Here is a 144,179-nt window from a genome sequence, read left to right as displayed (position 1 = left end):
GCAGTTAAAAATCTCGAACCTCATGTTATTCTGAAAATCTCTTCAACGTTTGTCCACATTGTTTTTGTTTCATTTCATAGGATTTTCATAAGTCATCATAGTTTTATACACACACACACACAAATGTGTGTGTGCATACACAGACACACACACACACATATATATGCATGCATACATGCATGCATGCATACATACATACATACATACATACATACATACATACATACATACAGTGTATGTGTGTGCATGTATTTGTTTTCGTAGATTTTCACAGATATAGGTATGTAGGTCTTGGCATATCCAGGTTTCTTCCCATGTTAGGTTCAAAGAATCCTGGCAACATTTCAACGAGGCCCCACTCATCCTGCTCTCCTATATCTCCTATACCTTTCTTCTATTCCTATATCTCTTCTTCTATTCTTTCATTGTTCTATTCCTATATCTTCTCTTCTGTTCTTTCTTAGATATATTTTACTATGATTATCTCCTCTATAACCTTCATAATGTATTTTACTATGTGTATATCCACTAAAACCCTCATTGTGTATTGGACAAAATAAATAAACAAATAAATAAAATAAAATAAAATAAAATAAAATAAAATAATAAAATAAAATAATAAAATAATAAAATAAAATAAAATAATAAAATAAAATAAATAAAATAAATAAAATAAATAAAATAAATAAAATAAATAAAATAAATAAAATAAATAAAATAAATAAAATAAATAAAATAAATAAAATAAATAAAATAAATAAAATAAATAAAATAAATAAAATAAATAAAATAAATAAAATAAATAAAATAAATAAAATAAATAAAATAAATAAAATAAATAAAATAAATAAAATAAATAAAATAAATAAAATAAATAAATAAAATAAATAAAATAAATAAAATAAATAAAATAAATAAAATAAAATAATAAAATAAAATAAATCTTCAGGCTGGTGCTTTCGGCTTTGTGCTCGGGCAAACAAAATATGGTCTGAGCTGACGTCCTATAAATATTGGTGTGTGTGTGTGTGTATGTATGTGTGTAGTGCTAGCTCAGCTGCTGTAAGTGGGTTGGTTGGCTGTGTTGAAACATCCTGATTAGTTGGTGGAGTAACACCTTGAGTAATTGATGCAGTTGATGTATGCAGATTAATTGATGTTTGCAGATTAGGGGTGACATCATGACTAGCTGTTGCAAGTGATTCCTGTAGACTAGTCAGCTGTTTTGTAATGTATGTCTGTGGTGTAACATCCCGGGTTTTGGTTTGGTTCCGAATTTGAGGTCTCGCTATCTGTTTATGGTGTGTGTCAGTTTGCTTTTTACGTGTGTCTTGGGGGGGGAAGGTGCAACAGTTGGAGGCGCCGCCGTGGTTTGGCTTCTGGGTGCTGGTTGATAAAATCATAGCGACGTTTCGACAAGACTTTGTTCACCAAAGCACAAAGCGGAAAGCACCAGCCTGAAGATGACGAGTGGGACCTTGTCAAAACATCACCAGGATTCTATCAACCTTACCCGAGAAAAGACCCAAATATGTGAAGACCTACATATCTATAGCCATGAAAATCTACGAAAACACAGACACACACACACATATATATATATACACACATGCATACATATCAGTGGTGGGATTCAAAAAATTACTACCGGTTCTATGAGCGTGGCTTCGTGGGCATGGTCTGGCTTAGTGAGCTTGGCTTGGAGGGCAGGGGAAGGATACTGTAAAGTTTCCATTTCCACCCCACTCCAGGGGAAGGATACTGCAAAATCCCCATTTCCTCCAGATCAGCTGGGACTCGGGAGACAGAGAATAGATGGGGGCAGGGGAAGTCAGAGATGACATTTAGTGGTTCTCTGAACTACTCAAAATTTCTACTGGTTCTCCAGAACTGGTCAGAACCTGCTGATCTCCACCTTTGAGATACTGTGTGTGTGTGTGTGTGTGTGTGTGTATGTATGTATGTATGTATGTATGTATGTATATATATATATATTCCATTTTACAACAACACAAAGCTTGGAACTTCAGCCTGATGATGGTGAATGTGATTTCACCGAAACATCGCATAAACATGCAAAATATTACACAGGGCAAAACCCGAACTCAGAACAATCTACATATATATATATATATATATATATATATATATATATATATATGTGTGTGTGTGTGTGTGTGTGTGTGTGTGTGTGTGTGTGTGTGTGTGTGTCACATGTTTTGGCTGAATTTGAAAATTAAGGGAGACTAGGATAGATCTATTTCAGCCTTAATTTGTCCTCATCAGCTAGCCATACCCTCACTGGGACTTGAACTTGTAAGGCAGAGAATTAACCTCCAGGCTACAGAATCCAATCCCTTCAGCTCTGTACCAGGGAGGGGTTACATATTTTTGAGTCGAATCACCCTGGTATATTGAAGGAACATCACAGCTCCTTTTTGCCTCTCAGCCCAACCTAGGACCATTTCCAAGGTAGTTAATTTATTAATAGCCAACAAACTATATTCTGTATGTGTCACATGTTTTGGCTGAATTTATATATACACACACACATATACACACACACACACACACATACATAATTTATGAATATCCTATCTTGCATTTATAGTTTCAATGATCAGTACTCAAACTGGCTTCCCATCAGTAAAATCCTTTAAAAATGAACTCAACTGAACAAAGTGAAATGACACAACTCTAAGCATTGACCTTTTCTCAGATCAGAAAGAATGGATAGCCAGGAAAACGTCAGAGGTATGGTGAGAGTTAAGTTCTAATTTAAGTCACATCCAGAGAAATGCCAATGCATTTAAAAGGGATGAACAAAAGGGGGAAAAAATATTTCTTTTGAAAGGGGGGGGGGGAATCTAGGAAAAGTTCAATGCTATTCATATTTTTAAACCTGTGTTTCTGCACAGCTACAGAGGTCAATATGCAAAGCAAAATGAAATAAAATACCGTTTTCAAAGCAACAGCCGAGGCCAGTGGGAAAAAGAAGAGTTCTTTAGAAATGCAAAAGAATTTGCTATTGAACCATGAGGTTGTGAGGTTGCCAATATGAACTCTTAGTATACATCAGTGAGAAAACATGTGATCTTTCATATTTTACCCACTACCCTTGCCTTTCATGTATTGCAGTGCAGCAGCTTTTATACTAGATTTATATAATGTATGCCTCTAGAGTGGCAATTAAGTTTATTTTTAAAAATACTGGCACAATAATGCCTCAGAAATGAATGGTACTAAAATGGTCCTAACCGACTTTTTAAAGAATGATTGGGTTCACATACTGCATAATAAATGTCCCAAAGGGTCTCTCCCCCACCCCCAAAAAAGCAACTAAACAGAGCACCTTTGGGACAACCATGACCTGGATGACTGAAAATCTCCACAGACATTTGCATGGATATCTGGTTTGTTTAACCAACGTTTATCAAATAACCCACAACTGGACTTGTATGATACCACTTTTGCGAATCAGTTCTTAAACACAAGCCAAATACCCCTAAACACAGTAAAGCCAGCTGTTGAAAGAGTTGCTCTCTCCATGTCTATGGAGATTCTCTGTCATCCAGGTCATGGTTGCCTCTTCAAAAAGCACCTTTGGGACTGTTCTCTCCATGCTTCACCCACTAAAAAACAACTGGCATAAATGAACAAATAAAATTGAATAATTGGCTATAATGTTTTTCAAAGCAGTTTCCTGGACCAAAACCACATAAAGAGTGAAGGGAAGCTGCGCTGATATCTCCTTTCTTTCCCAAAACATAGTTGGCACAGTAGTTGGGTAAAAAGTAAAGATAGCCTTTTGGATAATAATAACAACAACAACATCAATAGCAGCAGCAGCAGAGCTGGAAGGGACCTTGGAGGTCTTCTAGTCCAACCCCCTGCTTAGGCAAGAAAACCTACAGTACTTCAGATAAATGGTTATCCAACATCTTCTTTAAAAACTGCCATTCACAACTGTAGAATTCACAACTTCTGAAGGCAAACTGTTCCACAGAATAATTGTTCTAACTGTCAGAAAATTTCTCCTTAGTTCTAAATTGCTTCTCTCCTTTATTAGTTTCCACCCACTGCTTCTTGTTCTGTCCTCAGGTGCTTTGGAAATAGCTTAACTCTATTCTTTATGTCAGCCCCTGAGATATTGGAACACTGCTATCATGTCTCCCCTAAACCTTTTTTTCTTTAAACTAGACATATCCAGTTCCTGCTACCATTCTTAAGGATCTTTATAGACTTCTTTAGGATCTTGAATAGGACTTCCTATTCTCCCTTTCCCTCAATTTCTGCTTGAAAAGGGAGGACAGATGACGCCTATTCTCTGTTTTTGATGTTCTTTTCAAAGGTAAGCAGCAGGATCAGCAAGCAGGCCTTTCATGCTCATCAAGGCCTAAAATTGAACTTACTCCTTCACCCTCCTAGTTTCCCCACAAACAATCCTATGAAATGGATGGAGCTTTAAGTGACTGGCCCACTCTGGACTTCTCTGGTGGGAAGCCAGAATCAGGCAGTTTTCAAGTTATGACTACAACTGACCCCAAAAGTTACCTTGCTAAGGGAGAAATTTGTTAAGTGAGTTCTGCCCCATTTTATGAGTTTTTTCGCCACATGTTAAATAAATTGTTGCAATTCTTAAATTAGTAACATGGTTAAGTAAATCTGGTTTCCCTACTGACCTTGTTTGTCAAAAGGTGGCAAAACCAGGACACTGCAATCGTCATAAATGTGAGTCAGTTGCCAAGCATCTGGATGTAAATCATGTGATCACGGGGATGTGTGGAAAAAAACCCGGTCCTAGGTCACTTTTTTCAGTGGCATTGTCACTTCGAACGGTCATTAAATAAACTGCTGTAAGACGATGACTATCTGGACTGGGAACGGGAAACAAACAGGGCTAAATATGAAATAAGCATGTAACCTGCAGCTTGGGCAACATCCGGTCTCCGTGGCCGGCTTCAAAGCAGTTCTGCGCCTAGAGCCCCTGCGCAACGCTCCGGCTCTCACTTCAAATCGTGAATCCAGTTCCTCGGCTACCTGTTCGGGTTGTTTGCTTCTGTAACGAAAGCACTTGCGAGGTTGGGGTCCTTTGAACTGTACTTAACTGCATTCCGACGACCACAGTGTTAATAATTGGGAGAGAACAATTTTACCTTTGCTGCGGTCGCTCGGACAAGAATGTCAAACAAACAAGAAGGAAAGCGTGCGTTTCTCTTTCGGGATCTGTTTTCGGAACAGCGGGGATATTTACTGCCACGATTGATGACGGGAGGGCTGTGAAGCAGGTGGATGTCACGACTGCGGAACAGAGCTAGAACAGGCGTATAATGTTTATTGAACGCCTCTGGAGAGTGTCTTTTCCCCCTCCACCTAAATCTGGATTGATTGTTCTCATGCCAAGCGAAAACACCAATGTTGGGACAATGGCGCCATCTCGAGGGCACCAAACTCTCGAGTTAGAAAGGGAAAAAAACCCCTCACAAACCCGAATCGGGTGGAAAAAGGAGAGGCGAAGCGAAGAGAGGTGGGGTGTGTGTGTGTTTGTCTGCATTGAATTTGATAGTAATTCTGAACCTGATTTTTGAAATATTTGAAGTAGGGTCAGTCTGACTTTCTACCCACAGGATTATCTTATAGAAACAACAAATGACTAACTACAGACGACAGAAAGTGGAAGCTAGGATACTGCAAATAAAATGCTAGATATTTCTTTTCTTCTTTATTTACTGGATTTCAAAGACCTTCTCTGATAGCTTTTAGGGGTGCTCGGTATTTGAATGAAGCAAATGAGGACTTTAGATCCAAACATTTAGCACCCCTGTGTCTGGAAATAAACAAACAGTGAATATAATCTCCAATATGATATCATAGCTATTTATTGTGTTCTCTGAACTTGGTTGCTTGCAGACATAAACGAGGTAGCATCACCAGTATAAGGCAGTGTGGGATTTATTGCCTGTTTATGTACAAGAGATTTCCCTGCCAGTTTTGGTAAGGCGTACACTCTGTGAACACATTTCAAAATTTAACCAAAACAAAAACCATCCAATATTTCATTTTAAAGTTATGCCTGCAGGACAGAGGACATAAGAATAAATAGGAGGGTGTAGTCTTCCTAATGCTTTACCTTAACCATAATTTGGGGTTTGGGGCAACCCTAACTGCGACCACCATTTTAACTATTATAAATAGGCAGAAACTATCTTCTGAGAAAACCCAGGATAATGCTATCAAAAATAGGCTTCCTGGCTTGGAAATATTATCTAGGGATATTGTAATCCTAGCGATCGGACCAATATTCCCCTATCCACATAATTCCAATCATTCGATTCTGATATATAAGCACATTTATTTTGCATGCATGCAGTATGTAGTTCTTAGTTACCACCAGCCTAATTTTTTTTGTTGGATTTATTTGACATGGGGGGAGAGAATCTCCAAAGCTTCCTCACCTGAAATTCAGTGGGAACAAGTGTGCTATTTTCTTCATCAAAATTATCCATATTTCATTTCATAAGACATCAGTTAAGGATTATTATTTTTTTCACAACAGAGAAGAGACTTTTCTATTTGACTCTGCTTTGATGTCATTTTTTTTTTGAGGGATTCTGGGATTTTATCCTAAGGTTTTGAGGGGGACAATGTCTGTTTTCCTTCTCTGCTAGTTACAAAACATTACAAGGGGGGAGGTAGAGATATCTTATCCTTTTGTTGCTAACAGATGAAAGAGGGAAGTATTTATAGAAAGGGTTGTGTTAGATATAGTTCCAGAATTCAAAGCAACAAAAGTGCAGATTTCTCCACATGAAACTAATCAGGAGGAGTCATGGTTCATTGGTGATGGGACCCTAAACTTAACCTTTCCATTACCTATGCATTTTGCAGACTAGAAAAGTACTCATGATACTAGCCAGCTGAGAAAAGGCTAGTCTGTAGGAAATGACAACAACATTGATTTCTCCAAGGAAACTGTCAGAATACCTCAAAGAAAATAATCATACTAGCTGAATTTTTCTGGGTCGACAGGGTAGCAAAATGGTTGAAGAAAACAAATGAGTCACCTGGGAACAAGTGTTTGATGGCAGAATAAAACAGAAATAGTGCTAGGAAGGGATCATAAACAAAAATCCTGGAGGCCATTTGAACCCTAAATTAATTTTTAAACTAAACTAAAATTCATTAATCTACTTGCCAAATATTGTAGTATCCCTTCAAACAATTGATACTTATTAAAACTCGAGAATGGCTGTTTTTGTAATAAAAGGTACAGCAGACTTAATGGCTGTGAGGATGTAGTCAAGATGAAGGAATCAGTAGTTTGATTATATCTGCAGGATTTGGTTTAGTGACAACTATTTAAACTTTCAGCTTTTTTCTAACTTTTGAGAGGGGGGGTGTTTTGGGGGTTTTTTGTCCAGTAATCTGGCTTGGTCAATTTATAAGTAGTTTCATGGATTAGTTAGCTCAGTAGTTTTCTACATATAATTTCAGTTTAATGGGAGGAATTTTCTTATATTTAGCTAGTCAAAAATGCTCAGAGAAGATTAGGGTCAGACTCAGAGCTAATGAAGCCACCTAAAATGAGCTTTTCTCTTTTGAAAGACATCCTTGCCCCTGACTCTCCTGATGGTCTGGATTTTGTTCATTTGTCTAAGCCAAACAAATGAACTTGTTACTCAAATAACAAGTACGAATTTCTTGATAAGACTTGAGCTACCTACTGAAAGATTTCTGTGAAATGTTCTACAAGGTAGTCACGTATTATAAAATAAAATAACAGAGTTGGAAGAGAGCTTGGAAGTCTTCTATTCCAACCCCCTGCTTAGGCAGGAAACCCTATGCCATTTCAGACAAATGGTTGTCCAGTCGATTCTTAAAAACTTTCAGTAAGGAAAGTTTTAACAACTTTTGGATGGTAGTTGTTCCACTGATTAATTGTTCTATTCCATTAACCCATCTATTTCATTCAGGCTGCATTCACATAATATGGTTTGTTAACCTTAGCATTTTTGGTAGACCCATCTGATTATAGTTGCTAAGGGAATTTTAATTAAACTTGATTTAGTTGTCACAGAATTCAAATTCATGTAGTGTCCTTGGTGCAACTTCAGTTCAACAATGAGCTATAAATACAAGGACACTTGGAGTCCTTTTAATAATAACTATGGACTTCTTGCTATTTTGCTTAAAATGCAAAGAGAGTCACCCAAACTTTCCCAAAATTCCTGCTCTATCTACTGTGTGGTGGTCTAGTGGTTAGAATGCAATATTGCAGGCTAACTCTGCCCATAGCTTGGAGTTCAATCTTGACCAGGTCAAGGTTAATTCAGCCTTCCATCCTTCCGAGATCGGTAAAATGAGGACCCAGATTGTTGGGGCCAATATGCTGGTACTGTAAACCACTTAGAGAGTGTTGAAAAGCACTGTGGAGCTGTATTTAAATCTAAGTACTAAGTGCTATTGCTATAAACATTGACATTGTTGCCTACCCCTGAAATCTTTAGTTACAGAAAGGCAAACTCCAGTGGAATGTCAGGGGAAAAAATCCTTAACCTAAAGAACAGCTCTACAGGGAAGCTAATTATCTAGTGAGCTGGTGACTTCCCCTTTATTGGATGCATTTAGATACTTAGACAGCCATTTGGATAAATTTGGATTCCTTCAAAAGAGCAAGGAGTTGGATTTAGTGACTTAAATGCTTCCTCCCAGCTTTATAATTCTTTATGCCACCATAGAAAAGTATTGTTCTGGGACTCCTGCTCCTTTTAGCTTGCAGAATAGGGGCTTCTAAGTATTCCCACTGGCATAGGCCTATTAAATAAGTAACAGTGAGTAAAGTTAATTTTCATAAAGTCAATAAGTGAGAACATAAATGGAACCTCTGTAACCTGCACAGTGGACTCCAAAATTTAATCCTGTGATCTGGCTATGGAGAAAACAGAAACAGATTACAAGAAGAAAGGCACATTAAGTGGGATTACCATTAATGTGTATGTGGGTGGGTGGGTGTGATTTGATTGTGAAAGAAAACAAACTATTGGATTGAGGAGTTTAGCTTTATCTATTGGCTTTTTGTATTCAGAGAAGCTAGTAGATAATCTGTTTGATAATTTCTCTCCCCTTCTCATTATTCTAGTTGGCCTAGATGATCAGTGACAGCGCCCTGAGCTACTTTATGTTGGTTGGTGAAACATGAGTGATGGTGGGGCATCCCATAAGAACATAAGCAGCGTCCTGCTGGATCAGATTCTTGGCCCAACTAATCCAACAGTCTGTTTTCACAGTGGCCAACAATTTGTATAGAGAAGCACACTAATCTCCAAACAGATGGCTTTCAGAGCCAGTCCTGCTGTCATCAAGGCTAATAGCGATGGATTCTCATGACCTTCCTGAATTGATCAAATCCTTCTTTGAAACCAGAAAGTGGGTAGCCCAAAAGCATATCTCACAGTGGCGAATTCCAAAGTTCAATTACACGCTGTGTTAAAAACAACAACAACAACAATAACAAATCCTTTTGTCTGTCTATGAATTTTTTAAGGTTTCCATGAGCCAAATTATGTTTTCACTACTTTAAGAAGGGGGGGGGGACTTTTACTTTCTACTTTATCCATGTTAAGCATAATTTTGTTTCAATAATTTATCCTCTCAATTGCTCCTCACTAGACTAAAAAGCCCTAAATTCCTCATGGGAAAGCTGTTCCAGCCCATTGATCATATTAGTTGCCTCCCTCTGAACCTGCTCGAGCCTTATACAGGTATTCATCCACTTATCACTGTTCATTTAGTTACCGTTCAAAGTTACAATGGCATTGAAAAAAAGTGAGTTAGGATTGTTTTTCATTTATGACTGTTGTCCTATTCTAGTAGGTTTCATCCGCTCAGTCCAGCGGAATCTGTCTTCACATGCTCGGGATAGTCCCTATCTCACTGAAGGTCAATGGACCAATAGTTACTTTCATGTACTCTCATATGTCTGCCCAACATATATGGCAGAACATTTCGTGCCTGTATAGGCCTTACCAGCTGTTCTGTTCATGGGCTTCTAATAAACTCCAATCCCCAGAAAATCATTTCTTAGTAATAAAACTCACTCCTTATTTCACTGATTTCACATTTTATATTTCACAAGCAGGATACATGAATTCAATGCATAGTTTAAAAGTAGCATAGAAGTAGAATTCTATCTCATTAGAAAACCAGCTCTGACTCTGGGTCTGGAAAGCGTGCCAATCATTATCACATTCCTTATATAACCCCTCCTCATTACTCAAAACAGAGGAAGTAGCTCAGAAATCTTGCACAGAATGTCTTTGTAAGCAGAGATCATGATTTTTTTAGAACTTCTTTTCAAGCATACCAGTTTCTCAGCTCTTCCAAGGAACAAACGTTGAGAGTCCACGCCCCCATTTCCCACAACCCTTCCTTTATATTGCCTGGAAGTGACATCACACCTCAAAGAACTAAGGGTGTGAATTAATATCTTTTACTCTGGATCTCCTCTTGCCTTCTAGCCATTCTTCTATAGCGTGGATTAATCCAAGTATTTTCCATTAATCTGTCTTCCCCACTGTCGGACAGAGACCAATCTCCCATTGTTACATCAGCCCTCTCAGGTTATCCCCAGACACTATCTGCTTCACTCTTGCTCTCAGCTTCCTCTGGCAGCCCCCCTGGCCCAGGGTACCTTGAGGGGCCTGGCTCATCCTCTTCAGAATCAGGCATGACCTGAGGTGGACAAGGCTCACTCACGTCAGCAGCCTCCTGTGGACACATCGTGGACAGCCCACAACCTGTTAGATGTCAAAGTCCTCTTCGAATACAATGGAGGAACATCATCATTTATGACCTTTGCAGCATCCCCGTGGTCATGTGATCAAAATTCAGCTGCTTTGTTACTGACTCATATTTAGGTTGCAGTGTCCTGAGGCCACATGATCACCTTTTGTGACCTTCCAACAAGCAAAGACAATGGAGAAGGCAGATTCACTTAACAGCCATATTATTAAGTTAACAACTGCAATAATTCACTTAACAACTGTGGCAAGACAGATCCAAAAATGGGGCAAAATTCATTTAACAAATATCTCACTTAGCAACAGAAATGTTGGGCTCAATTCTGGTCGTAAATCGAGGACTACCTGTAGTGGGAAGGCAAAACAGTCTTGAAGGACAGAAGGAAGAGTTGCCACTAAGGTAGCATCAGATTAAAAAATAACTGAGCTAATTTCCTGGTCTGGCCTTCCTAGTGTGGCTAACATTATGAGGCTAACACTTGGTTGGATTGTGTGAGAGGAAAAACCAGGCAGAATGAGGGTTACTCATTTAACTGAGTAATTTAACTGATCGTGTTTCATGGCATAACATATATTGTACATTTCAATGGCACTTGGAATTCTTGGAGTGCAAACCATGAGGAATTCTACGGCTCTTAATTAGAATATGAAATTGGAGGGCAAATCCTAAACACAAATGGCAATCACTGTTGTTTTGATGCCAAGAAAGCAAATATAAATGCGTCAGTGTAATTCCCAGGGACTCAATCTCAAGTCTGAAGAGACTTGAATGGTACTTTAAGGGCTGAAAAATGATAAAGTGCTAAAAGAAATAGAGTCTAAAATCACAGAGGAAAATGTGATTCAAGGCAAGAATTGCTTTGAAAAAAATAAAATGGTAACAAATATTTCTCATAACTTACTAACCCACCCTTGCTTTAATAAAATTATCTGAGGGACCAACTCTTGCTGATCATATCTACCGACGTATCAGAACGGGAGAGGTATGGAATACTGTAGGTCCTATCCCTGAGGGAACCCAGGGTGGAACCCAGAAGGACCTTCTCTGGTAGCTACTTCTCTCTGGAACATCATTACCCCAGAGATTTAGAATGGCTCCCACTCTAATATTTTTCTGGAAGGTGCTGAAAACCTGGGCCTGGGGAACTCAGAGTAGCTCGTGTGATCTGCTGTCACCATCTATCTATCTATCTATCTATCTATCTATCTATCTATCTATCTATCTACTCTTTTTATTAGTTTTATTGTTTTAAATGTGGTTTTGTATTCTGTAAGTCACCTTGAGTCACCATGGGCAAATAGGTGGCAATATTAAATAAATAAATAAATAAATAAATAAATACATAAATACATACATACATACATACATACATACATACATACATACATACATACAGTGTATACATACATAAGATTTGCAGTTAATTCTGCAGTTAATTCTGCAGTTAATTCTGTCTTCTTTATCAGGAAAATATGTATGTGACAAATACTGCAACCTAGTCACAAAAATTAAGGTTTATTCCTAGTTTTCAACTACAATATTTGTTTTTCGTTTTTAAAATAGCAACAAAAGCTTTAATAACGTGCATATTTTCTAAATCCCATTGAATATATTATGGCATTGCACTCATCTTTTTCATGCCAGATAAAAAAATAGGATTAAAAATGCTTCATTCCTGTTGAAATGTAGAAAATGTAGAGAAAAGCAGGACATTAATGATAGAAATAATTTTGTATAGCATGCTACATAAAAAAGACAATAGAAGTACTTTGCCAAATAATAGAAAGTGATGTGGTTTCATGAGATGATAGTCACAGTAAAATAGCCTGAGATAATATATGGCTATTCTTGACCATTTTTCTTACCAGCAACATATAAAATTCTCTATCTGCCTGCTACCCAGTTTTTTCTTCAGCTACTCCTTGAACTTCAAAACTACATTTGAATTTAACATGAATTTAAAAATAGGTGTTTTTAAAGAAAAGCTATAAAACCAGCAAAATCATTACAATCAGACAATTAGCACTTTTCATTTCTTTGGAGTTATAATGTAGATGTCATATTAACCTTAAATATGAATTTCATTATATAATGAAATAATTTAGTCATAGAGGCACGTTAATGCTTAGATAAGCATTAAGATGAGCCTTTTATTAGGTTTGCTTGCATGGAATTGCTCTTGCTCTTGACTGATTTCCTGCGTTGAAGGTCACCCCATTTTGCTTGTGATTGAAGATTCTGATTGTGTATATTTATCAATAATGAATACAACTAATTTAGTTTTATGAGAAAATGGCATTGTCTTACAGGAGAGAACAGCTACGTAATACTAAGAAACTCGCAATTTCCTAAAACACTACTTGCAGAGAAAATGGCTTTAAAATATTTCAGTGTTTTCATTCATTCATTCATTCATTCAATTTCTATGCCAGCCAACTCCCTAGGGACTCTAGGCAGCTCACAGCAAAAATATAAAATATCACCAATAGCACAAAAACTTTTAAAAACAGTTTAAAAACAATTTACAATACAAACAGTTAAATCCCCATGGCCAGATCTCGCTAGTTACCACCATAAGTTAAACACCCCCAGGCCTGTCATAAAAGCCAGGTCTTTACCACCTTCCAGAAGGCCAATAGGGTGGAGGTAGTCTGGATCTCAGGAGGTAACTGGTTCCAGAAAGCCAGGGCAGCCACAGAGCCCCATGTAGAGCACATTGCAATAATCTAACTGTGAGGTGACAAGGGCATGAATGACTGTGAGAAGAGCCTCCCGATACAAGTAGGGTCACAATTAGTGCACAATTAGTGCACTAGGCAAAGTCTGTAGTGCAGCTGTAGTGCACTAATTGCACTAGGCAATTAGTGCGCTACAGCTGTCAAATGTTGGTCTAATCTTAGCTGTGAGTCTAGGAGGACACCCAAATTGTGAACCCATTCTGAAGGGAGCAATTTCTCCCCCTCCCCGAACCAAGGATGGACAGTCAATTTAGTCTTTCGGAGGCAATACCCACAACCACTTGGTCTTTTCCGGGTTAAGTCTGAGCTTGTTAACTCCCATCCATACCCTCACAACCTCCAGGCACCAGCACATCATACCCACTGCTTCACTGAACTGACACAGGGTGGAGATATATAAACAGATATCATCAGCCTACTGCTGATATCTCACCCCGTGTGGTTGGATGACGATGGTTTCATGAAGATGTAGATGAAAGGAGAGGAGAACCAAAGTCTGAGGCACCCTGCAAAAGAGGGGTCTAGGGCTCGACCTCTGACCTCCTACCAACACTCACTTCGACCAGCCAGAGATAGGAGGCAAATCACCATAACACAGTGCCTCCCACTCCCACTCCCTTAATCGTCACAGAAGGATACCATGGTCAATGTATCGAAAGCAGCTGAGAGTCAAGTAACACCAAGATGGAGGAATAATCCACATCTCAGGCTCACCAGAAATCATCCACCAGAGTGACCAAAGCAGTTTCAAGGGTAGTTTGTAAAACAATGTCTGTAGGTAGGTGTCAAGGCTGGCTCTATAGATAAAAGTGGAACTGCAAGTTCTAGGCATTTCTCTGAGCTAATCTTGTCAGCTCTTGCTTGCCTAATAGTATTGCTTATCTGGAGTTTCTGCTTATGAATAAATTGGCGCATCTTTCTGAATGGCTGCAAAATCTCCATTGTAAAAGACCAGTCTCTTCAAGTTTCCACTTGAGGCTTTTTTCCAATAACAGGAAAATTAGGACTTCCTTCTGCCTTTGTTAAGATTTTTTATCCTTTCCACCTCTATGGAAAATATTCTATCCTGTCTCATTTTAATATTATGAATAAATAATATTTTAATCAGGAGAGAGGAGGCTTCCTACAATGTAAAGCAGTATCCAAAATTTTTCAAGTATAATTTGTGAGAAGGATTAAATAAAGAAAGGAAAGGAAGGATTAAGTAAAAAAAGGAAAGTTGAATACTTTGGGCAAGTATTGGCAACTTGAAGCCCTGCAAATATTAGGATTAGAACTCTCATAATTTATTGCCAAGGGCATGATTGATAAGGCTGAGTTTAAAAGCAATTGAAGTGCATTAATATGCCAACACCTCATTTAAACCAATAGCATCATTCAGCATAAAGTTAAGGTTGGAGTGGGATTCGATTTAAATACTAGCTTCACTGTCATTTTTTATATTCTAAATTTAGTTCCAGGCACTTCCTTATCCTATAAAAACTAGAAGAAAGCTGGAAGAAAGCTAGCAGCAGAAAGATTGCTGAAGCAGCTAAATATTCCTTTTTTAAAAATTAGCTCAGGCTTCTTAGCGTTTAATAATATAGCTGTAGACAATAATACTTTATCTATTCAGTGAAGATTTCTGCAGACAACCACAATGACAATTGTACGGCTGCAAACCTATATATACTGTATTTCCTTTTGATATATAGAGGATTATCCAGTGAATGTAGGTGTACTGGTGACAATGATGACTGAATATCGCAAGATATGAAACACATTTGACAGAAACCTGTTACCCAAAGAAATCATAGCGCCCTTTGTTGATGTGTTTAAAGAGAAAGCTAGGAAGGCATCAGTGTGTGAAGTTTTTGTTTGAAAACTTGATTTGATCTGGGGATTGACCTCTGGGCCTAAGTGAATTCTATCCACTCCATAGTGCACAATTGAAAAGACATTTCACAATAATGTAAAAAATCTACAGTTGCTGCATACTAGATCTCAAAGCTGCCAGTTATATAATAGCGCCGGCGGACTTACCCGCCGGCAGCGTTTGCAGGAGGGCCGGGAAGACACCGGGCTCCTGGCGGTCGCCATCTTGGGTCTCGGGCGAAGTCTCGCGAGATGAGACTTCGCCCAAGAGTCAGGCCAACAAGGCCTGACTGCTGATTGGTCCGGGTGGGGCTTGCTGGTCCTATTTAAGGGCGTGTAGGCCCGGGCTCAGCCTTTTCGCCCGGACCATTGGCCACGAGCAGACACTCGGCTGAGTTCTGCTCGCGGCAGCCATTTTGGAGGCGGCCTCGTGTAGCGGCTGCCATTTTGTGGCTTCCTCAGTGTCCGGCGAGAAGGCCTCATCGGGAGATGGTTACCCTTTGGGTGAAACTCAGCGGTGGGAGCCTTTTCGTTTGCTGCGGAGCCGGCATCGGCTGGGCTCCGCCTCCGGTTTGGCGCTCCGGTTTCCCCCGGGATCGGGGGATCGTGGGGGGTGTAATTGGGTGGCGCGGCCTGGCGCTTCCCTCCTGGCGGGGGGTATTTGGGAACGTTCCCAGGGTGGGCTAGCTCCTTTTCAGGGCCCCGTAGGAAGGTGGTGCGGCTTCGCTGCCACCGCTGGGGAGGGGGATTGGCCTACTGAGGGGCCTCCCCCTGATAAGGCCTGGGTAGTTGGTGGCGGCCTTGCTTCCCAGCAAGGGCTCTTGGGTTTGGGGGATAGCTTAAACGTTTAATTGACGTGACATTAAGGGTATGGCCCCCAAGAAGAGACAAGCTCGGGCCCCTCCGGCCCAACCAGCTGTTCGGCCTAGGAGGGCTCTGAGGCCTTCTGCTCGGGCCTGGGCCAGCATGGAGGGGCCCCCTGGGGTGGTCCCATCAGAAGGGGTGGCAGGTTTTATGCCCACAGCCCCTCACCCCGATGTTTCTCCCTCTCTTACTTGGGCCAGGGTCCTGGAGAGGTTGGACGAATTGGAGCGTTGGCGGTTCGGATCGGGCCCGGGCGGACTCCCCCCGGCTGCATCGGCGGCCTGGGGAAGGGATCCTGAAGAAGAAGTAGCCCAGGCCAGGCAGATGGCCCAGACCAGGCAGATGGCCCAGACCGGGCAGATGGCCCAGACCGGGCAGATGGCCCAGACCGGGCAGATGGCCCAGGCTGGGCAGATAGCCCAGGCCGGGCACATGGCCCAGTCGGGGCAGATGGCGGCGTTCCAGGGCCCCGCTCGGATGGGCCCCGCTCGGATGGGCCCCCCGTGGATGTCTTCAACCCCGTATGGGGCAGGTGAGGTTGCACCACACTTAGCCACCACATCGCTCCTCCCCGTGCAGGGTCCAGGTTTTAACCCACCTGGCTTGGGGAGTGGCGCTAGTTTTCTGGGGTCCACTTCAGGCACATGCGGTCAGGTTTGGTCCCCGCCGGCTCTGACGGCAGTAGCGCTGGGGGTAGTTTTCCTGCCTGGGCCAGGGGCAGGGGGTTGGGTCCCTGCAGCGCCTGCTATTATGCCCCCGCTCCCTTTGGTGTATCCACCGGGGCTAGGTGTGCTGGGGACGGGGGCCTCCACCGTGTGGGACCCGTTCGCCAGCATCAAGCCTGGGGCCATCCCATGTGGGCTTCCAGCCACCCCCTTGGAGTACCACCTCCACCCGTCGGTGAAGGAGCCGATTTGACGGGGGGAGTATGTGGACCTCTTCTCCCTATTAAACAGGGAGGTCCCCAAGCAGGACAAGGATGTAGTGCCCGGGGAAAAGATAAAGAAGACCAAAGTCACCAAGTGTTTCAGCTCATGGCTGTACGCTTTCTTGACTTTCGCATCCGTGGTGATCCAAGGCAGCCGGCTAGGGCCACTTCCCTGCTTAAATATATTGATTTAATTGCCAGGGCTAATTTTGAGTACGGAGGTACTATTTGGCAGCATTATGATAAGGGTTTTCGGATGCGTATAGCCCATGACCCCTCCTTGCCCTGGGATATGGTGGTGCCGGACCTTTGGTTCCAGGCCACGTATATGTCCGGCAAGGAAGGCTGCGACAGGACCAACAGCGGTCACTTTATGGAGGAGGAGCCCGTGGCTTCCACGCCAGCCAAGGCGGCTGCGGGGAGAGCGGGGAAGGGGGCCTCCGTGGCGTGCCATGAGTTTGCTGCAAAGGGGGCGTGTTTTCGTCCCTTTTGCAGGTACAAGCATGCATGCGGGAATTGTTGGGGGAACCATGCCTCTTCCGTGTGCCCCCGCCCCAAGAATGGGGCGGAAAAGAAGGGTGGGGGTCCAGCAAAACCTCCCCCACCTGCTGGGGGTAAAGGGGCCCAGCCCAATTAATTTACAAGCACTAGAGGGTTGGTTGAAGGACTACCACCCTCGCTCAAGAGCGGCTGCTCTCTTGCTAGGATTCTCACAGGGATTCAGGATCCCTTACATGGGGATTAGGAAGGCCTTCATGTCCGACAACCTCAGGTCGGTTGGGGGACATGAAGACATCGTTAGGGAAAAGATTCGGAAGGAGGTGGCCGAGGGCAGGGTCATTGGGCCTTTCCCGGAGCCGCCCTTCCCGAATCTTAGGGTGTCTCCATTGGGTGTGGTCCCCAAAAAGGCGAGTGGCGAATTTAGGTTGATTCACCATTTGTCTTTTCCAAAAGGGGAGTCAGTGAATGATTTCATTCCTGATGAACTTTGTTCAGTCCGGTACGCCTCCTTTGATGCGGCCATGGCCATGGTTAGGGAGTGTGGGGTTGGAGCCCTTATGGGTAAATGCGACATTAAGTCGGCATTCCGGCTTCTCCCCATACACCCAGACAACTTCGAGCTGTTGGGCTTCCATTTCGAAGGTGGTTTTTATGTGGACAGGGCTTTACCCATGGGTTGCTCTGTCTCATGCTCTCTTTTTGAGAGTTTTAGCACCTTCTTGGAGTGGGCGCTCAGGAGGCGCAGTGGTCTGGGCTCGGTCGTTCACTACCTTGATGATTTCTTGATGGCGGGGCCTGCGCGTTCGGAGCAATATTTTGCTCTAATGCGGGACTTCGCGGCCCTCTGTGCTCACCTGGGGTGCCTTTACCCTCTGAGAAGACCGAAGGCCCCGCCACCAAGATTACCTTCCTCGGTATTGAATTGGACTCCGAGGAGCAATCTTCCAGATTGCCCCTGGACAAATTGACTAAAATCAGGGATAAGCTTGATTCGGTTCTGGGCTGCAGGAAGGTCACCCTTCGGCAGCTCCAGGAACTAGCTGGGATACTTAATTTTGCCTGTCGGGTTGTGGTGCCAGGCAGGGCCTTTTCTAGGAGGTTATATACTGCGATGAAGGGGCTTCGTTTGCCCCATCATCGTACCCGCTTATGTGCAGGGGTCAGGGCTGACCTCTGCATGTGGTGGGAGTTTTTAGACCATTTTAATGGGCTGTCTTTTTGGAGGCACGAGCTTCTTTTGGAAGCTGAGTTGCAGCTTTGCTCCGATGCTGCGGGGACTTGTGGTTTTGGGGTAGTGTTAGGTGACCAGTGGTGCTGGTCGGTGTGGCCTCCGGAATGGAGTGCTTCTTCATTGGTTAAGGATTTGACTTTTTTGGAGCTCTTCCCCTTGATAGTGGCCTTAGAGCTTTGGGGTGAGCAGTTTAGGGACAGGACTGTGCATTTTTGGTGTGACAACCTAGCGGTTGTCCATGTTGTGAACACCCTGTCCTCTAAGAGTGACAGGGTCATGCGGCTTGTCCGCCATTTTGTGCACAGGTCCTTGTCCCTAAACACATTGTTTTTGGCCAGGCATGTCCCCGGGTTAGATAACGGGGTTGCTGACGCCTTGTCCCGTGGTCAGTTGTCCAGGTTTCGGTCCCTGGCCCCGTGGGCACATGCGTCGCCAGAGGCTTTCCCCGACCACCTTTGGAGCCTGAGTGGACTCCTGGGTAGTGGAGAATAGAAGTCTGCTGGGCTATGGCCCTCTCAGTGGTGCCGGGCACTCTGGGGGGCTTAGCGGCAGGCTGGTGAAAAGTTCGGGGATTTCAGGCAGGATACGGGTTACTCCTATAGCTGGCCTGCCCCAGTTGTGTACCTGGCCATATTTGTGTCCAGCTCAGGCAGCATGGCCTTTCAGTTAGGACTTTGAGGTCCAGGTTGGCTGGCCTCGCCTTTGGTCTAAGGCGGGGGTGGGTTTGTTGATGTATGGTGACTTCCGCATTGTGAAGATGCGGGAAGGCTGGGCCGGGGCCTTGTTGCAGGCTGCCAGGTCATTTCGTGCCTTCCATTTCATTGCCTTAGTCAGGTGGGTTCTGGAGTACAGGGTTTGGCCAGGCCAAATATGGATCCCGCCGATTGGGGAACGCTCGTTCTGTAGCGGCGCTGCCACTAGTGCGGTAACGGCCTCCTCGATACGGAGGATTCGGGGAAGTCGACCGCTGGCGGTCAGCGGACTGTTTTAGGGTACGAACGGCCGGTTGAGGATCCGGGTTACGATCTTAGGCCAGGTTCCCCTTTGGTCCCTTCTATTCAACCCCGCCAGGACGCAACCGACGGTGTTGCTTTGGGTCATAGAGCGCTCCGCCGACCACTCAGCAACAAGGTACCGCCGGGGGAGTGACCTTGCTGTCGTGGCGGCTGGGTCATTGTTGTCTGGCTGGGGAGAAGGGGTGTGCGGTGGGACGGGTGTTTCTACCGCTATGGCTGGGAGGGCGGCATCCCATTGCTGCGCCCAGGTGGTCCTGGGAGGACGGCATCTCATGGCTGTGCCCAGGTGGTACTGGAAGGGCGGCATCCCATTGCTGCGCCCAGATGGTGCTGGGAGGGCGGCATCCCATTGCTGCGCCCAGTTGTTCGGGGAGGGCGGCATCCCATTGCTGCGCCCTGGTGGCTGGTCTTGCTCTTCGGGCAATGACCGGTACCTGCTTGGGGGTCTGTAGGGGACCTGCCAGGCTTGCGGAGGCCTGCGGTGGCTTCACGCTGTGTGGCCCGCCATGCATGTGGTGAGGTCTTTGATCCTCCCGGGGATCATTTGTGGGTCGCCATTTCCCTTAGGGCCATTCACCGGGTCAGGCGTAGAGTAAATAAGGCCCAGGGCAGGATAGTCAGGGAATTAGGTGGGATTGTAGTGGCCCATCCCCTCATCACTGTAGATCGGCCGTGGCTTTACCGGGCCGACGGCGTTCACCTGTCAGAACAGGGGAACGCCATTTTCTTACAGGACCTGCAGCGGTCTCTGCGTGAGCTGGTGCAGCTAGAGGGGGGAGTCGGGGGGCCAAGGTAGAGATCTGACCCCCGCTCCGTGGCAGGTTAGGGGCGGAAAACTGGGTGGTGGTTTAGCAACTGCGCGTTCTCCCTTGGGCATCTTTGGGGATGATTGACAGGTTCTCTCCAAGCTCGTGGTGGGGGCTACCTGAGCAGTTAGGGGGAACCTGTCTTTGGGTCCCGCACCTTTAAGTCCCCTGTTTGGGGTTAGCCGGCGGGACCCCCCTCATGCAAGTGCATGGCATGGTCTCAGGGGATGGAGGGGTCCCTCACCTGGACTAGCATCGAGCTACGCCCATAAGTTGCCCAGGAAGTTTGTTCTGACGTCATTTTCCGCCCCGGAAGTATTTGTTTGACCCTGCAGGTCCATTGCCGGGTCATAGTTGAGTATATTAATTTATGCTAATGTAATTAAATAAATTATGCTAATTTATTATTAATAAAAATGACCCAGTTTAAATCCAGCTCTTGTGTCCGTGTCGTTACTCCGTCTCTTCAGCAATAGCGCCGGCGGACTTACCCGCCGGCAGCATTTGCAGGAGGGCCGGGAGGACACCGGGCTCCTGGGGGTCGCCATCTTGGGTCTCGGGCGAAGTCTCGCGAGACGAGACTTCGCCCGAGAGTCAGGCCAACAAGGCCTGACTGCTGATTGGTCCGGGCGGGGCTTGCCGGCCCTATTTAAGGGCATGTAGGCCCAGGCTCAGCCTTTTCGCCCGGACCATTGGCCACGAGCAGACACCCACCCGCCCTCCCTATTTTGCAGTGGGCTATTTTTGGTCGCCCCTAGGGGGGCCGAATGGGAATTTTTTGCGGCCTTGCCTTTTAGCCGGGCCGTTTTTTCGCCCATTCCTCACTGGGGAGATGGATGTGCGGTTAGGGGGTGCTTGCACCTGTTAGGCTAATTGGCTTACCTTTGGTCATTTGGGTAGGCAGGTTAGGGGCGGAAAACTGGGTGGTGGTTTAGCAACTGCGCGTTCTCCCTTGGGCATCTTTGGGGATGATTGACAGGTTCTCTCCAAGCTCATGGTGGGGGCTACCTGAGCGGTTGGGGGGAACCTGTCTTTGGGTCCCGCACCTTTAAGTCCCCTGTTAGGGGTTAGCCGGCGGGACCCCCCTCATGCAAGTGCATGGCATGGTCTCAGGTGATGGAGGGGTCCCTCACCTGGACTAGCATCGGCTTAGAGAGTGGATGGATTTTTATAGGGTTCTGGGGTTTTGTGATTGAGAGGCTTCAGGGCAGGAGTTACCAACTTTCAGACTTAAGGGAGCACTAAATCCATAATTTTAAATCCTGTAGACCACTAATACAATATTTTTTAAAAGATAAATAGTATTTAGTGTAATATAAAAATGCAAATAAATTTTCTGCAGACCACCAAAATGTTCTCATGGACCACCAGTTGCTGACCACTGCTGTAAGGCAGGAGTAAGCAAAGTTGGCTCTTCTATGACATATGGACTCCAACTCCCAGATTTCTTGACCTAACATGATTGGCTCAGGAATTCTGGGAACTGAAGTCCACAAGTCATAGAAGAGCCAACTTTGCCTACCCCTGCTCTAGGGGATTGTGCAATGTAGTGAGCCTTGTGTTTTTTATTATTTCCTAAAAGTCATGTTCTTCCTTAGAATTTGGGTGGGTGAATGTAAATTCTTAATCCAATCAGCTTTTATGGGAGCTTATGGCTGAAAGCATTTTGTTTATTAATAGATTGGTCCAGTCTTTCAGAATGGATACAAAAAGAACAGTCTCTTCTGCTTGAGGGTATTTTCCTATGCAGCAAGACTGGAGCTGCTTTCTGTCTTTAAGAACAGGCTTCTTTGTTTCTCCTTTGTGGAAATATAATATTGTGCCTCTTTTTAATATTAAGAAGAAATAATATTTTATTTTTTTCTGTAAAATGTTTTTTTTATTTTTTCTGCACATTAAAACCATATACATCATCACATATACATTAAATACAAATTAATAAGCATATATTGTCTCATAAATACAATAACCTAATTTACATTCCAAATTTAATTTTTATTATTCAGTCTGTCTCAATCTTTCCTTATCCACAACACTCTTACTGTCTCTGGTGGCTACTCCATCTCTCCTATCTACTTTCTTACACCTTCTCTCCCCTTTTCTATTACCATCTTATTCTCCTTCCTTCCTCCTTCTCTACCTCTCCTTCTACTTCTCCCCTTCTTTTCTCTTATGCCTTCTAAATACTTCCCTGAGTGGATAATTCTATTTCAATTACATGACATACTGAAAAAGCTTCTCTAAGTTTACACCCTTTATAATAATAATTCTTATTTCTTAATTTCATATCTATTCTATTATAACTTTGGTTATATGTTATTTGTCTAATGCTGCCTCCTTAGTCTAATTTCATCATTTTTCTTATTTCCTTTCATCCTGCACAATCTATTATCTTCTTAAATACTGCTCTATCAGTCGGTACTTTATTTAATTTCCAAATTTGGGCAAATTTTGGGCATATAGCAGTTGTTACTACATGCACAATTAAATATGTTTCTTCTTTGTGAATCTCTCTGACAATATGCTACTTGTTTCTCAGGGTGTTATTCATAATATTATTAACAACAACAACAACAAAATAATAACAACAACAACAACAATAATAATAATAATAATAATAATAAATTAGATTTGTATGTCGCCCTTTTCCAAGGACTTTAGAATAGTGTTCAAACCTGTATGTGTGTTGTCTCAAATCTGTCTTTTTGGGAGAAAGCCATTCCCAATGTTTCTTCAAATGCTTTATAGACTTCCGCTGAAATTCCATCCAGTCCTGGTGCTTTTTCATTTTTCTGCCTCTTAAATGCTTCTGTTTATTCCATCATTGAAATTTTCTCCTTAAACAGTTTTTTATATTTTTCTGGTATTTTGGGTAGCTCCACTTCTTCCAGGTATTGTATTATTCTTTTTTCACCATTTCTTTCCTGTTTATACAATTCTTTATAGTATATCCATTCATTTTAGTATACAGTGATCCCTTGATTTTCACGATCTCGATCTTCGCGAAACGCTATATCGCGATTTTTCAAAAAATAATAATTTAAAAATACTCCACGGTTTTCCCCATCTGATGATGTCATACGTCATCACCAAGAGCCACTTCTCTCTCCCTTTCTCTTCCTTTTTCTCTATCCTTTCTACCTCTTACTCTTTCTTTCTCTCCCTTCTTCATTCAATTTTCTCTCCCTCCCTTTCTCTCTTTCCTTTCTCTCCCTCCCTCCCTGTGCCTGCCCTGCACCACCCAACAGGGACGGACAGCCCCCGATCGTCGGTTCGTCGCCCCCCCCACACACAGAGGGAGATCGGGCTGCGAGGGCAGTGGATCCGCGTCCCCAGCCACCGGCTTGGATTCCCCTCCCGGCGGCATTGGGCTGCCCTGCATCACTCACACGCTCGACTGCGGTGGCTGCTTTGGCAGGGAAGGAGGAGTTTGGGGAGAAGATGAAGGCAGCGGGCAGCAGCTGAGGCGAAGCGAGGCGAAGGCGGCGAGGAGCGGCGAATCCACCTCCCCAGATCGGGCTGGTGGGGGCGGCAGCTACTGGAGGGAGATCGGGCTGGTGGGGGCGGCGAATCCACCTCCCCAGCCACCGGAGAGAGATCGGGCTGGTGGGGGCGGCGAATCCACCTCCCCAGCCGGGCAGCGGCCGGCCGATCGAACGGGAGAGCGGCGAGTGAGTGAGCGGTGAACGGCGGGTGAGCGGGTGCTGGGGGGGCGGGGGCAGCCGACATTGAAAGCAACCTGTCAGCTTCCGAACTTTCGTCGCTCCCCGGCTCCACCATCTGCGCATGCGCGGCCATGGAAAAAAAGGGTGCGCATGCGCAGATGGTGTTTTTACTTCCGCACCACTATATCACGAAAAACCGATTATCGCGAGGGGTATTGGAACGGAACCCTCGCGATAATCGAGAGATCACTGTATAGCATATAGTATATCCATTATACTATATAGCATATAGCATATAGTATATCTATTCTTTTTTCATCTGCCTTATATTGTAAGTCTCCACCTTCATTTTCCAATTGTTTGATCCATTTTTTCCAAGAAGAAAGAATATTTTAATATGGGGAGTTGGCACTTCCTACATCAGTATAGATGTGGATACTGCTTGAAGAAGGAACACAACACTGAGGATAAGAACCATGTTTACTGTAACTATTATTTTGTCCCTGCTATACAAGAAGGAGATATCCCAAACAGTGGGAAATAAAACATTTTGTACAAATTGAGGGCTACAAGATGGGAAATCCTAGGGGTCTGATTGACTGGCAAGTTTGGGGAAGCTAGGCAGGTCCTTAGCTATGCACTTAGGATTATTTCTATTGTTAGGCAAAATTGTTGGCAGCAGAATTAAGGACCTTGATTGTGAAGGAGATCAAATGTTAAGCTGATGGAGCTGGAGTTTGTATCTCTTGTAGTTTCCTCCTTAGAACTGCCTTTGAACTATACTGGGCTTCTATTATTTGTTCTGATAATATTATAAGGAGCTTTATCTGGAGAAAGAGAGTCAGTTTGAGTCTGGTAGGATTAAGCAAAGAGATGAATGTGGTTTGACCAGTTGGGTTTGTCCAAAAGCCAGAGAGGAAAAGGCTACAACTTCAGTTTTGTTTGTTAGGTTTATTTTATCCATTACAGCAATATTCACACTCTTAGAAAAACAAAACTTATTTAAAGTATGAGCCTGTGAAATCTGAGAAGCTGGAGTAGGAGAGAGATGTGAGAGTCTCAGGGTTATCAGACACATACTCTATTATGTAAAATTGTTAAAATGTGGAATAAATGATGTAACATATCCAACTTCAAAACATTTGCATATTTACAAAATCATTTTGATCATTAAATACGGAGCTCCATTTTCACTACCACCACCACCCAGGTCCGGGCAGCAGTCCATCCCTGCTTATATACTGCTTCACAGTGCTTTAGAGCCCTCTCTAAGCAGTTTTACACAGTCAGTATATTGACCCCAACAATCTGGGTCCTCATTTTACTGACCTGGTAAGGATGAGAGGCTGATTCAACTTTGAGCCTGGTGAGATTAAACTGCTGGCAGCTGTGACTAGCAGAATAGTATGCAGTACTGTGTTCGAACCACTGCACACCATTGTCAACTTGAGAAACATTGATCAATAGACAATACTACAGGTAATCTTCAACTTGAAACTATACTTTAGTGATTGTTTGAAGTTACAATGGTACTGAAAAAAGTAACTTATGATTACTTACAACCACTGCAATATCTCCATGGTCACATGATCCAAATTCAGGTGCTTGGCAGCTGGCATGTATTTATGACAGTTGCACTGTCTCATGGTCAAGTAATCACCATTGGTAATCTTTCTACCAGCTTCAGATAAGCAAGGCCAATGAGGGGAACCAGATTTGCTTAACAACCCCATGATTCATTTCACAACTGCAATGATTTGCCTAACAACTGTGGCAAAAAGGCTGTAAAATGGGGCAAGACTCACTTAACAACTGCCTTGCTTACCAACAAAAATGTTGGACCCAATTTTCAAGGATTACCTGTATTCTCAAAAATATTTCTGCACTTCTCAGCAATGAGTAAGCCATATTCTGAGAATAGACAATTATAAATGTGGCTTAACTTCTAATATTTTATTAGATCTGTTCTGCCACTGAGCAGTGCACAAATGAGAAATCATCAAATAATTAAGATCATTGATGGAATAAAGATTTTATATGTTGATATGTGGAATATAAGAAAGTTATATGCTGTATGCTGAAACTTTTAAAATAGGTAGATACTTAAATCATAGACTATCCATAGAAATGTATGGATGAAATGTATGAAACTTTTAAAATAGGTAGATACTTAAATCATATGCATAGAAATGTATTTCTTGTTTTACAAGTGATAACGTGTGGATGCAAGCCATATCAAGAAATTTTTAACTTTTGAACAAGATCGCAATTGTCATTATTTCTAATGGATGTTCTCAAGATAAAAAATATGCCTCAAGTGCCATTATTATGTGCTTAATTTGACATTAAGAGGCACATTTTGACATCCTATCTCTCATACACACCCTCATGTGTTAGTCAGTTTGGGATATAAAATAGATAATTTATGTATAGTTTTTAACTGAATTGTGTTCAATTCTGTATTACCTCTCAGCAAATGGCTCTGTCTGCCTAAAAACAGCAACCATAAAATCGTATTTAACAGCTGAAAGACAGAATTATATGCAATCAACAGCTGTTAGTCAGACTTGCCACTTTAAGAGCACAGCTGTTTGATTGTATTCACTGTTAAAGTGTTATTCAACTCTCAGTTCCCAAGCCTTTTTCTAAAGAACTTCATTCTTCTACAAAGAGGAACTTGGTTGTAAACAACTGTAGACTGTAAAAAGAATATGTGCTGTCAGCAATCTTTCCTCTTTTAGCCAGATCATGTTATTTTGCAAGGCCAAATGCTTTCACAGAATGCCAATTAAATCAGAAAAAAACCTGCAATTTGTAATTATTTCCTTTTCCAATCTTCTAAGAATTTAAATTGTATGCAGCACAATTGTGTATCATTCAGTCCCACTATGTTCATTGGGACTTATTCCCAGGTAAGTGATAATAACATCAGCATGATATAATCTGCTGGTTGAAAAACTAGAAAGCACCCTCCCTCTTTCTACCTTTCTCTCCCCAAATATACGGTACATGTATTCCTATAAACTGAATAGAAACAGAATGGTGAGGCTAATTTCTAAGAGGCCTATAATAGTTGTTGTTATTGACTTATCAGAACTGCAGAAAAAATAATTACTGCCAACCTGTCTTCCATTGAAGACCCATATAACTGCACGAGTCAAAAAGAGGGTGGTGAAAATATTTACTGACCCCATGCATCCTGGACATAAATTGTTTCAACTCCTATCCTCAAAACAATGCTACAGAGCATTGCACACCAAGACAACTAGACACAAGAACAATTTATTCCTGAATGCGATCACTCTGCTAAATAAATAATTCCTCACCACTGTCAAACTATTCACTAATGCTGCATTACTATTACTAATAGTCTTCTCATCGTTCCTATTAAATCAGGAGACTGGAGATCACGGACTAATAACAGCTCTTTTATTAGCAGAGAACGATCAGAAGTGTTCAGCTCAATTCACAGTCTCCAACAGAGAACAGCGGCACAAGCCGTGTCTATTTATAACTTTCGAAAGTGCGGGAAATCTTTGACAGTTTTTGGCGGCAAGTCTATTTGACTTGCTGCGCCTTAGCCAATCAGCGATCGGCTTTAAAAACAGCCTAACAAGACATAACAGTTCCTATTACCCATCTCCTACCACTTATGACTATATAACTTTTTGCTTGCATCCTTATGATTTATATTAATATTGATTGTTCCGATTGCTTATTTGTAGTTATTTATTTGCTTATTTGTATCACACTTGGCCAATAAAGAATTTTATTCTGTTCTGTTCTATTTTGCTTTTTTATTTTATTTTTTATATAGTTAGAACCAGCAGTGGGCTGCTAGCCGAAACATTAAATTGTGCTTGACGGGGCGGCTTGTAAGTGCTTGTGGGGCCAGCGCGATTTTGCTTCTGTGGAGGTGCGCCTGTTTTTCGACATGCACGGAAGCAAAAAACCCTCACCGAAACACAGGCGCACCTGTGGCTCTGTGCATGATTTTGGTACCTCCACAAGTGCAGAAGCAAAATTGCGCTGGCAAACACTTACGAGCCATGGCAGTGCGCACAATTTAGCACAGTCATGGCCAAAAGAAGGCTTAAGGCTTAAAAAAAAAAAAGGCTGCCTGCCATACACTGCCCCAGAGAGAGAAACCCAGGCGGACAAGAGGGTGGAACCTCCCGCTCCTTTGACTGAAAGACAGCTGCTGCTGCTGCTGCTGCTATCTGTTTCCTCTTTCTTCCCATGATGAAGGGCTCCCCTCTCCTCTCGCTCACCCGCTTTGTAGCCGGCGCCTTTCCTTCACTATGGTGACTCCTTGGTTTGGCTGAAGCCGAGTTGATCCAGCCAGAGAGAGGTGCCCCCTCTTGCCTTTCCACACCCAGATGCTCCAGGAGGCAACCTCTCACCAGATGTATGGGAGGCAGTGCGAGGGAGTCACCACAGTGAAGTGGTTTATTCCCTCTCCAAGCGCCCAGAGAAAGGAAAATGCTCCATTCACTCTGGAATCACCCTCCAGAGATTCGAATAGCCCCCACCCTCCTTCGGTAAAATTCTGAAGACTCACCTCTGTCGCCAGGCGTGGGGATAATCACCCCCCTTTGTTATGTTTTCGACCTCTACTGCATGATGGATTGGGTTGAATGTGTATGATTGTGTAGTTGGGGTTTTTATTATAATATTGGCTATGTTTTATATTAATATTATAAATATATAATATTTATATGTTTTATATTGGTTTTAATTTTTATTATTGGATTTGTAATGCATTGTATTATTATCATGTTGTGAGCCGCCCCGAATCTTCGGAGACAGAGAATATATGCTTAATGTTTTCAGGATGACATTCAGTTGATGAAATCTTTTGCAGTGCACAGGCAGGGCCCTGCCCACTGTTACCAGGGGACAGGGATAAAATTGGCAAGGTGGCAGATGGAGCATTACATTTCAAACCTTACCTCTTTTGATATGCATATGAAAGAGGCAGGATTTACAAAGTGATAGTTTGCTCTGTAGATTAGCAGTTTAGACTCCTTGCAGACCTTACTGTTCCTGCCTCCTTATTTTGTTTGGTGTCAAAAATCACTGGCAGTTTTTGAAATGGAAATACACAAGTACTGCAGAGTAAGCCCTAAAAGACTGTTTAGTGTAAAAAAAAGGGGGGATCCCACCACCCAGAGAATAAAAATAGCCCGTACTGATACAATTCCAAAGTTGAAACATTGAAAGGAAACTCAACTTGAATTGTATGACTTAAAAAAACTGAAATAAGAGACTGAAGACTGACCTGACAATTTCTGCTAGTCCAATTATTTCTTCATAGTTAACATTGTCCTCAAACAAGCAAAACGATACTTCTATACATGGATTTCAGCAGAAAGAGTATATAGAAATTAAATTGACTATATTATTGATACAAGGAAATAGAGGAACTCAATTATAGTATCAAAGACATGGCCAGGGGCTGACTGTGGCAAAATGTTTGAAACTGAACTTTGAAAATGGTATACCTACCATTTTCAAAGAGGACACCAGAAACTGCTATGAAATCCTGAGCTTCATTGATAGAAAACCATGTAAATTATGGAATGAACTTAAATAAATCATTAAAAATAAATGTGAAAAGTGACCGCCAAATATGAAGAAAGAGAAGAAAGCAAACTGGTTATGAGAACAAACCATGGAAATTGATCAAGACGAGAAGATAAGCCAAGAAAGATAAAGTTCCCAGAATGAAATAATTTCAGAGACCTGTTAGAAGACATCAGAAGCAGCATTATTATGGCACCGGTAAAAACCCTGAAAGATGGAAAGAAATGGAAGAACAAATTTCAAAAGATCTTTGAACTCAGAAGGAAGTTCAAATCTTACTGTACATGGAAAGAGATGCCAGATGCTCAAACTGACTTTAGAAAAGATTGAGGAATGATGCATGATGAATAACTGAAAATGCAAAGAATGTCAAAATAAGTCACTATATACTTGATTGATTATAGAAAGGTCTTTAATTATGTTTTAACAGATTAAAAGAGTTGCAATGGACCTTGCAGGTCATCTAGTCCAACCCCCTGTCCAAGCAGGAGACTCTTACATCTGGCTCTGAAAAATATGAATCCTGTAATACAGTATTGCATTGTTCTCATCCTATGTACAGGTAAGGAAGCTACAGCATAAACAGAGCATGACAAAACAGACTGAGTCCAGACTGGCAAAGGAGTGTGACAATGGCAAAGGAGATTGGCAGTGTGTCCATATGTTGTATATTAAGGGAAACTGGATTGGGAGATGTGCGGTTTTAAAATGGGAGGAAAAAACTTCAAGAACCTGTGCTACGCTGGTGACAGTATTCTGATAGTGAATACAAGAACAGATCTGCAACCTCTAGTAATGAACATCAAAAAGCAAAATTACAAAAATGAAACAAAATTGAAATATAAAGAACACCAAAGTAATAACAACAAATGGAAAATCTATCCTTGACGATAAAAATAGCAAAGTGGTATATGGCTTGTTTTTTAGATCAACCACTGACAAAAATAATAGTCAAGAAATGTGCCATAGGTTAAACTTGATAGAGAAGTTCTGAAGGTCTTGTTAAATATATTCAAATGTTATGTTATATCTATACCTACAAAAATGCAAACTGTGCAAGCCATGGTAATCCTAATGACAATCTATGGAAGCAAAAGTTAGACTTTGAGGAAGCAGCAGAGGAAGAATATTGATGCTTTTGAACTTTTATTTTGGATAAAACTCTTAACATTAGGGGCAGCCAAGAAAATAGACCAAGAATCATTGAACGAAATCCAGAGTTTTCATTAGATCAGGCTCAAATTTTTAACTTTATGTAAAAAAGTCTCCGAGTCTTGGGAGAGGGGCGGCATACAAATCTAATAAATTATTATTATTATTATTATTATTATTATTATTATTGTTGTTGTTGTTATTATTATTATTATTATTATTATATTTATCTCCCACTGTTATTATTTTAACAAATAACTCAGGGCAGCAAACATATTCAAAACACCTTCCTCCTCCTATTATCTCCACAACAATCTTGTGAGGAAGGCTCAGCTGAGAAGAGAGAATGACTCCCTTAAGGTCACCCCACTGGTTTTTTTTAATTTATGCTCTCCTGCTTTTCAGCCTAATGCTTTAAATACCAGACCAAACTGACTTTTAAAAAAATACCCTAAAGTTATCCTAACTTTTTTAAAAAATATATCTAACTGAGGCACATTATGTGAAAACTTATTAAACCTCTAGAGAAAACCTTAATGCTGAGAAGAAAGATGGAAGAGAAGGACAGCTGGTAGCAAAGTGGATGGATTCAACTACAGTGGTGAAGACTTCATTGTTGAAAGACTTGAGACACCATGTTAGGGAAGTGAGAAAAATCCAGGGAGAAAAATCTATCTTTGCGGTTTTTAGGAGTCAAAAATATTTGATGGCACTGAATCAAGTCATTGATCATACTATATGTCATTTATCTGGGAGTAAACTTTACTGATTGAAAAGTTTGAGGGTGTAGGTACTCCTTATCTATCTATATAAATAAGAGAAAACCACTCATACCTTAATCATGAAATCTTCAGAACTGTAAAGCCTACAAACTTTATGTATGTTCCTCTTGTCTTCTAGGTGCTGGCTACAAAAGGATTTTTCGAAATGACCATTGGAATATTAGTAAGGCTGAGGGAGAGAAAGGAATTGGATAGGCCTCTGTATGGCAAGCCTGAGGGAGAGGAGGTGGGTGGATAGGGGAGGCTTCTGTGGGGCAAGCCTGAGGGAAAGGAGGGGACAGGAGAAGCCAATCATAACTACTCATTAATTTACAAGTTGTGTCAATTTATCCAACCGGATCACAGTTTCCTGGCAGAACATAGCTAGTTCCTTGTATCCTTTCCAGGCTCCTGTTCTAGAAAGGCTATAGTCAGTGTGTTGTACAAAATAATTGTTGTTCTTAGACCTTTTTAAAAAACTGAACCAAGTCCTTGAATTGGCAACAAACTATGATATTGCCGAGTTTATATTCTATACTAAACCAACACCTTTCTCAAAAGTCGACTTCATGATTTAATATACTGTAATGCAGTGGTCCCCAACGTTTTTTCCACCAGGGACCAGTTTCAGCTAGGCAATTTTTCTATGGCCCGGTGGGGGCGGAAAGGGGTGTGGTTGGGGCGGGATTAAGCATGGGGGTGCTGGTCCTTCCCGCCCCTCTTTCCCGCCATCGCCCTGTGACCGGCAGAACCTGCCTCCCAAACCCTCTTGCCCGGCGGCAGGTGAAGCGCTGCAGGGAGGGGGTCAGGCCGGCCCTCCTGCCTCCCCCCCAGCTAAAAACGCAAAGGTGTGCCACGGCAGAAGCCAAAAGAGGCTTGAGCCTCCCGGTCCTTCCCGCCCCTCTGTCCCGTCCATCGCCCTGTGGCCGGCAGAACCTGCCTCCCGAGGCCTCTTTCCCAACGGGAGATGAAGCACTGGAGGGAGGGGGTGGCGGCAGGAGGACTGGCAGCTGCTGACTCCACGGACCGGTGCAACATGCCCCGCGGCCCGGTACTGGTCCGCGGCCCGGTGGTTGGGGACCCCTGCTGTAATGCATAAATCAAGCCAGATGACAAACTATTTCAGTGATTCGATCATCTATTCCACACCCTACCAAAGCAGCAATTTATAGTGCATTTTCAATTGAGAACTTAATCAAGTGAGGCAAATTCTTAAATAGTGTCACCCACTCATATCTTGCGCGAACACGTATCGCCGTATATTACAGATGGACAAGACATAACTGACAGGTGTTATGACAAGCCTGTAATGTAGTGCGATTCTATTACTTTCCTATAGTAGGTTGGAATGATCGTCATAGCAATTTGTCCAATTGTCTTGTCTGAAACGAACGCCTGAGTAAATATCACCTGTGATATTGTGGTTGTGCAATTCTTTCATTCGCTCAGTCGTACTCCCACGGATAAAGGGGACTTATGGGGTGGGGGTTTCCTAGGATTGCCTCTAGAAAAACAAAGATCATACAAATCTACCTTAAGCTGAAACACAGGTTAATTCTGTCTTTCCCCAAATTCAACGGAAAGCCGGCGATCGCGCTACTACTAATAAAGGCACAACAGACGCTCCATATAGTTTTTCAGTTCCCGATTGGAGTAAATTGAGGGCTGAAGGGCTCTGATTGGTCTATTAGATAAAGACAATAGCCAATCAGAAGAATTCTCTCTTTTTTTCTATAAAAGCCGGGGCGGAGTTTGGAGAAATAATGCCTGCAGAATCTAGTTTTTATCGGAGCTGAAAGAGGTGGGAAACCTTCGCGCGATTTCCCACCCCTTCCCAAAAAAGCTTCAGGCGTCGCTCTAGTTTTGTGCTTTTGCAAAGTAAATAAAAGTCTAATTTATTTATTTTTAATCTAGCGGTAGCTATTTATTTATATATATTTTTAATTTCATAGTTTATTCTCTGTTTCAACTTGGATTATCTGAAGACTCCGACTGTTTTTCTTAGGATAAAGGTAGGAGGCTGGAATTCCGGGAGCTGGGCTATTTATTTCACCATACAATAACTCTCTTACTGGCGAGTGGCAATCAGCGTGCTGTATGGGTCGAGAGAGCAAGTCCAGACATGTCTTTGAACTTGGTATCGTTAATAGAGATAATTAACTTAACAGGGTCTACTTAAGCATATTATGTCTATGAAATAATACGAAGTAAGAAGAGGGGGGAGTGGGGCAGAGAGGAACCAGAAATGAAAGGTTTCCTATATTTTCCAAATAAGGAGTCCCAAAAGGAAAGCGAGTGTGAGATAAATCCAGAATGTTATTAAGATGTTACTTGATACATTCATTTGGTTAAACTTGGCCACATTTAACTCCGCGTCTTCCAACCGTAAGCCCATTTAGCCGCTTGGCGGCTCAGTCAAGTCCAAGGCTTATAGGAGCCGCTAGATACTGCTGACAGGCTAATCTAACAGATTTATTATCTAGGGATCCTCTAATAAATTATGGTTAATCTTTTCCTACTGAGAGAGAAAGCAAGGGGGAAGAAAGTGTGGGGAGTCAGGAGAACGTTCACAGCAGTGCTCTAACTAATACAGAATTAATGGACTGGTAAATAAATCCTGGGCTTCATCCTATTGTGCTACTCTCTTCCCAGTGTCTTAAAAGCTTAAATCATAGGCCATTTATAGAATTACAGTTTAAATGTTTCACTTAAAAATAAATAAATAGAGAAATATTTATTTATTTATTAGATTTGTATGCCGCCCCTCTCCGAAGACTCGGAGCAGCTCACAACAACAATATGCAATACAAATCCAATGATTTAAAAAAAACAATTAAAACCCTTGATATAAAAACAATCATACATCCCAAAAAAACATACATAAAACAGGACGGCCAAGGGGAATCAATTTTTAAGGTGGGATCATGATGTATGAAAACCAGCACTGTAGATAAGGGATCTTATAATTAATGCATAATTGTATTTTTAAACCTCTTCAGAGACTCAGTTTATATACTTTATTCAATTAATCCAACCACTTCTGCTCATTTTCCCCTTCTTGTTAAGCGTCTTTTTGTTTGTGTTAGTTCTGCAAATGTTAGATATGTGGTTAAAAGTAGACATGCATCCGTGTCTCTGTAGCTTTGCAGAAAGGTGACAAAAGCGAACTTCTCTTGAGTGTTTTGCTTAATCTAAGTTTTGTATTTCAGATGATTGATACGTTTGCAACAAATGGGACTCAGGAGTTACTAGTGCGGCTCAGTGCGTTGCTTGACCAGGAATTAAGATATCAGCCAAAGCTCTCTGGCTTGCGAATGATTGAATCAAGTCATGATCATGGGCTCCGGATGACAGCAAGGTTGCGGGATTTTGAAGTGAAAGACCTGCTTAGTTTGATTCAATTCTTTGGCTTTTGCACAGAGACGTTTTCTCTTGCTGTGAATTACTTAGATCGTTTTTTATCAAAAATGAAGGTAGGTTTTTAGATTATGAAGTTACAGTATAAGCTGATTTCTATTTTGATGCAAGATTTTACAGAGTGCTTCCAATTTGCTTTTCAGGTTTTTAGCTGCCAAAGAGAATTTTATCACTACAGCATTAGTTTAATCCTAAATGCAATTTTGCCATGTAAATCTTATTAAATGGAATCAACACTTATTTTTAGCTGAATATAGTAGATAAACAGCTCATAGGTGGAGCATTTATAGCAGAACTTATAGCAGCTAGTATGGCTTAATATCCTTACTAATACCAATTATATTTGGACTTTTCAGGATACTTAATAAAGACCAACAAGGGAGCCTACTATGATTATTTTAACCTTTTCCTTGCCAGTCTTATTAACAGTACCAGGGTATTATTTTTTTCCTTTTGGTAAATGCAGATTATCCTTTTGTAGCCCAGTACTAGATAGTTTGACTGCAACTCACATAATGTTCATTGAGTGTCGTTCCTGGAATTTCTAGTTCATTGCAGAAGATTGACTTAATAGACTTTTCTCTGGCGTTATGCAAAGTACATTGTTTCAAGCTTTTATACCTGTTTTGGAGGAAAGTGCTTAATGGATCTGTGTGGTCTTTAAAAGTACTGGGTTCTTTAATGAAGATGAGAGAAGTTCCAAGCAAATGCATCCCTTTAATAACATGCCTTAGAAAGTACTATTTTAGATAGGTTGATGTCTTTCTGGCCATTATACTGAACCTGAAGTGCTTTAAGTGATAATATACAATGATAAGAGCTTGATTGACATTGAACAACAAGACATGAAAGCTTACTTTTGTGAACAATAGACAAATTCATTGCATTGTACTAAAGTGGTTCCACACTAGGAATTCTGATTTTCTTGAATATAAACACTCTAAAAGTTTAAAACATAGCATAGTAGAAAACAGATAGCCCAATCTTAACATTTTTAGGTCAAAAGTCCAACTGACTTACATAATATTTACTTTGTAGGTTTGCAATGCAATGCAATGTATATAAACTAAGTATACTGCTCAAAAAAAAATAAAGGGAACACTGAAATAACACATCGTAGGTCTGAATGAATGAAATATTCTCATTAAATACTTTGTTCTGTATAAAGTTGAATGGGCACAACAGCATGTAAAACTGATTGTCAATCAGTGTTGCTTCCTAAGTAGACAGTTTGATTTAACAGAAGTCTTATTTACTTGGAGTTTTATTGTGTTGTTAAGTGTTCCCTTTATTTTTTTGAGCAGTGTGTATAAACTAGCTTCAACTGAAAGTCTTTTCTTTTCCTAGGTACAACCAAAATACTTGGGCTGTGTTGGCTTAAGTTGCTTTTATTTGGCTGTGAAAGTCATGGAAGAAGAGAGCAATATTCCATTAGCTAGTGACTTAATCCGAATAAGTCAGTATCGGTTTACTGTAAGTGACCTAATGAGAATGGAGGGAATTCTTTTAGAGAAGCTACATGGAAAAGTTAAAGCAACAACTGCTGTCCAGTTTCTTCAACTTTATTATTCAATTCTGTGTGACAGCATCAACTGTGAAAGGTAAGTGTCCTTTTCTGGACCAATTTGGAAGTGTCAATTTCTTTAGGCCAAAGAAAAAAATTATGGAGAGAAAATGTCCTTTGTGCCAACAAGGTGTAGTAAATATCCAAGAATTTATTTTTAAAATAATCCAGGTATGCATTTGCAATTCAAATTTTAATCATGGGGTGGAAACTCTTAAACAAATACCCAATATATGTACATTATAGCAGACAGACACTTTGGTTTTAAGAGGTACTAATATTTACAAGACTTATGTACAATTCTATTAATCACACACAGCAGTTTGATGTGTTTTAGAATCCTATCAGATTTGACCTATCTGAAACAGGGTTGAATAAATACCACTTACTACATTTATGGAAAATCAGTATTCACTCTTGCCATGCTATCATAGTTAGATTACAGTAGTGCTTACAGGGTGGAACTAATGTACTTTTTCTTGCCCCTTAAATAGTAACTTTCTTTGAGGTTTCTAGAAAAATATTTTCATTCAAATATAGCTCATCTGCATGCAGATAAATCCAATTCTTTAATAACCTGATTTACCTGAATCCTGCAGAATGCAGGAAAAAGTGTCCTTCTGTAGCTTTGATCATAGTACAAGAACTGCAAGGAGGAACCAAGTGAAAACAGAAAGTAAAGAGCAATCAGTATTCAATTTTGCTAATTCTCTGTAGTTTACTCATTCTCTGATCAGAGCAAGTTTCTGAAAAAGAGTTTATGATTTATCTACCAAAACACTATTCTTTAGTTGAATGTAATACAAGTCTGAATTACTGTTAATTACTGTTTTTAAATATGGTATGAGTGAAACATGGTTATATTTACATGATTTTTAAAAATAATTTGATAATTTAGAGCTGTGTTAAATATTAGGTAGTATGCATTTAAATTAAGTAAAAAAAACGCTTTATGACTGTTTTTCATATCTTCTAACTATTCAATTTATTTTTTACTTTGTGCTAATCCTTATATAAAAATATTGAAAATTAACAAGTTAACCTTTGTTTTATACAGGAACGATAATTTTAAATTAGAGAGACTTGAAGCACAACTAAAGGCCTGCCATTGCAGACTTATTCTTTCAAAAGCAAAGGTATGGATTATGATCAATTAATGATCAATTCAGCAGTTTTGCAAAAGCTTAACATATTTGTTTAATCTTAATTATTTTATTTTTCACTAGCCTTCAGTATTGGCACTTTCAATAATGGCTCTAGAAGCTGAAAAGGAGAAAGTACCAGAATTGGTTGAAAAAATACAATGTCTGCGAATACATTCCAAGGTAGGAATAATTCAATATGTTTACTTCTAATTTTATTAATTTAGAAATATGATGACTGCTTTCTTTAAGCTAGGTATATATCAACCAATGGTTGCTTTCATCTAAAAATGTTTGCTTTAGTTAGAGGACGGTGGAAATGGCTATTCAAGTGGCAAGAGAAACAGAATAATTTTCAGGAGAATTCTTGCGGAAAATATTTTTGAAGATATCTCAATTGTATGTTTGGAGTCAGTTTCAATCTCTTGCAAATATCTCTAACAATGGTTATTTTTCTTTTAAATGTTAAAATAACTTATGTGGCTTAACTCTTGTCATAGCAAATAGTACGGTTGTTTAATTACTTTTAAAAATAGAATGAAGTAACTGGATAGAGTTCCAATCAGAAAGTCACTTAGTGCTCAGCAGAATGGTGGTTAAAGGGCAAACCTGACACTAGGAAATAATATAGTTTTGGATTAAGGGTGTTGATATTTGGGTAATAATGAAGGCAAGCTGAGTCGGAATGTTGTAAATGAAAACATTTACAACTTACAAGTTTATAAACCTTTTTGTGGAGGTATGGTGAGGTTCATAGGCTAATTTATAGATAAGCCATGATTTGTTGAATTAGCCCCATGATGTGATCAAATGTAACACTAGGCAATCATTGTTTTCCAGATCACATATTAATTTGTGTGCATATTCATGGATTTTACTTTATTTGACCCACATGGTTATATATATATAAATTCACTAATTTTTAGATTATGGTATACATGTAATTTTTTTTTAAGAAAATGAAGTCTTAAATGGTAATATCAAAAATATCAGGGCTGTGAAGACCTGCATTTCCTAAAGACCAAATGGAAAACTTTTCAAGTCTTAAAACTGGATTATTAAACGGATTATTTATTTCTCTCAAAGTATTTGGAAAGTTCAGATTATTTATTCTGCTGCAATGAAGGAAATGAGTGGATTTAATTGTAGGAAACACATTGGCAAGTAAATATTTCTGGACATAATTCAAAATATGACTTTTAAATTCTTAATTTGGATTGAAGTTATTTCGATGATATCATTCCTTATGAGTTTATTTAAATCTTTACATATTTTGGAAGGGAATTGGGTTTTTTTTAACTATTAGAGATATTTTTAGTGAGAGAGAGAATCTTTTCAGTTTTATTTTATGGACTATATTTACAAATGAATCCAATTTTAATTGGTGGATTCAGAATTTTTTATTACTAGTTCTGTGGGCATGGCTTGGTGGGCATGGCAAGGGAAAATCTCCATTCCCTCCCTCCATTTTGCAAGGTTACTGCAAAATCCCCATTTTGTCCCAATCAGCTGGGATTCAGGAGGCAGAGAATAGATGGGGGCAGGGCCAGTCAGAGGTGGTATTTATCGGTTTTCCAAACTACTCAAAATTTCCGCTACTGGTTCTCCAGGACTGGTCAGAATCTGATGAATCCCATCTCTGAATTTTTTGTAGATGGATGTGTATGAATATATTTAATTCTTTTTTTCTCTTAATTCTTTTTTCATTGTAAATAACTTTAAAATTTCATTTTTCATAAATTTATTTGAAAACATAGTTTTCCTAAACACTGATATTGTGTACAGTAGTCTTATTTTTTGTCCCTCATTTTTTCTAGTGAATCTTCATTCTAGAATTCTTTTTAAAATTATTTACCTAAAACATCTTGTACATAATTTTTATGACAGATAACTAATAACTAATTGTGAACTTGCTCACATTTTGGTGTATTTTCCTTCAATAAATTTAAGTTTTTAAATCTTTAACCTCATAGTTATATCTCCAGAGTTTTTAGTAAAAAAATCTTGACAACCTAAAATCTTATTGAATAAACTAAAGTTATGCATTGAATAAGCCTTTTTAAACACATGATAAATGTGTGTCAGTTATGCGTTATCTGATCCTCATTGAAATGCATTGGTTGCTTATGAGTGGTACTGACTGGTTTTTAATTTCCCATTTTTTCTATAGATAAATAGTAGGGAATTTTCCTTTTGGAAAGAACTTGTTTCAAAGTGCCTCTCAGAATATTCCTCAAGCAAATGTTCTAAGCCAAGTGGACAAAAGCTAAAATGGATTGTGTCTGGTCGCACAGCCCAACAACTGAAACACAGTTATTACAGAATTGCCCATCTACCCACAATCCCAGAAACTGGTCCTTAAAAGGTGAACTTTCTAAAGATGTTTTTAACTCGGTGTCATAGGAATAATTTAAAAGCTACACCAAAAAAATTAGATAGATGGAATTTTTAACTATATATATATATATATGGTCCAGAAAAAAAATAATCTTTAGGTATTTATAAAGAAATCATATAGAAAGGCTATTGAAATCTAGTCTGTTCTATATTTTCAAGTTTTTTAATGTGCTTCAGTATACAAGTTGTTCTTGCTTACTAACTGCCCTGTTTAGCTACTGTTCAGTTACAAAAGAGCTGAAAACCTTAAGTTTAATTCCTTCAATTTACAATTATCAGAATTGTTTTTCCGATCACCTGATTATCATTTGAGAGTTTCACAGCAGACTTCCAACACTGGAGAAGCTGGCAGTGAAATCACAGGTTGTAGTTACATGATATCTTACTTAGCAACAGCATCACATTGTGCTATATAGTGGCCAATCCCAATTGCACTCGTATAGATTACTCATATCCTTTTTTGCTAATTTACTTGCCTACATTCTTCAGTTTAAAATGGCACAAAAAGCTGTTCATAGTAGATGGGCATGCAGTAATCAAGAAGTAAAACCCATAAACTATGAGAAATAAAAATGTGAAGTTTTCGTATGGTTTATATGCATATAAATGTACTTTAGTACATAAGAGTTCTCCCTTACCGACTGTTTGTTTGATTAAGACCGTTTTTTGAACTTGCCATCACACCATACAAATGGTCATGAGATTGTGATTCAGTGCGCTTAGCACTGGCCTACATTTTACAATGGTCACAGCATCCCACAGTCATGTAATTGCCATTTGCTTCATAACCAGCCTCTGACAAACAAAGTCAATAGAGAAACTGGCTCTAAGCTGTAAGTATAGCTGAAATTAGTTTTGTTAGTGGGCTGTAAATGTTTCATTTTGTGACTGAGTTGCTTAGCAACAGAGTTGGCTATCTCCAGTTGTGGTCAGCAAGTGAGGATTACTTGCAATCTTAAAGACCGTCATTAATGGGAGAATAGAGAGTTCATCTTTACAAAACCAGGAAGCTTTCAGGTAGATTAAACTTTCATTCCATCAATGCCTTTGCTGATAGCGTTATTGCCACCCAAGACAATGCAATCAGCAAAGATGACATTACAGGTAGTCCTTGATTTATGATCACAACTGAGCCCCAAATTTCTGTGGATAAGTGAGGCAGTTGTTACATGAACTTTGGCCATTTAACGAACTTCCTTGCCATAGTTAAGTGCATCACTACAGTTAACATGATTATTAATTGAATCTGGCTTAACAATGTCCCCATTGACTTTGCTTGTCAGAAGGTTGCAAAAGGTGATCATGTGACACTGGGATGCTGCAACCATCTCAATATGAGTCAGTTGTCAAGCATCTGAATTTTGATCACATGACCATGGGGAATGATACAACATTTGTGTGGGAAAACGTTCATAAATCATTTTTTTCTGTGACATAACTTCTAATGAACTATTGTAAGTAGAGGACTGCCTGTAATATAAACATAATTTTGTTTAATAACATAAAGATGAATAGTCAAAAAATGTGAATCTTCAAAAGAGATAAATTCCTGTTCTTTTAGAATGAATTACTTATAAATAATGCTAATTCATCTCATATTTGCATCAGTGTATTTTATGTTACAATAATAATTTTCATTATTTATTTATTTGATTTAGTGGTAATCCTGAAAAAGAACGGATGGGACATTGTCTGGCAACATATGTTCAATCAATAAGGATATAAGCTTTCCGGCGCTGAAACAGAATTTCTTGGATTCTTCTGACATGGAAAGTCTGATTTCAGGAATACTGCAAACACATTTTTTTTTTAGTTCTGAGCTATACACCAATATATAGTGTGTTGCCACAAGACTCTTAATAAAACTGAAGACTTTTTTATAAAACAATGTTTAGGGCTAAAATACAAACAAGTCAGCTGCTTTTGTTTTGATCTGCCTTCTAGAAATGTGAAAATGTGAGTTGTCAGAGCCTGATCCTTAATAATTCTGCACTTCTGAACTAAATGGTGGTAGAAAATGAATATGAAAATGAACATAACCATCACTAAACTAGTAAAATAGATACCGTATGCATGCATTTTCTAGTGAGAGTAGGAACATTATTAAGAGAAAGTTGCTACATTGGATTCATGGTAATGGTAACTATGATTGTGAAATTAACATAAAATTCCAAATCAATCCAAAATTAGATAATTCTTTTAAACCAGAAGTGGGCAACTATGGTCCTTTTATGAGCATGGCTGCCTCAGGAATTCTGGGAGTTTTAGTCCATAAATCATAAAAGAGTCATAGTTCCCCACCTCTGCTTTAAACTTTGATTCACAGAGGTGTGGGAACTAAATTAAAGATATGTTGGTCCTAGATCATACTGAGTTCAAGAGCCAGATTTAGAGGTCTGTATTTACAGTGTATTAACAAGCAAGCAGTATTACAGTTCAGATTGTAGCCCAAGTATATTTGAAAGAAGTTGGAAAGTCACTGTGGAAATTAAAGCTGTTTCATGAATGCAAGTCAGGCACCAGCTGAGAATGTGGGCAATGTCTAAAAATAGAATTAACATTTTTAATTTATCCCAGAGTGTTTCACCTCAATCTTTAGTTCTGCTTGCATGTACCAAAATTGGTAGTGAAAATTAAGCAGGATTTGAGATCTCTGCATTTCACTGCAAGCCAAAGCAATTTTACTGCATTTCCCCAGTTTGGATTAAACTTTTTTATTGCATTGCTATTAGAAGCATAAAAATGCTGTTTATATTAAGCATGTATTTTGTGGAATGTCTCTGGGGTTTTGGATTACAATAAAACGTTCAGTAAAACATTGTGTTAAATATTGTAATTTAAAAGCATAGAATTTAGCATTATGCTACTTTAAATAGTTTTAATTACCGGTATTTTTCCAACTTGAGAACGTTTGCTACAATACCATAGTATTTATTGCTTTGTTCAGCCCAAAGTTGGAGTGAATTTTACTAGGAAGAATTTTGGGAAATGATGCTAATAGTTAGGCAGAATTATTTTGCTCATTCTGTTTATAATTATCAGTTGATTCATATGAATAATTGAGGTGGCTAAAGCAGAACAAGTTGTGCATTGCAATTTCTTGAATGTCAAAAACTTAAGGAAGCAACAGTTGCTACCCAGCAATGATCTGTTAAATCAAGTGTCAACATGTTCAAAAGCTTTTGGACTTTGGTTCTTTTTAAATCACTTTTTGCAATAGTGTCTGTAGTTGTATTGTGTTCAATTTAGTATTCTACCTAAGTTATTGCAAGGGCATTTTACTAGTTGCTTATATTGCCAGGAGAAAAACTTGAAAAATAATGCAACAATTCTTATCTTTTTAATTTTAGCACATATACTGTTGGTGTAATTTCATTGTCCTAAAGGCTCACTTAAAGCTGACTTGCTTGTCTTTAGAATCAAAATAACAAATTCAACAGACTTGTTACTATTACAGAAACCTGAAGACTTGTTTTTGGTTTAATCCAACATTTGGGCAAACCATTTCTTTCTTTCTACCTCATTGCAATCTGCTCCAGAACAAAACTGATGGACGTTTCCTCAAACTGTAATTCTTTATGTTATTAAAATGAATAATTGTATCTTGTATGCCTTTAATATTTGAAGATTGAAACTGAACAATGTTCAATATGATGTTTACAGTGTCAAGAATAAACAAACCCGTTATTAAAATGTTCTACTATGCCTATAAGCAACAAGAGTACCTTTCAATAAAACATTGAAATGGAATTGCATGAATTGATTTGATGGACTTGGATTATGTTTAAAGAAAAACCTTTTCCAAAATGTTCATTTATTGTACTCTCAATGACCATATGTTGAGATACAGTATGTATCTTGTTTATGAGACCTAGTTATGCCAGGACAGACACCTACTTGGAATATACTTTGCTAGTAATCATTGTGGTCCACCTTTGATGCTCACCCAGCAATTGCCAAGAAATTTTTCAGAAAAAAAAATTCTGCAGCCTAATAGAATTGATTACACCACAGATGGGCTTCTGGAAACTTAGCTGGTTTCTAAAATAGATCAACTAATCTGGATTTGGAAATGGGTGTTGTGTGAATTTAGGTACTCTGGTCCTGGATTATGGCTAGTAATAGCACTCACTTATATACTGCTCCACATTGCATTACACATACTGAGATTTTACAGTGTCAGCATATTGCCCTAAACAATGTGGTTCCTCATTTTATTGACCACTGAAGGATGGAAAGCTGAGTCAACCTTCAGCTGGTTAAGGATTGAAGTTGTGGCTGTGGGCAGTTAGCCTGCAATAGTGAATTCTAATCACTGCACCAATGGTGGTGTGATGTTGTGGATTTCAGCTTTGACATATTAGCCAATATGGCCAATAATAAAATATATCTGGAACTTCACAGATGATATTAGTTTAGATTTAAGACATTTAGTTAGCAGATCAATTAGGAACCCTACCTGTAGAGAATAAAACCACATACAGTGATACTTACGAACTTAATTGGTTCCGGGATGAGGTTTGTAAGGTGAAAAGTTTGTAAGACGAAACGATGTTTCCCATAGGAATCAATAGAAAAGGGATTAATGCGTGCAAGCCCAAAACTCACTCCTTTTGCCAGCCAAAGTGCCCGTTTTTGCGCTGCTGGGATTCCGGAGGCTCCCCTCCATGCGAAACCCCACCTCCGGACTTCCGTGTTTTGGGGATGCTGCGATTTCGCTGAGGCTCCCCTCACTGGGAAACCCCACCTCCAGAATTCCGTTGCCAGCGAAGCACCCGTTTTTGTGATGCTGGGATTCCCCTGCAGCATCACAAAAACACGGAAGTCCAGAGGTGGTTTTCCCATGGAGGAGAGCTTCAGGAAAATCCCAGCAGCAGAAAAACGGGCGCTTTGCTGGCAACAGAAGTCCGGAGGTGGGGCATCCCAATGGCAGTGGCTTGGGTTTGTAAGGTGAAAATAGTTTGGAAGAAATGGCAAAAAAATATTAAACCCCGGGTTTGTATCTCGAAAAGTTTGTATGATGAGGTATCACTGTACTCCCCTTTTCAAGTAGTACATTTTAATAAATACAATTTTCCTGCAAATTTGAATGCATAATTGTTTAGAGATTTTTTAAAAAAATGTAAAATAGGGCAAGTGCAAAAGACTGGACAGTGTTACATTTTGGACTTTCAATAGTCAGTCATTGTAGAATCAGATGGCATACAAGTTTAAAAAATTACACCTATGGCAGAAATTTCAGGTTTCCTGTAGCCAGCTAAGAATTTCTTCTTATGGAATTTTTTCCACACCCCTTTATAGATTTCTTCCAGCTCAACAATATAGTGGTACCTCTAACTAAGGATGCCTCTACTTATGAACTTTTTTAGATAAGAACCGCGTGTTGAAGATTTTTTTGCCTCTTCTTAAGAACCATTTTCCACTTATAAACCTGAGCTTCCGAAACTAACTGGAAAAGGCAGGGAGAAGCCTCAGTGGGGCCTCTCTATGAATCTCCTGGGAGGAAACAGGGCGGAAAAGGCGGGGAGAAACCTCCATGGGGACTCTCTAGGAATCTCCTGGGAGGAAACAGGGCCTCCACCCTCCCTGTGGTTTCCCCAATCACACGTATTATATGCTTTTACATTGAATCCTATGGGAAAAATTGCTTTTTACAAATTTTTCTACTTAAGAACCTGGTCACAGAACGAGTTAAGTTTGTAAGTAAAGGTACCACTGTATTTGGTTTCCATTGGTTGCATGTTTTGAGATTTGTTACAGATTTTCAACAACATTCATCTAGGAATTGAAAAGATCATTCAAAAACCTTCATACTTTTCCTGCCTGTGAGATGTGCCATGTCAATTTCCTCCCCCCCAACATCTTCAGATAAGTACAGTGATCCCTCGATTATCGCGAGGGTTACGTTCCAAGACCTCTCGCGATAATCGATTTTCCGCAGTATAGTGGTGCGGAAGTAAAAACACCATCTGCGCATGCGCGCCCTTTTTCCATGGCCACGCATGCGCAGATGGTGGAGCCGGGGAGCGATGAAAGTGCGAAAGCCGACAAAGATTGCTTTGAATGTCGGCTGCCCCTGCCCCCCCAGCGCGTCCGGCGCCCTCGCCGCTACCGCCCGCCCACCGCTCGCCCGCCCGATCCACCCCTCTCACCGGCTTTCGGACACGGGTCCTCCTGCAGCAGTGCTGCCGAGCAGATCAGCTGCTGGGCGGCCGAAGAAACCTTCCCTGGGTCTTCCCCACCGCCCATGCAAAGGGGAAACCCCGATCTTCGGCTCCTCGCTGCTGCCCGCCCGCCGCCCGAGAGCAAGAGGGGGAGAGATAGAGAAAGAGAGAGAAGGAAAGAAAGAGATGAGAGAGGGAGGAAGAGAGTGTGAGAGAGGAAGAAGCAAGATAGAGAAAGAGAGAGAGAAAGAAAGATGAGAAAGGAAGAGAGTGACGTCATCGGGTGGGAAAAACCGCGGTATAGCAAAAAAACCGTGGAGTATTTTTTAATTAATATTTTTTGAAAAACCGTGGTATAGCGTTTCGCGATAATCGAGATCGCGAAAATCGAGGGATCACTGTATTACCAATAATTACTTGAGAGAAAGTTTTTTGGGCTTAATATATTTTTTCTTTTATCATGCTTTGTATTTCAAGCCTGCCTTAGGCATACAAAATCAATTTTATTGATTCCTTAATTTGTATAAACAATACAAGTTCTCCTTGTGGCATCTTAATAGCTGAAATAGCAGCCTTGAATTTTTGGCAGACAAAACACTTAGCATTCCCTGGCAATGTACAATTAAAACACACTATTGAACAAACTACTGAGGTAGTTTAAATCTTTTTTAAACATGAAAATTACTACTTAACTTTACTATAGATAACTAAACATGTCTAAGCATAAAGATACAAAAATTATAGATAGTGTAAACTCGGTTAGGGAGTGAATCAGACTATAATTAACTCATTCTGCTAACTGCATGAGTATATACAGGGGTGGACAAAAAAATGGAAACACCTTGAAAAATCATCAAAATATCTTTTAATATGGCGTTGGTCCACCTTTTGTGGGCAATTCAGCCTTAATTCTCTGAGGTATTGATTCATACAAATTGTGAATTGTTTCCAAAGGAATTTTAGCCCATTGTTCAGTTAAAGCACCCTCCAGTTCTTTTAGAGACGATGGTGGTGGAAATTGACTTCTTACTTGAATCTCTAAAATTGACCATAAATGCTCAGTAATGTTGAGGTCTGGTGATTGTGGTGACCAGATGAGATGCTGAACTTCATTAGAATGTTCCTCGTGCCATTCTTTAACACTTCTTGCTCTATGGATTGGTGGATTATCATCTTGAAAGATGGCATCCCCCTCTGGAAACAGTTCTTGAACCATAGGATGAATTTGGTTGGCCAAAATTCCTAAATAATGATAGCTGTTAATTCTTCCATGAAGGGAAATCATTGGCCCGGCGGATTTCCAAGAAATAGCACTCCAGATCATCACTGAACCCCCACTATGTTTGACGGTTGGGAGAAGGCAGTCTGGATGAAATGATTCTTTTGGCTGTCTCCAGACATAAACATGTCCGGAGGTTGGAAAAAGGGTGAATGATGATTCATCAGAGAAAATCACATTTTGCCACTGCTCCAGGGACCATTTCTGGTGGTTTCTACACCACTCGAAATGCTTTGAAACATTTGTCTTTGAGAGCAGAGGTTTTCTAATTGCAGCTCTTCTGTGGAATCCAGATTTGTGAAGCTCCCTTCGAACAGTTTTTGTGGAAAATGGGTTCCGTACGTGTCTATTGAGTTCTGCAGTTATTTTAGGAGCTGCGGTCTAACAATTCGCTTTAGAGTCCGACGGCCTCTCTCAGACAATTTCAACTTTCGACCAGACCTGTGCTTGGCTGAGGACGTTTTCCATTGTCTTTCAAAAGCAGTCATTACTTTTGAGACATTACCTCTTGAAACGCCAAACATTCGGGCACTTTCTGTTACACTAGTGCCTGCCATTCGAGCACCAACAATTTGGCCTCTTTGAAAGCCTGAGAGGTCTGCCATTTCTAGAAGGTTATAACCAATTTCCTTAAATTTCTGTTAAAAAAAAAAAGGTAGTTTAAAAAAACATATCAAATAACAGAATTAAAAAACCCTTTAAAATATGCCAAGTTTTGATTGATTTGATCATGTTCAAACATGATGCCAAAAAGTCAAGTGTTTCCATTGTTCTGTCCATCCCCTGTACATACATAAAGCAAAGTGTGGTACAACTATTCGAATTTTTAATTACATATGATGCATGTACTATACTTTATTCTTACATAAACAAAGGATATATGCTATGTTGTCCAAATGGATTTCCAGTCACTTGTTCCGTAAACTCGTAACATGCTGGAGCCAATCAAAAGGGAGCTTTTTGAGTAATCCCAAAAAGGAGCATCACAGGATACAACCCAGATCTTTTAAACAAGGGTGTAACATGTTTGACTAAAAATCACATCTTGGGCTGCAGAAAAATATAAGTGCACAACTAAGCAGAACTATGTCGCATGAAAAAGCTCACATGCTTTAATTATTTTATTACGTGTTCCAGCCAGTTTTATATATAACACAAAGGTGCCCATAGTTGAAACAACAAAAGTATCTTTCTTGGCATGAAATAGTTCTATAAAGTGGCTAAAATGGTTCTCTGAATTTCATTAAGAGAATGTACACACTGGAAGTTCTATTCTTAAAAAAGAATGTCAGGGATAAATTTATGAACGCTAAATATAAAGATGCATCTTGCATGTTACGGTTTGACTGCTAGTACAGTTTGGGACAAAATTATGGAAAGCATTAATTATACCAAATTTTGTCTTTACAAGTTTTGATGACTCTTCTATGTGAAATAGTGCTGAAGTTGGTTTAGTACAAATTATCAGGATTGCAATCTGTTTTTTAGTCTTCAAAATGTGTTCATGCAACCATGCATTTAAAAATAATTTCCATATTTCAAAGTTATTTTAATTATTTGCCAGTGGAGAAAGCCAGAGCATTCAGATAGTGTTGTGGTTTTTTTAAAAAAAAATCTGTGATCTGTCAGATCACAAATTTTCAAAGAAAATATTATTGGCATATCAATTAACAATTTAAAGAGTAGCAACTGAAACTGCATGCTGTTAATCTTGCACAACAGTGACATCATACAAATAATATTGCTCAGAGAATGCATGAAATGTTTACTTTTAATTACTATTAGTACAATTCTGGTAACAGTCATTATTTTGTGGTTTAAAGCTGCCCAGAAAAAAAACAGTAAGCTATTCTGAAGCTTAATGCTTTGTCATTTTGTAGCAACTGGAACTGGAAAAGTCTGGCCCTCCTTTGGTATAATTTCCAGAAATTTCTGCTCCACTGAAGTCAAATCCAGGGTTCTGAAAGAGACGGCATAGCATTTTATTTATATTCTTACTGTATACACCTACTGGGATATATTTCAAACTAAGACCGCACAGAATTCTGTTATGTGCTCTTCTTAACATTTTCTGTTTACTGTATTAGCACTTGAAAAACACAAAAACAATTTTAAATTACCTGAATATAATTTATTTTTATTTATTTCATAATATTTATAACCCGCACCTATGCAAATTATTTATTCTATCTTCCCCTCACTTTTCTTTAAATAAAGCTAAATGTAAAAACAACCAGCTGTGTTCTAGCAAAATTAATAACACATTTGAAAGCCAAATTAAATATCAGAATGTATTTAAAGTACACTCTATGAATCTTGATCCTGGTAAATTAATATAGGACTAATTTAGGATAATAGTGTAAGATATACAGTGGTACCTCTACTTAAGAACTTAATTTGTTCCATGACCAGGCTCTTAAGTAGAAAAGTTTGTAAGTAGAAGCAATTTTTCCCATAGGAATCAATGTAAAAGCAAATAATGCGTGCAAACCCATTAGGAAAGAAATAAAAGCTCGGAATTTGGGTGGGAGGAGGAGGACAGTCGCTGCCAAAGGAAGGTGAGGTGAGGTGAATTTTAAAAAAATCCAAAACTTTAAGGCAACCCATAAAAGCCTGAGATCGCCGGGATTAAAGGGGGAATGGCAGGAAACTGGCCGGGCCTTCATGCCACTCTCAAATTTCCTGGAAATTTTTTCCAGGCTCAGGTTCTTAAATAGAAAATGGTTCTTAAGACGAGGCAAAAAAATCTTGAACACCCGGTTCTTATCTAGAAAAGTTCTTAAGTAGAGGCATTCTTAAGTAGAGGTACCACTGTATGTAGTATTTGTTTATAATGTCTTGTCTATGAAACATTGTTTTAAATGAAAATAGCAGTAGCACTTATATACTGTTCCATAATACTGTACAGCACTCTCCAAGGAGTTTACAAGTGTCAGCATATTTCCCCCCACAATCTGGGTCCTCAATTTAGTGACAAGAAAGAATGGAATGCTGAGTCAAGCTTGAATTAGTCAGGATCGAACTGCTAGTTGTGGGCAGAGTTTGCAATATTGCATTCTAATCACTGGGCCACCATTGTTTTACAATATGGATATCTATTGACTTGCCTCTCTCTGAAACCTTTCTAATGTAAGCTTTCTTTGCATTTGGTCTTGAACCCAGGGATCAGCAGCATACTCATTCTTCAACAGAGAACTCCAACAATTTCCAGCATCACGGTTGGTTTTTGTTAGGGTGATTCGTATCAATTTTTGATCCTCTTTTGAAATGAAAAAAAAAACCTGGATTTATTCACAATTATATTTGGAACAATTATTTGAAAGAAGACGATGATTAGATAGATGGACTCAATTACAGAACCAAGAGTATACCGTTAGAAGACAAAGTTGAAAACAAATCTATGTGGTCCCTAAGATTTAGCATTGATTTGATGGCATATAATCATAATGCTCATATTTTGAACTCTAAGAAAGTATAACACAAATTATGTAGACATCCTCATTTGTCTTCCAAACAAGGTCTAATGATATTCCAACTTATTAACCCAACTTATTCCAGCAATTAACCCAATAAAACTGCTGAGTATAGTCCTATTTTCCTTTACAGTTAAAAAAACAGACAGAAACTTGTACTAATTATGATAGGTTTCATGTTATCAGAAATCAGCAAAATGTTTAAAGGGAACATGGGGAAGAACTTTGGCATTCTCCCATGTTCTGAAGACTAGGGGTTTTTTGTTTTTATATACTTGAAACAAAATGATGATTAACAAAATATTAATCATTGCATTCTGTCAATCTTTGTATAATACAGGGTACGAAACCTTCCCTGTTTCTCTTTTTCTTCCATCTTTCCATGTTTTGACATTACAATAAATATTTTAAGACTTTAGTGCTGTCTTGTGACATTTGCATACATCTTTTTCTTCAATAGTCCATCAAATTAGAAAATAAATCTGACTATATCTTAACTCAAGATAGCTGATGTATTTACTTGGAAATCAGCACTCATTTTTACTTCCACTTCTTTTAACAAACCAAAATATGAGAATGGTAGTTTATGCAGGTCTCTCCACCTTAAGAAGCTTTCCTAAAAATCTTGAGAAAAGGAAAATGATGATGTTATCGATTAGGTCGTGTCTGACTCTTGATGATTCTATGGGTCAGTTCTTCTCTATTTTCTATGTTCTGGTTGATGTCAACTTTAATGGTGTCTAGTCACCATGTATGGCAGCTTTATCAATAACTCTTCCCAGTATATTTGCTTTCGCTAATGAATTTCCTCATGTAACACAGCCAAAAGAAATGAGACACAGACTTTTAATTTTGCCAAAGGGGAAAAAAATTGTAGCAAAATCACATCTCTCATATCCTTACAAAACAATATCATATACCATGTGATTTAAAAAATTTTTAAAAAAAAATCCAAACTAGTAATAGGAAAGTGAATGAAACTAAATTGTTGTGTAAAGAAGCACAGATCTTACCTAGTGTCCAGGTTGCTTCATCAGCTATTGTAGAGTCAAATAGATTACCCTGGAGGAAACAAATATATACAGGACCCATTTCAAAAGCAAATAATATTTGAATGTCACAAATATTGGTTACAGAAATACTATAGATTTGGATATAATTTTGTAAACTTTGCTGAACAAATATTAGATTTAGTACATCATCAAAAAAGTCATAAAAATATGCTTAACAGTACATTATTGTATAAGAGGTGGTCACATCTTTGATAGATTTGGCTATTTTAATTGACATCCTGAATATTCTAATGTACCAAATTCTAAGCTTAATTATGACCATTTGTTTTTCTTTCACTTGGACTCTATCCTAATAAAATGGGAAGCTTCAATTCCAAATTAGATCCCTTTTGAAAAGGATGAAGGTGTCAACTGTTTAGTGACACCTAAAATAGAGAATGAATCAGCACACATGAACATAGTCTGGGTGCGTAGAAATGTGTTTACATTTACAATCAGTTTTCAAGTGTCCCACACTCATGCAATCACCATTTGCCATAGTCCTCACTTGTTTTTCACTTGTTTTCCCCAGAAATTCATTGGGGAAGCCAGCAGAGAAGGTTGTAATCTGCCGTCGCCTGCCAAGAGGACTCTCACTTGTTTTTGGATTGGTTGAAAATACTTCCTTCTGAAGAATTTCAGCTTTGTGCCTGCTTGCATTGCAGCAGGCAAGATTTTCAGCTCCTGAGTTGAGAAGCAATGAGGTAAGGCACACAAGATGGTTGGGGTACTTGGGGAAAGCCCTAGGAAACCCAGTGCAGGCTGAGAAGGGTCCCTTTACTTGGATGATGAGAATCCTTTCTGAATTTTGGCAGGGAGGAATTTCATCTTATAAGCAGAAAAATACTAGCTTGTAGTCTGTACAAGGCCTCCCCCACCCCCAAAGCAGACCTGTTCCCTATCTTATACTATATCTGTTTAACATTCTACAAGCCCATTAAACAATGCAACCAGAAGTGTTGAGATTGTGGTCAACTGAGCAAAACATTCATATGACACCTTAACAACTGCTTTATTCAATGATTGAGATGCCAATCCCAATTGTGGTCATAAAATGAGGACTACCTCTTAGCACAAATGTTACATTTTAATCAGCTTGTCAAAACAGACCTGCATCTAAAAAGATTATACAACATAAATTTTTATTTTTCTAAGAGTATTGTTGGCTTTACTGTTGGCTTTTTTTTGACTAAAAATCTGAATTGTCTGCTCAAAAAAATAAAGGGAACACTCAAATAATACATCCTAGATCTGAATATTTTCATTGAATACTTTGTTCTGTACAAAGTTGAATGTGCACAATAGCATGAGAAATTGATTTGTCAATCAGTGTTGCTTCCTAAGTGGACAGTTTGATTCCACAGAAGTTTGGCTTACTTGGAGTTATATTGTGCTGCTTAAGTGTTCCCTTTATTTTTTGAGCAGTGTATATTGATAGACAGACATAGATATATAGAGATATTGATTTCTAATCAATGAGACCAGTCCACAAGTTTCCCTTGATGGTCCCTGCAGTCACCCAGCTCGCTTCATACTTAAGGCATGAACTCACAGACTCCTGGTTTCTAGGGGAAATGATAAAATGACGATAAAAGCGATTTGTTGGCAAATCACTTCGGAAATCGTATCAACAAAACTCCAGGCAGTCAGCAGGAGTCAAGATTGATTCGCGCGCCCACAGTCACCCCACTCCCCGCCGAAAAAGTTTACCATAGTAGAAGCATTAAGCAAAACTCAATGCGAGACCACGCAGCACTGAGTTTGTGCTACCGCCTCTCATGTATCACATCATGAGGACTAAACCGAAGTAGCATGGAAAGAAATGCGCTCTCTCCCTTTCGTTTTGCCAGAGGTACCTTGAACACCTCCTTTCCCGCTACGGTCAAAGCCAAGTGCCGGCTCTTCAGGCTGCATTCAACGTCCCGCGCGCGGGTCCCTTGCGGCACGTTCACCTCGACGAAGACCTCTTCCATCGTTTGGTACCATCGTCCCCAGGGAGTGGCGCAGGGCACAAGCCCGCTTCGCTCTTCGAACGGCGCAGACATCTACATGGCCACCCAAACCTGTAAAAGGCGCATGCGCCTTTGCCCGGCTGCTGCTCGTCCCATCTCTTTCGAAACTATTCCGGAAATAGAAAGCGAGGGGGGGGGGTGAAGCCAAGCGTGCCAGGCTTTCGCCAGCTTCTCACGACACCGCCCGTAGATCCAGAATTGTGTGGAGTGCGCGGTTACAAGGTTTCACGACTAATCACAGCGCAATTCTACCTTTTGTGTGGAAACAGCTGATTGAAGTTTCTAGCTATTTTCTCTCAATGTGTTTTCATTTGGTTAATGATTTTTTAAAAAATGTCCACTAATACGTCAAGAACTACTGAGAGGCAATACTGGGAACCGAGACTGACAAAACCCTATTTCTATACGCTGCATTTGGTCAAATTATTTGCCCAGTGCTAGTAAAAAGGAACATGTGCAAATACAAGGGTCGCTTTAAAATAAAATTGCACATAATTTTGCTGTTCACTCAGAATATCAATATTTTGCGTGAAAATGTTTAGAAACAATGCTTCAATATTATAATCACGTACGTTACTCTTGATCGAGAGATGTAAGGGGCGTGCATAAGCGCACCATTGTGCCTACAGTCCCCATCTTATAGTCCTATTGTCCTAATTTACCTGTACCTACTTGCTTATGTTTATGTTTATACCAATACCTGCTATCTTGGGCATATTTTTGACAAATAAATAAAAAATAAATGTTGGAGCTCTATTCCCCAAATCATTGACTGGCCAGCAGATTATTAAAGTTCAAATAGGATTGATCTGGAAGTAACCAGATGCTAGGCTGGGGAAGTTTGCTAAATAGATCCACAATTTAACTGACGTATTGGAAACGGCATTCTATATGCACAGTATTAAATGTATTTTCATTTGACAACATACAATGTTTTATTGAAAACCGGACAGGCTGGGAGTTTATCCTTAAGGGAAAAAAAGTGGACCTAAAATATTCATTTTACTTTACAACCTCAAACTGTCAATCATTTCTGTTCACATTTCATTGCACTCAAGTAGCTTCGCGATCTTTCCTATTAAAGATCTACAGTCTGTATTGCCTAATTATCAGTCCGTCTACCTACGACGCATGCTCTACCGTGGAGCCCTGATTTGTTGACCAACTGATCGGTCGGGTTCCCCGATTGGTTGATTCGGGCGTGCTTTAAAGCGGGCGGGATACTTCTTCGGTTTTTGAATTTGTTCTGTTCGTCCTGGCAGTAAGAAATTGCGGGCTGGCTATGTCTTTTCCGAAAGCTCCGATCAAGCGCTTCAATGAGGCACCAAGTAAGTGAATGGGTGCTGGGCCACGCTGGGGTTGGTTTGTTTTTCCAGAGGCTGTGATTGCTCTTCCGAAAGAAAAAAAATCTTTGAAAAAATATTTTTCGAGCATGATGGAAAATATGTGCGATAACGTGTTATACCTCCCCTTCCGCCTCACTTTGCTACACTTCTGTGCAACCTTCTTTCTCCAAAAATAATTATAAATTATACGAAGTTCCGTTCTTGAGATGTTTAGGGTATCATCATATCACCATTTAATAATAACAACAACAACAACAACAACAATAATAATAATAATAATAAATTATAATAATAATAATTATTATTATTTATTAGATTTGTATGCCGCCCCTCTCTGAAGACTCCGACTTCCTCTCTCATGTAATGACAGCCTTACTCAATTCAGAGCTTTCATAATGAAGTGGATTAGAACTTCCACTATGGTCAGCCAGCATTACCATTGGCCTGCAAAGTAAAAGGGTAGTAAAGCATTGTTGGGGAGGGGGGGGAGGCTCTTGGAATTGCTTGGCTTAAATGTAACATTCTTAATGCTCTAGTAAAGAGTGCCTTCTGTCCACTGTCCTTTTACTAGTTTGTCTTTTACTAGTATGTATATAAATATTATCTCTCTATATACCACCAATAGTACTTGACAAAACAAATAATAAATAGATAGATAGATAGATAGATAGATAGATAGATAGATAGATAGATAGATAGATAGGTGAAAAGGTTGAAAAAAGAGTGCCTGATTGTCACATGATAAACCACAGATTTTTTTTAAAAAAACTTTTATTTAGCATCTTTTAACAGTGAACTATTGCAAACCTGGTGATAAAGGTTCAGAGAGATCATTAATTTATTGCTGAGTCAAAAGAAAAAGCAATAGGAGGCTTCAATGCGTCCAGCTCTGGAAGTGATGCAAAAACGGTTTTTATTAGGTTTCTTATCACTTCTCCAGTCTGTCCCCTTCTAAATTACCTGATTGAACAATGGAATTAAATCAAAATATATGGAAATGTACAAATTGAAAGGTTTGATCCTGTTCAGTCATGACCGAGGCCGAGTTAAAAATTTAGGATGGTAAAAGATTGTCTCTTCAGATGAATTTAAGTCCTGATAATTTCATGGCAACATTTTACAAGTGGTTTGTTATTGCATTCTGGATTTCTGTTTTTAAAAAACCTTCAGCTTTGATATTTCTTGAAGTTTCCTACTCAGGTCCAGACATAACCCTGATTAGTTCCAAGCCAAGCCAAAGTCAGAGTTAAATTGGGCGTTTCCTGTTGTTTTAACATCACAAACCCAATGCAATCCTTGGCGGTTGTGCAATTACATTCCAGAGGCCAGGAATGTACCATTACTAACTGAAATTTTAGGAAATATTTTGTATTCTAGATGTGAATAAAGATTGATAACAAAATAAATCTTTAAATGAAATTTCCTTTCTTCTGAAGGAAGAAAACAGGATTCCCAATAATTTGTGAATCTCAGTTGTTGGATTGAGACATACTTATCACTCTCTTAATCAAGTTTGGTGACATTTTCTCCTTCCTGAGGCATTAATTCCTTAATTAGCCATATAGCTCAGTCTTCAGCTACCCAGCTTCAATATGGACCCAACCAGCTGGTAACAGATGAGCTGCCCAAAAACTGCAATATTGAGATGGGCGGCATGTAAATGTAATAAATAAAAATGTTGCAGAGGACCTTATCCTTTTTCTTAGAGCCATGAAATCCAAAAAATCCCAGATTAAATTGAAATATGTAGTTCCATTTATGTTGTGTGATTTTACATGAGGAGAATTTTTACAGCAACCTATAATATTGTTCTGAGCATTTTTCTCTAATAACAAACCCTGAACTGTCAAGAGTCTGAAAATGCAATAAGAAAACTCTTTGCCATTCTTGTCGCCTCAGTAAAAACCCAAACTTCATTCATGGTCTTCCAATATAATCTCTTCAGTAGTTTCATCTCCCAAGATATTTGATAAACCAAGGATCCCCCAGAATTAGAGTCTACGGAGAGGGGCGGCATACAAATCTGATGGATGGATGGATGGATGGATGGATGGATGGATGGATGGATGGATGGATGGATGGATGGATGGATAGATAGATAGATAGATAGATAGATAGATAGATAGATAGATAGATAGATAGATAGATAGATTAGTGACTAGAGAAAGAATTGCATGACCCAATTTGGGTCAGTCATCGGGACCAGATGTTTAGTCTTCCAGATTCCAGACTCTTGCTGGAGTCTATCCCTCAGAGAACTTCTCTCCACCAGAAATGTGTGCTTTGAGCTGTTCTATTCTGGTGGTAGATCAGCAGTCCTGTTGACTGACAAGGAACCTGTTTCCCAGACTTTGATTATTTCCCTGCCTATCTTTGCACCTCCTGAGCCAAGACTCTTACTAACTGCAAAATTGAATATTCATTGCAAATTGAGGCTATCAGTGAGTTTGGGTCTCATTGGTGCTCAAGGTATGTACTGTATTTTTGGTGTAAAAGATGCACTCCCTCCCCTCTCCCCCAAACATGGGTGGAAATGTCTGTAGGTGTTATAGAGTGAATGTTGCCAAAGACCCATTCACCTGCCAGACCCCATCCTTCAACCTCTGCCTTCCAGCAATTTTCCTCCTTGTAGCAAACAGCCTGGTTAGCTTCAGCCCAGCTTGATTTAGCATGAGCAGCTGATTGGCAATTGGATCTGCCTCCTGGAATACTGCCTATCAGCTGCTCCAGGTTGTGGGGATTGCCGCTGCTACCTAACACCACCTCCGCATACTCTGTTTTCAATCTCTGGGCATCCTGTTTTTGGTCCAGAACAGCCCCAAAAGATGCAGCTCAGCCATAGCCAGTGCTCCCTCCCTACAGATGGCAGCAGCAACTCAAGTTCGGGCACAATGTGTGGATGGGGCAGGGTGGGCTGCAAGATGCATATCCTACTTGATTCTGGAAGCTCAGCTGCACCTTTCTCCCAACTGGTCTGTGCTGGGAACATCATGAAAATAATGGATAGAAGTGCCCAAAGGGGGTCGTCTCTTTCTTGTCCCACCCTCCTTTTGACTAAAGAAGGGCAGGAAAAGAAGCACCCTTTTAGTCACTGATGATGTGGGGAGATTAGCGGTGGGGAAGAGGGGGAGCCAGCCACCATCACTTAATGACAAAGGTCCAAAGAAAAACTTGAGTGTGCAAGAAGTTATTAATTGTTTTTCTGCACAAACCAACCGAGAGAGAGAAGCAACGGAGCTGCCAGACTTGAGTAAAATGTTAATGTCATTACGGGGGGACACGGGGCTGTGCAATGAGCGATGCAGAGGTGCCAGTGACGCGGTACTCCTGCGACTCCCAGCTGATTTCCCCTGTTCGTTGCGCTGCAGCCTCACAACTGATGCAGCTGGCACAAAGATGACTAACTGGGCTCGACATTGGGGTTTTATTTAGTTAAACTTAATTTAACTGGGATACTGACTTTATTAATATCTGTCTCCTATTCACAACTCTAGCTTGTGCCCCACCACCCGGCTCTTATGATATTAAAACTTCAGACCCGTCAAAAGGACCTGTGTCTTTTGAAAAGTCTGAGCGATTCAAAATGCAGATGGGTAAGTAATTGGGTTATGAATGGCAATGGCTTTTGCAAAGTTTCTTCCATTAGCTTTTTACTTATACGTACTGTATTGTTGCTTGTTTGTGTCTGGAAATCGAGCTCATCTCTCTCTAATTTAAATTACAGTTTGCCTATGGAGATTCTCTCATTCAGGTCATGGTTGTCCCAAATATGCTTTTTCAAGAGGCAACTGGACTTTTTTTTTCTTTTTGAAGACATTTTGCTTCTCATTCATAAGCCTCACCTGAGGATTATCTGTGTCATCAGGATCACCGGAGTAGTGCAAATTGGTGTGGGAGCCTTCTTGGAATTGTTGAAAGGACTGTGTTGTAGACTGGAGGCAGATGTTGTATCCCTCTTCTGTTGAAAAAGAGTATTCAATTTCGACATAGCCTATTTAACCCCTCTTTCAAACCAGTTTTCCTCTCTGTCCAAAATATGCACTTTGTTGTCTTCAAAAGAATGGAAGACAAGGAAAAGACTGAAGATAAGTCATAAATCATTTTGGATCTTGAAAAATAATAATAAAAAAATTCTGGGAACTAAGAATTAAGCAGTGAATGGTAAACTAATGCTCTATGCAGTGTCTAACTTGATCAATTGGCAACCTTACTCAAGATTGTTGTTTTATAATCTCAACAGATAAAGTGGGATAGATAAGCAGGTTTATCCACAGCTAGTTAGCAATCTAACAGTGAAATAATATGAAAACAACAAAATTCAGAATGCACTACGTAACAAATAAATTTGCAAATTTAGTGAGTAATTTAATTTTTTTTAAAAGCAATGTACTGGAAATGCATTTTTAAAAAATATGCAATTGCTGAAATGATTCTAAATAGCATTAGCACCCTTAACTGTTTATCTTATTTAAATTGGATTTTAAATACCGTATTTTCCGGCGTATAAGACGACTGGGTGTATAAGACGACCCCCTAATTTTTCTAGTTAAAATATAGAATTTGAGATATACTGGCCGTATAAGACTACCCCTCTTCTGACGCACATGCCTTCGCTCCCCTTCTGTGCTGCGGCGGCGAGGGAAAGGAAGGGGGGAGGAACAAGCGAGCGAGAAACGGGGTGTTGGTGGAGCCAGCGGGCTGAGGCAAAGGGCTGCGTTTCCCCTCCCTCCCTCCTGCCCCCGTCCTGAATGGAAGCCCCACTCGGCCAAGCAGCCCTCTTCTGACGCACATGCCTTCGCTCCCCTTCTGTGCTGCGGCGGCGAGGGAAAGGGAGGGGGGGAGGAACGAACGAACGAGTGAGCGAGCAACGGGGTGTTGGTGGAGCCGGCAGGCTGAGGCAAAGGGCTGCGTTTCCCTTCCCTCCCTCCCTCCTGCCCCCGTCCTGAATGGAAGCCCCGCTCGGCCAAGCAGCCCGGGATCTCCGCCGCTTGCAGGGCGGGCGGAGCGGACCCGCGCTCACTTTCGGCTCCGGGGACTGCGGGTGGCTACGGCGTCGAAAGGAAAAAGAAGTTGCTGAGCGTCCCTTTGTCGTAAACCCGACGGGAGGCGATGCCGCAAGACACTGTCTCCTCGAGCGCTCCCTTGCCTCCCGAACTCCCGCCTGTGAAGAGAAACCAAAGGGGGAAATAAAAAAACAAGGCGTCGGGCGAGTGCCAACCGATTCCGGAGCTCCCTCACCGGCTTCATCGACGCGCTGCTGTTGCTGCCGCCTGAGGCGGCGGCACTAGAATCTGGCGTGGTGGAAAATCTGGAGGCAGGCAAAGATTTTCCACTACGCCAGATTCGAGTGCCGCCGCCTCAGGCGGCAGCGACAACAGCAACAGCAGCGCGTCGATGAAGCCGGCGAGGGAGCTCCGGAATCGGTTGGTGCTCGCCCGACGCCTTGTTTTTTTATTTCCCCCTTTGGTTTCTCTTCACAGGCAGGAGTTCGGGGAGCTTTCGGCCGGCAAGGGAGCGCTCGAGGAGACGGCATCTTGCGGCATCGCCTCCCGTCGGGTTTACGACGAAGGGACGCTCAGCAACTTCTTTTTCCTTTCGGCGCCATAGCCACCCGCAGTCCCCGGAGCCGAAAGTGAGCGTGGGTCCGCTCCCCCCCCCTCCTCAATCCCGCTCCCGGCCTCCTCCCGCCCGCGGCTGTGGCTGCTGCGTATGAATGACTTCGGCACCGAATGGGCGCAGTATCCGGCGTATAAGACGACCCCCCACTTTGGAAAAGATTTTCAGGGGTTAAAAAGTCGTCTTATACGCCGGAAAATACGGTAATTGCTTATTCTCCTTTTAATTGAAGTAGTCCTTAACAATTTATTTAGTGATCATTTGAGATACAATGGCACTGAAAAAAGTGACATCATCGCTTTTCACAATTATGAGTGTTGCAGCGTTGCTGTGGTCACATGATCAAAATTCAAACTCTTGACAGGTGATCCATATTTATGACAGTTCCAGTTCATGTGATCACCTTTTGCAATTTTCTGGCAAGCAAAGTTAATTGGCAAGGCAGATGTATTTAACAACCATATTACTAATTTAACACCTGTAGAGATTCACTTACTAACTACAGCAAGAAAGGTCATAAAGTGGGGCAAAACTCAGAACAAATCTTATTTAGTAGCAGAAATTTTGATCTCAGTTGTGGTTGTAAGTTGATTTTTACATTTTCATTTTACTGTAACTGTGTTCAATTGATCTTGGTTTACTAAACTAACTCTTTCAAAAATATAGGTATGTTTTTCCCTGCTAATTCCATCATTTTTATTCTCCCAACTCACATTTAACATGATTTTGTTAAAACAAATCAATCCCTTTGGTCTTTTTAGCTTGAAAACTAAATAGCTTAAACAAAATAAATCCTATATTTTACTGGAATTACTGGAACACAAGTTAATATTTCTTTTTGGGATTCACATTAATCTCATAAAACTAAATATACTTACATTTGGCATGTAAGCTTTCATGGGGCGAATGGTAATGTTATTTTTTGAAATAACATAATTGTCGTGTGGTGCTTGTTATATACACCATTGATGTGGAACATTTAGAAGTCAACTCGATAATGTGACTGATTTTTCTATTTCAAGCTTTCTGCATAAAACCTCTGTTTTCTAGTTTTTCAGTGTTTAGTTATAAGGTTTTAAATATATTTGATGGAAATTATAGTCTTTAGGATGGAGAATGAAATCTCTTATTTTATATTTTTTTAGAAGATGTAGGAGTCCAGCCAAATCCAAGCAACACAAAACCCATGTATTCCCCATCAAATACAAGAAAACTTCCATCTCTCGGTGCAAGAGTAAGAGTCATATCCTTACATGTTCCCTTTATTTTCTATAAAGTGAAAGATCTTTTTTTTCTAAGTGGAGTTTTTAAAATTTACTGTAGAATATATTCGGAGGTGGGCTGCTGCCAGAATGCCTAATTGCGCGCAGCTCCGCGGCTCTGGAACACGAGTGCAGGATCAAGCACAATTACGCTTCTTGCACCTGTGCAGGTAGCAAAAGTGTGCACAGGGAGGCTCGTGTGGGTGTGTTTCGGTAAGGTTTAGCTACCTGCACAGGTGCAGGAAGTGTAATTGTGCTCGATCCCATATTCACATTCCAGAGCCGCAGAGCTGTGCGCAATTAGGCGTTCCGGCAGCAACCCACCTCTGAATATATAATATCTAAATGTTAAGCAAACCATTAGTCACATTAAAGGAGACAGAATTTGGTATTATAATAATTATGATAATGGCAGTTGTTTAATCGAGGTGGGGTGGGGTTGGATTACCTACATATTAAACTGAATTATTTAAAATTTACTAAACTGTTTTTCAAAGTATTGTCACCAAATGTTATTAAAGAAGTGTAACTATGCATCTAGGGCAGTGATGACAAGCCTTTTTCCCTCAGGTGCCAAAAGTGCATGCGAGTGAACTATTGTACATGTGCGAGTGCCCACACTCATAATCCAGTGGGGACAGTGAAAATGGCTTCCCCCAGCCTCCGCAAAGGACCTCTGGAGGCCGGAAATGGTCCATTTCCTGACTTCCAGTAGACCCAGTAGGCCCATTTTTCGCCCTCCCCAGGCTACAGAAGCTTCCCTAGAGCCTGTGGAGAGCAAAAATACCCTCCCTCGCCCTCAGAGACCCCCTGGAAGCCAAAAATACCCTCTCAGATCCTTCCCATGAGGTGAAAATCAGCTAGCTGGCACATACATGCATGCTGGAGCTTAGATAAGGCAACAGCTCATATGCCAGCAGATATGGCTCTGTGTGCCACCTCTGGCACATGTGCCATAGGTTCACCATCACTGATCTAGGGTATGATTTCTTAGTGGTTGTGTTTCTCAGCTGTGCGGCTATTCAAGCTGCATTTATACTTTTAAATATTGTTTTCATAAAAGATGAAAGCAAAATCTCATTTTTAACTTTCAATAGCTTTATGAAGTAAACTTGCAGAGTTTTAATTGTAATTTCTTGAATTTAAAGCCAAAAAGCACAGGAATAAAGTCTGAGAAGAGTCTGATTGCCTTTAAAGAATTGAAAAAGCACAAAGAGCTGGAAAAGGAGGTATGAAACAACATTATTTTAAGTCTAATGTGGAGTCAACCCATTAGTTGATGATACACCTTAATCAATAAGCTAACTGTGCAAAATGGACTTATAGTTTTTCATCTTAAATATATATTTTTATCTTGTATACCAGGGTTTCTTAACCTGTTGACGCAATTACCTGTTTTTCTGGTTTTGAACAAAAAGTACTCCCACAAAAAATACAAACTCCGTTATACAGTGGAACCTCGACATACGAGCAGCTCTACTTACGAGCTACTCGAGATAAGAGCTGGGAGGGGAGCGACATTTTTGTTCGCCTCCCGAGCTCACATTCGGGATACGAGCGCCAAGGAGCTGTCTCCTGAAGCCGAACACTAACTTCCGCTTTCGGCTTCAGGAGACAGCTCCTTGGCGCTCGTATCCCGCGTGTTTTAAAAGGTTGCAGCCGGCCTGGGGGGCTTGGGGGGGTGCTGGCAAGCCCCCCAGGCCGGCTGCAACCTTTTAAAACACGCGCGCCGCTTCGCAGCTCTCTGCTGAATCCGGAACGCTAACTTCCGCGTTCGGATTCAGCAGACAGCTGCGAAGCAGCGCGCGTGTTTTAAAACGTGGCAGCCAGCCTGGGGGGCTCGGGGGGAAGCCCCCGAGCCCCCCAGGCCGGCTGCAACCTTTTAAAACACGCGCGCCGCTTCACAGCTCTCTGCTGAATCCGGAACGCTAACTTCCGCGTTCAGATTCAGCAGACAGCTGCGAAGCAGCGCGCGTGTTTTAAAACGTGGCAGCCGGCCTGGGGGGCTCGGGGGAAGCCCCCGAGCCCCCCAGGCCGGCTGTGACGTTTTAAAACACGCGCGCTGCTTCGCAGCTCTCTGCTGAATCCGGAACGCTAACTTCCGCGTTCGGCGGCAGCGGGTTTTTTTGTTGTTGCACGGATTAATTGACTTTACATTGTTTCCTATGGGAAACAATGTTTCGTCATACGAGCGTTCCGACTTACGAGCCTCCTTCCGGAACCAATTAGTCTCGTAAGTCGGGGTTCTACTGTCCTAATAAAAGGATATTTTTAGCTTAGGGTTGGAATGAGGGGTCCTTAGTGTTCTTTGGGCTTGCTTGTTTTCTTACAGACATTTCATTACACAAGGTAGGTAACATCAGTGCAAGCAAAGAGTGGTTTGTGGCTTGCCCTGTCAATGTTGGTGGGGATGGTTTTAGAGATTCTTTGGTTGGACTGTTTACTGTTAGTTTCTTTGGCAGTTTCTTGATTGGGGCATTGTTTACTTGATTGTTGGTTTGGGAATTAATCTTTGCTGATCTAGGTGCTGATTGGGTGCTGCTGAAAAGGTGCTTTGGTTCCCCCCCCCCTTTTTTTGGCTGGTTGTCTCTTGCATAGTCTATAGCTGTTGTTAATGTCTGTGTGTCTGTTGATGGCTATAAAAACTGACAATAAATACACTCCTTACTAACACTTATGATGTTGGGTAATGAAACATCTATCAAAAACATGCAACCTCAGAGTGCATCAAGGACCCTTCAACTCTGTTGTTTTACACAAGTGACTCAGCTACATTTCTAAACTGGATCCTCAACTCATAGACAATGAAAATTGTTCCATTTCCCTCATATTTCTAAATTATGGAACCAGTGTTGTATACTGACCAGAGATGTTATGAGTTGAGTTGCCTATCAGATTAATAAACAAATAAGTTATCAGCAAAATCCCATATTGTTTTTGGATATTTGATAGGGGATCTGTTTGATTGTTAGCCTTTGTAAACTAGCCTCTAGTTGAAGAGAATGTTATAAATGCTTTAATTTACATCTTAAATTGTAGGAATGCATCATTGTATTTTTTGGAATATAAAACGCACCTCTCCCCCCCAAAGAAGAGGCTGAAAATTTGGGGGTGTCTTATACTCTGAATGTAGCTTTTTCAAAGCTTTTTTTCCCCAGCCGTTACAAGGCGCTTGCAGGCTTTTTCATTGCTACTCTCTCTGAAAAAGTTTTTTTACAGCCTTAAGTCTTTGCAGGCTTTTCCTCATTGCTACTTGCTCCAAATAAGGTTTTTTTAAGCCTAATCAGGGGATCAAATAATACGATGAAGCTGACCAGACTAAGGACACTTGCCAGATGAATATCTGGTAGGCAGATCCCCCTCCCCCTATTTTCCTCTCGAAAAACTAAGGTGTGTCTTACATTCTGTTGCGTCTTATACTCTGAAAAATATGGTAATTACTTTCTCCTGTTTTATTTAACCTGTATTTTGTTATTTAAATATGCTACCTTGAAATTATTCAGAGAAGGCGGCACATATTACAAATAAATATATGGTTCCTTCTTTCAATGAACATATAAGGAATGGAACCTTTCAGTCCAGTGGTTAGCAATAAATTCCCGTGTCTTTTGCCAAACTATATAAAGGGATGGAGTTGCTTTCTATCTAATGTTTCAATTAATTTCAACCTGTTTGAGTAGATCAGGAAACTAATTGCAATACGTGCCCAGCAAGATAAAAGATTGCAAGCCCTGGAGGAAAATCTGGCCAAGTGTGAATCAAAGCTGTCTGCTGCAGTTCGGGAGAAAAATACGCTTTTAGCAAATGTTGCTTCTCTGGAAAAACAGCTTTTGGAGTTGAGAAAAAGCAATGACTTGCTCAAAACGAAGGTGCATATTGATAATTATCTTTAAAGGCATTAGAACTTTTTTTTTGGGGGGGGGGAATAATGCTGGGCATTAATGCATTTATATGTAAAAGATAAAATATTATGTAGTATAGATATGTGGTCTGCATTCTGTGAACACAGATGTTTTATACAGATAACCCTTGCTTAACAACTGCCCACTTAAAGTTATAATGGAGTTATAAAAATAATAACCATTCCTTGCACGTTTCTCTGTGATCATGCAACCAACTTTGCTTATCATGGCAGTGTCCTGCAGGCACATGATTATCATTTGTGAGCTTTGCAGCCAAATTTCCAACAAGCAGAATCAACAAAGAAGATTAAAAGTGCAAGTCGCAGTCATATGTCTCAATTGTTGTGGCGAGCTTGCCTAATAACCAGAGTGAAAGTGAGGTCATAAGTTTGTTATGATTATACAATGTCTCGGTTAATTTTTCAATGGGGTTGCTAGTTCCAATTGTGATTCTTAAGCGATGAGTACCTACACACTTAAAATACACATGTGAAAGTCATTTCTTCTACAAGAATATTATGATAATAATATTGTATGGGAAACGTATGCGAAGTGACGTAGAGGAAAGGGAGGCTCAAGCCACTGGCAGCCGCAGACCTCCATTGTGTTTTCAGCTGGGGGGGAGCAGGAGGACCTTCCTGACTCCCTCCCCCCAGCGCTTCACCCAGGATGACATGCATGGCAAAGGGGTGGAGAGGACCGGGAGGCTCAAGCCTCCTTCGGTGGTGGCGGCCCGGCTTCTGGGTTTCTGGATTTTGGGCTTGAACGCATTAATTGCTTTTCCATTGATTCCTATGGGAAACAATATTTCGTCTTACAAACTTTTCACCTTACGAACCTCCTCCCGGAACCAATTAAGTTCGTAAGACGAGGTATTACTGTATTTTGAATATGGAACCCAGGAGAAAATGCACAATCTCTTTAGAATTAATGAAGTTTGGGAAGAAAATTCCAGGAAAAAAATATGTACACTACCAATGTGGATTACATTTTCTCACTTCTTAAAAAATGTGCAAGTATCACAATATGTTAGGCTTATAGTTTTCACTAGAGAATATGAGGTAGAATTATTTCTAGTAATGTTATTTTGTTTTTTAATAAATAAATAATAAATAAATGTTTTATACCTTTTCTTGGCTTAAAGAAACTTTAGGACAGTCATGGTTCCTCTCATAATAAACCAATGTTTGTTGATGCTATTTTAGATGGTTCCTATTAAAAATGAAGACCTGGAAATTAAACTAAATGTGGTGGAGGAAAAACTAGCCCAGCCCAAAGAATTGTAAGTTATCTCATAAATTATCATGTACCAGCTATTTTTTATTAACTTCGATGAAATGTAATTTTGTAAGAACATATTTTGGGTTTGGTATCCTCAGTATGCTATTGGTACCCAGCTTCATTTCAGTCTGAGTTGGACATGAGAAACTCCTTAGCTACTGAATCTGTGGGTAGAGGCTGTTTGGGTCTGGATGGGGAGGAACGGACCAGCTCAATCTTAGCAAGGTGTTAATTAAATACAAATATCCTTTTTTGCTAGCTTGAGGCTTGGAATATATTGTGTTCTTTTTGTAAAGAATCAGAATATCTTTTAATACTCTGATCAGACTTTATTTTAGAACAGAAACAGAGAGGCAAGCAGTAGAGATATATTCAATTCTAATTTTAGACAAGCCATGTTTTATAAAAATTATGACGCTTGTTCTCTTATCTACTAATAGGAGTACAGTGATCCCCCGGTTATTGCGTCCCCGACCATTGCGAACAGGGTAATTCGCGATTTTTCAACCCGGAAGTCAAAACCCCATCTGCACATGCGTGCCCTTTTTTCTATGGGCACGCATGCGTAGATGGTGCCCGGCAGATCAGCTGCTGGGCGGCTTCCCTGGGTCTTCCCCCTCTTGCTGGCGGGAGGGCGAGCAGCGGGCATCAGCAAGGAGTTTCCCCACCGCCCACGCAAACTCCTCGCTGCCGCCCGCCCTTCGCCCGCCCACACCGTTCATTCTCGCGGCCAGAGCGAGCGCGGACAAGCCGTTCGCTGGCGCTAGCTCTCGCCTGCCTGCCCGCTAGCGAGGAGCCGCCTGCCTGCCCGCTAGCGAGGAGCCGCCTGCCTGCCCGCTAGCGAGGAGCCAAAGATTGGGGGCGGGGCGGCTGTTTTAAAACGTCACCACCGGCATGGGGGGCTTGCCAGCACCCCCCGGACCCCCAACCCGGGTTTGGGGGGCTGCTAGGAAGCCCCCCATGCCGGCGGGGACGTTTTAAAACACCCGCGCGACTTTCCAATGAGTCCCGAAGACAAACGCGTTGTCTTCGGGACTCATTGGAAAGTCGCGCGGGTGTTTTAAAACATCCCCGCCGACATGGGGGGCTCGCTAGCACACCCCCAAACCCGGGTTGGGGGTTCGGGGGTGTGCTAGCGCTGCGGAAGTAAAAACACCATCTGCACATGCGCAGATGGTGTTTTTACTTCCGCAGCGCTACTTCGCGAAAACCCGCTCGTTGCGGGGGGGTCCTGGAACGGAACCCTCGCAACGAGCGGAGGAACACTGTATATTTAAATATTTATATGTCTAGACATGTTAAATGAATGAAATTATAGATAGGCATATTGCTCACAAACCCTGATTTTTCTCAAGATACAGTTGTATACATGATGGATGAATCTCCAGTTCCCAAAATGGCTATCCTAACATACCAATATCATATTATCAATCAATATTGGTGACTGGCAATAAATCCTTAGCTAAATATTTAATTTTAAACTTGTACAGTGGGAAGAGATTAAACTGATATTGCTAGATATGTGTGCATTCACATTTCTACCTTCAAAGGCATAAGGCTACATGTCTCTTGAACATCTTAAGGACAGCAGAAAAGTAAACTTTTAATTCTTTGTTCCTCAAAATGAGTTCTGCAGAAATTCAGAACAGAAAACCTGTCCATCCATTTAACCATCTGTCTTTACTGATTATCACATGGGATTTGTCAAATATGTCAATGTTTTCACATGAAATCTTTTAAACCTTTTAAGATTTCAGCCTGGGAAGCACTAGATTCAAACTAAGGTTAGATAGGATCTCTGATTTTGATCATTTTAACTTAATTTTGAACAATTAATTTTCATGCTTGTGAAATTGTTTTGTGATTCTTGATGCCACTGGTCTTACTGTGTACAATGCAACTGAAGAGTCAGTGAAAGTATTGGCTGGGAACACATACAGTGATCCCTCGTTTATTGCAGATTTTAGATTCCAGGACAACCCACGATAAATGAAAAACTGTGAAGTAGGGACATGAGGCTTTTTTGAAATATTAAAGGGTCTTCAGAAGGCATAGATCAGATTACAAATGTTAAACAGCAAAGGGTATCGATGCCCTTGAGCGCCGCAGCCGCTTCCTTGAAAGTGCTCAGGGATCCGGAGGGAAAGAAAATAGATGCCCGCCTTGCTTCTCCTCATCCCGTCCAGAGCAGAAAAGCCACCACGGCAGAGGACGGTGAGCCTTCTGCTTCTCTCTTGGTTCTGCCACAGCCTCCCGACTCCCGGGCAGCCCTAGAATCCTGGCCGCCAAAGCCTCCCCCCTGCCCCCCTGCTTCATTCTGACGCCCCCAGTCAGAGGACGGTGAGCCTTCCGCTTCCCCCTCGGCTCTCTCACAGCCTCCCGACCTCCGGGCAGCACTAGAATCCCAGCAGACAGTGCGAGCCCCTGACCGTGCATGCGCACATGCCTCTCACAGAAACCCGCAATGCACCAAAGCCGCGAGCGGTGAACCGCGAAGTGGTAGGGATCACTGTACCATATTTGGACTATAAGACACACCTAAATTTTCAGAAGGAAAACAAGGGAAAAAATAGTTTTTGGCTTCTGTGTGTCGCGTTTTTGCCCTTCTTGACCCGCAGAAACACTCTGCGGTGCTCTGCATGTCCCATTTTTCACAAAAATAGGCACATTTTTGACTCCCAAGCCCTCTGCAGAGTATTTTTGCCCTTCCCAGCCCCAAAAGCACTCTGGTATATTCTATAAAAAACAGGCTGTGCAGAGCATTGCAGAGTGCTTCTGGGGGTGGAGAAGGGTGAAAACAGGACACATGGAGGGCTTGGCAGCCCCAAAACGCCTGTATTTGGACTATAAGACAAACCTAAGCTTTTACCCACTTTTAGGGGAGTAAAGATGTGTCTGATACTCTGAAAAATACGGTAATTAAACTTAGAAACATAGAAACATAGAAGTCTGACGGCAGAAAAAGACCTCATGGTCCATCTAGTCTGCCCTTATACAATTTTCTGTATTTTATCTTAGGATGGATATATGTTTATCCCAGGCATATTTAAATTCAGTTACTGTGGATTTATCTACCACGTCTGCTGGAAGTTTGTTCCAAGGATCTACTACTCTTTCAGTAAAATAATATTTTCTCATGTTTCTTTTGGTCTTTCCCCCAACTAACTTCAGATTGTGTCCCCTTGTTCTTGTGTTCACTTTCCTATTAAAAACACTTCCCTCCTGGACCTTATTTAACCCTTTAATATATTTAAATGTTTCGATCATGTCCCCCCTTTTCCTTCTGTCCTCCAGACTATACAGATTGAGTTCATGAAGTCTTTCCTGATACGTTTTATGCTTAAGACCTTCCACCACTCTTGTAGCCCGTCTTTGGACCCGTTCAATTTTGTCAATATCTTTTTGTAGGTGAGGTCTCCAGAACTGAACACAGTATTCCAAATGTGGTCTCACCAGCATTCTATATAGTGGGATCATAATCTCCCTCTTCCTGCTTGTTATACCTCTAGCTATGCAGCCAAGCATCCTACTTGCTTTCCCTACCGCCTGACTGCACTGTTCACCCATTTTGAGACTGTCAGAAATCACTACCCCTAAATTCCACTTCAACTGGAAGCAAAAGGACCATGATATAGAAGAAAGATTCTGTGGTTTATCTTCAGTGGTTATGTATGGCTACTACTGCTTGACTACTTTTGGGAAGAGATTACTTTAAAAGAAGTTATAATAAATAAGACCCCCCCCCTCCAATTAATTTGTATATTATACAGAAGAAAATGAGGTGGAATATACATCAACCAAATCATAGTAAAATATAATGACAATTGTGGGTTTTTTTTTCTTTCCAACAGTAATGTTGAAGAACAAGTTGATAAATACAAGCAGAATATTGTCCAATTACAGGAAATAATAGAATCTAAAAACAGGGACATTGAAACATTGGAAGGTACTCTTCAATTGAAAGAAACTCTGCTGTCTACACAAACTGAAGAACTTAATGGAAAGTGCAAAATACTTGAGGAACAGAAAGGTAACTCCCAAAATATACTTTGCATGCATATTACTGTACAACAAAATAAACCATTTGTTAGGATTTAGAATCAAAACTAAGCATGGCTAAGAAATATTTTCTTTTTTCCCATTATGACAAATGAAAATCAAAATGGCCTATTAGATGAAAGAATTACTAGACTGAACGGGCTGATCTCCAGCCAAATAATATCTTGAGAACAATGCCTTTCTGCTTTAATTGGGTTGCATACCAATGCAGATTATAACAGGAATATACGTCAGAAGATTTTTCTTTTATGCTGACTTTAGAGTTGTTTCATCCCAACTCCCATAGTGCAGTGGATTGGTTTCTATGTTAACTTGAACCTTTGAAAGGGATTTAAGAAAAATGTGTCTATTTGTGCTTTTGGAATATATTAAGCAACTTAGGTGCTTTTCAACAACATTGCAAAATTGTAATACGAGCTTTTATCATATTCCTTACTGTTAAAATGGGTTCTATATTGATTTCTTAAGGTAATCAGATCACCAACAAGTTTTCTAACTCTAAAGATGGAGTCCATTGGCCTTTCCATTAATGTTATACATTAATTACTAAATATTTATCTTTATCATCAACTTTCTTTATTCTAGCTGCGTCTTTCTATAATAGGTTAGGGCAATGTTTCTCAATCTTTTCAGCTCTATGACACATGGACTTCAACTCCCAGAATTCCAACTGTGTTTGAATGATAGGAAGTGTTGTTGGCTGGGAAATTCTGGGAACTAAAGTCCATGCATCTTAAAGTTGCCAAGGTTGAGAAATACTGGGTTAGGGAAATCGGGGGAGGGGGAGTTGTTTTAACAAGGAAATGAGTCTAAATTGATATTCCAAAGGCAGATGGAACTATTGGAAACTTTATGCATATAATCTCTACTATAGTCAGGGCATTGCTAAATCAGGGCAGAGGTAACAAAACACTTAGGTGCTTTGGTCACACTTAAGTCATGTATTCTTTACACAACAAGGGAAAAAACTTTTTAAGAAGTTGTGCCCAGAAATATACTCTTTTTGTCATTAATAGCTGGATATAAAAATTAGAGAGGGCTCTAAAAATGTTGCTGTTTTAATGGATCTCAGCAGCTTGAATAGAAAATGTTCAATCATTTACTAGATTTTTAAGGGAAAACATATTTTAAAACCCACTCTGGAAATAACCTTTTCCTCTGTCAATTGCATTTCTAAGAAATAATTCAGGTTTGAAAGCTTCTAAGTAGTTCAGATGGTATTCAATGGGCTCTAATGTGTTATGAAACAGTTTATGGGGAGAAACCTAAGCTATCAGATTTTCCTGTAATAGTAAAAATAATCAAGGAATCTACAAAATATATGAAAATGTCAATAGAATTATATATGATATATTTAATTATTGGAGTTCTTATGTAAAAAAGCAAAGTTCTCATTTAGACAAATGCGTCCATGAATATGAAGAAAAGGAGCAAGTTATGAACGCTGAGATACAATGCTTAAAGGAAAAACTTTCTATAGAAGAACAGGAACACCAAAAGCAAAATAAGATTTTTAAGGTAAAAAAAAAGATTAAGCTAACTAAAGGTTTGTAGTGTTTGTTTATAAATGTGTAAAATTCAGTATGTACTAAGCATCCTCTGTGTTGCTGAGTCTGCGGAGAGGGGCGGCATACAAATCCAATAAATTATTATTATTATTATTATTCCATATAATTTTCTATCTGAAAGAAGGAGTCCATGTTTCCCAGGACTTCTGGCCTTCTCAGTGGAATTCGGTGTCATCAGATATGGTATCCTTCTGGCTCCTGTAAGGATTTGGAAGTGGAAGGCATTCTTTTACAAGGGTTCTTCCCCTATCTGAATGGATGATGCCATTCTTTAGTTGAGCCTCTCTACCTTGGTGACTCAGTGGCTAAGACACTGAGCTTGTCGATCAGAAAGCCCGGCAGTTTGAATATTTGGCATTGTGTAACAGAGTCAGCTCCTGTTATTTGCCCCAGTTTCTGCCAACCTAGCAGTTCAAACGTATGTAAAAATGCAAGTAGAAAAATAGGGACCACCTTGATGGAAAGGTTTCTGTGCACCCTTGGTGTTTAGTCATGCCACCACACGACTACAGAATCGTCATCAGACGGTACTGGCTCTTCAGCTTAGAAATGGAGATGAGCACCGCCCCTTAGAGTCGAGAAAGACTTAGCACATATCTGCGTGGGGAACCTTTGCCTTACCACATGGAGCTGGACTCTATATTCTTGCTGTTTAATATCTACATAGATTTTTGAGAGATTATCAGCCAGTTTGGGGTGTACAATCATGAATATGCTGATGACAATTATACATTTGGGAATGGTATAGATATCCTGGTCAAATTTCTAGAGGCTATGAGGGGCCAAACAGGTCAAAACAAGTTCTAATTCTTGGAAGATGGAAATATTACTTGTAGGTAACAATTGATATTTGATTCCAATCCCTAAATATGAGGACATATACCCCTTGAATTAGAAAGGAATAAATATGGGGTACTCCCTGAATTCATAAGTATGCTTCAGCAGATGGTACACTAGTTGTTGGTATTTCTGGAGTAATAAACCTTGCAACGATCATAATCTGTGATTCTGAAGATGGCCCTGAAGTTGTAATAAGTTAAAAACTATTTTAACTTATTACAACTGTTAACTATATGGAAATATGTTTAGTTGTGTTACCTTTATGGTTTTGCTACAGGTTTTTGGTATGATTCTGAGCCCACTTTTAAGTGATTTTAACATGTTCCGCTTTTCATGACTTAACATTAAAATTATTTGCAGTTCATTACAGAAAAAGCTGTTCTGGCTCCCTATCTCGTGTGGAAGAAAACCTGAAAATCTCTAATTGCAATATATATCTCGACCTTGAGACTTTGGGAAAAAAATTCCATCTGCTTGCATTTCACATGATGATGTACAGTGTTATTATTTTCTTCTATATAAAATTATAATTATATTAAGTAGGATAACAGAGAAATTCTGTTATAAATATTAAAAAATGGAAAGCCTAAGTAAATTGTCACATTTGAAGGTTATCAGTTCTTGATTCATTTCTTCTGTTAAATATTATATTTTTAGGTGGAGAGAAAACTTGTTGTTAATGGCCATATTTTATTTGTATTTTTGTTGACACACACTTTAGGAAACTTCAGCTGATATGCATCAAAAGTTATTTAAATTCCAAGAGGAGGTAGCTAAAGAGAGAGAGATACTAGAGACAGAACTGAAAGAGGCCATGGATGAGCTGGATAAATTGCACACTGAAGAAGCTAAAGTTGAGAAGCTTTTAAAGCATTTGGAACAGGTTAATGACTCCCAAAATGAGAAGTTATCACAGCTGGAAACAAATCTGCAAAGGTTTGTAGAAAAGCAGGCTCCTATTGAAATTATCTGTGTCAATTAGCTAATAGGATTATAGAATAGATTTCTTTCTTGAAGCCTGTATTCTGAGATCTCTTCTGAATGTTCAAATTCCCTTTGGAGAGAATTGGAGTATCTGTGCTAAAAAGGAACAACATAATTTTCCCACTGAAGAAGTATAGCCAGGAACTAATGGATAATGACCTTCTCATAAACAGTAGATAATGTAGTCCAGTAGTGCATGGCTTGAGATCCCAGGTTTGTCTCCAGAGATTCCCAAAGTTGTTATCAAAGTGTAAAATTTTATATGATAGGAAGATAAATTAAATAAATAAATAAATATGTGAATAAGTAATAATCATGTCAACTTTTTTGGTTTAAATTAAAGAGATTATTGAAAATTAAGAATGAATCAAATATTTTATATTGTCTTTTCTATATTTAATCCTCCTATATTGCTCAAATGTTTCAAGGTACTTCTGGAGTTTCAGAATATAAATTTTCAGAGGTTTCCCATTCCCATCTATTTAACTATGAACTAATTAAAGCATACTTAAAAAGAATAATCCTACTCCCTTATGCTCTGTTTGCAGCTTCCAGTTAATCAGTAGATTTTTGGAGTGCTAAATATTAACTGTTCTGTATCATTACTTTGTGTAGGAAAAATGCAGAATTGGAAGAAATGGCTGCATCACACAAGAATACCATTGAAAAGCTTCATGAGGAATATAACCAGCTCCAGTTTAAATTTGAAGAGACCACCACTAAATTTGAAAAGTATGTCAGTACCATGTGGCATAGAAAAATTGGAATGACCTTATTTGTTTGGTACTGGGAACTCTTGTCTTTCTATAGTCTGGAAGTCATCTATTTCAGACTGATTATATAAAAACAGGAATGTAGTGTTTCCGTGTTTTAAGTAGCAAAGACTAACTGAAGTGAACATATTTTACTTTATTTTATTTATTTATTAGTTTATTAGTTTAATTTATATGTTGCCCAATTCCCCAAGGACTCTGGGCAGCTCACAACAAAAGAACAACATATGTAAAAAGGAACAATTTAAAACCCATAATAAAACCATGCATATCTTTTGTGGCCAGATCTAGATGATATATCATTTGGTCAACAGCCCCGAGGCCTGCCTGCCAGTAGGCCCTCTAAAAACGAATAAACTCTATTGTTTCTCTTTTAGCACAACCTGTCCTACATGAACTTTGGGATAACACTTTGTATCTGGATGGTGGGTAAAAGCTTGGTAGAAAGATGATAGAGGTTAAGAGTACTATGTACAAGTCAAAAGAAATGTAAACTTTAAAAATCTTTCTTAGTTACAAAGTCTGCATGACTGAAGAGATTACATGCCTGAAACAAGACAAAGCTGTTTTGCAAGAAAGATTAACAGAGATGACTAGGACTGTCCAGAATGTGACTCATGCAATGCAAGAAGAACAGCATGCTAAAGACCAGGCGAAAGAGGATTATATGAGGTATGGACAGTTGGGGAAATTTTGCCAAGATAATTTGACTACAAAGACAAGTGTTTGTGGCATTTATAGAATCACTGATTCTATTGTCAAACTGCTATGACTGATTAGGACTTTCCTGCCCAAATTTTATTCTGTTGTGTTCTGGTTTCTGACTGCTTAGAATTATGCAGTTTCCATCAAAATGCTAGTTTATAGGAAATTATAATTTCTATCCAGTTTATTTTGGATTAGTTTAAGATTACTTAGAGAAGTTTTCCTGTCTTGATTCAACCAGAAAGTTTACATGTTGAGTGGGAATTTTATATCTCCTTTTACCTCCAGCTCTGCAGTGTGTGAATCATATATTGCTGAATTAATATCTACAATGATTTCAACAGCGAAAACATTTAGATCAGCAGAAGAGTAGCAGTTTTTAAACATTTGCTTTTATAGAAAGACAAATAAACAAAAATCCTAGGATTTATATCCAACATCCAGGGTGCATTATTAAAAGACACAACAAACATTTAATTAAATGAATTAAACAATTATTGTAGTCTTTTTCGGGAAATATGTTTTCCAGTACTTGAGCTATATTAATTTTAGCAGTGTAATTTATACAGTGGGGTTTTTATTTAGAAATTGACCTACCTTTTGCCCATTTATAGCATAAAATAGAAAACATTCTCTTTTTTTAGGCTAAAGCTTTGTTTCTTTCCAACCATGCTTAAAATTATTGAGAATTTCTCATTTTTCTTCTTCCTTTAAGGATGCTTCTTGATAATGAAACAAAAATAGCACTTAAAGATGCAGAAATAGACAAAATCAAGGAATCAAACACTATGCAAATTGCTAACCTACAAGCCAAATTAGAGCAGCAAACTGAAGAACTGAACAAAAAACTTGAAATAGAAAGGTGAGTTTCAGTTGTCTTGCATGGGAATGTCAGATGAAAATACTTTTGAGTCTGGGAGAAAAAGAATGTGAGTCCTGTTCACATTTTAAAAGAAATCGCATTCTAGGCATTAGAGCAGTAGTGAGCAACCTGGGACTCTGACAGGAATACCTGATGTTTCCCCCCAGGTAAAGGATAAAGTTGGCTTTTGGATCCCATTTAATTAATCTTATTTCCCCCAATTCCAGATTAAAATATGACCCAGTAGATAAAAACTAAATTTGATTTAGTTTACATATAAATTACATTTAGTAGAATATAGTTAATATTATCACAGTGTCTGCATCTTTAAAAAATCCCTTACTACCCCATTTTTGGAAAGGTTCTAGCATTCAAATGCTCCCAAGATCAAGAAATTGTGTACTTTAACAAAAATTAGCCGAATTTCCAAAGCCACACATCTTATTGTAAATTGGTTTGAGAAGCTTTGGCATATAAGAAGAAATATTAATTAAATGAAAATTATCATTTGCTGTCATCCTACTCTAGAGAGTAGGGAATAGAGGAAATATAGAGGATGTGAAACAAGGGGTATCAGAAGAAAAAAAAACCTCCAAAATTGAAAACATTGCCTTATTCCATCCATTGGCATGCTGCACTCCAAAAGAATGTGGTCCCAGAGAGAACAGCTGCCTGCATAGAGGTATCTGGAAAACATATCAAATTTTTTATTTCTAGGAAAATCATTACAGAAAAAATTGGAGCAGATTACAAAAAGAATATAAAAACTTGGCGTGAGCTCTATGAAGACCTATATAATAAAGTAAAACCTTTTCAGGTTAGTCCTTAATAAGCACTGATGGGTTTGGGAAGTTTTTGATAATTTATTACTTTGGAACTCCAAAATCAACCTGGATTTTTTTACTATGTCTTGGATGTTCCCATGGTTTTAATACTACAAATGCCCTGTAGTGATGGGTGGCACTTGCAGTGAATTGGTTATTGTTCATTGCACAGTCAACCAGATATTTAATCTCGATTTGGCATTTTTATCCTATCCTATCAATTTTTTCTCAAGAATCTGGAATAGGCAAATGTTGATGTTTGATAATGTTAAAGATGATGTAAGCTGTTCCAAGTAAAGCTGTCTTTTGCAATTAACCTATGGTAATTTTCTGGTGCCACCACTTTGACCAAAAATAGTCAATTGGTATTCCAGTTGTTGTTTTTATTATTATTATTATTATTATTATTATTATTATTTATTAGATTTGTATGCTGCCCCTTTCCGTAGACTCGGGGCGGCTCACAACACAAAAACAGTTTATAACAAATCTAATAATTTACAATTTAAAATATTTTTAAAAAACCCATTATTAAACAGACATACACACAAGCATACCATACATAAATTGTATAGGCCCGGGGGAGATATCTCAGTTCCCCCATGCCTGACGACAAAGGTGGGTTTTAAGGAGTTTGCGAAAGGCGAGGAGGGTAGGGGCAGTTCTAATCTCTGGGGGGAGCTGGTTCCAGAGAGTCGGGGCCGCCACAGAGAAGGCTCTTCCCCTGGGGCCCGCCAACCGACATTGTTTAGTTGACGGGACCCGGAGAAGGCCCACTCTGTGGGACCTAATCGGTCGCTGGGATTCGTGCGACAGAAGGCGGTTTCGGAGATATTCTGGTCCGATGCCATGAAGGGCTTTAAAGGTCATTTTGGGATTGTACTCAAAGAGCTTATTTACCACTGGTACCACCTTTGCTTTCTTTGGCACAGATATTCTCTTTCTATTTGAAGGTGTTTGTATTTTGTTATCTTCTCCATTATTACCGTATTTAAACATAGGTATAATCTAATGGTAGAATAATTTTTCATCACAAGGATGTACAGTAAAGTAATTCTTCCTATATCATTGGTTATTGTACCATATGGGGATTGGGAGACTCTTCTGAATGGTGAGAGGGGTAGCACAACTGAGAAAGAGTTCGCCTCATCCTATTTTTATGGATTCTGTTGAGTCACTAAGGGACATCAGTTAAGATTTGCTGATCATCATGATTTAACATACGGAGAGGAGCGGCATAAAAATTTAATAAATAATAAATAAATAAATAAATAAATAAATTTTACTTTGCATTTCAGCAACAGTTAGATGCATATGAAGCAGAAAGAAATGCCCTTATAAATGAGCATGGTGCAACCCAAGAAGAACTGAACAAAATTAGTGATGCTTATGCTAAGTTGCTGGGCCATCAGAATCAAAAGCAGAAGATCAAACATGTAATGAAACTGAAAGAAGAGAACACCCAACTGAAACAGGTCTGCTATTCTATGAAGGACACAGATTTATGTTTATCTGTAATAGGGAGAGACAGAAATATCGAAGGATATGTAAGAAACCAAGATGCCTTTATATGTGTCTGTTAAGAGTGGAAGAAAACTCAAAATATGATGTCAAATTGATATATTTGTGAGTAAAGAACATCTGTTTAGCAATAGCACTTAGTAACAGCGTTTAGATTTACTCCATAGTTTTACAATGTCAGCATAATGCCATCAACAATCTGGGTCCTCATTTTATCAACTGAGTCAACTTTGAGCCCCATTTGGATCGAACTCCAGACTGGGTAAAGTCAGCTTGCAATACTACATTCTAACTATTGTGCTGCCAGATTCCTAATATATAATTTAATAACTATATGGTAAGCAGCCATGACACAATCAAACATGTTAGAGCTAGAGTTTCTCTCCGTTCCCATCAATTATCAGGGAGTAAAGCCAACATTCATGTAACTTTATTGGTAATAAGACCCACTGTTGGTAGAAGTGAGTATAAAAATGAGGATCAAACAGCAACTAGTAATATTTACTTGATGAAAAAAACATGCTTCAAATTAATTGTCAGACACTAGCCATGTGAAGGGCAGAAACAAAAAGGGAAAGGCAATTCATCAGAAAATTGAACAGTTCACAATACAGTGGTACGTCTACTTACAAACACCTCTACGTACAAACTTTTCAAGATATGAACTGTGTGTTCAAGATTGTTTTGCCTCTACTCACAAACCATTTTCTATTTACGAACCCTCGCTTATCTCAGCTGCTGCAGCCAAAGCGGCGCATCTGACAAGCTCTCCGCAGCCGCCCCATTTCGCTGCCACATTCGTCTCTCGCCCTCTGCTTCCTCGGCTCGCTGCAGTCACCCCATCCCCCTGCCAAAATCCCTCCTCGCCTATTGCTTCCTTCGCTGCCCAATCTCGCTTCCAAAATCACCTCCCCAGCCGCTGCAGGTCCTCATTCCATTTGGCTTCATTTGGTCCTCTATCCCCCATTTCTCCTTGCTGCCTTTCTCCGTTTGGCTTCATTTGGTCATCTATCCCCCATTTCTCCTTTCTGCCTTTCTTCACTTCATTTGGCTTTTTTTGGTCCTCTATTCCAGTGTTTCCCAACCTTTTTTGAGCCGCGGCACATTATTCATATTTTCAAAATCCTGGGGAACACTAAAAGGGGGAGGGCGGGGGGGGGCGGGCTAAAGAAAAGTTTGGACAAAAAACCCCTCTCTCTTCCTCCCTTTCGCTCTATTTCTCCCTCTTTCTCTTCCTTCCTTCCCTTCTTTCTCTCCATCCCTCTTCCTTTCTTTCTTCCTCTCTTTTTTGCTCTCTTTCTCTCTCCCTCCTTCCCTTCCTCTATGTCTTGCTCTCTGTCTCTCTTGCTATCTCTTTCTTGCTTTTTTCTCTCTCTTTCACTGTCTTGCTATATGTCTCTTTCTTTCTCTTTGCCTCTCTTGCTATCTCTCTTTCTTTCTCTCTTTCTCTCTCTGTCTCTCTTGCTATGTCTCTCTTTCTTTCTCTTTCTCTCTCTCTCTGTGCCTCTCTTGCTGTCTCTCTTTTTCTCTTGCTATGTCTCTCTTTCTTTTTCTCTCTCTCTGCCTCTCTTGCTATGTCTCTCTTTCTCTCTCTCTTTCTCTGCCTCTCTTTCTTGCTATGTCTCTCTTTCTCTCTCTCTGCCTCTCTTATATGTCTCTCTTTCTTTCTCTCTGTCTCTCAGCTGACTGCAAGCGGGAGCCCTGACGGCGGCAGCTGGACGTGCTGCTGGACACCGTATATGCCAGGCCCGCAGCGCCAACATGTACGACATCCAGCAGCACGTCCAACCACCACCGTCAGGGCTCCCGCTTGCAGTCAGCTGAGAGAGAGAGAGCGCTCCCTCTCACCGCCGCCATCTCCCCGCGACTGCCTGCGGCCGCTGCGGCCGCCCCCCCCCCCGGCTCCCATTGCCAGTGCCCTCCCGCCGGGCCACAAAGGACACTTGCCGTCGACGCCAGAGAAGCTCCAGCTGGGCGGGGCGCTGCCGGTACTTCCGTCCTGGGGCTCCCGCTCGCAGCTGTCAACCGGCTCCTGCTCGATGCCGTGGTTTTCGGCGCTCTCCTGCTGGGCCCCAAAGAAGGAAGGCGGGGAAAAGGCGCGAAGAATGGAGCTCTCCTTCTTCCTGCCTTCCTTCTTTGGGGCCCAGCAGGAGAGCGCCGAAAACCGCGGCATCGAGCAGGAGCCGGGGGACAGCTGCGAGCGGGAGCCCCAGGACGGAAGTACCGGCAGCGCCCCGCCCAGCTGGAGCTTGGCGGCACACCTGGCCATGTCTCGCGGCACACTAGTGTGCTGCGGCACACCGGTTGGGAAACGCTGCTCTATTCCCCCATTTCTCCTGACTGCCTTTCTTCACTCCGTATGGCTTTGTTTGGTCCGCCCGTTACTTTTTTTTTTAAGCCTTAATGTTTTGGATTTTCCTATTGGGTTTGCACGCATTATTTGCTTTTACATTGATTCCTATGGGAAAAATGGCTTCTACTTACAAATGTTTCTACTTACGAACCCGGTCATGGAACGAATTGAGTTCGTAAGTAGAGGTACCACTGTATATGCCTGAAACTGGATTGAGGGTGGAAGTGATAATCAAGAGCCATATCTCCTGTATATATATAATATAATAGGACTAGACAAAATTTAGGCTGTTAAAACAGACTCAAAATAAAGCAGTCATTTCTCAGCCTCAAACATAGCTAATTGTGTGCATTCTACAATGAATGTTTTTTCCCCTTTCTTCCCTAGATTTAGTTGATAAGAAAGAAAAACTTTTTGTACTTTGAATGAAAGATTTAGCCACTCCTTTCTGTTGTTGTTGTTGTTATTATTGTTATTGTTATTATTATTATTTGAATTTCTATGCCGCCCCTCTCCGAGGACTCGTGGTGGCTCACAACATATAATACACAAATACAATATCTTAAATCCAATTAATTAATTAAAAATCTAACCCCCCCAAAAAGCATAAAAAAACAATCATTCCATTCACTCAACATTCTCTCAACACATTCATTGTCCAGGAGGCAAGGATCTAATGGTCCCAGGCCTGGTGGCATAAATGAGTCTTCAGACTCTTACAAAAGGCAAGGAGGTTGGAGGCAATATGAATCTCCCGGGGGAACAGATTCCAGATGGCCGGGACCCCCACAGAGAAGGCTCTCCCTCTAGGCCCCACCAAATGCCGCCCCGAGTCTACGGAGAGGGGCGGCATATAAATAAAATAAATAAATAAATAAATGACATTGTCTAGTTGACGCAACCTGGAGAAGGCTGACTCTGTGAGACCTGACCGGTCGCTGGGATTCATGTGGCAGAAGTTGGTCTCAGAGGTATTCTGCTCCCATGCCATGTAGGGCTTTATAGGTCATAACCAACACTTTGAATGGAATTTGGAAACCAATTGGCAACCAATGCAGATCGCGGTGTGTTGGAGAGATATGCACGTGTCTGGGCAAGCCCATGACTGCTCGTGCAGCTGCATTTTGCACAATTTGTAGTTTTTGAACGCTTTTCAAAGGTAGTCCCATGTAGGGAGTATTGCAGTAGTTGAACCTTGAGGTGATAAGGGCATGAGTGAGCAAAGATTCCCTATCTAGATAGGGCCACAACTGGTGCACCAGGTGAACCTGGGAAAACGCCCCCCCCCCTCGCCACAGCTGAAAGATGATATTCTAAAGTCAGCTGTGGATCGAGGAGGACGCCCAAGTTGCAGACCCTTTGAGGGGGTCAAAAGTCCCCCCCTCCCGGGTAATGGATGGACAAATGGAATTGTCCTTGGGAGGCAGTACCCACAGCCACTCCGTCTTGGCGGGGTTGAGTTTGAGCCTGTTGGCACCCATCCAGACCTTTCACTGCTTCACTGAGTGGACATGGGCTGTGTCCATTATATGAACCTTTCTTGTAAATCTAAGCGAATACCTACTCTTGGTTTCTTGCTAATCACAAAGTTTGCACAAACTGTCTCAAAAACATTTGTTTGGATTAGAACATGGCAGTTTTGATATGTGACAAGAGAGATATGACCAATTAAAGATACATGTCATGAGTGTTTGGAACCCTAAATAATATCACTCAGCTTTTTGGTGGAATTGATCAGGGGACATATATTGTCACGTTTGCAATATTTGGAATTTATCTTGTACAGTATTCGGATGTTTTCTTTTAGGACTTATTAAAGTTGCGTGCCCAAGTAGCAAAGGAAAAACAAGCAAGGGAGGACCTCCAAGATGAAATCAATGAAATTCAGGGTGTTAGACGGTTTGATCCTGCTAAAGCTTTTCAGCATCCTAGCAAGGAAAATGTTGCTCCCAAAACACCTTTTAAAGAAAGTGAGTACTTATAACTATCTTCCATCAATATTAACAACTTGGCCTGGGGAATTAGTTTGATGAATACATCAACCAACAGAGTAGCTTTAATGTGTTTATTATTTTAAGCACTATCAATGTATTTATCATTTTATTGATGCTTAATTGGTCAGAAATACAATGAAATTTAAATAATCTGTAATTACAATAATAATTTCAATTAACTTCTCTCATTTAATTAACAGGTAACAGAAACAAAAACCAAGCTGTTCTACACTGATTAAGAACAAATTCACACGAGAGATTAATCTTTCCAAGAAAGTATTGTCCTACTGCCTTATGTGCTCCAATCTATATTTCTACAATAGAAAGTTCTTTTTAAACATATATTTTAATAAAGCATGAAATTAGTACTTTTAAATTATCTAAAACACAAATCACTTCCTTTCTAATCAATTGGGCATAATTATCAAACATTTAAGTAACAGCTTAGTAATTTTTGTAGCGGACTCAGTACATAAGACCTAATTGAAACTTCTTTAGATGTACTGTATACACAGGTTATGTTACATAGTTAAACTTTTGACTTTTGCACAGTATTTTAGAAATTGAAACAGTTGCTTCAATGATCATAAATAGCTCATAGTTGTGGAAGTGGAAGATGTTGTGGAACATGCAGCTCATGTTTTTAAAATTATCATGCTAATTGATATTTTATGCTAATCATCGTGCTAATTAATTAATTGAACAATGTATGATTCTGATGATTTGTCTATATTAGGTTATAATAGTATTTGGTTTTATTATTGGCTTATCCTTTTATTAAAATAAATTTATGAGACTCATAATTACTAGATGCTTTCCTGAATTGTATTTTAGTTTTACAATATGTATTTTTATGTCTTTTAGTTTCCTATTTGTTACCTATGTCAGAACAAAGTGTGGGAAGCCAAACAGCTTCCATCAGCAAAAGAAACAAGGCAATTTTTCCCCATCCTAAATTTGACTACTTTGGGGAGGGAAATTCTTTATTTTCACAATACTGATGATGCTAAGTTTATTATTAACTTCACTGCGCAACTAACTTATTACATTTCCATGTGTTTAACATGTTGAAGGTTGAACTTCTTTGGATATGCACTCAATCAATCAATTTATAGGGCCACCCATCTCAAAAGAAGTTACTCTGGGCAGCAAATGGAAAAAAGCCAGCATAAAAAAACATCAGTAGTGATAATTTCAAACTTGTAATGGCTTGTCTTTCAGATTTTACTGGGCAGTTTCTGAAAGCTAGTTAACACAAAGTAAATTTAGTTTAGTGCTACAAAAATCTTGAGTGCAACCACATTGCAACCTTACTTCAACAGTTTCAGATAAGTAAAAACTAAGTCCATAAGAAATTAGATAGCAATTTCTCTTTCATTTTGGATGTAAAAGAGCTTGCTGGGTTCCTTTTTATCTGTACCTTAAAGCAACCTACTTTGAACTGGATGGCAAGTTTGTGCACGCGGTTTTCTAGGCATATTTTCTATGGTTTTTAGTGCATACCTTTCATTCTGGCTTGGAGAATAAACTAAAGTCTGTCTTGCAGTAGTGTTGCGTTTCACTGACTTAAACAGTGCTTTGGGGCAAGAAAACAAGAAGTAAATTCAGTTCATGGGGAGGCGGGGTCAGGATGTTTTCAGGTTTTGTTTTTCGTCTTGCGGCTCTTAATATTTCTTAGTACAAAATGTATTATAGGTTCCTTGCTACTTTCGTGGGCGGGTGGGGGAGTTTGTTAACCCCCACCCCACCAAGAAGCCAGCAACGCCTTCCTGAAGAAGAAAACTGGATCGGGCTTGCTCTGTGTCTGCCCCCCCCCCCCCCCACTCCCGCTATAGCGCGCGCCGTCCGCACGTCCGCAGTGAGGCTCTCCCTCTGAACCCCGCCTCCCGCGGAGAGAAGGACCAATCGGCGGCTCGGCTGGAGGAAAGGGGAGGGCCTTAGGCGACAGTCGCTGCCACAGTCTTAGCTGAACGCGGGTGGCGGCGTCTACGGACTAAAACCGGAGGGATGGTCGGGTGGGAGAAAGGGCTCCGTATCCATTTTGAGCCGGGAAGCTGCTGGCTCGAGGAGGTGAGGAAGGATCCTCAAGGCTTCGTTCCCCCCCTCCCCTTCTCTTCCTCTCCGCTGCCTTCTTTCCGTAGTAAACAAACTAGCCGCGCCTCCTCGCTCTTCTTCCGGCTCGGCTTTGGCGACGGTTTCCTTTCTCTTGCCTGCGGAGCGGACGACGCCCTGAACGGGTCCTCGGGAAGCTGCAAAATCTTGAGTTGGCTCGCAGATCTTCCTCTGCGCTCCGAGACGGTTTCCTTTCCGTCTTTATATGAGAGTTTTCCTTCCCTGCTCTGAATGTGTTGGATCGGGACGCCCATAATCCCCAGCCAGCACTAGTTACAGCTTGTGTGTGTGTGTGGGGGGGGGGGGGGTGTATTTCAGATCTAGCTTCAGGGTGCCTGGTAGGACGAACGTTTGTAAACATTCTGTGTGGTGGTGGGGGGGAAGCGAGCTTCGGAGGGACTTTCCTAGATCCCGTTAGTCCTGCGTGGGCGGAGAGTTGTTATAAACAAGCCATTCGCACACGTGATGGTTTAAATTTACTGCTCGCTGTTGAATAAAAACTAGCCTATCTTGAGAGGCGAACAGTTAATCTTCAAATGTTCATAAAAATAAATATCCACAGTTCCGTTATCATGGACCTAGTAAAAAAAACCTTTCAGCGGTAATATGCTTCTAATGAAATTCCTAAGAGGGGCTCCCTCCCCCATGTTTACTCTGGGCAGACTTGGAGGCTCTTTCTCTTTTGCCTGAGGTGGGATAGCTCATTTTCATCCCTCCTATAAGAATGCCTTACTTTTTGCCTAGCCTGAAGTAATTCCTAGTTCCAAAGTCACAAAAAGTAAATAAAAATGTTGATTTTATTATATGTCAAGTATTTGAGCTTTTTTTTAACTTCAAGGACAGACCTTGTATTTGTTTAAACTAGTTTAAGTGCTTGATAAGGATATGAAATTCCATTAACCCTTTGCTAATCAGCTACATTTTCAGAGCATTTATACCCTTGCTCCCAAGTTTACATGAAACCCCAGACAAATGTAGGGATCAACAAAAGCAAGATAGAACTTGCTGTAAGATCTAGCAATCTAAAAAAGATGAGTCATGAAAGGAGGAAAAAAGTAAAGAAAAATACTTCTTAGTATCAATGTTCAATTCCAAAGCTATTCTTTATAAGCAATTGAAATTACAATTACTGATCAGCTATAATTTCAGAAACCTGCTAAAATCATTGATTGGAATGAAAGACAAAACTTTGGTAGGACTTCTGTTTCTCTTTTCTGTCTTTAAAGAATCTTGATAGAAAAACCACTGGTTGATAGGTAAAGAAAAGTAATTTTGTATTATTTCATTATTTAAAAAACATAACCCGTCTTGGAAAGATTTTGTCTTGACAGTTTAAATTAAAATAAAAAGAATACATATTTTTTAAATTAACGATTTTGTAGATATCAATTTCAATCATATGCAATGAAAAGTTATTTATTATATGTTATCTGTCTGAATGTGTGTTAGCACTTAAACTAATATGACTCATATTAATTTGATCCTTTTGTAACTTCATCCACTTGGGGGTGGAAATGTATACAGTATAGTACATTATCTTTGTTATTTGAACTTTATTTACCACACAGATTGTTATTTCAGCTGCTATTCTGTGGCTAAAGTTCAATTGAATGTGTAAAAATAAGGGAAAGAGATATGCAGAAGGAACGTGCAAGAGTTCTGGGAAAAACACTGATAATTTTATATGACTATAGAGCATATTTTCTTTCTTTCTTTTTTTAGGAAGATGTTGATATCCCAAATAGACGTGTCCTAATAACTGGTGCCACTGGACTCCTTGGCAGAGCTGTTTATAAAGAATTTAAAGCAAATCATTGGCATACTCTTGGCTGTGGCTATAGTAGAGCTCGACCTTTGTTTGAACAAGTTAATCTTTTAGATTCTGCTGCTATTCATAGTGTAATCCAAGATTTTCAGGTGAGAATTTTTAAAGGAAAGGAAATATTTCTTATATTGTTTAGAATTGCTCCATAATTTAACTGGTTTACCTAAATACTAGCATATCCTATTCATTATGTAGCATGAATATTCTGCTTTTGAACAACTGGGTCTTTTTTAATCTTTTAATTAGAATAAAATGATACTGAATTTATTAAAAGTAGGGTTATATTGCTAGAATTCTTTACTTCATGTTGTATATTTGAAATTTTTTGGAATGGAGCAAGAATATAAAGATGCTAAACAGCAAAAGCATTTTGGAAGGATAAATATTGTATACATTCTAGAGTATCTCAGGTAAATTAGTCATTCAGCAATATAACAAAGTTTTAGGTTGATAAAGTATATATAAATGAAAGTTCAGTAGTCCTCTTTGAATGAACTTATTCATATGTATATATTCCAGCCTCATGTGATAATACATTGTGCAGCTGAGAGAAGGCCAGATATTGTAGACAGTCAACCAGATGCTGCTGCTCAGCTCAATGTGACTGCTTCAGGAATTATAGCAAAAGAAGCAGGTAAGAAATTTAAAAAATAAGATTAAATTATTATCTTCTATATTTTAAGTGTAGATAGTTCAACCAGTGCTGAAGAATTTCTGTCATTTAATGTTTCATAACATGGTTTGTTAAAAGAGGATCTACTGATTGCTCTTTTAAATAAAGGTCTTTGGTATAATTCAGCAAATTTCTAAATGGTATAATTTACTGAAGAACTGAAAGCGCTCTACATGGGGTTACCCTTGAAGTGTGTTCGGAGACTGCAGATAGTCCAGAATGCAGTCGCGTGAGCCGTTATGGGTGTACCTCGGTATACCCATATAACACCAACGCTCCGCATGCTGCATTGGCTACTGATTAGTCTCCAGGAACAATTCAAGGTATTGGTTATTACCTTTAAAGTTCTACATTTATGGGACCATCTCCTGCCGCATACCTCCCAGGGACCAATAAGATCTCACAGGGTTGGCCTTCTCCAGGTCCTGTTGACTAAGCAATGCAGATTGGCAGGATCGTGAGGGAGGACCTTCTCTGTTTCTGCCCCCCCCCCCCCAATGTCCGTACTGTTCCTACCCTGCTGGCCTTCCGAAAGGCTATGAAGACCTGGTTTTGCCAGCAGGCCTGGTTAGCATAAATATTACATTTGCCACGGCCGAATTGTGTATTAGTGGTACGCATATCTGTTGATTGGACTGTTTTCCTTGTGGGTTTTTATAATGGGGTTTTTATTGTTTTAATATTTATTTTTTTATTTATTTTTATATTATTGTATTTGACTTCTATGCCACCCACTCCCAATGGGACTAAGGGCGGCTTACAACAATATTTTTTTTATATTACTGTAAGCCACCCTGAGTCCTATTGGGAGAGGGTGGCATAGAAGTCAAATTATAAATAAATAGATAAATAAATGGATAAATAAATAATAAATATTCTCATTTAATTATGAGAAATGTCTTTCAAATTTAGCTCAAGCGGAAGCATTTTTGATCTACATAAGTACAGACTATGTATTTGATGGAACAAACCCTCCATACAAGGAGAATGATGTACCAAATCCTTTAAATCTCTATGGCAAAACCAAACTAGAAGGTGAAAGAGCAGTTTTCAAAAACAATGAAGGTAAGTTTATTTTTGAGTACACATTTCTCCTTCTCTCTTTTATTGTTTTACAGCAGTGAGATACAACAAAAACAATAAATGGTAATATTACAATAAAAAGATGTATATTATTGTGGTTAAAATGAGCTAAGAAGAAAGGAAGGGAAAATACAAATAATTAATACAAAACTAGCTCAGGCCTTAGACACCTAGACCATATCAAAATGTATTTTGACGTATTTTTAATAAGATTTGAAAGAGGATTCACAAATCAATCACTTGAACTCATTGACAACTAGAATGGTAATTAACATCTAATTCATAAGATGTTTCACCTGGATGAAAATGTCTTCAAAGAAAAAACAAGTTCATTTGCCTGTTGAAAAAGTATCTTTGGAACAACCACGACCTGGATGACTAAGAATTTCCATAAATTTACATATGCACTTTGGAATGAACACTCTTCAAATGGTGTGAGGATTTTTTCCCAGGGGAAAAAAATTAGATTATAGAACCATTTGAATTTTAGTTTAAGTTGCAGATAACACAGACACTTATCTCCAACAGCCTGCGCCTGTCTTCAACAATGAAGGGATACAAGCAGAAAACATCCTGCATCCAAGAAGGCCCAATATCCATTTGCACTACTCAGGTGACCCTGAGGACAGGGATAAACCTCCAGGTGGCCTCAACAACTCTGTAAAAGAATGAAAATGCCCAGTAGTCTTCAAGCAATATAAATACATTAATTTTCCACAAACAGTTAGAGCTGAAGAAACTTCTTGGATGAGAAGTGAAACCATGTTTTCAAAGAAAAAACAAGGAAGTCCAATTTCCTCTTGAAAAAGCACCTTTGGGAAAACCATGACCTGGATGACTGCGGATCTCCATAGACTTTTTGCTAGTTGGATGTGCACATAAGAATCAGCTTGCTATGTTCTTAAGGAAACATTTTAAGGGATAAAAAAATGCTACCTAAGTATATTATGGCTAAGTGAAAATTAAAGGAAACAAGCTCTGGATGAGTTGTGCATTATATAAAAAAGAGAAAGAGAAAGGGGAAAGGCTGAATTAAATGAGCAGTTGCAAAGACTATATTTTGAATTTTTAAATGATGTTTCTTGCATATGTTTCAAAACCTGTTGAATTTACAAGTCATGTTGGTCATTTTCTCAGGTATTATTACATTAAGAATACTGCATTACGAGATATTTTATTGTCAAAGTTATGGGGGGAAAAGCTGTCTAAAGTAGATTTTGACAGTTAAAATTATTCCAGAAACATTGCCAGAAGCAGTTTTGAAGTAGTTTCCAGCCCTTTTTTGTTGTTCCTTATGTAAAATAATTTGGCCTGTCCCATTTAAATCTGTTCCTTTCCCATTTTTTTCCCAATTGGTGTGAAATTTAGAACATGCTGGGCAATTGTGTGCATACGTATTTTGATTTGTACAACATTTCTGGCTTTTCTATCTTTTCTCTAGGTGCTGCCATCCTTAGAATCCCTATTTTATATGGCGAAGTTGAAAAGTTGGAAGAGAGTGCTGTGACAATTCTGTTTGATAAGGTGCAATTCAATAACAAATCAGCCAATATGGACCACTGGCAGCAAAGGTTTCCAACATATGTCAAAGATGTAGCCATTGTTTGTCGACAGCTAGCTGAGAGGAGAAGGGTGGTAAGAACTTTCTTATAATGTATTATATCAAAGTTTGAAGCATTGATTCATATGTGCAATGTCTAGTTATAATTTTTTTATGTATTTGAAGTTTCAAAAATACATGCAGACTTCCTAGAACTGATAATAATGTCTATCTGATTATAGTGCAATATGAACAATACAATAAAATTCTGATTAAAACATGTAGGATACTTGTACAAGATCACAAGGTTAAAATTTTTGATGCAATGTATGATACTATAGTTAAAATTGTGATAATAGGTAAATAGGGATTCTATGGTGGCAAAATAGAGGGTTTTTTATGCTTTGTAAGACAAAAAGAGAGAAAGGTGGCATACAAAACTAAATAATAATATCATCATCATCATCATGCTTATGTGAAAACCCCCCACAAATGATTCAACATTTTAAACAAAAGTCACTTTTGTTAACAACTCCTTCCTGTGTGTCTCTATACATTCTGTATTTCTTTGCCAGCTTTGAAACATTTTTAAAAAAGAAATAGCTGAACACCTGTCTTTCTGATGTTTGTTATACAGTGGTCCCTCGATCATCGCGAGGGTTCCGTTCCAGGACCCCTCGCGATGATCGATTTTTCGCGAAGTAGCGGTGCGGAAGTAAAAACACCATCTGCGCATGCGCAGATGGTGTTTTTACTTCCACCGCAGCAGCGAGGAGCCGAAGATTGGGGTTTCCCCGCCGCCTCGCTGCTGCTGCTTATCCGCGTGCGCGCCGCCGGGGCTTCCCCCACCCACCCGGTTAGTGTTGTTGCTTCCCAGCTGGGAAGCGGGCCTCGCGCGCGCGCCGCCGGGGCTTCCCCCACCCACCCGGTTGCTGTTGTTGCTTCCCAGCTGGGAAGCGGACCTCGCGCGCGCGCCGCCGGGGCTTCCCCCACCCACCCGGTTGCTGTTGTTGCTTCCCAGCTGGGAAGCGGACCTCGCGCGCGCGCCGCCGGGGCTTCCCCCACCCACCCGGTTGCTGTTGTTGCTTCCCAGCTGGGAAGCGGGCCTCGCGCGCGCGCCACCGGGGCTTCCCCCACCCACCCGGTTGCTGTTGTTGCTTCCCAGCTGGGAAGCGGGCCTCGCGCGCGCGCCGCCGGGGCTTCCCCCACCCACCCGGTTGCTGTTGTTGCTTCCCAGCTGGGAAGCGGACCTCGCGCGCGCGCCGCCGGGGCTTCCCCCACCCACCCGGTTGCTGTTGTTGCTTCCCAGCTGGGAAGCGGGCCTCGCGCGCGCGCCGCCGGGGCTTCCCCCACCCACCCGGTTGCTGTTGTTGCTTCCCAGCTGGGAAGCGGACCTCGCGCGCGCGCCGCCGGGGCTTCCCCCACCCACCCGGTTGCTGTTGTTGCTTCCCAGCTGGGAAGCGGACCTCGCGCGCGCGCGCCGCCGGGGCTTCCCCCACCCACCCGGTTGCTGTTGTTGCTTCCCAGCTGGGAAGCGGGCCCCGTGCGCGCGCCCACGCCGTTGCTCGCGCCACTTACCAGGGCAAGAGGGGGAAGACCCAGGGGAAGCCGCTCAGCCCGGTGGGGAAACTCCACCATCTACGCATGCGTGGCCATAGAAAAAAAAGGGCACGCATGCGCAGATGGTGTTGTTTACTTCCGGGTTGAAAACTCGCGATATAGCGTTTAGCGAACATCGAGATCGCGAAACTCGAGGGATCACTGTATTTATGAAGTTTCCTGCTATCAATCTAAATGCTGTGTGTTCAGGAGCTGTATTCATTCCACACTTAAAACATCAGATAATTCTAAGATTAAACTTTTAATATTCAGATAGCTCACTGAGATTTTTTTTTATTACATCATATTAATGCAGCTTAGAGTTCTTGAAGTTATGTGTAACCATAACAACAAAAACAGTTGTAAAACAACCATAACTGTTCTTTTGGAGAAGACACTGAGTTTTTTCTAGTAACACTATTGTGTACGAAATAACATGTCTGAGTTTAATTCATATATAAGTATTATATTATGTAGCATAAAAATATGTTCTAATCAAAAAATAGTACATTGAATTAAATGCTGCTTCTGATATTATTTAGTGGCTTCCCACAAAGTTTGTAATTTATATTCCCCTTCCTGGAAATGAATTCAAATTGTATGTGTTTGTTGATTTTCAAGGATCCATCGATTAAGGGAACATTCCATTGGTCTGGTAATGAACAGATGACAAAGTTTGAAATGGCACGTGCCATGGCTGATGCTTTCAATCTTCCTAGTAGCCACTTAAGACCAGTAAGTAATAATCGGAATGACTCAACTTGTAGTTGGTAAACATTTGGCATTTGTATACTGATATGAATTGTTCTTCATTTAATGGAATTTTGAAATTAATAATTCAATTATTTGATCTTCCTTTGGCTCTTTGGGAAGCAATGTTTGTTTTTGTCCCTGCAATTTTAAATGGTAACCTTAGAGCAATGTAACTCAAAAATTTCATCTGTAATTAAGATGGTATTTGGAAAGGAGGAAAATTTGCTTTTTGATTATAGTTTCTCATAACTTAGTGAGTGACTATCTGAATTGTCCTTTTATGTTGCTTTTTATGTAAACACTCTGTCAAGCCTGGAAGCCATCTTGGGCATTAGATCTTCAGGCCTGCCACATTTAATATTGTGGGAAACTAGGAAGGGGGATTGTATGGTACCTGGAAGGGTGTGGTTGGAATAGTGCATTGATTGGCTCATGCGATGGTCCTTGGAGAGGGGCGGCATATAAATCTAATAAATAAAATAAATAAATATGGGTGCTGGGGCAGGGACTTGGACTTTCTTTCAGATGGGGAAAATGTGGTAGCTTTCAGATTCAGGTTTTTGCCAGATTTGCCAGATATGACATCTCTAATAAAATGGAACATTGAGGAATGCTTAAGCTTGGCGTCTTGTTCAGGGTTTTACTTGGAACCCTGACATTAACCTGAATCTGACACATTCACTAATAAATGATTGCATGAAAGAAAGTGCAAGGAATTCTAGGCACCTGAGGGTTTGGAAAATTAGAAAAGAAATATTTTAAATTATATCAAATTCATTGAATCTAAAAATGAATTCCTCTATGTCTCTTCTGTCTACCTTTAGTTTCCTAGTAAAGTAAAAATGTAAGCTAGAGGTAGAACTCAACAACCACAATTGAGCCCAAAGGTTCTGTTGCTAAGCAAGACTGTGGTTAAGTAAATTCTGGCCCATTTTACGACCTTGTCACAATTATTAAGTGAATCACTGTAGTTCTTAAGTTAGAAACACTATTGTTAAGTGAATCTGGCTTCCCCATTAACTTTGCTTGTCAGAAGGTTGCAAAACGTGACATGACACCGAGACGCTGCAAGCGTCATAAATATAAACCAGTTGCCATATGTCCAAATGTTTGCGAAACCACGAGGATGCTGTAACAGTCATAAATACAGTAAACAGTCATGTCACTTTTTCCAGTACTGTTATAACTTTGAATGGTCCTTAAATGAATGGTTGTAAGTCGAGCACACAACCTGTAGCAACTTTTGCTCTATTTTGCTCTTCTTTTTCAGAAGACACAAATGACTAATGTCTGTATGCATCTTTGATTCAGTGACTAAAACTTGATAGATGATGATGATGATGATGATTATTATTATTATTAATTAGACTTATATGCCGCCCCTTTCTGAGGACCCAGAGCAGATGTTTTGGTAGTTAACCTGTGATTCTGTTTTGCACTTTTTGCAGATTTCAGGATTCATTGATGATATTACAATATTATAGTATGAGAGAGAAAAGTGGTTTGGGGATGGGAGAGAGAGAGGAACCTTAGAAACAACTGCATTTCAATATTGTTTTATTCTGAACAATAAGTACATTGATCTTTTAAATTAAAGATTACAGATAGCCCAGTGCTGGGTGCTCCTCGTCCTCAGAATGCTCAGCTTGACTGTTCCCGTCTTCTGATGTTGGGCATTGGTCATCATACTCCATTTCAGGTTGCAATCAAGGAATCACTTTGGCCTTTCCTCACTGACAAGAGATGGAGACAGACAGTGTTCCACTAGCTTGTAAATATTTTAGTGTAAGTATGGTACATGACGCACTTTTTTTAAAAGGGGAGAAAGAATAGTTTTGTATTCAACATTCTGTGTTTCAGGTTGAATCAGGTAAAAAAATATGGTCTTGCACTAGTGAAATTGTAAGAAGTGTTGATAAAAAAATTAACCTTGTTTGAAGCTGTTAATATATGTTTATGTTAACCACTGGCTTATCATAAATATCTAGTGATCTACAATTATTGCAGTCCTTAGTAACATGGAGGGAGACTGTTTCCTCACCTGTAATTTTCTGTTAAAATTGTTGGATAGAATTTCTCTTGGCATTTATTTTCTTGATTATTATAAATAAACATTGTAATGCAGAACTTCAATGTTTTCCAAAAGCAATTTGAAATTAAAATAAAAAAGCACTGGAACTGTTTTAGATATGATTAAAAAATTCTAATAAAATAAAAGTTTATTTTTGTTTGGAATGAATGTGTACTTATACTTTCCATTTTTACACATTATACTTACTGCCTCTTGAAACTCCAGCACTTCATTAAACAGTTCACATCCCTTTATCAATAATGCTGTTGTATATGCACACTGAAGTGTATTAACTGATGTTATTTATTATGTCACAAAAGTACAGTTCCCTGCACTTTAGTTATAATATTTGAAAGCAATAAAATGCTGAAAACTATTCAAAGAAATATTCATTAAATTCCAAATAATTTGCAGAATTTTACTTTTATTTTCAGGTAGTGACATCATTAAGTAGTACATTATAATATTATAAAAGGCAAAATCTAAAGAATGCAAGTACTTAAATGGAATTTGGAATTCATATCCACTTTAAGTTTACTCTTTAAATCAAATATGGTATTTTAATCTTAGTAACGGGAATATTATTTACAAGTACTGTATTCTTCTAAAACGTAACAATGTATGTGCTGTCACATACATTGTGACAGCACTTTTGTGTTACTACTACCAAGGTAATGCACCCAAGTGGGGGGAAATGCTTGTTCCTATGACTTTTTCTTCAAAATATGCTAGAATGGCAATCTAATTAATAAAATAATTTGAGGTGTTTGGGCTTCATTTCTTTCACATTTAAAATATTGCTTTTATTTGAAGTCTTGCTAATGCTTTGCTAAATTGAAAATATAAAATTAAATAACTATCATTAATATAATAGATAATGGTAAAGGTTGCCCCTATCCATTTGTCTCTGGGGTCAGTGCTCATCTCCATTACTTAGCCAAGGTAGCCAATGTTGTCTGTAGACATTTCCATGGTCATGTGGTCAGCATGATATAGTGCAGAGTGTGCAGCGAAACATGGAACACTTACCTTCAAACCAAATGTTGCCTATTTATCTACTTGCATTTTCATGCTTTCAAACTGCTAGGTGGATATGAGCTGGGGAAATAAAGTGAACTCAACCTTTGCCCAACACTCGAACCTAGGCTGTCAGCTTTCCAACAGACATTCAGCTTAACCATTCATCCATAGTCCCATCACTAATATAATAAACATGTTATATTTATTGAAAAATCTCTTATGGGAATTAGAAGCATATTTCTTAAACGTGGAAGGAATTACAAGCATATATATTAGAATTTAATAGATATTTTAGTGTTTTAAAATACAGAATGTAGAGAATACACGTTTTTACATGTACACAAATTCTACATGGCATTCCGAATGTGTTCTTATAAGAGTTCTCTTTTTATAGAACTTATTAAGGAATTTTAAAAATAAAATGAAAAGTTTGTTCATTTATGAGAACTCAACAGACCACACCAAGCTCTTAGAGCAACAAAGCATTTCCTGGTGCTAATATACTCAGAACAATTTAAATATTTTTTGAAATTTATTAACAAAAATATTAGGGAATCATAAAAGAAAACTAGAAATTACTGGTTTATCACTTGAAACAACAAAACTCAGAACGTTTTATCCCTGCAGTTCAGGCTGATGATGGACAGTTATTTACTGAAACAAAATCTATTTTATGGTATTTGTATTAACTTATATCGATTCGGGATTCTGGTAACTGCACAAGAAGTTATCAATTTCCTGAGAAGTACCGAAGAGATTTCTTGGCATGATAAAATTAAATAAATAAAACTTCACATTGCAAGAAATCATAGAAATTTGGCAATCTGTGAAGCTGGGGAAAGACCTCAAATCGGATGGATTTCCAAATGAATACAGACTTATTGGCACCTACAGAGTTAGATATCTATAATAATCTTTATGTTCTATGTTATCATTTTACGCTCCAACAAGATACACACACTAGTTCAATACTTTTGCTTGATGTGAATGCTAAAATAGCCTTCCTATCCACAAGGCTATATCAAGTATAATTTAGCCACATGAATCTGGATTTATAAAAAAAAAAATAGGCAAGAACTGAACATTCATCTGGTGATTAATATGCGTATTGTAGCTGATGGAATTAGTTATTTTATTTTTCTTTCATATCAAAGGAAGGTTTTTAAAATGATATAAATAAAATTAAAGGTTAAAGTGGTTTTTTTGTTGTTGTTCATTGAATTACAGTTGGGTGTCTTTACCCAAAAGCTAGAGTTATTAAGAATGGAATTGTTTTTCAAACTTTCAAATTATATTGTGGCATCTTAAGGACGCACTTTGTTTCTTAATTTTCAATTTGTTTCCTGAACTATTGGCTTCTTTGGATAGCTATTTTTAATATCCTAAGGGTATTCAACAATGAATATAAATTATTATTATGTGCTGATGCTATCCTTGGTAACTATGCAGTGTCATTACCAAAATCTTATAGAAGTCCTATAGTGATACGATTATTACGATTACTTATACTGTTAACTGGAACAAGGCTAGTTTGCCTTTGGCAGCTTGTCTATGAATTACTGTCCCCTACACGGGAAGAAACCCGAATATACCAAGACCGTCATACCTGTACCCGTGAAAATCTACAAAAACAAATTTTATATATATATGTAGATTGTTCTGAGTTCGGGTTTTGCCCCGTGTAATATTTTGAGTGTCTATGCGACGTTTCGGTGAAATCACATTCACCATCATCAGGCTGAAGTTTCAAGCTTCGTGCTGTTGTAAAAATCTACGAAAACAAATATATATATATATATATATGTGAATGATGAGGCAGCAGCCATCTCGATCACCGGAACATAGAAACTTTAATAAAACCACTTAGCTTTCGTTAGCGTGCTGCTAACTTCGTCAGAGTTTTAAAATGCCGTGGGAGACAAACATCTTTATAAAGCATTACTCAGTCTGCTCATTGCCCGTGTCACGGGGCCACACCCTTCCCTCCCCCCTGCGGTAAGCCTAATTGTGGGTTTAATCCTGCTGGCTAAAGGGAGATCTACCTCTTTTGCTCGTGTTTGTTGCCTTTTTCCCTCCCCAAGGGAGGGGGTGGAATTGTGAGGCTTAATCCTGCTGGCTGTAGGGAGACCTGCCGCTTTTACTCGTGTCTGTTGCCTTTTTCCCTCCCCAAGGGAGGGGGTGGAGTTGTGAGGCAATGCTTCGGAGGTGTTTGGTATTCCTTTCTTCCCCCCATTGTCGTTGTTACTTTTTATAATGGTACATGTCTGCTCTTGCAATTTTTTTACCCATGTCTACACTGTAGACCTAGGACGAGGACATGGGTAAAAAAATTGCAAGAGCAGACATGTACCATTATAAAAAGTAACAACGACAATGGGGGGAAGAAAGGAATACCAAACGCCTCCGAAGCATTGCCTCACAACTCCACCCCCTCCCTTGGGGAGGGAAAAAGGCAACAGACACGAGTAAAAGCGGCAGGTCTCCCTACAGCCAGCAGGATTAAGCCTCACAATTCCACCCCCTCCCTTGGGGAGGGAAAAAGGCAACAAACACGAGCAAAAGAGGTAGATCTCTCTTTAGCCAGCAGGATTAAACCCACAATTAGGCTTACCGCAGGGGGGAGGGAAGGGTGTGGCCCCGTGACACGGGCAATGAGCAGACTGAGTAATGCTTTATAAAGATGTTTGTCTCCCACGGCATTTTAAAACTCTGACGAAGTTAGCAGCACGCTAACGAAAGCTAAGTGGTTTTATTAAAGTTTCTATGTTCCGGTGATCGAGATGGCTGCTGCCTCATCATTCACGTATGTACCTGGAACTCGCATTTTTAGGACTATTCTTGATATATATATATATATATATATATATATATATATATATATATATATATATATATACACACACACACACACACACACACACACACACACACACACATATATATATATATATATATATGACGGTCTTGGTATATTCGGGTTTCTTCCCGTGTAGGATTTGGACATCTCTGGTGACGTTTCGACGACGTCCCACTCGTCATCTTCAGGCTGGTGTTTCTGTCCTTGTTCTCAGGCGAACACTGCGAGACCTGAGCTGCCTTCCTTCTATAAATACTGGTGGCTGGGTGTGGTTTGATGGCTCAGCAATTGCCTGCTGTGTAGAAACTTCCTGGTGAGTCAGTGGGGTAACAATTGGGGTCGTTGATGTAGCTGAGGTATGCTGATTAGTTAATGGTTGTAGATTAGGCGTGATATCCTGAGTAGTTGGAACTTGCAGGCTACTTGATTGCTTTACAATGTGTGTTCTGAGTCTGGTTTCTATGGCTGGGATACGTTTGAGGGCTGGTTTCCAGATGTCTGGTAAGCGAGAGGTATCCCGCTTGTTCATATTTTGGGGGTGTTTTTCTATCTCGATGGCTTCCATGATTATTCTTTTGCTGTAGTGTTCTGTTTTGGAAATTAATTTGGTACTGTCAAAATCAATTTCATGTCCTGTAGTTTTGAAGTGTTGGAAAAGGGAGGAGGTTTTTTCTTTTTTCTTTAATGCATTCTTATGTTCTGCAACACGTGCATTTACTCTCCTGTTCGTTTGTCCAATATATGTGGCTGGGCAGATTTTACACGGTATTTGATAAACTCCCTGGTTTTCTAGTTGGATATTGTCTTTCGGGTTTCTTAGGATGTTGGCTATTTTTTTATCTGTACCAAAGGCTGTCTTGATGTGTTTGTGGAGAATTTTACTGATTTTATCTGTAGTGCCTTTGATGTAAGGGAGGAGGGCGATGCCATTGTCCTGTTCTGTGTCTTGGTTCTTGGGGGGTGTCTCTTTTTGGATTAAGTTGTTGATTGCCTCTCTTTGGAATCCATTGGAAATTAATACATTTGTGAGACTGTGTAATTCAGGTTCCAGGTGGTCTTTGTCGGCTAGGCGTTTGGTTCTGGAAATGAGGGTCTTGGCTACGGAATTGATCTGTGCGGGGTGGTGGTGGGATTTTGCGTTCAAGTAGCGGTTGGTGTGTGTCTTCTTCTGGTAGAAGACACCCAGCCACCAGTATTTATAGAAGGAGGCAGCTCAGGTCTCGCAGTGTTCGCCTGAGAACAAGGACAGAAACACCAGCCTGAAGATGACGAGTGGGACCTCGTCGAAACTTCGCCAGAGATTTCCAAATCCTACACGGGAAGAAACCCGAATATACCAAGACCGTCATACCTGTACCCGTGAAAATCTACAAAAACACACACACACACACACACACACACACACACACACACACACACACACACACACACACACATATATATATATATATATATATATATATATATATATATATATATATATAATGTTTTTAGCTGTGATGTTCCTTCAATATACAAATATTTTTGGAGGGAGGAATGAGATTTGTATCCCCTTCTTTTTAGAGACCATGGTGGCACAATGGTTAGAATGCGGTACTGCTAATTCCAGGAGTTCAGTTCTGTGCGGCTCAAGATTGACTCAGCCTTCTGTCCTTTCAAAGTCAGTAAAATGAGGCCCCAGATTGTTAACTTTGTAAACTGCTTAGACAGGACTGTAAAAACACTATGAAGTGGTATATAAATCTAAGTGCTATTCCTACCAGTATTTGCTGTATGTAACCGTCCTGAAACCTTATCAGTATCAGGTCGCAGGTACATTAAATAGGGCTGTTCATTTCCCAGTTGGAAGCTGCTATGGACATTTGGGTGTAAATAGGTTAGTAAATATATTTTTCATACAGAATAAAGTGAAAAAAATCATGCTGGGGAATAAGCCACATTTGAAGGTAGTGGGGAAATTGTTTTAGCAGAATATTTGAATTAAACAAGCTAACCACACTTCAGATAAATCAATTCATAATTCATAAAGATTGCTTTGACAATGCAGAGAGGCTGAGTATTGAATATGATTTATCTTTAATATTCCCTGGAAATAGATATGTAGAAACAATCAAACATTAGCCCTCAGATGTGCTAGCATCCTCTGAGGTACCTCTTTAAATCCCTGTTTATATTAAACAATGTCTTTATGACATTAACATTAGCAGTGTAAGAAATTTCAAGGTTCATTAATTTTTATGATTGTCCAATTGTACTTTTGGTTTCAATTGACTACATGCTATACAGTATATCAAAACTGTTATGAATAATCCTGTTGTATAAAAAATTTCTTAAACTTGGATTAAACAACAGTAAGCATCCTTCTAAAGAATTATTTTATTACTTTTAAGAAACTGGAATTTAGGATGCTTATAATGTGACTGGTTTTCTAGGAAAGAATTTCCTTAAGAATTAGCTAAATTACCCGAAAATAGCTAAATGCATTTTGGATGTTGGTTAAAATCACAAAGTTGTTTATTTTAAGAGTCCTTTATTGAAGAAGCTGTCAAAAATATTCTGTGAAAATGAACCAGGGAACAATTACTCAAGTGTGTGTAGACGAATATGGCTAACCAGCTTTTTATTTGGAATAAATATCCTTGTCAGTTGAACTGCTGAATATCTTAATTTTCCTATAAAATATAGGATACAGTCCTAGTAAGTAGACAGAGTTGTTCCAATTATAGTGTGATCTCAGTAATCTGAGTGTCAATCCTTGCATTTATATGTGAGTAGGAAGTGGAGGAAGGGAGGGAGCAAAGTTTGTGGAAAAATTGCCCATTTTCATAACCCAGAAATATAGTTAGTGGACATAGAGGGGTAACTTCTCTATTTTGATGTGGCACTGTTTTGTCTTACAAAGATAAATATCAAAATGTTTGTACTATATATAAATATTCACCTAATATAACATCTGTACTTTGCATAAGTATTGTATTTTTATGCAATTCGAGCACATTATTGAAATTTAAGCCTTCATAATCATCATAACATAATCTTTCTAACATAATCATCAAAGAAAAAGTAGAAAAGCTTTGTCCAATTATAACTAACTACCTTTCTTCCTTGCTTTTTATGTATGTTTCACTGATATCTTTTGAATTGTGATCTATTAAAAGTCTTTAAGTAACAAAATAGGTGTCCTTCGAAAGCTGAATTTTGAAGTTCTAGTCCTATTTTATTTTTTCTCATCCTCCATTCTCATATGAAGGGGTCTTTTCCCCTATTCTAGGATGCATCCCTATTTAATAGCAGTTGGGAAACATTTATAAGATTAAAATAAATGAAGTTAAAGCATCTCTATTAATAATTTGAAAAGATTTGTGAAGGAAGAGAAGTAATGATGTCTAAGTGATAAATGCAGTAATTTATATAAATATCTAAAGCTGAAAAAAGACTGGGAAGTCAATGAGGAAAAATGAAGATGGATGGTGCTGAATTTTCTAAAATCCCAAATGCTAGCCAATTATTCATTAGACTGACTGAAGGAGGTCACATGCTGCAAGCAAGAATAAGTGAGATGTCAAAAGACTTGATATTATAGTGGAATCAACAGACAATTATATTATAGGCTGATACTAAATGCCATGTTCATCTAATGTTCACTGATCAGACTAGCTCCTTTAAAACATTTGAATTAAATGTGATTATCTTTTAAAGTTAATAATTATCCAAAGGGTTAGAGTCCGGAGTAAGACATATTCATTGTAATGTGAAAGCGATTGTTTACACATATATATCTTGGGATTTCTAAGCAATAGCAATTGTTTTAAATCCTTTATCATCTTTTCTAATAACTTGAGATAGTAAACATACCTAATATCTCTTCCTCTTTTGAGGGAAGTTAGGCTGAAAGAGAGTGGCTGATCCAATATCATCCAAGTGGATTTTCATGCTTATGATAGAGACTAGAACTCATAGTCTCCCAGTTTTTTAATTGACAGCTTTATTACACCAAACTGGCTGTTAAAGTCTTGCACAGTTTGGCTGGGATTTCTCCATTTGACTGAAGGGGGTGACATTCTGCAAGCAAGATTAAGTGAGGTGAAATGGCTCCATTGTTTGTGATATCTGACACTCTTCTAGCCTCTTAATAGTAATTTTAACTTTTGTATTGATTACTTTTCTTTCAAAAAAAAGTGTTTCTATATTTTGACAGTACACTGCCCAGAGCCATGTTTTCTGCATGGTGTTATAAATACAGCGGTATCTCTACTTAAGAACTTAATTTGTTCCATGACCAAGTTCTTAAGTAGAAAAGTTTGTAAGTAGAAGCAATTTTTCCCATAGGAATCAATATAAAAGCAAATAATGCATGCAAACCCATTAGGAAAGAAATAAAAACTCGGAATTTAGGTGGGAGGACAAGGAAGAAGAGGAGGAGAACAGTCACTGCCAAAGGAAGAAGGTGAGGTGAGGTGAATCAAAAAAATCCAAAACTTTAAGACTTAAAAAAAAAAGGAGGCGGTGAGGAGGAGCACACGCCTCCCATACACCCGGCGCAAGGCTGCCTCCCATACACTGTGCAAGAGAGAGAAACCCAGGCGGGTGAGAGTGGGGAACCTCCCGCTCCTTTAACCGAAAGGTGGCTGCTGCTGCTGCTGCTACCGGCTTCCTCTTCCTTCCCATGCTGAAGGGCTGCTCGCTCACTTTGTAGCCAGCGCCTTTCCTTCACTGTGGTGACTCCTCGGTTTCGCTGTAGCCGAGTTGATCCGGCTGGGGCAAAGCACCCCCTTTTGCCTTTCCTTGCCCAGATGTTCCAGGAGGCACCGGGTATATGGGAGGCAGCACGTGGGAATCACCACAGCAAAATGGTTTATTCCCTCCAAGCGCCCAGAAAAAGGAAAACGTGCATGCAGAGCAGCAGTGGGTTGCTCCTGGTTTGAACCAGTTCTAAAAACCGGTAGTGCCAGAGGCGGGAAGCTCCATCCACCCGCCCTGAATGCTTTGAGCATCTGCAAAAGCATCGCATATGTGCACACAAACCAATAGTGTAGGGTTTTAGAACCTACTACTGATGCAGAGTGGTTTATTTGGGAAACAAATGCATATTAGGGATATAGGATGGTAATAGTATTTGTGAAAAAGAGTAACGGTACAAATTTAAAATTACTTGGCAGTATGAAGTAGCTTCCAAGTACACACAAATGAACAATTTTAGCATGCACAAGAATTAATCTGGTTAGGCCACTTGTCACGTGAACCAAGACCCAGCATCTGAGAAAATAAATGAACTTCCACGTCTTCTTTCTTTAGCGTAGAGTCATTTTATTTAACAAAGCCAATTTGAATTCAGCATGTTTTATTCCAATTTAAGGTCCCTTAAGATTACATCCAGGTCAAAAGCTCATCTCCTATCCCCACACCCACAAGGGCAATCATCAGGACAAATCCAATGCAGGGATTTCTAATTCCTTCCTGTGTTCAGTACTTTGGATTCTGTGTGAAGGAATGTGTGCTACGTGGCATAATCTCACTCCCCTGTGTGTCGGGGTTTATTTTCTTTCTACCATACTGTGTCAGGCCAGCCTTTGAATTCACATATTAACCTGGGGCCTGACACCACCTTTAGTATTGTGTACCGTTCTGGGCATCACACTTTGAGGAAAATTGAGACAACTTAAATTGGGTTAAGAGAAGATCAGTAGAGATAATCAGAGGATTAGGAAACACACTCAACAAAGAGAGATTGAAGTGATTTATCATGGAAAAGTGAAGAGAGATTTATCCTGGGGAAGTGCGAAGAACCTAGAAGAGTATTTTATGGGAAGAAAATCAAAGAATGTTACTTTTCTCAATGAATCAATTAGGTGAGTATGGTTGATTTAAGTAACAGGAATGCAAATTCTAGCTGAATTTTAAGGGAAAGGCCCTAAGAACAACAGCTATTCAATATGGGAAACCAGTTGTTCAGAATACTGGAAAGCTCTTCTTTATTGGATGAGTTCACTCTTCTGGTTATGAGTCAGATTACCAAAGAGTTTGCATTATTTTATTTTACTAATAATGTGTCACCTTTTCTGAATAAGAGCTATACAGTTGTGACTGGTGATGCTTTTCTTAATAACACACTGAGTTCAAGTCTCACTTTAGCCATGAAAGCCAGCTGGGTGACTTTGGGCCAATGATACTTCCTCAATCTGACCCATCTCACAGTGTGGTGGGGAAAATAGGAGGAGAGAGGTATATTGGATATGCTTGCCACCTTAAATAATTGGTTAAAAAATAATAAAGGTGGGATACAAATAGATAAAATCACTTGGTGAAATGTTGTAGGGTTTCCTGCTTCAGCGCGGGTTGGACTAGATGACCTATAAAATCCCTTCCAACTCTGTTAATCTGTATCTGTACTTAAATAATCCCACTTAACTTTAAAAGTTTTCTCCATTTTGATTTTTACTTAAAGATGGAAAGAATGACTATCTTTAGTTAAATTATATAACCTGAATCTGACAAGAGTTGTCAGATGTTGAGACTCTAGAAAGAGTGCAGAGAAGAGCAGCAAAGATGAATAAATGACTGGAAGCTAAAATACACTGCTCAAAAAAATAAAGGCAACACTCAGATAGCACATCCTAGATCTGAATGAATGAAATATTCTCATTGAATACTTTGTTCTGTACAAAGTTGAATGTGCACAACAGCATGTGTAATTGATTGTCAATTAGTGTTGCTTCCTAAGTGGACAGTTTGATTTCACAGAAGTTTGATTTACTTGGAGTTATATTGTGTTATTTAAGTGTTCACTTTATTTTTGGTTGCAGAAACTGGATATGTCTAGTAAAGAAGGACTAGGGGCAGTGATGGGCTACCAAAATTTTTACTACCACACTGTGGGCATGGCTTATGCATTTTGTTTCAACATCTTTCAGTGCAAATTAGGTGTTCTGGGTTGGAGCTCCATTTTCGCTACCTCACTGAGTTCCCCCTCATCCTGGCAGTAGCCCACCCCTGATTATCTACACAGATCTTCTAAAATTATACACAGTCAACCTCATTTACTATGATAGGAAAAACATACCCAGAGCCCAGAAGGGAAAAAAAGAAAAAATATATATCAAAATTTTGCTACCAGTACAGTATACCTGACCAAAATTTTGCTACCGGTACTACGTGCCTGAGTACAAGTGCACTAGAGTGCCTTCTGTCCCCTGTCCTATTGCTCTCCTATATCTCCTATACCTTTCTTCTATTCCTATATCTCTTCTTCTATTCTTTCATTGATATGTTCTATTACTATACAGTGATCTCTCGAGTATCGCAAGGGTTATGTTCCAAGACCCCTCGCGATACTCGATTTTTCGGGATGTAGGGTTGCGGAAGTAAAAACACCATCTGCGCCGAGAAGTCGAGCACAGCCAATGCCTCTGCTCTCGCTGTTGCGAGGGAGGGTGCAGAACCATCGATCGATATGATCGGGTTTCCCCTTTGCGTGGGCGGCGGGAAGACCCAGGGAAGGTTCCTTCGGCCGCCCAGTCATATCGATCGATGGTTCCGCACCCTCCCTCGCAACAGCGAGAGCAGAGGCATTGGCTGCGCTCGACTTCTCAGCGCCCCGCCTCCCCCGCTCGCGCCGCACGTTGATTGGGCGAGAACGGCCCCCCAAGGCTCTGGCTCCCGCGCTTCCCCATCTTAACCCGGGAGAAAAGGAACGCGAGCGCGGGAAGTGCGCTCCAGGAATGGGGGCGGTAACTTCCCAGCCAGTTTTTTTTCCTCTCACCCCGTTCGAGTCATTAATCTGCGATGGGACCCTGCAACGGTTCAAGCATGCGGGCCCTGCTGGAGACCCTCGAGGACCCAAGCGCCTTGCCGGGGGTGTTGACAGACGCGTGGCTGACCCTCACCAAGTGAGCCCCCGACCGTGACTCCTTGTGGGAGGCGAGAGACGTGCCCGGGCAGCGGCAGTCCGGCCAGCCGTGTATAGGACGTTTAAAAGAAACCAAAACCAAGTTTGTTTACTGGCGGCATTATTCTTGGCGCCCTTTGCATGGGCGGGAGGAAGACCCAGCCGCTCAGCAGCTGATCTGCTCGGCAGCGCAGTAGCAGCGAGGAACCGAAGATGGGGTTTCCCCTTTGCCCACGCAAAGGGGAAACCCCATATTCGGCTTCTCGCTGCTACTGCGCTGCCGAGCAGATCAGCTGCTGGGCGGCCGAAGGAACCTTCCCTGGGTCTTCCCCGCCGCCCACGCGCCGCTCGAGAGCAAGAGGGGGAGAGATAGAGAAAGAGAGAGAAGGAAAGAAAGAGATGAGAGAGGGAGGAAGAGAGTGTGAGAGAGGAAGAAGCAAGATAGAGAAAGAGAGAGAGAAAGAAAGATGAGAAAGGAAGGGAGTGACGTCATCGGGTGAAAAAATCGCGATATAGCGTTTCGCGAAGATCGAGATCGCGAAACTCGAGGGATCACTGTACCTTCTTTTCTATTATTTCTTAGATATATTTTACTATGAGTATTTACTCTATAACCTTCATCATGCATTTTACTATGTGTATATATTTATTTATTTATTTATTTATTTATTTATTACTTAGATTTGTATGCCGCCCCTCTCCGAAGACTCGGGGCGGCTCACAACATGTAAAAAACAAATCATAAGCAATCAGTCAGATGTAAAATATTTAAATATTTAAAAAACCCCATATGCTAACAGTCACACACACAGACATACCATGCATAAAGTAAACGTGCCCAGGGGGAGATGTTTCAGTTCCCCCATGCCTGACGGCAAAGGTGGGTTTTAAGGAGTTTACGGAAGGCAGGAAGAGTAGGGGCAGTTCTAATCTCCGGGGGGAGTTGGTTCCAGAGGGCCGGGGCCGCCACAGAGAAGGCTCTTCCCCTGGGGCCCGCCAACCGACATTGTTTAGTTGACGGGACCCGGAGAAGGCCCACTCTGTGGGACCTAATCGGTCGCTGGGATTCGTGCGGCAGGAGGCGGTCTCGGAGATATTCTGGTCCGATGCCATGAAGGGCTTTAAAGGTCATAACCAACACTTTGAATTGTGACCGGAAATTGATCGGCAACCAATGCAGACTGCGGAGTGATGGTGAAACATGGGCATACCTAGGTAGGCCCATGACTGCTCTCGCAGCTGCATTTTGCACGATCTGAAGTTTCCGAACACTTTTCAAAGGTAGCCCCATGTAGAGAGCATTACAGTAGTCGAACCTCGAGGTGATGAGGGCATGAGTGACTGTGAGCAATGAGTCCCGGTCCAGATAGGGCCGCAACTGGTGCACCAGGCGAACCTGGGCAAACGCCCCCCTCGCCACAGCTGAAAGATGTTGTTCTAATGTGAGCTGTGGATCGAGGAGGACGCCCAAGTTGCGGACCCTCTCTGAGGGGGTCAATAATTCCCCCCCCAGGGTGATGGACGGACAGATGGGATTGTCCTTGGGAGGCAGAACCCACAGCCACTCCGTCTTATCCGGGTTGAGCTTGAGTCTGTTGACACCCATCCAGGCCCCAACAGCCTCCAGGCACCGGCACATCACTTCCACCGCTTCGTTGACTGGGCATGGGGTGGAGATGTAAAGCTGGGTATCATCCGCATATTGATGATACCTCACCCCATGTCCTTGGATGATCTCGCCCAGCGGTTTCATGTAGATGTTGAATAGCAGGGGGGAGAGGACCGACCCCTGAGGCACCCCACAAGGGAGAAACCTAGGAGTCGACCTCTGGCCCCCCACTAACACCGACTGCGACCGGCCAGAGAGGTAGGAGGAGAACCACTGAAGGACAGTGCCTCCCACTCCCAATCCCTCCAGCCGGTGCAGAAGGATACCATGGTCGATGGTATCGAAAGCCGCTGAGAGGTCAAGGAGCACCAGGACAGAGGATAAACCCCTGTCCCGGGCCCGCCAGAGATCATCCATCAACGCGACCAAAGCGGTTTCCGTGCTGTAACCGGCCCTGAAACCCGACTGCTGGGGACCTAGATAATCGGCTTCTTCCAAGGACCGCTGGAGCTGGAGTGCCACCACCTTCTCGACAACCTTCCCCATAAAGGGAAGGTTGGAGACTGGATGATAGTTGTTAAGTACGGCTGGGTCCAGGGAGGGCTTCTTGAGGAGGGGGCGCACAAGCGCTTCTTTATAGAGTGATGGAAAAACTCCCCTCCCCAAGGAAGCGTTGGTAATCTCCTGGGCCCAGCTCCGTGTCACCTCCCTGCTGGCCGAAACCAACCAGGAGGGACACGGATCCAGTAAACAGGTGGCGGAACTCACAGCTCCGATGGCCTTGTCCACTTCATCAGGTGTCACCAGATCAAACTCTCCCCAGACAGGTGGACAAGTACGTGCCCCAGTCACCTCGACTGACTCATTGTCAGTCGACTCTGTTACACAATTGGAGTCGAGATCGGCCCGGATCCGAGCGACTTTATCAGCGAAAAACGTGTTAAAATCCTCGGCACTACTCTGTAAGGGCTCCCCAACTCCCCCCTGGTTAAGAAGGGAGCGGGTCACCCTAAACAGAGCGGCCGGGCGGGATTCCGCTGATGCAATCAAGGCGGCATGGTACGCGCATCTTGCCGCCTTGAGCGCCACTTTGTAAGTCTTAATAAAAGCTCTTACAAGTGTTCGATCGGATTCAGACCTACTCTTCCTCCATCGCTTCTCTAGACGTCTCTTTTGGCGTTTCAACTCCCGGAGCTCCTCGTTGAACCATGGGGCTCTACGGGGTCTAGCGCCATGGAGAGGTCGCAAAGGCGCAATCCGGTCAAGAGCCCCCGCTGCAGCCCTGTTCCAGGCCTCCGCGAGAGACTCCGCCGAACTGTGGACGAGTGCCTCTGGAATAACCCCAAGCGCCGTCTGAAAGCCCTCTGGGTCCATCAGGCGCCTGGGGCGGAACATCTTCATTGGTTCCGCCTCCCTGCGGGGGAGGATTGGAGCCAGGAAGTCAAGCCGTAGTAGTGGGTATATAGATATATACCCACTAAAACCCTCATTGTGTATTGGACTAACTAACTAACTAACTAACTAACTAACTAACTAACTAACTAACTAACTAACTAACTAAATAAATAAAGAAATAAATAAATAAATAAATAAATAAATGTTGCTACCGGTACTGCGTACCTGACCGTTCCCGTAGGAGCCCACCACTGACTAGGGGTGACATGATAGCAGTGTTCCAATATCTCAGGTGTTGTCACAAAGAAGAGGGAGTCAAACTATTCTCCAAAGCACCTGAGGGTATAACAAGAATCAACGAGTGGAAATTAATCAAGGAGAGAAGCAACTTAGAACTAAGGAGAAATTTCTAGACAGAACAACTAATCAGTGGAACAGCTTTCCTCCAGAAGTTGTGAATGCTCCAACACTGGAAGTTTTAAAGAAGATGTTGGATAGCCATTTGTCTGAAATGGTGCAGGGTTTCCTGCCTAAGCAGGGGTTGGACTAGAAGAACTCCAAAGTTCCTTCCAACTCTGTAAGTCTGTTATTCTATTCTATTCCTATTTGGAGTCAAACTCAGGTATATACTGTATACTTTCTAAACTATTGGTTTTTAACTGAAATTGAATCCAAGGTCCAATTTCAAATGATATGATTGCTCTAGATGCATTGTATTAGTTTAGTATGCTGGGCATATCAAGCTATAACAATTACTTTATTGTTCCGAAGTATACTATTATACTATTTCTAATAATATATTTTAAATTATATTACAGTCCTTGATAGTAGTCCTTGATTTACAAGTACAACCAAGCCCAACATTTCTGTTGCTGAGCAAGGTAGTTATTAAATCATTTTTGCCCATTTTGCAATGTTTCCTGCCATAGTTGTTAGTTGAATCACTGCAGTTGTCCATGACAGTTAAGTAAATCTGGCTTCCCCATTGACTGCTTGACAGAAGGGCACAAACTGTGATCATATGACCCTGGCACACTGCAGCTGTCATAAATACATGCCAGTTGCCAAGCCTCTGAATCTTGATCATGTGACCATGGAGTCATAAGTGTGAAAAACTGTCATAAGTCTTTTTTTTAGCATTGTTATAACTTTGATTAGTCACTAAACAAATAGTTGTAAGTCAAGACTACCTGTACTATTACTATTTCCATAGTAATACTAAGATATTGTTTCTAATAGTATAATAACCTAATTGAAGTTTTGTTTTCTACCATTTCCTTTGTTAAAGTACTTAAATAGTTGCGGGATTCTCTTATTAGGATGCAAAGGACAACAGAATGGAGGAAACAATTTAGATTTGTTCACGTTTTAAAGTGGAACTATGGATGAACAACTATTCTAAAAAATGGAGAGGCCAACCAATTAGAACTAGGTCATTAAGAAAGCGATATTTGGTTTCTAAAAGTAAATTATGTAAATGTATAATGTTTGTATTTATTATTTGAGCATTTTTATTTCATTAATTTCTTCAGCAATAATTTACAAGATGATTGAAATTACAGTTATAATATTTGCATAACTTCCTTGCAGTGAAGTTTTGTTTGCTTTCTTTTTTCTTTTTAAAAAAGTCCTTTTAAAGTAAATTAAGAGTAAAATGTCTTTGGAAACAAAACAAAAGAGTAAACAGTTGTGAAAATAACAAAAAGGAAAATGTTATTGATGTTAAAAAAAAATCCTTGGAGGCTGAGTCTGCTTTCAATATTTTTCTCTTTGGCTCTGTAATGTATTTTGAAAGCTGAATGCTAATCCAGGTTTAAAAGAAATAAAGATTGTAGAGATCAAACAGTAAAGGCATTATTGTTCCAGAACGAAGTTCCTTGACTTAAGCACCAGGGGTCATCCTTGCCCTATGAAAAGAATTCATCTTTTAAGGGTTGACTTGTAGTGATTTGTTAGATTTCACTGTGCATGTGTGCATTATTTTTGCAAATAGACAGAAACCTAATTATAAGTGTATGCATGTATTTTTCTGTGGGATTTAGATCAACGGAAGAGGCAAAACTGGTGATTTGTCTTCATATGCCAGTCTGATTAACACATGTTAATAATTTGAATAGGTAGTTCAGTTCTGCTCTGATAGAGCAATTACAGAGCAGGAGATAAAAGGCAAGACATGTCACTATGATATTATGCATACCAAAGTGAATGGAAGAAAATCTGGAACACATCCTTGTCATTCATCTATGTAATTCAACCGACAGCAAGAAACATGGGAGAGTTGGCAATGATCTATTTATTTCTAATTTTAAAATATCATTCTACTGTGTGTGGAGTTCAGCAGGTGAACTTCAAGAAGTAGAAATAGGCAGCCTTTATCACAGCAGCCTCCAAAGCAGTTTATTAAAGGGCAGACCCACAATGCAACTTTGTGTTCTATTTTTGCAACCCACTTGTCCATTTCTGCTCACTCTGAAATTGGGGTCAAGATAGATGTGACATTAAACATATCTTTGCATCCTACACGTGGGATCACATTTCATCTTTTAAAATAAATTAATAGCATGCATAAGGCATTCCAATCACATTGTGACATTACTGGTTTTGTTCCACTTAAATTTCTCAATGAAAACTGTCATTTGCTTACTCTATTATTTAGTGAAAACATGCAGTTTGAAGCTTGGGAAGTAACATGTCACAAGTTATTTAAAATGTTATTATCTTTCATGAAATCATATTTTAGACTTACATACACCTAGGTATATAATCAGGTTTTTAAATCATATTTAATATCATGGTTTTGTAAATTTAAAATATATATATTTTTGAGCACTCATAATGTTACCTAGTTGGATAACAAAATTTCTAAAACCAACCAACCATGCTCGGTGAACATCAAGGTCTTCACAGTTCAACCCTAAGTTATATGTATATCCTTCTATTGGCATTTTAAATCCCTATTCGACCCAGTGAAACAACAATTAATAACTTAGGATCACCCAGTGAATATGATTGGTGGTAGATATGAGGTGGGGAGAACAAAAGAAGGCATTTATTTGGATTTAGAGTTAGGCTGTTAATATTTGGAATTGTTAGTAGCCTCCAGGCCTATAAAATAATTCTAGCATTTCAAAAGGATGCATCAGTTGTCATAAATCAAGATTAGTAACTGAATTGTAACCATCTGGTAGAAGAATGGAATAATCAGGTCATTTATGCACTAATGATTTGTGAATTGTAAAATCTTCTACATTCATCCAGCCCGTATTGTATGAAAATAATGCAGACAAGCTTTATAACCCTTCAACAATGGTTGGGTGATGCTATGAAGATTCTATCAGTCAATGGAACAGAAATAACCTCCATGCAAAGAAAAATGATATAAAAAGATTATCACACTAGCATTCTCATTTATGTGTCAGCTAGACCCACTGGACCCATCAGGAAAGCCAAAATCAGCCTTCCTACCATGGTGTACTGTTAATTTTTTTTTACTTTATCTACTATAAAGGAGCCCTCGTGATGTAGTGGTTAAAATTTAGCATTGCAGGCTAATTCTGCCTATAACCTGGAGTTTGATCCTCATATGGCTCAAGACTGACTTAGCCTTCCATCCTTCTGAACTCAGGTAAATGAGGCCCCAGATTGTTGCTGGCAATATGCTGGCATTGTAAACCATCCAGAGAGTGCTGTAAAGCACTATGACAGTGATGGTGAATATTTTTTGGTCCGGTTGCCAAAAAGAGGGGATTTTTTAAATTCAAACAAATGTTAACTGTATTTTTTTTGCCTTGTAAGGCAGAGAATTATAATTATTTATTTTTAATTTTTATACTTTTCAAAGGTTGTGTGGTTGTGTTAGCATGCGTGCACATGTCCACATCCCTTCCCTCACCAACACACATGTGCCCCCAATGCTGCCCCTCCCACATGCCTGATAAGCAGTGATGAATTCATACTGGTGTGGTCTGAAGTGCCACACTGATATGAACCCACTGATGCAATTTTCGGCAATATTTTTCTGGCGTCTCCGTGTCAGAAGAAGCTCTCTGGCCTGCCCTTGTCTTAATGTCTTCATTCAAAGCATATCTGAGAAGCTCTTTCTCAGGAGACGTCAGAAAAAAATTGCCAAAAATTCCATCGGTGGGTTCATATAGGTGTGACACTCCGGACCGCATCGGTATGAACCCACCACTGCTCGTACGTGAAAAAAATGTCCAAACAGGCAAACCAGAAGTGCATTTTTCCGAACTTCCTGTTTGTCCATTGGGAGATTTTTTTGCCTCTGGGGCTTCAGGGAAACTTCCCTGAAGCATCCAGAGGACGAAATGGCCTTTCCCAAGGCTGAAAACCAACTGGTCAGAGAGCGCATGTGCTGAAACATGAGCTGAAATATGGAAAAGTCTGGCATGCTTTCCCATATGGTTCCAACACGGCACTATGAGATGATGTGTAAGTTTAAGTGCTATGGCTATTGCTATAATGCTCAATCAGCATGGCTTTGTATGGGGAATATACTTTATAGATGAACTTCAACACATATCCAGAAGCATCAAGTCTAATAGAAATCTCATATATTTTTAATTAATATTACCAAATTAAAACAAATCTCAATGAAGGAGCTAAAAGTATTCAGTCACAAGTTCCAATCAGAATGATTCATTTTGCAGCAGAAGGGGCAGTAACCATCATATCAAATCTCTGCTTGATGGAAAAAAGAAAATCAAGAAAACATCCATTTAAGAAAGGTTTCAATTGATTAATCGCCTGTTTTCCCCAAAATAAGACGCCACTGATAATAACTCAATTAGGCTTTTGAGTGCATGGCAATAAGACCAAACACTTATTTCAGGGTAAAAATATATATATAAAACAGGGTCTTATTTTTGGGGAAATGCAGCATTTTAAAAAGTTCCATGTATATGCAAAATTTCAGTATAAATGGGAACTATTTTTTTCAATTAAATTAGTGTATATGTATAAAAATCTGTAGTGATTTAATGGCATGACTATTATTGAATGTGGCTTAAGGGCAAAATACATGCATGTATCATACAACATGTTTTTATATTAAGGGTTTTAAATTGTTTAAATCATTGGATTTGTACTGTTCTGTTGGGAGCCACTCTGAGTCTTCGAAGGGGGCGGCATACAAATCTAAATAATAATAATAATAATAATAATAATAATAATAATAATAATAATTGCATTTATTTATTTATTTATTTATTTATTTATTTATTTATTTATTTATTTATTTATTTATTTATTTATTTATTTATTTATTTATTTATTTATTAGATTTGTATGCCGCCCCTCTCCGTAGACTCGGGGCGGCTCACAGCAACAATAATACAATGTACAACAAATCTAATAATTTAAAAAACACTAAAAACCCCATTATTAAAAGCAAACATACACACAAACATACCATGCATAAACTGTATAGGCCCGGGGGAGATGCCTCAATTCCCCCATGCCTGACGGCAGAGGTGGGTTTTAAGGAACTTACGAAAGGCAAGGAGGATGGGGGCAGTTCTAATCTCCGGGGGGAGTTGGTTCCAGAGGGTCAGGGGCACCACAGAGAAGGCTCTTCCCCTGGGTCCCACCAAATGACATTGTTTAGTCGATGGTACCCGGAGCAGGCCAACTCTAACCGGTCGCTGGGATTCGTGAGGTAGAATAATAATAATAATAATAATAATAATAATAATAATAATAATAATAATAATAATAATAGTTTATGATACTTACAGTTGATGTTTAAGGTAGAAATAGAATCACAGGTGGGTTCCTCCCAGTTTGGACTGGTTTGTCCAAACTGATAGCGACCCGCTGGTGATGTTACAATGATGTCATGGAACTGTTTCAGTGGGTGCCGGTCTAGGGGCACTGCCATTTTTAAAAAGCTTTTTTGAATTTTGGGGGGGAATTTTTATTTATTTTATTTTTTTCTGAGCATGCACAGAAGTTGATTTTCCGGCACTGTGCATGCATCACCATCTTGGTTTTGGATAATTTTTTTCAGATGTTTTTTGCCACTGCTCATGGGCCCATGCGGCAGGGAAGGAAGTGAACTGACAGCAAACTAAGATAGAAAACACCCCTGAATAGAATTCACCATTTGCTGTAAGCTGCGCGTGTGTGCGCGCCCCAAAATACCCCCCGCGCACCCTTTTCCATGGGCGCGTGCTCCCCATCCCCCTGCCAGCCTGTGGGGGGGGGCAGGGGCGGGGAGGTGTGGCAGTAGGAGGAAAGGGAGCCGCGGCCGCCCCTGCCTCCCCACGGTGCCTCCCGCCAAATGCGCCCCTGGCTTCTCAGCCCTGCCCCCCGCCCGCCCGATCCACCCTCTCTCCTCCTCCGCCACCTCCTGCCTTGGGGCATGATCCGCCCCTCTCCTCCTCTGCCACCTCCTGCCTTGGGGCGCGATCCTCCCTCTCTCCTCCGCCGCCTCCTGCCTTGGGATGTGATCCGCCCCCTCTCCTCCTCTGCCACCTCCTGCCTTGGGGCGCGATCCACCCCCTCTCCTCCTCCGCCGCCTCCTGCCTTGGGGTGCGATCTGCCCCCTCTCCTCCTCCGCCGCCTCCTGCCTTGGGGTGCGATCTGCCCCCTCTCCTCCTCCGCCGCCTCCTGCCTTGGGGTGCGATCCGCCCCCTCTCCTCCTCTGCCGCCTCCTGCCTTGGGGCGCAATCCGCCCCCTCTTCTCCGCCACCTCCTGCCTTGGGGCGCGACTTCTCTTGCGGCGGTGGCGGCTGCGGGACGAAAGCCAGGGTGCTACGAGAGAGGGCTTTCTCTGCGGGTTCAGCCCCTCTCGCAGCCTCTTCGCTGGGACCGCTTTCGTCCCGGACTCCCAGCAAGGGGGCTGCAGTAGAGGCAGGGCAGGCATTCCTGAAGTGCTTGGAGAAAGCGCTCTCTCAGCCCTCTCGCTGACAGAGAGTGAGGGAGAGAGAAAGTGAGAGAGAAAGAGAGAGAGAGAGAAAGGGAGGAGAGAGTTAGCAAGAGAGAGAAGAGAAAGAAAGCAAGAGAGATAGAAAGAAAGAGTGAGAGAAAGAAAGCAACAGAAATAGAGAAAGAAAACAAGAGAGAGAGATAGAAAGAGAGGGAGAGAGAAAGTAAGAAAGAGAGAGAGAGCAAGAGGGGGAGAGAGAAAGAGAGAGAAATTACTCTTGATTTAAAGCATATGGTAAAAAGCACCCAAATAATAACAGAGAAAAAAAACCCCAGCCATTTGTGTGTGTGTGTGTGTGTGTGTGTGTGTGTGTGTGAACTCTTGAACCATTTCCAATAGCTCACCTCTAATGGGAAATGGTTCAAGAGTTCACACACACACACACACAAGGGGGGAGGAGACAGGGATGGAAAAAGAGAAGATAATAATAGTAATAGATTTTGGTTTTGTTTTATTATTAATTTCTTTTAATAAAAAAAGAAGGGATTTTTTTTCTTGTTTGTTTGTTTGTTTGTTTACTTATTTACTTATTTATTTATTCTTCTATGCTGCCCAGTCCCAAAGGGACTGTCGCTCAGACACTATATTTTTCCGCCCACACCGAAAAAAAATTAGAGGGAACATTGATAGAATCCACAAAGAAGGTAAGATTTTCTAAGTATTATCAATGAGAGAAATCAGAGTATGACTTAAACAGTTTTATACATTTTTGCACAATGTAGAAAACTCTATACAACTGGATACTTCACTAAGTTCAGGGTTCTTCTGTGTTTCTCCAGTCCAGAAATCACTGGAGTTCTCCTTAACTCCCCAACTCTGGACGCTTTGTTTCTTTATTTCAACTATTTCCAATCATTTTAATTCTTAGTTTAAATTTGCTGGACTAAAATATTGAGATAAATCAGGCTGTTGTTTTACTACTGTAAGACCCTTCTTGGTTCTGTATTTGGATCTGTTCATCTAAGTTATCTCTCATGTTCTAATACTCATCTATAATGCCTCAAAAAACTTGGGAGTTTTAATTCATTTGTTTCTTATCTAAAAAATAAAAATAAAAGGAAGGACAAAATGCTTATGCCAACTGAAGCATAATTAAAAAACATACCAATTCACTCAAAGTAGCAGCAATGTGGAGAAAGTAAGATTTCCCACAGTAGCAGTTCCAGAACATGCCTGACCTATTGTGTCAGTGATAGTGATATCATTCATAAAAACAACCTGTTGCTGTTCTCCCAATGTTTTCTTTTTATGTTGGTCAGCAGATGGGCAGGAAATTGTTTTCTGTACCTTGTCTGCAAGGTTTTGTTTTAAAAAGTTATTGTTTTCAAAAATTACTGACAATTTGAAACAGCCTGGAAACAACAAGAGAAGAAGAAATGAAGAGTGACAGGGAGAAGGGAAGAGAGGGAGGGAGAGAGGGAGAGAGGGAGAAAGGAAGGAAGCAAGGAAGGAAGGAAAGAAAGTTTGAATCTTTGTATTAATCTGTTCCATTCTTCTCATGAATTAGGTACTCTTTATTGCCATCTATCTCAAAGTTGATTGCCTTTTCTGTTACTTTTTCAGTTGCTTTCAGATTCTTTGAATTAGAAAGATCAGCTTGAGTATGAGAGAAAAAGGTGGGATACAGGTTTGTTATGCAAACGTGTAATTCAGTGAATAGCTGCTCCACCTTACAAATCCTCTGGATGGCACTGGATCCTTACATATATTTTTAAGACTCTTCTTTTGGGCACCAAATCCTATTATCAGGGTTAGCTCATCTGTATTCAAAAGATCAATGTTGCATTATTACAAAGATCCTTTCAAGTGTAAAAAGGATGGCACTTCATTACAGAAAGTAAAAGAAACTAATCAAACTTTCTTGGGGAAATCATTGACTTTTTTCAGTAAAGGGCAAATTTAAGAATTTGAAAGTCCAAGATGTGAGTGAGCTGCATAAGGTGTTTCTTGCTTTGACTTAAATCTTGCATTACACATTCCTTAGATTTTCGTGTAACCTGAAGAAGAAAGTGGCACAGCACTGCTCTCTAAATGGATTCCAATTACCTAACTGTTGCCACTCACTTTCCTTAAATCCTTTTCAGTATTCTATCTCTGGCAGCTTGCCTGATTTGTAAGACGTTTCCTGCACAGCAGCGTATTGGAAAAGAGCAAAACTGTCAAGAGCAAACACCATGCACTACTGCATTCTTAGATGCGTATAATGATTTGCAAAATCTGAAATCACATGCTTTGGAAATTCAGCACATATAATTGGAAAGCGACCAGGAAATATTTCATAAACAATAATTTAAACAGATGTTGGGTCATCCTATTCTGAACTTTACAGTTAGATAGCAGGGATATTACATTCCCGTTATGGTTGTAATACAATTATCTTATATACTAAAGTTTTGCATTGTGCTCCCAACATGTTTGCTATGTAATATTGGCAGTGTAGAATTTATTTATTTATTTATTTATTTATTTATTCTTTGTCCAATATACAATACATATGGAAGAGAATAGACATTAAGTAATATATATGACGATAGAAAGTAAAAAGAAGAGAAGTAGATGGGAGGGAGAGAGCATATATGATATAAGCGATAAGGAGATAATATATATAGATATAGATATAGATATAGATATATAGATATAGATAAGGAGAGAATATATATGACATATGAGATAAGGTTCCTGCAATTATTACCATATTTTGCTTTTGACTGAGCATTTGGCATAAAAATTGCCCAATGGGAAAAATGTACAAGGAAATAATAAACAATAAACAAATAATTTAACATTATTAAATAATCAATAAACAAATAATTAACAAACAAACAAATAAATAAGTGTGTGTGTGTATGTGTGCAAATTCTGAAAAGAGTTTATATATTATTTATATTTAAATCAGGCTGGATTTTTTGGGGGATGGGGTAGATTATTTCTTCTTCACATTTTCCAAAGTATCCTAATATATATACTGCTCCAAAAAATAAAGGGAACACTTTTAACAACACAATATAACTCTGAGTAAATCAAACTTCTGTGAAATCAAACTGTCCACTTAGGAAGCAACACTGATTGACAATCAATTTCACATGCTGTTGTGCACATTCAACTTTGTACAGGACAAAGTATTCAATGCGAATATTTCATTCATTCAGACTAGGATGTGTTATTTCAGTGTACCCTTTATTTTTTTGAGCAGTATATCAGTATGTATACATGTATGTATGTATGTATGTATGTATGTATGTATGTATATACATATATACATACACATACACATACGCATACACATACACACATACATGTATCACATGTTTTTGCTGCATTTTTAAAATTAAGGGAGACTAGGATAGCGCTATTTTGGCCTTGTTCTGGCCTCATCAGCTAGTCATACCCTTACTGGGATTTGATCCTGGGGCTTCTGCCTTTTAAGGCAGAGAATTAAGGGTATGGCTAGCTGATGAGGCCAGAACAAGGCCAAAATAGCGTTATCCTAGTCTCCCTTAATTTTAAAAATTCAGCAAAAACATGTGATACATATATACATACATACATACATACATACATACACACACACACACACACACACACACACACACACATACATATACAGCTGTGTTCATTTTAGCACAAGGACAAGCACCAGCCTGACTGTCTTAAATTTTAAAATTACACTAAACATATCTGGACTGATGATTACTCAGAGGGAGCATTTTCTTATTCTTTTTGTTGCATCTAGCAGTCATTCAGATGTCTGCAACTGAAATATGTGTCAGTGTTGCAAGGTAGACCAGACAGGAAACATGGACAAGTAGAACTAATTATACTTTTATAGTTACATTACATTAACAGAATTTTGCAAGTCTGGAAGTACATTGGTCTGCCATATCCTTAACAGCCCTCCCAAATGAGGCATGGTGTCACTTCTGAGCCTCTTGACCCATCCCCACTTTTGCTATCAGCTAAGTTGCCTTTTAGCTTGCCCTGTCTCTCAAAGTCATCCCCACAGATTGTATCACCTTCTCCCTTCAGACTTAGTCCTCTCCCAAGTTCACAGGGGAAATTGATTGTGGGCAGCTGGGTTGATTTACTCTCCTGCTGATACTCCCCAAGATCACATGAAGTGTCCTGCAGCCCAGCTGTACCACGGCAGATAATTGTAATCCCTCTGGTCACATTTCACTCTTTCCTCCCATGTTCTGTATGCCTGTTGTGAAAGGTACTGGATCATTTTCCCTGCCCTTACCTGGTCACTTGTTATTCCAAACACTCTTGTCTATTTTATTCAGTGCATGCCCCTGCAAGGTCAGTGGTTGTGAAGGATAGGTCTTGTATTGATCATAATAGTGAGGCACCTTTAACAAGGTGTGTAAGTCAAGTGCTGCCTCCCATGACCTTTTCAACTCTGAGTAACCTTAGATAAGATATTCAATCTATTTATCTCTCCATTTAGAGTCTAGAACTGACTCAACCATGCCATTTAACAGTAAGATGGAAGGGCTGTTGCTTGCAAACATAGGGTGCATGGGTATGTCTCTTTCACCAGCAAAGACCAGTGGAATACAGGATGAGACTTCATCAAGGCTGGCAGTTGCAAATGGAATGCTATTGGTTTAATTGCTAGCGATGGTGAATAAGTTTCAAGCTCCAGTTTGAAAGACCTGATGGGATCTTTGGAACCTTATACAATTCCAAAGCATTCCTAACAATGAATGCAATTAATCAATGCAATAGCTTGCCTTCAGAAGTTGTGGATGCTCCATCATTGAAGGCTTTCAAAAAGAAACTGGACAACCATTTATCTGAAATGATATAGGGTCTCCTGCTCAAGCAAGGCTGGACTAGAAGACCTCTAAGGTACCATCTAGTACTATTACACTCCAAGACCAGGGAAGTCTTAATACCACTCTACTACGCCCTGGTCCAACCACACATGGAGTACTGTATTCAGCTCTGGTCACCACACTTCAAAAGAGACATTGAAACTCTGGAGAAGGTGCAAAAAAGAGCAACCAAGATGATTAAGGGATTGGAAACCAAGACTTACGAAGAGAGACTGAGGGAACTGGGCATGGATAGCCTAGAGAAAAGGAGGGCCAGAGTGGATATGATAGCAGTCTACAAGTATACGAGGGGATGTCACAGAGAGGAGGGGATCACTTTATTCCTCAGGGCACCAGAGGGCCGGATGAGAAATAATGGCTGGAAGCTGACCAAGGAGAGATTCAACATGGAGATAAGGAGGAACTTCCTGACGGTCAGAGTGATCAACCAATGAAACAACCTACCAGTGGACGTTGTGAACTCCAACACTCTGGACATTTTTAAGAGAAGATTGAACTGCCACTTGACTGGTGTACTATAGGGTTCCTGCTTGGTCAGGGGGTTGAACTCGATGACCGTCATGGTCCCTTTCAACTCTAACAATAAATAAATAAATAAATATTATTCTATGTTCTATAATTTTGGAAATTAAAAACATTGAATAATGCCGCACTAAACACTCTTTTGTAATTACAACTCCCTCTTGTCTGCATGTATGTGTTGAGGTTTTTTTGTATGTGACCTTTACTAGGATTAACTGCTTTTTAAAGATGCTTTGGGCCACTTGACTCTGATGCAGAAAATCTTTTCAAAATGTGGAAGCAAATATCTTTGGTATAAAATCACACGATTATCGGAACTAATCCTCTGTTTCTAAAAATGAGATGAAATGTGTCAGATATTTCAGGATTGCTCCTAGCCTCCTACCACTGTGCATCTGTACCACAAAGGAATGAGGACGGTTGGAGTGGTGGAGGAGGGATTGAAAAGCAAAGGGCTATTTGAACTCTTGACATGCTGTCCCAAAGGTACTTTTTAAGGGCACAACTGGACTTCCTTGTTTTCCTCTTTTGAAGATGTTGCACTTCTGATCCAAGAAGCTTCTTCAGCTGATAGTCTGATATCTTCAAAAGAAGAAACAAGAAAGCCCAGTTGCCTCCTGAAAAAGCACTTTTGGGACAACCATGACCTGGATGACTGAGAATCTCTACTATCTTGACATGCTTCTTGCTCTTCTCTCATGAGAATTCTCTCATGAGAATCACTAAATATTTCCTAGCAGTTGAAATAGCAGTTAAACCATAAGCAAAATTAAGGAATGGGTTTGAGTAAAAATTAGCAAACACCAGGCACATTGCACAATGCACATTGTTCACATTTTGAGGTGTCTCTCTCTCTCTGTGCCATTGTAGAAAAGACTGTACCTAGCATGCTTTCTGTTGAGATTCTGAACTCCAAACAATCTAACTGAAGTAGATAAAATACACATTTATTTAGCTTGGCAAAGCAGTTGTCTTAAAGTTTTTTCATCACATTTCTGATAGAGGTGGCATGCAAAGAGAAGCTACAGAATCCACCAGAATGTCATCTAACTACATCACCTGTCTAAAAATATCTTAAAATATTTTGTTTGTGAATCTAGAAAACCTGGCCAAAAGGGATCACTTGTATATTCATACTTGTCCTACTTTGTATCAAATGATATTTGTGTCCTTTCATTATAATTAGATTATAAGGTTATAGGCACTTTTTGGGTGTAGGTTGTAAAAATGCATGCATTTTGTAATCAGTCTCATATGGCTGAGGTAGCTGAGAGCGGGTAATATTCTTTAACCATCTCTCTCTGTTCAGGTTTTTGCACTCACCAATGGTATGCATGGGAGGAATTAAGATACGATGCTCCTAGTTTATCAATAGAAAAATAGAAGGCACTTCCTCCTTAACACTGTGAGGGACAGGTGTGACACAACAGTGCGTGAAAAATGTTCATGAATTAGACAGATCCTGTTGCACAATTTTCTGCCACTATCCTTCGCATTTTAGAAAAACATTATAGCTGAGCTCACTGACCACTAGTTTCTTTCTTTTGCAAAATATTAAAAGCAATCAGTACAAGCCCATGTAGTTATTAATATTTCTAGGGCAGCTCTCTTTATAGATGATTTGCTGTCAGAGATGCATCATGGATGCAACCTTCTGCTGAAAAACATAGACCTCATACATTCAGGACTTGTTGTGGCCCTACCCAACTCAAAGTTTCTGGTTGCATTTACCACTTTGAACAATCCTGCAAGGCTAGGAAAGTGGATTTTTCCCCCTATACATTCTATCTCTTCACATTCAATTTCTATTTTGATGTTTCCATTCTTTGCAATGGTCATGAATTTGGCGTTTTTAATATTTACAAAGAGACCAAAATTCTCACTTTCTTCTTTTGTTTTCTTAATCAGATGTTTCTGGCGTTCTTTGGTTTCATCACTTTTATCAGGCTTTTGGTTATTACATAATCTTAGAGTTTACTTTATTGCTAATTTTAATCTGTACTTTTAACATTTTATGAATGGGTTTTGTTTTAGATTTTGTCAGCCACATTAAGGATGTTTCAAATTAGAAAGACCAGGTATAAATAAATGAAACAGGTAAATAAAAGAAATACAATATAAGTATCGAAGTATGGGGAATTTGTGTGTGTGAATTTTAATTGTACTGTTCATGCATTAAAGTAAGTTGTGGCCTTGGGGATTATACACCTTAGACCTGAATAGCAAAACATGTATTTAAAGAACCTGCTTCATGGTGGCAGAAAGAGGGAAAAGGATTAATTTGCAAGATAAAAAATTCTAATGATAAATTACTTAAGAGGAATTTGCATGTTCAGAAAATGATTCAAAAGTACTTTGGATGTTGCATGAGTGCATGAGTTTCTGACTATTCATTAAAGCAGTCTGGCTCTTTCCAAACTTCTATGTGAAAAATAGGCTATTGCTTTCAGAATCATATCATCAGATGGCTTATGGTCTTTATGCCAGACTATCTGTTGAATCAATATTTCCAGACATGGATCAGGATAATTCTGCTGCATTCATTTAGTAGGAACAGTCAATGCAATTCATTATCTGCAGTATATGTTCCCCTGCTCCCCTTGGTAACTAATACTTTTGTGGACATTTAGCTCATTTAGATCTTTGGATTTTCTTGTTCTTTTTCTCATATAGGCATCAATAGAACTGTTATAGTCTCAGAGTAAATGGCAGACAGGTAGGAAGGTTGAAGAAAGGCAGAAAGGGCTTTTATTTCTGTTAAATCAATTTGAAAACATTTCATAAAGTAAATTCTTGATGAGGGAAGCTGATATTATTGTTTTTGAAATGTACATATTCAAGTTACTATTAATATTGTTATATTACTGCCAAAGCAAGTATCAATCTTTGTGTTAACTAATAAAGTGTGAAGCTCTAAAACAAGCAAGCTAATCAACAAATATCATTTCTAAGCAGACTATCTGATGTATCAACTATGGTCCCCCAGTACAGTGGTACCTCTACTTAAGAACGCCTCTACTTCAGAACTTTTCTAGATAAGAACCGGGTGTTCAAGATTTTTTTGCCTCTACTTAAGAACCATTTTCTACTTAAGAACCCGAGCCCGGAAAAAATTTCCAGGAAAATTGAGAGCGGCACGAAGGCCTGGCCAGTTTCCTGCCATTCTCCCTGGGTTTCTCTCTCTGGCGCAGTGTCTGGGAGGCAGCCTCTCACCGGGTGTATGCAAGCCCATGCTCCTCCTCGCCGGCTCAAAGTCCCTCTTTTTTAAAAAAAAAAGCCTTAAGGTTTTGGATTTTTTTGATTCCCCTCACCTCACCACCTTCTTCCTTCAGCAGCGTCCTCCTCCTCCTCTTCCTCCTCCTCCTCCCACCCAAATTCCGAGCTTTTATTTCTTTCCTAATGGGTTTGCATGCATTATTTGCTTTTACATTGATTCCTATGGGAAAAATTGCTTCCATTTAAGAACGTTTCTACTTAAGAACCTGGTCACGGAATAAATTAAGTTCTTAAGTAGAGGTACCACTGTACTTATATTTGGCATTTGATAAACATAATTTTTAACGAATGACAAGCTTTAGGAAGACTCTGCCCCAAAATGGTGCAAAAGTGCACATTTGTTTATTAAGAAATAATATGTAACAATAACTTGTATATCTCTATTGAATTATGCCTTCCTCATTTTCAGTACTGATTTTAGCTTACTAAGAAAAGCCGTGGAGTACAGAACCAGTCCTGCCCTGAAAATCCCTTTTTCAGCCTCTTCGTTGGAGGCTATGTGTGGCATTTTGAGCCATTCATTTCAAGTGATGTTTAAGCTATTTGACTTGAGGCAAGACAGAATTGTGTGAGATTATTAGCTGGTGCTGAAGAGAACAGTCAGGTATCTCAGTAGGGTGTCACTCCCTAATAAGTTGAGAGGGCTACTACTATCCCCTAAATGATCTGGGGACCCCTGAGTACACACACACTGACACTCTGCCCTGGAGTTGCTATGGTTACTGTTGTTTTCTTTGCTCCTGTTACCTGCTCATGACAGCAACGGGTAGATGCAGATGTGCTTGCCCTTCACAATCAGGAGAAGATGACCAGGAAAGTGAGTCAGCCGTGGTTAAAAATGAAAGTTGTAATTTTCAGCCAGAAGTTCTGCCTCTACCGTAGCTGCCTCAAATTTACTTTTGTTTCCCAAGAGTCGATTAGATTTGTGACATTTCTGTACACTGCACAGTTCACACTGTCATTTGATTGTTTTCTTGCTTTCACCAATTACTCGGTCGCTATCGATGGTGTAACTTATAAGACTGCTTTCCTGCTGGAACAGAAGAGCACTCGTGTTTATAAGAAGAAAATGACAGCAATGAAGCTGTATGTGCTGGCTATCAGCTTGTGTAGAAGATTCTTGTAAAGACAATATACATTTCTGCACTGTGTTATTGAAGGATATAGTTTTATTCTGCTTAGCATTAAAGAGTCAAGCTTTCTTCACTGGCTTCATTTTGTTGTATTTGTATTATTCCCACAGAGTGAGCGATACTTTATATTGTTCGTTTAATGACATGGCAAGACATGTCTGAGGCACTCAAAGTGAGATGAACTAAACTTCTATTTTGTTGAAGGAACAAGGTCATCCTGATGCAATTAATCAGTGGGTTTCAAATCAATGAAAAAAGCTTATTTTATTGCACTAGTTTGCAAATTGGAGTTTAAAGAAGAACCTCTAAAATTTATTCAGCCTTTTCTTTTTGAAGTGTGCCCATATTTTATACCCAGGGAACTTTACTTGGTTGTTTATAGTGATATGGTAATTGCTTCCATAAATTACTGATCTGACACTTTTAGATTGTGTGGAATGAAGAGACGAGAAGTAGAAACAGTACAACACCTTTATTGTTCTTAGCTGGATTGCAATACAAACTGTTGGCTGGGTGCAGGGAAGCTGCTTTTAAGGACTTGCCTGTACCCAAGCCAGCCACTGACAATTTATTTCTCCACCACTTGATTAGACAATCTGCGGTGGCTATACAAATCCGGGATACATATAGCCATATGTAACACCCCTCCCCTCTTAATTTGTGGAAAGTCATAATGCATATTAATATACAATACTTAATCATGCCAGTAGGTGGGATGCCGTACAGTGATTTCATGATTCTGCATGATTCATTAGTCTTTGGGAACTTGGTGGTGGTGGACATACCATTTGCTACTCCGCTCTCCCCTTGTGGAAATATTTGGAGCCTGCCACTGGGCACGGTGCCCTTCTCTTTCGAGTTGTCACCCTCCAGTGCTGTATGATACTTCAGGCTCCAGCTGCTCTCAGTAGGTGTCCACTGACCTTGTCCAGTGTTGAGCATAGGGTTCCTTGGTCTCTAGTAGGCAGGATTGGTCTTTCACGTGGAGTTCCACGGTCAGGTGTTTTGGAGGGCTCTTGGCGCAGAGACTCTTGTTGTTCTTGGTTTGCAGAAAGTTATGCAGTTGGCATAACCATGAGTCCCCCAGCCTTCTTCTGAGTTGATCAATGTGCCACCTCCATACGCATCTGTATTCTAGTTCTATTTGGTATGATTTTGGTATGATTTTGGACTGGTGATTGAGATAATTTTAGCTTTCACTCATTTGGGATCTCCTACTTAGTTATGCACAAAAACAAGATCATTTATTTCCAATCACTGGGCTATTTTGCTAGAGTCCAAGTGTTTCTCTGGGTTTTAATTTTGGTTCAACTAGCCTAGCTGGGATCTCAGTTTGCCTCCCATTAATATTTCTGCTCAGCTTCGGTTAGTGGCCACACATGGTTTAATTTTTTTCTCTTTGTTTTTTCTCTTTTTCTCTTTGTTAATAGACCTAATAACAGATTATCTGTATTTTTTTTTATCATTAGTGCTGCTTTGAGATCATGCACAAAAGGTTAGATGTAAATAAAATAATCCATGTCCAGTTTTTCATGATGCACAATGCAATTATTCTATAAGAATGCAGAATGATTCTGCTTTGCATAAGACTAGTGTCTTTGGCCATATATGTGAGATTACAAAAAAAAATATATATCAAAGATAGACACTAAATATTTATGATTCTGCCACAGAAAGTTAATAAAGGGATTAAAAAAGAAAACACACATGCCTGGTTTATTTTTCTTCTATTTTCTTTCTGCTTTCAATTTGTGTAGCCCAAATTTATGGCTTGTCTTTTACTGCCTTCTTTAGTTCTAAATACAAACGTTGCCTTGTGATTGAGCCGCAATGATTCTATTAAGCCTGTCTTCCCACTATTTTACCTCATTAATTGTCTGATCACTGGAAATAAAAATAACCTGCCATTAGTTCACAACTTCAAAAGACCCTGTGCTAAGATCAAGCATCTCTTTAATAGCTCTTTAAACATCCAATAGGTTAACTTCAAGATATAACCTGCAGGTGTCTTGATTTCTGCTGACAAGTAAACAGTAATTGATGGCCAAAGATAGGACTGTAATGAAGTGCTTGCTTAACTATAGATGCTGTCCTTTTCCTCCTCTGAGGAATAAATTTGTTTTTATTTTTAAACTATAAAAATGTTCAGTTACGACAAGACTGGATAGTCCTAAAGTCCTCCCTTTTTGCACACACGCACACAGAGACACACTCTTTGGTTTGCATTGCAATGCTTCTGTGAGACATTATTATGCAACGTGAACAAGTGGTCTGACCAAAATGCTAATTTTCACTGTGTATTTTCCCTTATGGTCATCAAATACTAATATAGTTCAAGCCCAAACATGGCTGAAGCAAACTTTTATTAATTATAGGAACTGCTTTTGTCTTGGCTTCAACCTTGAGGACTACAGTTCCTATCATTCAGCATAGCCAAAGCTCATGAATAAAGAGGGGATTAAAAATGTTTTAACTACTGCAAGGGTGAAATTTCTTCGGCACGTGATTGCTAACAAAGCACCGTGCTATGAATCGGCCTTCTTTATTGTTATCAATCTCCCCTCTGAGCATCTGTGAACAGTGACAGAGGGAGGGAGTGCAATGAGGCATTTTGCCATGGCAGCTTTTAAAAAGTCATGTTCAGGTCAGTATCTGGCAGCTTACTTAGCTTAGATCTACCATCAGGGAACCATTTCTATGCAGTTCTGTTACTTACCCACCTTGTTCCTCTGCCCTTTGCTCCGTATTTTCCCTAGCCAAACTGGCCTTTAACTTCTCTCAAAGGAGCTGAACTATTTGCAAACATTAGGTGGCTGACAGTTCAACTCCCTTAGCAGTTAAACGGTTCCTGAATGTTATAGGACATCAAGCATCTCAGGCTAAATCTGGCTTCAAAATATAGATGGATTCTTGGATGGACAGATGCTTCTGGACACTCTATAAAGCCGTGTTTGTAATAGCCATTACAAGTGGAGACCCACAAGGAATTTCAGCAGGGGAGAAAGGAGGGTTGATTCATTTCCTTCCTGTGAAACAAATCAATTACTGGAAGAAAGAGGACTGCATTCAGATAAAGTTTCCCTTGAGCTAAAGCGAGTATTTCAACAGTTGCTTTGGAGACAAAGGATGAGAAGTTCTTCTTTTCATCCTCCACAGGATACCCGAGGAAAAGGAACTGGATTCAGAAATACTTCTTGACACTGGTTCAAAATTAATTAAAATTATTTCTTCAGAAGAAGTGGTAATAGCCTTTTGTTTTAGTAGGCTGTAAAAAGGAGGAGATAAATTAATGGAAGAACTCTTCACCGCCAGTAAAATCTTTATTAAGCTACCGTGTTAAAATTCCTATTTAAATGTCTGCCACTAAAACAACTGGCTGGAGAAAGTTATTGCTTCCCTGTGTTGTTTGTGAGTTTCTAGGAGGCAACTTTCTCTTTGTGAGAGGTAGGATGCTGATGTTGAGGAGTTTTCTTATTTCCTGAACACAATCTCCGCTAGTGAAACAACCCCCGGCTAGATAAAGGAAGAACTGGCTGCATATACAGTATATATCAGTGATGGTGAAAGGTTTTTTCCCTTGGGTGCTGAAAGCATGTGTATGTATGCTATCACAGGTGTGTATGCCCACTCCCATAATTCAATGCCCCGTGTGCCCTGCTCCCCTGTGCATGTGCACATGACCCCCACTTCTCCATTTCCCGACTTCCAGTGAGCTGAGTGGGCCTTCCTCAGGCTCTAGAGGCTTTCTTGGAGCCTGGGGAGCACATTTTTGCCCCCTGGAAGCCCTCCTCAATCTGAAAACACTCTCCCAGAGCCTCTGCACAAGTCAAAAATCTGCTGGGGTAAAGGATTGCATGTTGGCAGATATGGCTCCGCATGCCACAAGTTTACCATCATGAGTATACAGTGTTCCCTCGATTTTCGCGGGGGATGCGTTCCGAGTCCACCCGCGAAAGTCGAATTTCCACGAAGTAGAGATGCGGAAGTAAATACACCATTTTTGGCTATGGACAATATCACAAGCAATCCCTTAACACTTTAAACCCCTCAATTACCGTTTCCCATTCCCTTAACAACCATTTACTCACCATTATTACTGGTACTCACCATTGAATAAGACACTTAGTGATCCTGATATTTATAAATATAATTATTTATTAACAATAATTATTTTTTTTGCTATTTATTTGCAAACATTATTAGTTTGGCGATGACATATGATGTCATCGGGCGGGAAAAACCGTGGTATAGAAAACCCACAATGTATTTTTTAATTAATATTTTTTGAAAAACCTTGGTATAGGCTATCCGCGAAGTTCGAACCCGCAAAAATCGAGGGAACACTGTATATTATAATTTTTTCTTTCTTTCTTTCTTTCTTTCTTTCTTTCTTTCTTTCTTTCTTTCTTTCTTTCTTTCTTTCTTCCTTCCTTCTTTCCTTCCTTCCTTCCTTCCTTCCTTCCTTTTTCTTTCTTATTTTTTTTGTTAAAAATGTAAACCCACTGAAGTCAGTTAACAGTGTCTAAACTAATTGAAGAAATAATTTACTTTATGTGCAGCCAGAAATTGAAAATAACATTTAATATTAAGTACTTAAACAAAATGGTTTGGTTGAGATTCCATATGTGGGACTGATTGGGGCAGAGATTGTAAAAGTGATGCTAAAATATAATTTTATGTCACTTTTCTCCATTTTATATATTAAGTTATATTGTATTTTATCCTATAATTATTGTATTTTACCCTACTCTTCCTTTAAATTGTCTGTACAAGATTTTATTGGTGATATGTGTGTGTAATATTGCCTGTAGGCTAATAAATAAAGATCTCATCTCATTTCATTTCATCTCATGTATAATATTATATCAATAAAAGAGATGGTATACCTAATCCTGGTTAAATCCTTTGAACTTTGTTCTATTTCTTCTCTGTGCAGAGAGATTTTCTGCTATTTTTTCTTTCATTCCAGGCTCCCTTAGCCCCAAAGTAATAGCACTTAGACTTATATATCAACCCATGAGTGGTTTACAATGTCAATATATTTCCCCCAACAATTTTACAGAGGTTGAAAGGATGGAAAGCAACTTTGGCTCCCATCAGGATTGAAGACCACACTGTGGGCAGAATTAGCCTGCAATACTGCACTTTAACTGCTGCACATCACATCTCCTGTAGTTCCATTGTTGAATGTTGCATGTTTACAATTATATTTCAGTTAGAAACCTTTTTTCCCCATCACTTTCATTTTTTCCTTTTAAACTCATAAATTATAATTGCCATTTAAATATATATCTTATGGATGTGTGTGCGGATGTGTGTGTACATGTTGGTCAAAGATGTATTTGTTGTCTGTCTGTCATCCATCTGTCATCTGTCTCATTTGGAATTTACATGGTTGAAAGCCAAAATTATTTTACCCTTTCCTCTCTGTGTTTAAAGTACAAAATAATTCTATATAACAGAACACATACTTTGGTTATTTCTGTTCACTTTTTTTGAAACAGTGACCTTCATTAATCTCAGGAAAATTGAATGCCATTAACAAATATAATGTGCTCATTTTCTGTTCTGTGATCCCTTTTTTCAGTCTTAACTCTGTCCATGATTATCTTGATATGAAAAACATTATACAACTATAATCTAGATGGAAGCTATGAAACCCTTTAAATGAATATAAACAATGTAATTATATATCACCAAAGTAACATGAACATCCTATTATACATGAACTATGTAAGAATTATTACCTTCTGTAAATATATTCTTGCCATACTTCTCTATTAAATATTTCACTTGGCATTTTAAATATTGGTTTATATTTGGACACTTTACTAACTACAAATTATTATTGGCTATTCCACTGAGCTGATATAATCCATTTGGCCTGCATTTGAACTAGTTGAACCAGAAATTAAAATTTTCTTTTTCATCACCAATCCTTTAAGGTGTTCAATAGTCCTTTTTCTTAGTCGCATTTCTACTAATTCTGCCTGGGGGTTGGTGCATCTTAGCCAATTACATTTCAATATTAGCAAAGCAGAGTCAGGATTTTAAATTATAGGCTTGAAAGATACAATTTCTGAAACATATTTTTGTTTAGTATTAAAAAGGCTCTTGATACCACTGAAACCCTATGTGGTTGGTAACATGAGTCATGACTTCAGGAAACAGATTCACATTTTGTCAATCACTTTCTTCCAACAGAATGCTACTAAAATCACAGTGGTGATAACTCCCTTCAACCCTAGCCAGTTTTCGTGGAAGTCACATTCAACAGATGCCAATGTACATTTAGCTTGAAAATTATCATTCAAGTTGTTTAATACAGGCGTGTTTTTCCTATTGATAATAGATTATTGATATTTTCATAAAATATATGGTAGCCATGATGAGCATCCCCCTTTTTTAATTTGAAGCAAATTGGCAAGGATATGTGGAGGTTCATGATCAAGTGTCCATTAAATTTATCAGCAGTTCAACCACCGTAACATAATTAGTCTATAAAAATTGTATAAGACCTCCTCCCAGTTAACAATGATGTACGATTTTGTAATTTTTTGTATCAGAAAAATTTAGTGGTGCAATCTCTAATAGGAAAACATGATGTTATTGGTTCCAGTTGTACTATTTTGAGTATTACGAATACCATATATACTTGTAAGATTAGTTGAGAATTTTAGGTGTCAAAATACACCCCCAAAATTGGGTTCAGCTTATCTATGAATGGGCTTATCCGTGAATATATAAGGTATATTTTTCTCTCAGTTTTTTAAAAGTACAGTGATCCCCCGATCATTGCGAGGGTTCCGTTCCAGGACCCCCCGAAATGAGCGGGTTTTCGCGAAGTAGCGCTGCGGAAGTAAAAACACCATCTGCGCATGTGCAGATGGTGTTTTTACTTCCGCAGCGCTAGCGAGGAGCCGAAGATTGGGGGCGGCGCGGCTGTTTTAAAACGTCGCCGCCGGCATGGGGGGCTTGCCAGCACCCCCCGGACCCCCAACCCGGGTTTGGGGGGCTGCTAGGAAGCCGCCCATGCCGGCGGCGACGTTTTAAAACAGCCGCGTGGCTTTCCAATGAGTCCCGAAGACAAACGTCAAACTTCCGCGTTTGTCTTCGGGACTCATTGGAAAGCCGCGCGGGTGTTTTAAAACGTCGCCGCCGACATGGGGGGCTCGCTAGCACCCCCCCGAACCCCCAACCCGGGTTTGGGGGGGTGCTAGCGAGCCCCCCATGTCGGCGGCGACATTTTAAAACACCCGCGCGCCTTCCCAACTGAGCCCTCAAGCCAAGCGCCAAAGGCGAACTTCTGCGCTTGGCTTGAGGGCTCAGTTGGGAAGGCGCGCGGGTGTTTTAAAACTTCGCCGCCGACATGGGGTGCTCATTAGCACCCCCCCCCGAACCCCCAACCCGGGTTTGGGGGGTGCTAGCGAGCCCCCCATGTCGGCGGCGACATTTTAAAACACCCACGCGCCTTCCCAACTGAGCCCTCAAGCCAAGCGCCAAAGGCGAACTTCTGCGCTTGGCTTGAGGGCTCAGTTGGGAAGGCGCGCGGGTGTTTTAAAACGTCGCCGCTTACATGGGGGGCTCGCTAGCACCCCCCGAACCCCCAACCCGGGTTTGGGGGGGTGCTAGCAAGCCCCCCATGTCGGCGGTGACGTTTTAAAACACCCGCGCACCTTCCCAACTGAGCCCTCAAGCCAAACGAACCCGGGTGGCCGGGCGAGCAGCGAGCGAACGGCGGGTGGCTGGGCGAAGGGCGGGCGAGCGGCGAACGGCGGGCGAGCGGGTGCTGGGGGGGCTTCTCGCCCTCCCGCCAGCAAGAGGGGGAAGACCCAGGGAAGCCGCCCAGCAGCTGATCTGCCCGGCGCCATCTACGCATGCGTGGCCATAGAAAAAAAGGGCACGCATGCGCAGATGGTGTTTTGACTTCCGGGTTGAAAAATCGCAAATTAGCCTGTTCGCAATGGTCGGGAACGCAATAACCGGGGGATCACTGTACCCTTATATACACTCACGGATAAATCCATCCACAGATAAGCAGACCATTACATTTTTAATCAAAATACCATGAAAAAAGTGTCACCTGTAGATAAGCCAATTGTGCAAATTAAAACATACAAAAAACTTGAAGGTTGGCTTATCCACAGGTGGCACATTTTTCCCTGTGACTGTACATATTATAGTTTAGTAAGCCAAAATATGAATGCCCAAACAATATAGGACAGAAACACCAGCCTGAAGATGACGAGTGGGACCTCGTCGAAACGTCGCCAGAAATTTCCAAATCCTACATGGGAAGAAACCCGAATATACCAAGACCGTCATACCTGTACCCGTGAAAATCTACAAACACACACACACACACACACACACATATAAGCCAAATACCACTCACTCATCATAAAATCTCCAGAACTATAAAGCCTACAGATTTGAAACTTGGCATGTATATTCCTCTTGGCTTCTAGGTGCTCACTAAGAAAGGATTTTTTAAAATGACCATCAGATCATTAGTATTTTTTTATACAGTATTATATTAACAGGCTCTCATGCTAAGGAGTTACACATTCAGAGATGGGCTACTACCCATTCGGAGGGGACGGGACTCAGAGGGGTAGCTAAAATGGAGCTCCACCCCAGAGCACCCAATTTGCACTGAAAGATGTTGAAAGAAAATGCAGGGCGTCCTGCATAAGCCACGGTGTGATAGTAAAATTTTTTTGGTAGCCCTTCACTGTACACATTCTACATAAATTTTCAATCTTTAAGTTTTAATGTATCAAGCCCAATCATAAATACTGATTAATTTTCAAACTTTAACTGTCAATTTATCAAGTCTGATCACATAGTTTTGTAGCAAAGCATGGATATCCAGGTACTAGTTAGTATATGAAAACATAGAGTTCCCATGAAATCTTACAACGATTACTAGACTTGTGTTATAGTTAGTTGTGCTGAGCATACCTCTTTTTTATTTAGTCTTGCATTATTCCTCCCTCTGCAAAATAATATATAAATATAATGACTGCTTATAACTCCAATGGTTTGTACTATATTCTGAAAACATTGCGTCATTAATTCAGCACACAACTGAAATTGATAAGGAGATAGCCATATTTAACTATTTGTACACTATGCTATTCACTATGATATCGAATAAAAACTCTGTTAAGACTTTTATATAAATTATAACCAGATTTTTTCCAACAGAAAAATAAATCTTTTCACTCTATCATTTTGACAGTTGTTAACATATAATTTCTACATCTGTCATCCAAAAATAATTGCATTTAGCCTGCAATAATTCACTTTCTTCTTTCTTTCTCTTGCTTCATCATGTGGAAATTGTCCATCTCACTTGAATTTTGACTTAATTATTTTTTGTATGTGTGAATATTATAATATTGCTAATCATAGAAGATATATCAAGTATGTTTGTTCCTAGTGAATTAGATTCACTGTTATGACTTCTAAAAATATGATAGCATCAAAATAGCTGACCTTTTGAAAATCACTTCTGCATTTTTATCTGTCCATGCCAGGTGGCCATTTCAGTTTTAGTAACCAAATACATTACAACAGCAAACCATTTTATAAGCTTTATATATTTTGAAAAAGAACATTTTCCTTTGTAAATGCTGATTTTAAAATGATTCCTCTCCAACCGTACAAAGGAAATTAAAACCATACAGATTCAATCATAACAAAGTCCAAGAATCTCAGCCTGTTTTTCTGTGCATGAAATTTTAATTCAGATACAGTATTAGGCAGCTCAAATACCTTATGTACAGCTGATAATAGAAAAGTCCTGACAAGTTTTGAATTATAATCACATCAGGTTTGTAACCTGTTGCTAAAATTGATCTCACCTTTTGAAGAAGGGGGAAAAAGATAAAGACGAAAGAGTTAATCTAGAGATAAGCAACATAGAGAAACAGAAAGTGAATGTTCTCCAGACTAGAAACGGTGGCAAGCATAAGATGTCAAAGTAATATACATTTTTATTTGTTTTTTTAAAATGTGTTAGGACTCGGTCCATAACTACTGTATTGGGTTGGCAATATATTGGCTGCAGGTGTTACAGACTGCCACAAGATGGAGCTAGAGTTTATTTCTCTGTGTCACCTCTCTGAGTCACCCTCTCTGTTTTCTCTTTCTCTAAGTTACTCTCTGTTAATGGCTATTCACTGTATGTATGCCCTGCAACTCTCTGAAATTTCTCTGTATTGTAGCTAAAATGTGTTTAGGCTTGATATCTTTGATTATGAAAAAGACAACTGGTAAGAAAGACTATGTACTGTACTTGGTAATATTTGGATTGTTATTCTGACTATCCTGTGTATGACTTTAGACTGTGTATCTGAATATGTATTTCTCATAGTAAACTTTAATTTAACTTAGTACATCTGTGTGTGGCTGAGTAGTTATTCACAACCAGTGTTCCCTCTAATTTTTTGGGGGGGTGGGCGGAAAAATTATAGTGTCTGAGCGGCAGTCCCTTCGGGACTGGGCGGCACATAAATAAATAAATAAATGAATGAATGAATGAATGAATGAATAAATAAATAAATAATAAACAAACAAACAAACAAACAAACAAACAAACAAACAAACAAAAAAGCCACCCTGTTTTGCCTCAGAGAATTTCAAAATAAAATACTGTACTGTGTGTCTATAACGGTGAGCTCATAATAGGGCAACTCTATCAATATCAAAATGCCACTTAAATAGTTGAGCTAGTTTCAAACTAGATTTTGATTTTCTTTCTCTCTTCCTTACTCCCATTTTTTTCTTTCTCTTTTCCTTCCTCTCTTTTTTCTATCTGTTTCTCTCTCTTCCTCTCTCTCTCCTTCCCTCTCACTCTTTCCCTCTCGGCTTCTGGGCAGGTTTGGAAAACTCTGAGTTGATGATGATTTTTAAGTGAGCGATTGCTAACTGCTCAGCTTAGAGGGAACTATGTTCACAACTAATCTCAATCTAAACCTTTCTCTGTGTGCACAATCTTGATAAACAAGGATTACTCCGATCATACATTAACACAATGTATATGAGAAATTGGTATCGAAATTTCAATTTTTATTAGAAACACCCATTCATATAAACAGCTAAACATTTTGTATATTGCATTTACATGTGATCTGCCAAATTATCATTCTTATATATATATATATACTTTATATTGAACTAGTTAGGGAATGGACAATAGGACAGAGGTATTATTATCCTGGAAAGCCAACATTGGTTTTTTATGGAAAAATAAAGTCCATCATTATAGAATTCTGCAATATTTCTCTTGATCTGCACTAAAACAACTGGCCAACATTTATTTTATTTTATTTTATTTTATTTTATTTTATTTTATTTTATTTTTATTTTTTTATTTTTTTATTTTTTATTTTTTTATTATTTTATTTTATTTTATTTTATTTTATTTTATTTTATTTTATTTTATTTTATTTTATATTTTATTTTATTTTATTTTATTTTATTTTATTTTATTTTATTTTATTTTATTTTATTTTATTTTATTTTATTTTATTTTATTTTATTTTATTTTATTTTATTTTATTTTATTTTATTTTATTTTATTTTATTTTATTTTATTTTATTTTATTTTATTTTATTTTATTTTATTTTATTTTATTTTATTTTATTTTATTATTTTATTTATTCATTCATTCAACTTTTTTATGCCGTCCTTCTCCTTAGACTCAGGGCGGCTTACAACATATTAGCAATAGCACTTTTGAACAGAGCCAGCATATTGCCCCCACAATCCGGGTTCTCATCTTACAAACCTCGGAAGGATGGAAGGATGAGTCAACCTTGAGCCGGTGATGAGATTTGAACTGCTGACCTTCAGATCTGACAGTCAGCTTTAGTGGCCTGTAGTACTTCACTCTACCCATTGCACCACCTTGACTAATGCAGTGGTTTTCAACCTTTTTTGAGCCACGGCACATTTTTTATATTTACAAAACCATGGGGCACATTGAGGGGAGGGGGGCGGCTAAAAAAAGTTTGGACAAAAAAAATTCTCTCTTCCTTTCGCTCTATTTCTTTCTCCCTCTTTCTCTCCCTCTTTTTTTCTCTCGTCCATCCCTTTCTTTCTTTCTTCCTTCTTTCCTCTTTTTTGCTCTTTCTCTCTCCCTCCCTCCCTCCCTCTATGTCTTTCTCTCTCCCACCTTCCCTCCCTCTCTCTCTCTCTCTTTCTTTCTTTCTCTCTCTTGCTCTCTCTTTTGCTTTCTTTCTCTCTTGTTCTCTTTCTCTCTCTCTTTCTCTCTTTCTTTCTTTCTTTCTTTCTCTCTCTTGCTTGCTTTCTCTCTTGTTCTCTTTCTCTCTCTTGCTCTTTCTTTCTTTCTCTCTTTCTTTCTCTTGTTTTCTTTCTCTCTCTGAGCTTCGCGGCACACCTGACCATGTCTCGCGGCACACTAGTGTGCCACGGCACACTGGTTGAAAAACACTGGACTAATGGACTAAGGTCTATTAATCTTAAAATGAGTTCATAAAGTTCATAAAACTATTCTTTTATTCCTAAACATATTACATACTCTCAACAGCTTTTTTCTGTTCCTTCTCTTCCAGTCCTTGTCTGTCCCTCAAACATAAATGTGCTCTACCATACTCTAGTGATAAATGGAAATAAGAACTAATTTATGAATATGGGGGAAGGTGATTGACTTTCTCTTACCTTCAGAAAGGAGTGAAGATCTCCAGTATACTATGCAATCTTTCCTCTAGTTCTTGAGAATGTCATCGAAAAGTCTTTGCAAATAACATAAATGCTTGAGATATAGGAAGAAATCTATGCTGAAATTCTCATGATATGCCCTTTCCCTAGTTACTGTGAAGCCAAGAAGAAATATTTATTCTCCAAAGCACCTGATATTCTCCAAAGCACCTAAGGGTAGAACAAAGAGCAATAGGTGGAAACTAATCGAGGAGAGAAGCAACCTAGAAGTAAGGAGAAATTTCCTGACAGTTAGAATAATTAATCAGAGGAACAACTTGCCTCTAGAAGTTGTGAACGCTCCAATCTGGAAGTTTTTAAAAAATTGAATAAGCATTAATCTGAAACGATAGGGTTTCCTGCCTAAGCAGGGAATTGGACTAGAAGACCTCCAAGGTCCCTTCCAACTCTTTTTATTCTATTCTATACTATTTGTATAGGTGTATCACAAAAGGAGAGAACAAGATAAGTTGGGTGCCTGCCCCAAATCAAAGCTGTCACTGGAACTGAAGCAAGCTTTCTTCTTATGTGTGTAGGAAAACAATGTTTGTTTCCCCAGGTCTTTTCTTTTATTGGATCAACTACTATGTTTTGAAATGTATCAATTTTAAATTATTATAAGGTTTTATTTGTTTATTTTGTCAGTCTAATTGCCAACTAACGCAGCATTTTGTGGTTACCTGATTGTGATTTGCAATTTCCCTGTGAACTTCTAACAATCAAAATCAATGGGGAATCCAGCAAAAAATTGCAAATTACAATCCTGTAAAGCCAGTGACCCATATGGTCCTCATATAAGGATGGCAACAAGGATTGCCAAAACTGCTGTCCTTAAGCAATGTGATCAAATGATTTTTGACTGATGACAATATTGCTTAATGGCAAAGTTTCTGATCCCAATTAGCATTATTAAGCGAGGATGCCTTGCTTGTCTTCTCTTTTCTATTCATTTTAATTTTATAAGGCAACCTGAAGAAAAGCTAGCACATACAAACTTTAAACAAGTAATTAAATAAAATGTTTTGTTTCTTTTTTGTATGAAGAAAGACTTGTTACTCCACAGAGGCTAAAAATCAAGGAGGGTCATGAACTTAATGTCTTACAAGTTTTAACAGGGGAATGTGAGCACTCTTTGGCTTACATTCATTTAATTCAGCTATTGGTTAAAATTGAATGGACCAGATCAATGATTGGCTATGCTATCTATGCCTCTGAGCTTCACAAGTAGGATTACACTATGCTGAATGCATCTAGTGATGTTAAATAGAGTTTCTGAGTAAAATTGCAGGTTAGATTTAAACATTGGAAATGATTGGCATTTGCAATGCAGGGTGGAAGAGCAGAGTTCAGAGCATCTGATATATATATTCAAAGTTGGTTGGTTTTGGGCAAAGGCTGAGTAAATATCGATCTACAGTGCCAAATTTTAAGGCTTAGGGTTAGGGTTATGTCATTTTTGTCACTTTATCATTTTTATTTTATTATATAAAATACAGAAAAAGAAAAGAAAATGGAAAAATAAGGGAGGGAAAGAGAACAGGGAAATAGGTGTGTGTGATACAAGAGGGAAGAGAAAAAGAAAGAAAGGGGGCATTGGCTTCCTAGCACAGTACAAGATAAACAGTCCAACCTCAACTTTTTGCTGTAGTGCCAAATGTTAGGGATGTCAGTACCAGCTTTCTTCTGAATCATTCAAAAAATGCTAATTTTTGCATTGATGAGAGATGGTACCACTAGTCAGTGTAATCTAAAGATACTGGAACTGGATGTACTGGACAATATTTACAAAGCTGGTGAGTAGATCTTTGTTACCTTATCCTCGTGTTTCAGACAAGCTGTTGCTAAAATTATATTTACAACAGTTCATGTCTATCAACATACAAGTGGATATTAAAACTTATATAAAAGAGCTCAAGAAAGAAAGGGGATGCTTCTGGTAAACAATATTTCATATTCCAATTCACGTGCCTATGCATCAGTATTAGCAGAAGTGGATTCCCTTAAGCTGAGTTGTACAGAAGCATCTGTAGTTTTAAACAAAATACAGAAAATTGTGCTCTTACACCAGCTCCACCCTAAGGCTCATGTTTATTCCACAATCCCTTGGCGCTATGCTAGTTTTTGTTTATCACAAGGATTGAGCATTAGTTGTTTAGAGTCAGAATTATTATCTAAAGTAAAGATCAGGCTTTTAAGGTGGGAGGTAAAAGACAGTGTCTGATGTTATTAATTAGAATTAGAGATAACACTAATTGCATGTGACACTAGTTTCCTGTGCATGCTGTCCATCATGAGACAAACAAACAAAAACATAATGGCTACCTGAATTATGTGTGAAGGGGAATATCAGTCACATTGTTTTATAGTCAGTTTTATTTAAACTGCCTCTCTACCTGCAACAGTTTATAAACACATATCCATATTTATCTCATTGTAATGGTGCCAAATGCAAACAAACATGTTTTTGGAACCAGAGAAGGTAGCTTTGATCCTCTCTAATTCCAAAAACAGAGATTTTCAGAGAGAGTTTACATGGTATGAAGCCCTTAGCCATTTTACTCAAGAGAAAAAATGCTGATTCTTTCAAAGGAAAGAAGAGGTCACTTGCTTCTCTTTCCATAGTCTGACCAGGTGGTGAAGGTAAAGTCGCTGTTCAGGGTCCAAATTACTAATTCTAGGTCTGTTTCTGATGGCTTTCAGACAGCTTTTGGGAGGATTAAATCAAATGCAATCGAGATAAAAGTCAAATGGAGAATGACCTCCTCAGGAGAAGCCCTTCTGATTGGTTCTTTGCATTTGATTTTCCTGAACTTTAGTTTTCTGAATGCAACAGAAAGTGACAAGTCTATTACATTTTTCATGCCTGAATCTCTTGAAATGGAAATTCCCAGCAACATAAGAACAACTATAATATCCCAGAGTGACTCCTAAGACAACAGAATGAAGCAACATGTCTTGCTATTCATTATCCCTATTTCATTGCTCAGATGAAGGATTGAGTTCAATCTTCCATAGGCAAAATAGAAAAAGAATCCTGTTTAATGTACAGTTATTGTGTAGCAATTTGCTTACATAGGTAAACAAATCCTTGTAATTGATGCAGTTGGAAACATGAAAAAAGTCACTGAAAAGCATGGTAACTGTGCCATTCTGAACCATTTTCATAGTGGTTAAGTTGTTTGACTTAATTTCTACTAGGCTTAATTTTGCCAGGCATGGGGGAATTGAGACATCACCCCCAGGCTTATAGAGTTTTATGTATGGTATGCTTGTGTTGTATGGTTTTTTAAAAAAATGATGGGTTTTTAGATGTTTTCTTTTAATTATCAGATTTGTTACACTGTATATTGTTTTTGTCATTGTTGTGAGCCACCCCAAGTCTACGGAGAGGGGCGGCATACAAATCTAATAAATTATTATTATTATTATTATTATTATTATTATTATTATTAATTATTTCTAATAATCTCAGCTGCCTATAACTTTCATTTTCACTTATTACTAGGAGTGTTATCAACTAGACACCAAAGCCATAGCTTTCCCTCTATTTCTACTCAAACAAGAGCCTCAGTGGTGCAGTGGTTAGAGCGCAGTACTGCAAGTTACTTCTACTGATCACTAGCTGCTAGCAGTTTGGCAGATCGAATCTCAGTAGGCTCAAGGTTGACTCAGCCTTCCATCTGTCTAAGGTTAGTAAAATGAGGACCCAGATTGTTGCGGGCAATTTGCTTACTCTCTGTAAACCCTTAGAGGGGGCTGTAAAGAACTGTGAAGTGGTATATAAGTCTAAATGCTATTGCTTTTGCTAATATTTCACAGATGAGTTTGAAGCCAACCTTCAGAATGCAGTCCCCACCAGATGCTGACAGCTGGTAAGGATTAGTTTATTCATTTTCCCACCAGCTGAACAAGAACAAAGCTCAATAAAGAGCAGGGTGAAGTGAAGAAGTGAAGTGAAGAATGAATATGAATATGTATGTGTACACACACAAACACAAACACATTATATGTATTGAAACA

At 39.8% G+C, this 144,179-nt stretch overlaps 4 protein-coding genes across 8 annotated transcripts; 3 read left to right on the top strand and 1 right to left on the bottom strand.

Annotated features, from left to right (window-relative positions):
* Positions 1 to 33,645: 33,645 nt before the first annotated feature.
* CCNG1 (cyclin G1) lies at positions 33,646 to 44,172 on the top strand. 2 transcript variants are annotated; one of them, XM_070739480.1, is made up of 7 exons: positions 33,646 to 33,914; positions 35,112 to 35,375; positions 36,667 to 36,920; positions 37,941 to 38,019; positions 38,110 to 38,208; positions 40,196 to 40,390; positions 42,081 to 44,172. In XM_070739480.1, the coding sequence occupies exons 2-6, from the start codon at positions 35,112 to 35,114 to the stop codon at positions 40,385 to 40,387; spliced, it is 888 nt and encodes a 295-aa protein (XP_070595581.1). In that variant the 5' UTR covers positions 33,646 to 33,914; the 3' UTR covers positions 40,388 to 40,390; positions 42,081 to 44,172. The 2 variants fall into 2 exon arrangements, with proteins under 2 accessions (XP_070595581.1, XP_070595582.1); XM_070739481.1 differs by having other exon boundaries at positions 33,667 to 33,780.
* Positions 44,173 to 47,428: 3,256 nt separating this feature from the next.
* Positions 47,429 to 54,485, bottom strand: NUDCD2 (NudC domain containing 2). Its single transcript, XM_070739479.1, has 4 exons — positions 54,247 to 54,485; positions 52,352 to 52,400; positions 50,973 to 51,124; positions 47,429 to 49,825 (listed from the first exon to the last, which is right to left on the bottom strand). Exons 1-4 carry the CDS (start codon positions 54,433 to 54,435, stop codon positions 49,724 to 49,726), a joined length of 492 nt encoding a protein of 163 aa, XP_070595580.1. The 5' UTR covers positions 54,436 to 54,485; the 3' UTR covers positions 47,429 to 49,723.
* A 1,060-nt stretch (positions 54,486 to 55,545) lies between these two features.
* HMMR (hyaluronan mediated motility receptor) lies at positions 55,546 to 85,098 on the top strand. Its single transcript, XM_070739478.1, has 16 exons — positions 55,546 to 55,730; positions 59,243 to 59,341; positions 62,510 to 62,598; positions 63,775 to 63,855; positions 66,307 to 66,495; positions 67,734 to 67,810; positions 71,661 to 71,839; positions 73,268 to 73,386; positions 74,998 to 75,212; positions 75,876 to 75,992; positions 76,547 to 76,705; positions 77,454 to 77,600; positions 78,318 to 78,417; positions 79,723 to 79,899; positions 84,106 to 84,268; positions 84,493 to 85,098. The coding sequence occupies exons 1-16, from the start codon at positions 55,685 to 55,687 to the stop codon at positions 84,525 to 84,527; spliced, it is 1,992 nt and encodes a 663-aa protein (XP_070595579.1). The 5' UTR covers positions 55,546 to 55,684; the 3' UTR covers positions 84,528 to 85,098.
* Positions 85,099 to 86,210: 1,112 nt separating this feature from the next.
* On the top strand, positions 86,211 to 96,112 carry MAT2B (methionine adenosyltransferase 2 non-catalytic beta subunit). Of its 4 annotated transcripts, none has more exons than XM_070739475.1 (7): positions 86,211 to 86,362; positions 88,127 to 88,321; positions 88,749 to 88,863; positions 89,815 to 89,967; positions 91,427 to 91,620; positions 93,746 to 93,859; positions 95,475 to 96,112. In XM_070739475.1, the coding sequence occupies exons 1-7, from the start codon at positions 86,300 to 86,302 to the stop codon at positions 95,643 to 95,645; spliced, it is 1,005 nt and encodes a 334-aa protein (XP_070595576.1). In that variant the 5' UTR covers positions 86,211 to 86,299; the 3' UTR covers positions 95,646 to 96,112. The 4 variants fall into 4 exon arrangements, with proteins under 4 accessions (XP_070595576.1, XP_070595578.1, XP_070595574.1 ...); XM_070739473.1 differs by lacking the exon at positions 86,211 to 86,362 and adding an exon at positions 86,512 to 87,596; XM_070739477.1 differs by lacking the exon at positions 93,746 to 93,859 and having other exon boundaries at positions 86,244 to 86,362.
* The last annotated feature ends 48,067 nt before the right edge of the window (positions 96,113 to 144,179 follow it).

Source organism: Erythrolamprus reginae, chromosome 2 (assembly GCF_031021105.1).
Source record: "Erythrolamprus reginae isolate rEryReg1 chromosome 2, rEryReg1.hap1, whole genome shotgun sequence".
NCBI classification, from domain to species: domain Eukaryota; kingdom Metazoa; phylum Chordata; class Lepidosauria; order Squamata; family Dipsadidae; genus Erythrolamprus; species Erythrolamprus reginae.
Note: the sequence above shows the minus strand (reverse complement) of the source record. Positions and strands in the feature narration are given on the sequence as shown.

What these genes read in the sequence shown, in the direction of transcription:
- MAT2B (XM_070739473.1), top strand. Translation starts at nt 87,486, where the DNA reads ATGTTCAATTCCAAAGCTATTCTTTATAAGCAATTGAAATTACAATTA. An exon ending in GTGTAATCCAAGATTTTCAG is followed by an intron (nt 88,322 to 88,748) that starts GTGAGAATTTTT and finishes TATATATTCCAG; the next exon opens with CCTCATGTGATAATACATTG. An exon ending in AATTATAGCAAAAGAAGCAG is followed by an intron (nt 88,864 to 89,814) that starts GTAAGAAATTTA and finishes TTTCAAATTTAG; the next exon opens with CTCAAGCGGAAGCATTTTTG.
- NUDCD2 (XM_070739479.1), bottom strand. Translation starts at nt 54,435, where the DNA reads ATGTCTGCGCCGTTCGAAGAGCGAAGCGGGCTTGTGCCCTGCGCCACT. An exon ending in CGGGAAAGGAGGTGTTCAAG is followed by an intron (nt 52,401 to 54,246) that starts GTACCTCTGGCA and finishes TGTTTCCTCCAG; the next exon opens with GGTAATCTATTTGACTCTAC. An exon ending in TGAAGCAACCTGGACACTAG is followed by an intron (nt 51,125 to 52,351) that starts GTAAGATCTGTG and finishes TCATTTCAAAAG; the next exon opens with AGGATCAAAAATTGATACGA.
- HMMR (XM_070739478.1), top strand. Translation starts at nt 55,685, where the DNA reads ATGTCTTTTCCGAAAGCTCCGATCAAGCGCTTCAATGAGGCACCAA. An exon ending in AGCAAAATAAGATTTTTAAG is followed by an intron (nt 73,387 to 74,997) that starts GTAAAAAAAAAG and finishes CACACACTTTAG; the next exon opens with GAAACTTCAGCTGATATGCA. An exon ending in CAAAACACCTTTTAAAGAAA is followed by an intron (nt 84,269 to 84,492) that starts GTGAGTACTTAT and finishes TTTAATTAACAG; the next exon opens with GTAACAGAAACAAAAACCAA.
- CCNG1 (XM_070739480.1), top strand. Translation starts at nt 35,112, where the DNA reads ATGATTGATACGTTTGCAACAAATGGGACTCAGGAGTTACTAGTGCGG. An exon ending in GTTTTTTATCAAAAATGAAG is followed by an intron (nt 35,376 to 36,666) that starts GTAGGTTTTTAG and finishes TTCTTTTCCTAG; the next exon opens with GTACAACCAAAATACTTGGG. An exon ending in GACAGCATCAACTGTGAAAG is followed by an intron (nt 36,921 to 37,940) that starts GTAAGTGTCCTT and finishes TGTTTTATACAG; the next exon opens with GAACGATAATTTTAAATTAG.